Below are 144,179 nucleotides of genomic sequence, written 5' to 3' on the forward strand. Positions count from 1 at the left end.
AAATGATTCAAATGTTAAAAACCCTGTATGACCCTGCTGTTTCCAGTTTTATTTAAGTATACTCGTATACTCCATTCAAGTCATAAAAGATCATGATGAGTTTAGTGGTAAATAATATGAGCCGCGCCATGAGAAAACCAACATAGTGCATTTGCGCAGTCTGGTCAGGATCCATGCTGTTCGCTTTCAAAGCCTCTTGCAATCAGAGAAACCGTTAGCGTACAGCATGGATCTTGACCAGACCGCGCGGATGCGCAGGCTGGTCTGGATCCATGCTGGTCGTAAATGCAAGCATGTTGGTTTTCCCATGGTGCGGTTCATTATGTGAAGTAGATGTTGCGAATATATAAAAAAAAGTATATTTTAGTCTAGCGTTTTAGGTTGTAATATTGTTATATCATATTATGTTACTTTAGGTAATCACTGCTAATCAATTCAATCCTAATATGGTCAAGGCTGATATTTGATTTCTTAAAACTTTTTATATTGCTCACTAGAAACCAGTGTTCTATGTCAGTGTCTTAAAAGTGTTTATTTCGTGGTAGTTTTAAGATTAACAATGGTAATTTAACTTTTAATAAATGAGCCGCGCCATGGGAAAACCAACATTGTGGCTTTGCGACCAGCATGGATCCAGACAAGCCTGCGCATCCGCGCAGTCTGGTCAGGATCCATGCTGTTCGCTTTTAAAGCCTACTGCAATTAGAGAAACATTTAGTGAACAGCATGGATCCTGACCAGACTGCGCGGATGCGCAGGCTGGTCTTGATCCATGCTGGTCACAAAGCCACTACGTTGGTTTTCTCATGGCACGGCTCAAATGTAAATAATATGTGATATTGCAGTTGAATTATTAACCGTCTCTTGTAATTCTCATATAGAATGACAATTTACATTTTTATCTTACATTATGTATATATGCTTATATCTATTGTATATATGTAAATGGATGAGACTTAAATAAATAAATATATACTCTATTTATATTATGATATTTTTTTTTTGCTTGACTCAGTTTTGACAATGGGAACTGCTTGGCAAAGGTAGCTATTAACACAAGCACAGTTAACATAAATGAGCCGTGCCATGTGAAAACCAACATAGTGGCTTTGCGACCAGCATGGATCTAGACCAGCCTGCGCATCCGCGCAGTCTGGTCAGGATCCATGCTGTTCGCTTTCTAAACCTATAGCAATTAGAGAAACCGTTAGCGAACATCATGGATCCTGACCAGACTGCGCGGATGCGCAGGCTGGTCTGGATCCATGCTGGTTGCAAAGTCACTATGTTGGTTTTCTCATGGCACGGCTCAATTATCTTATTTCTATTTTGCCTTACTTAAACAGCTTCGAGGATTTACAACGGTTTGACTGAAGCTGGAATTATATGCGAAGATTTTTATGTCGCTCCCCGTTTTTCAATTTCTCCCCGCAATCCAGCGTAAAATTTGCGGGTCTGATCAGACAGAATTTAGCTTATTTTCTGTAAATCACAAATCAGCGACAAGGCTTAAGGGCATTTATCACTATACGGACGTTAAACATAATTGGAAAATATCTCAAAAGGTAAGCGAAGCGTTGAGTAATGCGATTTTGGTGTAATTTGTAATACTTATAATAAACTGATTGGTTTGATCAAATGATGACCAGGGGACACTCTCAGGCGTGATAAGCTCGTGCAAATTGTGGTCTTTGGGTAATTTGGAATATCCAGAAGTCTAAAAAAGGTTGAAGGCATCTGATGAATTCATACGAAAAATTAAATGCTGTTCAATCGATGCTGGAAAATTCCGGATTTTTAGTCCGTTTTGAATGTCTTTAACAGTAGAAATATGATGACCATACTCTTATGTATAATATTATAGCATTTTCGTAAGAAAGATATTATTTATCAAATGTTTGACGTCATGTAAGTGAAATAAGGCCTAATAAAGCTTTCACGTTGGTCGAATTGATTTAGTCTATAATAGGTTAGAATGTTTCAGCAGAAAAGGCGTACACGTGGTAAAAAGAAAATTACATTTTTCTTTACTTTTACATTATTGTGTCTTTACACATTGAAGTTAATAAACTCGTTGAATAAAACTTATAAAATACATGGCAAAGCCTCACCTTTTATTATTTCATTCAACTAGAATAATTAATTTAATATGAAAAGACACTCATGCAATATACTATATGTAACCAGATACGTTTAGAAATAACAGTAGTATTTGTATTTAGGAGCACGAAACGGTTTACCGTGGTTTTGTCCGAATATATTTGTAATCCGATGCCAAATAATATTTACTTTGCTGCATGCTCCTAACGCAAAATACTACGTGTTAAAAGTATTTAGTGTTTGTAACAGTTACTCTTAATGTATAAAAAGCTAATTGTTTTATTCCTAACGCATGATTCTATCCGTAAATTAAATTTAGTCTTATTGTTCCTAACGCACAAGTCGATCCATTAGTAAAATCTAGTGTTATAATTCCTAACGTATAATAACGTATAATTCTAACCGTTAGTAAAAATTAGTGTCGTAATTCCTAACGCAAAATTCTACCCGTTAGTTAATTTTAGTTTTTAGTTTAATTTTTCCTTATACCCTAGTCACACATACGGTGCGGATAGCTACATCTAGCCACGGATAGAAACGTTGTAATCCGTATCGACCCGTACCTGAGCCGTACCTTAAAGTAGTAATCCGTATCAATCCGTACCTATCCGTACGTCTCAGGTACGGATCGATACGGATTACTACGTTGCTATCCGTGGCTAGACGTAGCTATCCGCGCCGCATGTGTGACTGGGGTATAACGCACAAATTTACCCGTCTGTAAAATTTAGCTATCTGCAAACATGGTTTACCTTTTTTCCTTGTAGATTTTGCATCTTCAAAAATGCGCAGAAACTGAAAGTTAAGAATGTGTATTATATTGCATATGATTATGTGTATTACAGTTTTGTTTTAAGAATTGCACTGCGAAATACTGTGTTTTACTGACCCGCACCACGTTATATGATTTTGTATTGTTCAAAGACAACACTCACATAAGCAAATACTATGATGCAATATATTTAATGACTTTTGTCAGCCTTTGATATTTTCCTTTATTTAAGACACATTTCCTGAAACAAAGTATGAGAGAAATCTGTTCCCTGAAAAATCTTAAGCTGATTGTGTATTCCGGTCAAATTGTTACTTATCCGAAAACTAGACAAGGAGATTTCAAACGATAATCAGAATTGCATGTCCTATCGTGATTTATGCGGTATTCATCACACACAGATTGACTGACTGATGTATCCATGAGTCTGAGAGAAGACAAAAAATCTTAGAAAGCTTTAAAAGACAGGCCTTGATGGATAACTTCAAGACGCTTGGAGACTAGAAAGGCTAATCTTTACTCCCTAGAGGATGCTGTTGTCATATTATTAGCCGAATTGGAAAGCTGTGCAGCTTCCTTTAAACTTTGTTATCCGTAAAAGAGATTAGTATCTCGCCGATGGGAGGGAAACGATAATCAAATGATGGTAATCAATCGCAAAAATCACTTGACAGAGAAATGTTTCTAATTTTAGATCATTTTGTATCAAGCACGAGGAATTTGATTTGACATTAGAGGATTTTATACCCACTATAAAGGTCAGTCAAAAATTGCAAAGATATTTGTATACTGTTCAATTAAATCTGACATAGGACGATTTAATATCTCTTAAGATAGGTCAGTCATAAAGTGTGATGTTACTTAAATGTACTATTCAATTTTATTCAATCATATTTAATATCCGTAGATAGGAATGTTATGTGCATGCACTAGGTCTGTGAAATTGGCGCGTAGCTCGCAGATCGTAGGTCGACAATAAAAATGTCTGCTTTGTTGACTTGAGTCGTAGATCGTAGATCAACCATCGGAAATGTGTTCAGAAATGGTTGAACTGGGTCGTAGCTCGTAGATCAACCATTAGAAAAGAGTTCAGAATTGGTCGACCTGGGTCGTAGATCGTAGATCAACCATCAAAAATGAGTTCAGAATTGGTTGACCTGGGTCGTAGCTCGTAGATCAGCCAATAGCAAAGTGTTCAGGATTGGTTGACCTGGGTCGTAAATCGTAGATCAACCATTAGAAAAGTGTACAGAATTGGTTGACCTGGGTCGTAGCTCGTAGATCAACCATTAGAAAAGTGTTCAGAATTGGTTGACCTGGGTCGTAGATCGTAGATCAACCATCAGAAAAGTGTTTAGAATTGGTTGACCTGGCTAGTTAATTGTAGATCTACCATCTACCATTCTACCTTGGTCGAATATCGTTTTATTAAGTAAGATTAACCATTAGAAAAGTGTTCAGAATTGGTCGATCTGGGTCGTAGATCAACCATCAGAAAAGGGTCCAAAATGGAACGACCCGGGTCGTAGATCGTAGATCAACCATTAGAAAAGTGTTCAGAATTGGTCGACCTGTGTCGTAGATTGTAGATCAACCATTAGAAAAGTGTTTAGAATTGGTTGACCTGGCTAGTTAATTGTAGATCTACCATCTACCATTCTACCTTGGTCGAATATCGTAGATTAACCATTAGAAAAGTGTTCAGAATTGGTCGATCTGGGTCGTAGATCGTAGATCAACCATCAGAAATGAGTTCAGAATTGGTCGACCTGGGTCGTAGCTCGTAGAGCAACCATTAGAAAAGTGTTCAGAGTTGGTCCACCTGGGTCGTAGATCGTAGATCAACCATCAGAAATGAGTTCAGAATTGGTTGACCTGGGTCGTAGCTCGTAGATCAGCCAATAGCAAAGTGTTCAGGACTGGTTGACCTGGGTCGTAAATCGTAGATCAACCATTCGAAAAGTGTACAGAATTGGTTGACCTGGGTCGAATATCGTAGATCAACCATTAGAAAAGTGTTCAGAATTGGTTGACCTGGGTCGTAGATCGTAGATCAACCATTAGAAAAGTGTTTAGAATTGGTTGACCTGGCTCGTAGATCGATCGTAGATCAACCATCGGAAATGAGTTCAGAATTGGTTGACCTGGGTTGTTGATCAACCATCAGAAAAGGGTTCAAAATTGATCGACCCGGGTCGTAGATCGTAGATCAACCATCAGAAATGAGTTAAGAATTGGTTGACCTGGGTCGTAGATCGTAGATCAACCATTAGAAAAGTGTTCAGAATTGGTCGACCTGGGTCGTAGATTGTAGATCAACCATTAAAAAAGTGTTTAGAATTGGTTGACCTGGCTGGTTAATTGTAGATCTACCATCGGAATTGAGTACGGAATTGGTTGACCTTGATCGAAGATCGTAGATTAACCAATAGAAAAGTGTTCAGAATTGGTCGATCTGGGTCGTAGATGATAGATCAACCATCAAAAATGAGTTCAGAATTGGTCGACCTGGGTCGTAGCTCGTAGATCAACCATTAGAAAAGTGTTCAGAGTTGGTCGACCTGGGTCGTAGATCGTAGCTCAACCATCAGAAATGAGTTCACTGGGTCGTAGCTCGTAAATCAACCATCAGAAAAGGGTTCGGGATTGGTCGACCTGGGTCGTAGATCGTAGATCAACCATTAGAAAAGTGTTTAGAATTGGTTGACCTGGCTCGTAGATCGTAGATCGGCCTTTTTACTCATGCCAGTACTCTTAAGTCGAACATTTGTCATCCTATCTTCACGAAACTTAAACAAAGTGTGTTTTAACATAAGACTTTGGCCAAATTCGATAACAAGCTAAATCGATCCAAGTATTTTGGAGTTAGGCCTTGAAAATTCGACCCATTCAGTGAGTAAACAGTAAATAGAGACTTGACTTTCTATTTAGATGATAAGGCAGTTCTGGGAGACATGCGCTTTTCTCAAAAGCAGCTCTAATTGATCTATGATATACGACCAAGATTGGTTGATCTACGTGTTCCAAACCAGGTAAACCAATTCTGAGCACCATTTTGACGGTCGATCTACAATCTATCATCAAGTTTAACCAATTTTTTCATGTAATTACATGATTAACGACCCAAGTCAACCACTTCTAAACGTATTTCCAATGATTGATTTACGATCTACGACCCAGGTCAACCAATTCTAAAACCTTTTCTAATGGTTGATCTACGAGCTACGACCCAGGTCAACCAATCCTGAACCCTATTCTGATGGTTGATCTACGATCTACGACCGAGGTCGACCAATTCTGAACTCTTTTCTGATGGTTGAACTACGATCTACGACCAAGGTCAGCCAATCCCAAACCCTTTTCTGATGGTTGATCTACGATCTACAACCCAGGTCGACCAATTCTACGACTCAGGTCAGCCAATCCCGAACCCTTTTCTGATGGTTGATCTACGATCTACAACCCAGGTCGACCAATTCTGAACTCATTTCAGATGGTAAATCTACGACCTACGACCCAGGTCGACCAATTCTGAACACTTTTCTAATGGTTGATCTACGATCTACGACTCAGGTCGACCAATCCCGAACCCTTTTCTGATGGTTGATCTACGATCTACGACCAAGGTCGACCAATTCTGAATTCATTTCTGATGGTTAATCTACGATCTACGACCCAGGTCAATCAATTCTGAACACTTTTCTAATGGTTGATCTACGAGCTATGACCCAGGTCAACCAATTCTGAACTCATTTCCGATAGTTGATCTACGATCTACGACCCAGGTCAACCAATCCCGAACCCTTTTCTGATGGTTAATCTACGAGCTACGACCACGGTCGATCAATTCTAAACACTTTTCTGGTTGTTGATCTACGATCTACGACCCATGTCAACCAATTCTAAGACCTTTTCTGATAGGTTGATCTTCGAGCTACGACCCAGGCCGACCAATTCTGAACTTATTTCTGATGATTGATCTACGATCTACGACCCAGGTCGACCAATTCTTAACACTTTTCTAATGGTTGATCTACGAGCTACGACCCAGGTCGACCAATCCCGAACCCTTTTCTGATGGTTGATCTACGATCTACGACCCAGGTCGACCAATTCTGAATTCATTTCTGATGGTTGATCTAGGATCTACGACCCAGGTCAACCAATTCTGAACACTTTTCTAATGGTTGATCTACGATCTACGACCCATGTCAACCAATTCTGAACACTTTTCTAATGGTTGATCTACGACCCTGGTCAACCAATTCTGAACACTTTTCTAATGGTTGATCTACGACCCTGGTCAACCAATTCTGAACACTTTTCTAATGGTTGATCTACAAGCTACGACCCAGGTCGACCAATTCTGAACTTATTTCTGATAGTTGATCTACGATCTACGATCCAGGTCAGCCAATTCTAAAACCTTTTCTAATGGTTGATCTACGAGCTACGACCAAGGTCAACAAATTCTGAACACTTTTCTAATGGTTGATCTACGATCTACGACCCAGGTCAACTAATCCTGAATCCTTTTTTGATGGTTGATCTACGAGGTACGACCCAGGTCGATCAATTCTTAACACTTTTCTAATGGTTGATCTACGAACTACGACCCATGTCAACCAATTCTGAACACTTTTCTAATGGTTGATCTACGATCTACGACCCATGTAAACCAATTCGGAACACTTTTCTAATGGCTGATCTACGAGCTACGACCAAGGTCAACCATTTCTGAACTCATTTCCGATGGTTGATTTACGATCTACGACCCAGGTCAACAAAGTAGATATTTTTATTGTCGACCTACGATCTACGAGCTACGCGCCAACTTCGCAGACATGCATGCACTATTCAGTTCGGAGAGGTCCGAGAAATTTTTGTATCTCCCTGTATGGAACGCATGCACTGTCTTTTGTAGTCATAAAAAAATCTATCATTATGTTTGTTTTTTATCATATTATGTATAGAAATCTTTACATGTTGTGCAAATATATTTATGTTATGTTTTATATCGTTATATTTTGTGTTTTGTAGGAATATTATGATATTTTTGGTTATATTATGTAGAAATATCTTTACATCATGTAGAAAACTCATTGCATTATGTGTATTCTTTACTATATCATGTCCATACTTTATTACATTGTGTCCGTTCTATATTATATCATGTCATATATTATTTTCATCATGTGCTTTGAACCTTTTATTATATTATGTCGAAGAATAATACTGTCTTATATTTTGTAATGAAGTTATTATATCTTGTGCAAACTTTGTTATGTACTGGTAACTTTATTACGATGTAGTTGATATTTTGAGCGGGATATTATTATTATTATACCAGATTTATGTAGAGCCCTTTTCATGATAAACACATTCAAATGCGCTTTACATATAGCAAACGCAGCCACACAGGGCGCGAAATTCATCCTCTACTAGTAAAGACACAGAGCGATCTGACCAGAGGGACAGAATGAGATAAAGCCCCAAGAACAGACAAAGAGAACAGAGGTAGATAGGCCTACAGGCTAACTTAGCCTAGCTCTTTGCTTTGTGAATAGACAGTCTGGTTCTTTAACGTGCCCGATGTATAGCACCGATACACACGAAGCCGTATTTCCTGGGAAGAACCAGTACAGGCATCTCAGTCAAGTGGGAGACACTCAAGAGCATCTCACAAATTTCCATTTCCTGGACCGGGATTCGAACCCCGGCCGGACCTCTGGATTGGCAGTCAAGCGTTTTACCACTAGACCACCGGCCAATGATATTTAGTGTGTAAAATCAAAACATCAATTTACATCAGACAGAGCAGAGATGCAATCAGAATACTGTGTTTGTTAAAAATGTAGAAGACATACAAACTACGAACTTATTACCGCAGTAAATCGGTAATCAAGAGGTGAGATCTCCCCCCCCCCCCCCCCCCCCCCCCCCCCCCCCCCCCCCCCCCCACACACACACGAAGCTAGGTGTCACGAGCTGCGCTCCCTAAGTTGTTCGACACTGGCCTAGCTTAATCACATACTTTTGTAAGTTTATAGCAGAGCTACCGGCGCCGCGAAGCGGCGCCGACAGCGTCGCATTACGGTTAGACGTGTGAAAAGAAAATGAATAAAACGTGTTAACAGGCATACTATCGAGTTGAAAATTCGTGGTAAGTTTTTGGAATCGGTGTTGTTCGGATTTTCCAGTAGCAATGCTCATAGTAATTAATCAGTAAGACGTCATAGACGCTTGCTGTTTACAGTTGACAAAAGCGTTTCGCTTACTGCTTTGAACGTTGAATAAAAATGTAAATGAGCGCCTGATAATAAAGAATTTAGTGCTAAATACATTTTCTACGAAGAAAAGAAAGTAAAATACAATATTTCATGTGAAACGATTTTCGTCACGCTGCGCAACTGAAGTATTTATATAAACTTATATTTTGGTGATGACGTCATACTCCACATGGTGCAGTGGTTAACGAGGTCGCGTTGAAATCCAAAGGTCGGAGTATCGATCCTCACACAAGCGTTTTATTTTTTTTTTAATTTCTTTTTTATTCATTTTTTTTTTTATTTATTATGGTTTTGAAAGTATTGTATAAACATAAAGTCATTCATGTGATATTTAACAAGTGTTTTGTTTGATGTCAGGTTCCAATGTAGTACTGTCTGTAGCTACAGTGTGTATAAAACTTTTTAAAAAAAAAGTTTTTGGATCAAAATATACAGGCATTAACTGTGAAAGCAAAAATGCTCTTTCCCTGTTAACATATATTTCATCCACAAGCTTAAAAATCCTAAACCAGAGTTTATTATAGAAAAAAACTATGAAATGATTATCAATAACATAAAAGCTTCCTACTAAATAATACATTCTACCTGTATCAGTTGTGCTAAAAGATTAACTAAAATGTAATTTCGCATTCATAATAAAAAATTTTCGGAACTGCAAAAGTGATTTTTCTGGGTAAAATTCTCATCATTACATGTAAACACAAGCTTTGTACTATGTAAATGATTGTTTTTCCCATACCAGAGCGTCTATATAGCGTATTTTGCTAAAGTTGGACACATTTCTTCTTCAGAAAGAACCAAATTTGCAATAATGACATTAAATAGATTAAATTCATTTCAGTATTACGTAAATTCTAAATTTATAATAGACTTTAATTGAAGACATAACTTCTAAACGGATCCATGATTCCAGTCATTCCACAGCACTCCTTTAATTTTCAAGGGGCACTGTGATTTTTCAAGGGAGCTCTGCCTTCTAGGTAGCACCTAAGTTCTATTATATAGCTAACTATGCACCGAACTGCTTCAGGTTGTGTGAAAAGAGTAATGTTAGTATTTAAATCATTTCAAATGGGGGAGAAACGCGAGAAATGGGGCTGTATGAATACGTATTTTTCAGCGTTTTTATTTCAATTATTTTCTTTATTGCATCTAAGATAGCTGAAAGACCTTGACCTTGTAGAGGTGTGTCTGGATGAAATGTGACTGTCCATTGTCAACGTAAGAAAAAAATGAATGTGTATATGGAATTTTAGGGCCGAATTATAACATTCTTTACCTCGACAATTGAGAGCAATAGCATATACTGTATTGACCCATGTGCAAACATCTTGTTTCTACCGTCACAATTAGTAGGTATTCAAACAACTTATATTTAAAGTGATGTTAGTATGCGGCTTTGATATTGAATCTGGTGTCACTCGGTAAAGATATTCGAGCTTAACAAAACAAGCGATTCCACTAATCACCGAATGCAATGAAATATACTAGTAATATACGTTACTTTTCCTATTTAAATTACGACATTTTCATTTGAAACGATTTTATTTATTAATTTTTCATAATTATGAGTGAAAATGTATTTACGTAATGACTAAATGAACGAAAGTGTCGTGATCGTTGATCATGTTAGACAAATGATTCGTTTTTTTGTGTTGTGGTTTGTATACATTTCAAATATGTGTAATTTTCTACCAGATATGAAGAAGCATTTGTTCTTTTAAAATTCAATGAAAGTTAAATGAGGTTATGCATCTATAAAGAAAATCCATTAATAAATATAAAACAAAACGTTTTACTGAGTATGAAAATATAACCATCAAAGTAACTGCGACTTCTAACCTTTATAATACCTTGAATTAAGATAGATCTTTTTATTGCATGCTATGATATATATTAAGATCATCAAAGAATAACATAATCTCACTGTCCGTTATAAGACTTTAATACATTTCGGCTTCAGAATTGAAGGTTGCAAGTTTAAATCCCGCCAGATACTGGGTTCTCAATAAATCAACAAAAATACGAACATATTTTCGGATGTGCCAGACCTTAAATCTAGGTCTCGCGGAGTGTTTTACACAAATCGTATTTAATAACTAGGGGAAGTTTCTAAGCTTGGAGCATCCTTTCTCTAAAACTAAAAATAGTTAATATTCTTTTTGAAGTGTCGCGAGTATAAAAACCTTTGCTACACAGTGTAGTCTCAGTTCAAGGAAACAGTGTCCTTTAACAACCAATATTTCAAGTCCATATGAGTGATCAGTTTGACAGTGTTTGCCGAGCCAATGGTACTGAGTTCGTCGAACCCGGATCCAAGTATGCATCTAGATGTAATTTGTTTATTAGCATTGATTCATTTGGGGAAGTTATCAATTGTCTTGTGGAATCCATGTAAGAACTGTTACATATTGTCGTGTATACCTGAGAAACTAATAAACGATGATAAAGATTCAAACCAAACACAAACAATTGAACTGAAATGCGGTTTTTACATAAAAAAAGACATTTACGTACATGCAAAATGTACTTTCTAAATAAACACGGATGTAGGCTATGGTGTCCCGTTAGGGTCGTCCTGTCATCACAGTATTATCAAGTACACGCAATGCCGCGACAACAAGACATTGATACACAACAGGACGATAGCATAGTGACACGATGGCAAAACCGCGATACTCGGACGATACTATAGTGATAAAGTGATACTTCTGCTGTAATATATGAGCCACGCCATGAGAAAACCAACATAGTGGGTATGCGGCCAGCATGTATCCAGACCAGCCTGCGCATCCGCGCAGTCTGGTCAGGATCCATGCTGTTCGCTAACAGTTTCTCTAATTGCAATAGACTTTGAAAGCGAACAGCATGGATCCTGACCAGACTGCGCGGATGCGCAGGCTGGTCTGGATCCATGCTGGTCGCAAACCCATTATGTTGGTTTTCTCATGGCACGGCTCATATAATTTATTCACATCATTTGACGTCAATATTGGTTTTCGCTTGATTTTTCTTTGCATTGCAAGCCCGAAGTTTCTTTATTATCAAAGGTGATTTCAGATTTTTACCCGCGTGCTACATTGAATTTCATTGGACAAAGTAACAACTACGAAATTGATTTGCGCAAGGATTGTCCTGAAAATTTTAAGATCGTTAAATTGAATATACAAAATATATCATAAAAACCACATTTCAGGACGAAACAATTAAACCATAGATCATTCACTGATGAAAATTATGCAGGTTGAAAAAAACAATGTGCGTTAGAAATCAGACGATATTTATATAAAATTTTTCAAAAGCATACATTTTCAATGTTTCCAACCCGTATTACAATAGGTATTTCTTTGAAAATGACCTAAATCATTTTGTGGACTGGGTCGACACATCGAATCGATGGTATACTGATATTCAAAAGTATGTTGCAAGTGTATGGGATTATGACAATGTATAAGCAGAACTGTTACATAAAAACTGCATTTTTTTGTGTTGTTTCCATTATGATAATTATACTAAATTTTCATGAGAAAAAAGACGAAATACAGAAATGAAGTAACAAATTGACAGCGGCACAAATCAGGTAAAGACAATGTGTTTAATGTCTCAACATCTTATTGAACTGCACAGTACTTGATGCGACTGTAATGAAAGTAATACATCTATAGCTTTTAAAAACTTTTACTGAAAAGACATTGATTGAATACAGGAAAGGCCTAGATTGTCCACTGTCATTTTGCAGTATTGTTGTATCATACCTGTATTATCAGAAGATGTGCGGGGGATGTGGGAGGGGGGTGTCACTAAACGGGAAAGTAATGATAAAGAGTCTGGGAGATAGTTTAAAAGTCAAAATACCATGCACACTACTTCTTGAAAAAAAAACAAAAAAAAACACAACAATTCACTAATTATTTCTTGCCGTTCTTCGCATTTTCCTTCTGCAGCAACTGTGATTTTAATATACACATCTGCGAATTTTATCATATGCTCTGTTTACAATGCTTACAAATCTTTAATACCACCTGCCTTTGACGAAGAACACATTATAAATTTTAAATGTTGGTATGTGTATCTTCAGACGGTATTTTGGTATAAATTCTTGCCTAATGCGAGGTACGTCTGAAGTTCGGTCGCAGCGCTGAAGCACAAGACAATTTTTTGTTTATATTTTGATAGATGATAATAAAACTTGGTGGGATCCTTCGGCATGTGATATATAGGTTTCATCCTTTTAACTGATCTCATTTGTCTCGTCAGACATGCAGCATGCAAGATATAGGTTATGAAGTTAACTGCCTATGTGATTGCAAAGGTGGGTTAATTCTGGTCCATTGGGATCATTGAGACCATTCAATACCTATGCTATAGGGGCGTGAGAAGTTATTTTCTTCCCATTACATCGACATGAACAGACTCAGCCAAACCGAGAACTTAAGCGACAGTATTCTTTGTTGAAAGTGTTATCCGCAAAAATACAAATATATAAATTGCTTTATTACATATATTTTAAATTGATAATTACAAATCCCAAGCAAAAACGTTGTCAACTACAACCTTATGTGCTAGTAAACTAATTGCTGCAACTCAAAAATTTGAGTCTGTACATATGCAAATTCCCAATATCTTATAGCATAGTATTAAAATTGCTAAATTGCATATTTCTAATTGCCATGGTTACTACAAATTCTGTCAACACACATGATAACGTTTAATTTCAGTGTTACTAAACTGAATGTTGAAACTCGCATCTGGAAGGGCTTTTTTAGCGTGGAGGCGGTAAGTGATTCTGCCTTTGCGACCAGTTCAGACCAAGATCAATCTGTACATACTTGCAGGCTGATCATGGTCTGCACTGTTCGCTATTCAGAAAAAAAAATTCAGTAAACAACTCTTCGTAATTCTTAATGGTACTGCCCAAATTACACTCAACAAAATTCCTAATCGGTCAGTTTATATTTGTATTACTATTTTGTCAATAATGCAGGTATTTACAAGAAATTTCACATGCCGGCATTTGAATAGGTACTGCAGCTAATTATTAATTTATTTTGGGTGACTCACGGCCAAAGTAACCGCATTAGGCGTTTTGCCTAATATTTGATATTTTGCACTTGCAGTGCATGTGCACCAACATACTCGTGTTCTTTTACAATTTTGGCATTACTAACGAAAGTCCAACTAGAAAAACACATAGGAATTATAGTGAAATTGACACAAGAGCAATGGGATCGAGCTGTCGGAATGTTGCTAGCTGGGACACATTTTCGGCACTTGTGCTATTGGTTTTACAATTTCAATAGAATTTTGATATTATTTGTTTGTAACTGTTACTTTGATGGTTATTTCCATTTGTAACCTTATTTCCGTTTAAAGAACCTTCACTTGTTGGTTATCTACCATCTGCGCTCTTTTTTTCGAAATTTTACCAAAGTACAATTCATTGAAATGACCGATTTTGAATTTTGTTGTATAATTCAGACAGTCCGGGCGCGTTGCTCTTGTGTCAATTTAACGATGATATATGTTTTTCTAGTAGAACTTTCGTTAGTAATGTCAAAAGTGCTTATTAACACGTGCATATTGGTGTACATGCCATGCACGTGCAAAATATGCTAAATTGGCAAAAACGTCTAAAGCGGTTACTTTGGCGGTGAGTCGGTCAAAAATAAATCAAAAATTAGCTGCAGTACCTATTTAAATTTCGGTATGTGAATTTCGTGTTAGTACATGCATTATTAACAAAATAGTAATACAATAAAAACTGACTGATTAGGAATTTTGTTGAGTGTACAGGATGGACCAGTCCATTTAAAAAATAGCAGGATAAAGGTACGTTTAAATTACTGAATGCCATTGTCATTTACATTTCTAGTTCTTAATGACATCTGTAATGCTTGGAGATATTATATAAACTTCATTCTTTATATGACATTACATTCTTAAGGTGGCATGCCATTCTTAACATTTCTAAATATTACTATAATAGTGTACAAAAATGCAGTGAAGAAAAAGCGGTCATTCGAACAATCCCTCGTATTACTACGAACAATTGACTATACGGCATATACAATAAAACAGATGTAACAACCGTTCAATGAATACACTTTTAGAACGTTCTCAAAGTTTGTGGTCAAAACTTGAAATGTCAACAGTAAGTCTGTTTTATGTTTTCTCTTGTTACGATAATTCAACCAAATATTGCACATAGAAGAAACTTTATTTTTCTTATTATGCTTATGTATTGTTTCATTTGTATCACTTGAATTAGCAACACTCAGCCAACAATTGTCCTAACAGCACCGGCCAGTAAACCCGCGAGTCCATGCGTCTCACCTCTAATACCATCGCGCGCAAGCATCTCACGTCGACGTTGTCTGCGCATGAGCCGCCTCAATCTTCGCTCTTCTGGTGAAAGACGTCCTCTACCATAACGTCGCTCAAAAGGCCTTCTGGGTCTTGTAAGCATAATGCGCCGACCACTCGGATGTAAACCTCCGCCGGCTTCCGCAAAAGCATGCGTGTCGCCAACATGTCCTCTACTAGTAGGTCCACCATCACCTGGTCTATGGATAACTGGGTAGGGCTTACGATTTCCGTGTTGACCTTGCAAGTCTACATGCGTGTCGCTAGCATGTCCTCCACCAGTTTGTCCTCCCACACCTGGCCTATGGACAACGGGGTAGGGCTTACGATTTCCGTGTTGACCTTGCAAGTCTACATGCGTGTCGTCAACATGTCCTCCACCAGTTTGTCCTGCCCCACCTGGCCTATGGATAACTGGGTAGGGCTTACGATTTCCGTGTTGACCTTGCAAGTCTACATGCGTGTCGACAACATGTCCTCCACCAGTTTGCCCTCCCCCACCTGGCCTATGGACAACGGGGTAGGGCTTACGATTTCCGTGTTGACCTTGCAAGTCTACATGCGTGTCGTCAACATGTCCTCCACCAGTTTGTCCTGCCACACCTGGCCTATGGATAACTGGGTAGGGCTTACGATTTCCGTGTTGACCTTGCAAGTCTACATGCGTGTCGACAACATGTCCTCCACCAGTTTGCCCTCCCCCACCTGGCCTATGGACAACGGGGTAGGGCTTACGATTTCCGTGTTGACCTTGCAAGTCTACATGCGTGTCGCGAACATGTCCTCCACCAGTTTGTCCTCCCACACCTGGCCTATGGACAACGGGGTAGGGCTTACGATTTCCGTGTTGACCTTGCAAGTCTACATGTGTGTCGGCAACATGTCCTCCACCAGTTTGTCCTCCCCCACCTGGCCTATGGACAACGGGGTAGGGCTTACGATTTCCGTGTTGACCTTGCAAGTCTACATGCGTGTCGCGAACATGTCCTCCACTAGTTGGTCCACAATCACCTGGTCTATGGATAACTGGGTAGGGATTACGATTACCGTGTTGATGTTGCAAGTCTACATGCGTGTCGCAACCATGTCCTCCACCAGTTTGTCCTCCCGCACCTGGTCTTTGGACAACGGAGTGATGTCTTTCAGCAACAGACGGAAGTCGTAAAATTGGCTGACGTCTGACTGGCAAGCGGACATTTGTAGTTGGGTCAAGATTTAACAGTGGAATGTTCCTAGCAACTTCTCCAATGAGGCTACCCAGAATTTGTCTTTCAATACCTGTAATAGATAAAATCCAAATTTTTAGTTTTTCACTTAGTTAACTTTGAGAGCTCAGGATGTGTTTAAAATGTAAATAGCTGCTTTCCGTTTTATATGAAAGTGTAGAGTTAACATCTACAGAGGTTATCTAGCTATTGTATCCTTTTTCTGCAGCAGTAAAGAGCACACGGCCACATGGCCGAACTGGTCAGATCTCTGGTAGCAAATCACGTGTCTTTCGCCATGGATGTAAGTCGTTCAGGTAAAGGTGTCATTTTGATAGTTTTTTTCAGAAATTCGAGATTTTTCTGGGTGCACACCCATGAATGAAAAAAAAAAACAATGCACTAAAGGTTGCAAAATCACTGTGTTTTATAAATACATGTCAGTATGGCTTAAAACAAATCAAAACAAAACAGAACTAGAAACGTGGAAATTTTACGAAAGTCAGATATTCAAACTTTGTATCACGCAAACATATTCTGTGTTCTGGGGTCATGATCTATTACATTTATCTGACTGCATCCAGTCGTTCAACTCAGAAGAACAGATACAACAAACATAGATGTGTGTTATTGCCATATGTCATTCCCGACTCAAGACAATAGTTTGACCTTGACCCTGAGGCATCTAAATTACTCTTTTTAGTACAAAAAGAAATTCATACAAGGATTGAACCATAACCCATTCATTCCACATTATAAAGGTACACTAGACCTATGTTTTAGCCCACTGCACCACGTAGAAACTTTCAAAGTTTACAGATTCAGTTATTGAGTGAAAACCATTTTTCTATTTTTAGTAACTGTGCTCTTGATCTGAGTGACCCCCAAATATATTCCCGACCTCTGTCTTATATAAAAGCTACCTAAACACCAAGTTTACCGAAAAAAGGTATACCAAAACTATAGATACTGAGTTTAAACCATTTTTATTTTCTATTTTCAGTAACATGACACCAAATTCAATCCAAAGTCATTTTTTCATATGAACTTGCTATATATATACATCAAGTTTGGTGACTAAGTCAATCGGCACTTAAGTTATAAACTAAAAAACACCTTTTAGAGGACCACAGTGAAAAAGTATAATTTTAGTAATTGTGACCTTGACCTTGACCAAATGGTTTAAAAACGATTTTTATTGCAAAAAACGGAAAAAAGGCCCACGCAAGGATTTGAACCGCGACCCCTCTGTTCAACATAATAAGAAATACAATAGTCCAACGCTCTAGCCGATCGTGCCACAGAGGATCTTTCAAAGTTTGCAAAGTTATCTCAATCAAGATAAAGTTACTGAAAAAAAATTCTATTTATAGTAACAGTAACCTTGATCTTGACCCGAGTGACCCAAGTTTCTTGTTTGAAAAAAATTGTATTCACAGCAAGTTTGCTGACACCAGGTGTATCCAAACTAAAGATATTGAGTGAAAGCCATTTTTCTATTTTTAGTAACGGTAACCCCAAATAAAATAAAAACCTAGTTCCTCATAAAAGCTTGCTGTATATCAAGTTTGCTGACGGTAAGTAAATCCTAGTTAAAGTGTTAAACAGGAAACCACCTTTTTATGATCAAAATAGAAAAAAAAATATTTTTAGTAACTTTGACATTGACCTTGACCTTGACCTAATGGCACTAAAATGACTTTTATCCCCTGATCGGGATTTGCACAGCGATCCTTCCGTTCCACAGCACAAAGGGTAACTTTTGCCCAACGCTCTAGACCTCTCCGACATGGTGTAATTTTCTACAGTGAGTAAGATATCTTACTGCCTTTTTGAAATCAGAATATACACAGTCAGCACTATTCCCCTCATCCAGCCACTCTGACCCCTTCTTCTATCACCTCAAGTAGTTGAAGGGCACATAATCGTAAAGACTGTATATCTGAGAACAAGTTTTATCCTGTCACTTGCAGTATTTTCGACCCGATATCAGGGAGCCGTATATCTTTCTTGATATACCGTCAGTTGACCATGTGACCAGTGATATACGGTCAGTTGATCATGTGACCTTATGATCAATATTGTTGTCATAAGAAATTTTGCAACGAAACCATCATCATTGTGTTGGAAATGTCCGAACTAAGAAAATGAGTGGTCAAATAATGAGTTTTAATTCAAAAACGAAGAAGTTATTGCGATTTTGCCGGTAATCACATCATTATATAAGTGACGTCATTGCGAATATGACGTCATTAAAGCGGTTGTCGCACACTTATTTTTGTAAAATAAATTGCCAAATATCGGAAAATGAAGTAATGACAAGATAAATAGAATAATAGGTTAGTGCCTAAGATGGAGAAAGTTTATCTGGCTCGGCTCCGGACGTTATCAGGTTCGCCTTCGGCTCACCCGATAACCTCCTCCACCTCGCCAGATAAACTTTCTCATCTACGGCACTAACCTATTATTCTCTATATTCATGTGAGCAATTATTTTGTCTTGAAATAACTTCTCCATTAACTTACATGGAATACATGTTAAATTTATTGGTCTGTAGTTGCCAGGATTGTCACCTGCACATTTCTTTTTAGAATGCTCTAACATCTTTCCACTCACAAGGTATATATTACCGTAGTTAGATGATTTTCTAAATATTTTCTGTCAATGGGAAAAATATACCGTCTTTAACCTCTTTAAGAGTTCTTGGATATAGCTTGTCAGGACCGCACTATTTATATAAATACTTAATAAAATGCATAGTTTTCGCAACAATACTGTCTTTAACAACCAACTGTCTAGTCAAAAATCAAACAGAAGTATATTAAAACCATCCACAGAGAATTTTGCAATAAGACAAAACAGGTTGAAGCTACATAAATGTTATCCGTAAAATCGAAGAATTAATAGAATGATTTTAGATACATGAATAATGCTATCATTTTAAATTCAACTAGGGACATTTTCCGATAGTTGATTTTTAGAATTTAAAAATAAATAAAAATGATGAGAAATTACCTGCTAGAGCTACTGATTTTGTCGGAATATAAATGCTGGCGTACGTTCTCGAAGTTTAAAACCAAGTAGACAGTAAATAAAATTGACTTATACACAGAAAGAAATTTCATGAGGCGTTCAGAAAAATCGAACGAGTAACAATTGATAATACAACGATTCAAAACATAATTGATACCTAACAAGAAAATCTATTAGAAAGTGACTTTGGAAAAAGTTCGATAGTTACGTCACTCCGCTCTCCCTTCGATAATCCTGAACTTTATTTATTATTGAACCGTGTTTAACTTATAAATCGGCGATAGATAATTAATCTTGCCACATCATCAATACAGAATGTACCCGAGTAGATACAAAATTGTCTTAAACCGACCCGACAGACACCAAAACAGACTTGTAAGCAAAATAAACTGAAGAGAGTGCTGTAAGATTTATTTATATAAAAATGCAAACTGAAAGTGAGTTGAGAAAGGTCTTGGTAGTTGTGTTTCTTCACTTTTTCCCCTCAATAACTTTTTAACGGAGCCAATCATTGTCCCCTGCTCCGAAGTCGGTGATAGATTATAAATCTTGCCGCAACATGGCCATATTCGTTATAGAAATGGTTAATGAAGAATTTTAATATGTGTTGGAAATATGTAAACAATTTTTTGCCGTTTCACACCGAAAAAAAATGTTTTCTCGCATAAACCACCGATAGATACTCTTCAGGTACAATCCCTGTCTAAGTATGCAAAAAAAAAGTTATATTGACCTTGAACTTGACCTAACTGACCCCATATACAATCCCAAGCTTGGTTTTTTCTATAAGCTACCTACATACAAAGTTTAATTTCAATACCTCAGTGCAAACTAAAGTTATTGAGCGGACACCATTTACCTTAACTATCGTGACCGCTTATGCAATTCTAAACTCTTTTTATATTCGTAGTATTTGTTGGTGAATTTGATACACCAGCAAGAGTACTTAGGTAGGTTAATAGGGTAGGGTAGGGTAGGTAAGGTAGGGTAGGTAGGTAGGTAGATTTCTGCATAAAATGAAATATGGCATCACAATACATTACCCATGAAAACAGAAACAAACATGTGATATAATAATCCATATCAGCTACCTTCTATACAAAGGACGACACAAAAAAGAGACATGGAATCTCTTATTTCCATTGCGGCCCTTTAAATACAAAACAGCTTGACATAGGAAGACAACTTAAAAAAACAACACAGGAATTGGGGAAAAAGTATGGTGCACTTTTAAATGCTAGACATGGACTTTTTCATGCATCAAATAATTCAGATAATCACTACAATATTAAAATGATAAATCTATCTATAATAGATAAAAAACATGGATTGGAAATGAAACAAAAAGGAGAAGGAAAGGCTTAGTCCAACAAGTACTTATTTAAACTGGACTTAAAACTATCTAAGGACCTGCTGGTCTCTTATATATTGTGGAAGCTCATTCTATAATGAACATCCACGGTACATGAATGACCTTTTACCAAAGCCCTTAACTCTGGGTACAGAGAAACGACTACTGTCAATGAAAGCACGAGATAGATCATCAAAATACTTAATGAAAATTTGAAGAAAAAAAATATATATATACTCTATTCGACAGTTTACTAGTATTTCCTCATTATAAAAGATGTCTAAAATCTATTCAACACGCTACCGGTATTTTTTCTAAGTCACTAATGTTGAACAGATTGCTTTTCCATTGAAAATGTCTTTAATAATCTGCGACCAAAGTCTATTAAAGATATATTTTTCCATTTAAAATTTCCGTATTAACATGTGATCTAAAATCTATTCAACATAATTATATACATTTTTTTTTGGACAATTTCTTTATCAAACCTCTATCAATTTTTTTCCCCACTGAATATCGATTTCAAACCTGTATTCAACAAATTATTTTTTCGATTAGCACATAATCTAAAATCTATTCGACAGATTTTTTTTCCATTTATAATAAATTTCCAAATCAAACCCGTGATCCAATTTTTTTCGATTAGATTGATTTTTCCGTTGAATATTTCCTTATCAAACCTGTGAAATTAAAGATTCTGGGGTGTTTCATAGGAAATGCAATTCTGAAACATCTGCTAGGTGTATTCTTTAAGTAATGCTACTCGGAAGCTCCAACGATGGATGTTACATAAGTAACGTAACTTCAGGGATGGTTCATAAGTAATGGAATTGTCGCATTTCAATTCGTGACGAAAACTTTCTTGTTTTGAACAGTATAACAATTTTGATTAAAAATCTCAAAAGTAAATGATTATACTGTTAGAAAAATTACCTTTAGACTCATCGTCACAGTTTCTAAAGTGATACACTCTATTAAATGTATTTTCATGTAGGCGGAAAGAAGTTAACAATATACAGTTTTAACCATTTACATTTGCCCCATTCCTTTCCATTGAAAATTATGACGTTCATAAAAGGAAAGGCGCGAAAGTTGGGACAACGCTACTTAGTGATAATGGACCGCTGTTTTGACGACGTCCGCATATAATCAGTGAGAACGTTCCTTAGATGACGTCGCAGTTGTTCCACAGAATGGACAGAATGACCGGGAAGCTGATTTTAATGTTAAATGCAACAAAATGAGTGCAATTTATAACTTAATCTACTTTACAAATGGAAAGGAAATATAATGTAAATATAAGAAATGAAAATTGTTTTCGATGTTCATGCGAAATGAACGACATAATACGATTGGCAAATCCATCCTATTCTGTCGTTCATTTCGTATGACCACCGAAAAAATATTTCATTTTCTTAAAAACGACTTTTACTTTAACCGGATTTTAGTTTTTGTTAAAAAGTTGCATGTAATGCTAACAATTTTAAAAAGTATTATTATCAACTTAATCAATTTTCTAATTTCAACAGAAACACGAGTATATATATTTATATTATTTAAAAGTTATCTTTTGTCAAAATCAAAGTTGGAAGTTTTCCGCCTTGTTAAAATGAATTGAGTATCGTTGATTTTGCTGAGTGGAATTTTAATAACATATATAATGAATTAATCTCTCCGAGTGTTTTAAATATCATTTTTATTGAAATAAAGTTGATAAAAATCTCTACGTACCAGCGATAATGGGTTGCGACGAAACACCGACTATAACATTCAAAATTATACATATTCCAACAAAGCTTCTAAAACGGGAACAAATAGACATAGCTGAAGTAAAGTAAAATGAAGATGAAATGTTTTTTTCCGAATGAAACCTTAAAGTCTTAAAATTGTGATTAAATAGTTGATAATATTTTGTGAATATGATTATTTTCACCCTGTCTAACTGGGACCAGACTCTACTAGAGTTGAACATTTGTTTATTTTAAGACACTCAATTGACAGTGCAGATACCCAAAGAATGATTTCGTTTTTTTTTATTTTATTTAGTTGAGTGGTTCGTAGAAAACATTTTTAAAACAATTAGTGGTTTCTGAAATTGAAACTAAAATGTTAGATCATTTATTCAGAGGATGGGTGATACTCGTCAGAAATAAGATATCAAGCTTACCTCTAGTCATATTGAACTAAGTGAAAGATTATTGACTTTAAATGATTTATCAAGGGACGAAAGCAGATCATTTACTGACACAACTTTTTATTTATAGAGAGAAGACAAATCAAGACTTTTTCGCACTAGGTGAATAAGCACTATTATAAATTAACAATCCTAACAGGATCTGATTTATTTCTTTTTCAAACAAAGAAGATTGAAACTGTGTATTATTATCAATACGTGGACTGTATCTACGTCACAGTTATTACGTCATGTAGCGCCAAACGTCAAAAAAAGAAAAGAAAACAGGCAAATATTTGGTGAATGCCTTCAAAGATGTGATAATAGTCCTTCGTTTATGAATCGAAATGATATATCTCAAAAGTGATTTGCTCTTGATTAACCATTGTTTGTCATGTCGTTCAGATGCATATTATTAGATTTAGATCTATATCAATAATTCATTCGCATCTGAACTCCAAACAATGATTTTATTCAACGACAAATCACTATTTGGTATATACTTTTTCTTAATTTTTCATATGCCACTGTGTACAAAATCGCCGTGCTTTATCTCCATTCTTTTTATTCAAAACAAGAGAGATTTTTATAATCATTCTGGTTTTGTTGACGATCGCAGCAAACAAACAAAAATTTGTGACGTCATTCGTGAAGATTCCACGTAATGATTTGCTCTATGACCCCCTGTTTGAATATGTCGGTAACAATACAATTGTTTTAGGTTTTATACTTTATTAAAGTCTCTTCCAATACAGTGTCATAAAATACACAACACATATTAAACATACAATACACATGATTGGCAATTTTATGTCTAGAATGACAAGAGACTATAGATTAACTTGGTGCACCAAAATGCAAATTTTATCATATCTGTATCAAGTTACACGATAAAAGATAGATGACCAATGCTAATCAAAATATAAGAACTGCCATAAAAGTTAAATAGTTAAGACACTGAAGAATGTAAATCGGGGCCCTAATGCGCTTGATAAGAAACATTACGTTCATTATTCATAAAACATTATTGTGACATTATTTACAAGTAAATAAAAGACGACGTTGCAAAATATTAAAACAGGTTTTGGCACTATAACGTATCATTTCTTCTTTGGTGAATAAACATTTCAATTGATCAGCTTTAGACATCGTACTGAAAGAAGTATCAACAGTATTTGCCTTTACAAATAATAATTGACACAAGTCATCATACAAAAAGCAATCAAGAAGAACATTTTATCTTTTTATGTCCAGGACTTGGAGCACTTTAGGTGATATAAATACTGACCAATCATACATCTAAACGAACTTCATGTAATTGGTATGCCTTTGTAAATAAATGCTGCGTATAGTTTGAATGGTGAATTGCTTCAGTTCTACTGAAAGAGATGCAGCTATGCCATTACACCTATCTTGTAATAGAGCAGTACACATTTTTACAAACTTGCTCTATCTCCAAAGTAGGAAAAAGTGATTTTGTAAAAAAATGAAATAAAAGGTTTCAAAAATCGTACTTGGTCAGAATCTACAAAGTGTCGGGTACATATAGATTTCTTTTAATCGTTTGTACCCAGAATTGAAAAAATAAGCTGATATTAAACTTTGAGGTCGATTTTCTCGAAGTGTTGAAAATGGTAGGTAGAGCAACGTTCAACTTAGGCGACGAAATTAATTTTCATATCTGTTTACAGCTGATCATATTAATTCCAGTCGGCTTAGTATATTGCTAGGAAATATTGGCGGGATGTACGTGTCAATTAAATTCATGTAATAGCAGGCTAAGAGTCTTAGAATAAACTTTAAGCACAAATGTACTGTAATTTTTACATGTAAAGAATGTAGGAGTACTTTCAACGGCTTTTTTTTCATGACTGTTTACGTTGTCGTAGTTAGAGTAATCAGCGTCCATTGAAAAATCAGATAATTTAGGAAATTTCAAAATACAATACCTCGGAATTATTCACTAGTTGTAGGACCCCATTCCATTTATACGTACAAAAAGTCAAGTATTGCTTAGCTCAATATAAGGAGATCTACAGATCGCGGGGTCGTCAGTTCCATCCCCGGGCGGGGCGCATGCTCTCTTGACGATTTGATAAAGGACATTGTGTCTGAAATAATTCGTCCCCAACCTCTGATTCAAGTGGGGAAGTCAGCGGCAGTTACTTGTGGAGAACAGGTTTGTACTGGTACAGAATTCAGGAACACTAGTTAGGTTAACTGCCCGCCGTTACACAGCTGAAATACTGTTGAGCAATGGCGTTAAACCCAAAACAAACCAACAAAACCTTCTACAAACAATAGAAGAAATAAATAAAAAATAATCGACGTTCCTCTGAGCACTGTTTTCTGATCCATGGTGTATGAATTTATTTATAAATTCACAGGACGAGGTCTGTCTTTATCCGGAGTGTTTTTGCACCGATGATTAACACCTGAACACGTTTTCCAACACCATCTGGTGCCAAGTATACACCGTGATCTTACGTCAAACCAAAATCTCAAAAAATCGGTTTATTCAAATTTTATATGGTAATTAAGTGTAATAAATGAGTTTTCATCATAATTCATTACAGATACAAAGAAAATATTAAAACAGTCATACTTACGTATACGATGAAAAATGAGAAAAAAAAAAAACAACATATACGTATTAGCTCATTAATTGGGCACGTCAATCTTTTCCGAAATTTTGAAAGTACTGTAATCAGAATGATTGCTATTGTGTGAAAATTTAAAGTAAAAACATAACTTGACTCTGTAGGTTGTATGTAGCTTTTTCTATATAAAAACCACTCGTGTAACTATTAAAGTGCTTAAGTCACGTTTTACAGATTGTTATAAAGTAGCAGGAATTTATTTTTAAAAAACGTATACTTTATATAGAACACATAAAACATCAATTCTGGTTTCTGATTTTTGTTTTTCTATAAACGTTACTATCTATTTTTTATATAATTTAAATGTAGACTCATGCCGATTTCTATACATATGTCAATATGCATGTACACGCTTGACACGAACCCCCTTTTACATATATATTTCAATGCACACATGCCCCTTATTTCTTTGATAAGTCTTTTTGATGAATTCTAAATCCTTAGGATTGGCAAAAGGACAAAAACACTCCATGACGTTGTTGTTGTGGTTCCTTTTTTTATTATTAGACATCGCAATAATTCAAGATGTCACCTAACTTTAAAACGGTCACTCACCCTATTTTTTATGAATATTTTGCTCTTTTATTGTCCTGATTATTAATGGATTTGTATGTAGTATTTGAATTTAACTGTCAAAAAAAACCCCGACACAACATATTTAAAGACAGTGAAGGAACTGGTCCATTTCTATACTCAAATTTGTGTTTAACCTTTACCTTGCTAAATTTCCAAAATGGACAGGACTATCATAGAATTTGGGCAGTACCATTTAGTCACGTTGGAACTATGAAAATATCTGCAGTGTATCATTATTTGTATATTGAAATTAGTTACATTACAACATTATTGTCAGGTTTCTTTTGCGGACTTTTGCGATTAATCATGATAACTCTCATGAATTATCTACTGATATGACATGACAACTATCACGTTTGAGCTATGTTAATAAGTGTATATAGTTTATCATCATTTATGTATTACAATTGTCACGTTTTTTTAAACTTTACAAATAAGTGCAGTTTATCATCATTTTTATATTGAAATCTCGTACGTTACAATGGTCACGTTTGAACTATGTAAATAAGTACAGTTTATCCTCAGCACTTACGTCACAATTGTCATCACGTTTTAACTATTGGAATTAGTGCCATGATAATAATCACGATTCATCTATTGAAAGTAAAGACAAGAAATCCGACATAATACGTTTGTAATAGTGTCTAAGAATGCAGTGAAATGCCACTTTATTGATTTGCTGTATTTTTGTGTCTTTATTTAGAAACTGAAAATAAATAGATAATGTTTCAACAAATGTAAATTGAAATAGGCTTCATAGGCATTTCTTTTATATAGATGCCTTATTCTAAATTTTAGACCGTGACAGACACTTTGCTCATTGCTTTCTCCATGTTCATTTACACTTATTTCTCGTGTTGTTCATTTCAAATGTCCAATGAATTTCTGACATTTTTCTTATAAAATTTATTTGAATCAAGATATACATTTTCATTAGAAAGGTACTGTTGCTAATTTAGAGTTCTTTATAGGTTTTTATTTTACATTTTCAAAATATTTTAAGAATAAATTTGTAAGTACGTCTGTGCGTATGAAAAAAATTAAACAAATAACAAGCGGAAATAACTAGTTCGATTAGGCATACATAGGGACAACAGAGTGACGTCCCTTTACTTCCTCTGCTATTGCGCGGTAAGGAAAATAGTTTGAATATTGATGGCGTTTTGAGCGAAGGCATGCGATAATTGGCACAATAGTGAATATAAGAGAGGAGATATGAAATATTTAAATGTGAGAATAAACATAACTTGCCGTATTGAAATGAGAGCTTTGCCGGTGTATGGAAATTTAGAGACCGTTACTCATTAAATTTTGTATGTGAATCGGTGTAAGTTGGTAAAAAAGTGCCGATAAAATCTCTCATTTAAAAGCTGGATTTTTTTTTCTGCTGAGTAGGACAATTCAGTGCAATATTTTTTTTTATTTGGAATGCAAATAAAATTGGAACAGTGTACAGTGTTTTTACAGAACATATAGTAAAAATAAATGTGGCATTATTACCAATAGTTTGTAGTGTCTTTTTAGAAAATACAATAAAACTAAGTATGATTAAGCAATAATGCAGTGTCTGTATAGTAAAAATAAATTTGATCTCAGACCATAATTAGCAGTCAAACATGTGTTTTTATCGTCTTGTTCTTTTCAGTCAGTCACGATTTAAATTCTTAACTTACTATATACTGACATCCGTGGCCGAGTGGTTAAGGCCGCTTACGTCAAATCACTTGCCCCTCACCGATGTGGGTTCGAGCCTCATTCAGGGCATTGAATTGTTCATGTGAGGAAGCCATCCAGCTGGCTTACGGAAGGTCGGTGGTTCTACCCAGGTTCCCGCTCGTGATGAAATTAAGCACGGAGGGGCACATTGGGTCTTCCTCCACCATCAAAGCTAGAAGTCGCCATATGACCTATAATTGTGTCGGTGCGACGTTAAATCCAACAAAATAAATTAGTAAATAACTTACTATATTTAGTATAAGTTTAGTCATTTTTAAGTAAATGACTGCTTTGTCATGTTTAGTGAGTGACTGCGCTGAAATAACATTCTAAAATACTTTTTTCAAGTAACAGAGATGTTAACTCTATACTTATGTCAATGTCGTCCTGTAGCTGAGACTAGTTAATTTAATTTACTTTTTTGGATCCAAAAGGTTTGAGAACAGTTCCTAAGAGAAAATGTTCCCTTTTAGTCGTCAAGCGTCAAGCCGCAAATTCAAGATGGCCGTCATACTGGAATACATTCCGATTCCTTTAAAATATCCAAGAAAGTGTGGTTAACCCTTAGCCTGCTGGCGGCAAGTGATTTTGCCTTTGCGACCAGTGCAGACCAAGATCAGCCTGCACCTCCGTGCAGTCTGATCATGGTCTGCACTGTTCGCCATTCAGTCAGTATCTTTTTGGTAAGCACCCCTTTTAACAGTTAATTGTACTGTCCAAATTGGAAGATGGACAAGTTCATTATAGAAATTTAGCAGGGTAAGGGTTAATAAGTTTGATGTGCAAAGTCCAACAATCTGTAAAACTCAACTTAAAATCATTTAGCCGTGGAATTTCGGAATTTCGATATACATGTAGTTTGCGTATTAAGATTAACATATAACTTAGTTTACCGAGTTCAACCATATAATAATCTGATCGAAGATTTATGTTGAGGTGTCCGAAACAAAGTGTAATACCTTTGCTAGATTAAGCCTATTGGAACATCCCGGATTTTCTAGGCAAGACAGAGTACCAAGTTTGAAAAAAATCCCAGATAAAACTTTCAAGTTACTCAGACATAAAATGCGTCACGGATGGATGGTGAAAGAGGGAGACAGACAGATTGAGTTTGAAACTGTTTTACTGCATGTATACCAACAGAGAGTATACATAAATACAGTAATGCTAATATAAAAAAAGTTGGGCCAGAAGTTATAACAACATTATCGAGGGCACTCCCCTGACGGACTGGTGTACACGTCTGGTAGAAATAGGTATCGTTCCAAACAGGGAATCAAAATTTATTTTTATAATTTTTATAATTCAAACGATTTATTTCAGATAAAACGGTATCACAAATGAAGTGAATAAAGCAAAGCGTTAATACATATTTTCCATGCATATATACATGTGCATCTGTCTTTATATGGATTTCTTTGAGTTAAAACATGACTTTTGTTTTTGACATGCATTCTACAGTAAACTCACTTATAATAAAAACGGTTATAACAACTTTCTGGTTATAAGGAACAATCTCAAATGTCCCGAATTCCCCTTCTTTATTCTGTGTTAAAGCGAACACGCTTACAGCGAATTATCTGTTTTAATGCCTCAACTCTGAATAATACATTGAACTAGCGAACACCAAAAAAAAATTAAAAAATCTTAATTACAAATTTGTATTTTATGTAATCATCGTATTCAGTAATGTTATTAAAAGTGTATGGTGGCAAACAATTATAAATTATGTCAATGCCATCTAAAAATAGCACAATTATGCGAGACGAATCACGCCTATTAGAAAGCTGTCCATTTTCAAAAGTCTAGCCTCATTGAAGTTGACATTGACGTCTGTCAACATAAAAATGCAAAAAAGGCATATTATTACTTGAAAAAAATATGTATTATTACAAAAATATTGCAAATAACATATATGTTACATTATGAGATACATGTCGTACCTTCTCACAATGAATAATGTAGATCTAGGAGAGAAAAGGCGGTCTTGATCATATTGCCAGAATGAGAGTCTGTTTACTATGATCAGATCTTTATTAAGAAGATTTGGCACAGTTTAAACAATCAAATCGTAGACCAGTCAAGTAAACTACATTCTTTAGTACATTTTAGAAGACAACATTTAAGATAAGATCAACCAGTTTGATAAAATACCTACTTTCGTTATACAAATACTGTTCATTTTTGTAAGAAACGCCGGATATAACACACAGGTTTTGTTTACGGAAGGTCGGTTGTTCTACCTAGGTACCAGTCTGTGAGGAACAAATGCACGGAGGGGCATCTGGGGTCTTCCTCTACCATCAAAGTTGGAAGTCGACCTATACTTATGTCTGGTCGACGTTTAACCAAACAAAAACAAAAGCAATGTTTGCACTCCCGTCGCCTTGGCAGCAAAAACATTACGCTGATTTAACAGATGATAATTATTCAAAATTCTAAGAGTCTTATACAAATTCTATTTCTTTTGCAGTACAGTAGGTCTTGCTGTTTCCAGGAGTGTTTCATTTGAAGTCACTGTTAGCGTACATACACAATTTGACGCTGACCACATATGCATTAATATGTTCATTTCTTAGCGTTTTCCTCTAAACAAACCAGACCTAAATAATGATCCAAAAAGGCCGCCACCGCCCGAGTTACGCACATTTAATGCAGACCTAAAAGCGTTCCCTAAAGCGGCTAGCGGCTTAGGTCGCAATGTTCTAATAATAGTGATGCCACCACTTCCTTTCCCAGATTTTTTTGGTGCAGGAGTTGTGGTTGTAGTTGTAGTAGTCGTTGTTGTTGTTGTTGTTGTTGTAGTGGTCGACCGCCTTTTGCGACCTCCACGCCCGCGTCCACGCCCGCGCCGTCTACCTCCGCGGCGTCCACCACGTCTTCGGCCTCCTTTTGTCAACAAAACATTACGTCCACCTACACCTCCAAAATTTGTACGCTCCAAATCGTTACCAGAGCCGATCACTACTGGACCAGGAATTATCCCAGCTGCGCGAGCGTCCTCCACGGTTGCGCCTGGTGGTAAGTGCGTTGGAATGCCATTTTTAGGATTGCTATGTTCTCCTGGCATATCAACGTGGACGGTACCTATAAGTATACCGGCCTTTGGTCCAAGGCGAGTCACTTTTCGAGGAATAAGTGATTTTCCTGGCAAATCAACGTGGTTCGATGCCGAGGATGCACCGGTTGGCTGCCCAAACATACGAGTATCAGACAACATAGCGGCCGTTTTAACTTCATGTGTTCCTTTTTTATGAACGTCTGTGTGACCAATGGCAGGTTCCCCTAGACAGAGAATAAAATGATACAGAATTAAAATGAGCCGCGCCATGATAAAACCAACATAGTGCGTTTGCGACCAGCATGGATCAAGACCAGCCTGAGCATCCGCGCAGTCTGGTCAGGATCCATACTGTTCACTAATGGTTTCTATAATTGTAATAGGCTTTAAAGGTGGATAATCAGATTTTGGCCATGTAACGGATTTGTTCAAACTTTAGCATCTGATCATTTACACTCATTTATGTTCACTTAACACTTAATACAAATTAGATATTCACTGGAGGTATTTTTAAAATTTCATTTTCCCATCCTGGTTGCCCAACCAAGATAGAGTTATTTTATCATAAGTATAAATTTGATAAACATACTTTGCCTAAGGAAATGTATAAATATTAGACATATTGTAATACATTTGTAAAATATTTGCATTAAAAATTATGTATTTAGATGGAATTCATTAGAAACGCAAGTTTGAAAAAATATTATTACCTCCCTTTGTTGCGCAACCAAGATAGATTGGAAATAAATGAATTCAGAAGCTACACACAGCTTTAAAACTTGCATTTTGGTTCAGATTGTGCAATAGTTGGTATGTCTATCAAATGCAAATGTAAAACTAGACATTGTATCGAAATAAAAAGAAATACCCAGCTTTTTATATACTTTCATATTAAAGGGGAGTAATTACAAAATTTTATAAAATATAATAAAATATACATTTCAGATAGGAATTCGGTCTTTTTGTTCCTTAAATAATTCTCTACCAGAATATACAAAAAGTAAAAATGTCATTAAATGTTGATTAAATGTGATTGACCACCTTTAAAAGCGAACCGCATAATGCATATATTTTCTAACCAGAGTAATAATAATATCTGTCATGTGTTTACGAATCGGATAGAAATATCCGTCCCGAGGGCACCTGCGCATTGGGCGGTAATGAGGCTTGCCGAATTACCGCCCATGCGCAGGTGGCCGAGGGACGGATATTTCCATCCGATTCGTAAACACATGACTGATATTTTTTCTTGCATATCGTATACATGTTAATATTTTATTCTGGCAGACGTTTCTCTTGCATACCGTATTTTACAAAAGGAAGAAATAGTTTCTTTCGAATGTTTCTCATTGCAGAGTTGGTGCAGCCGTTCTGCGCATGCGCGGAATTATTATCAAATGGAACGCACGGCAAAAATACTCATTTTTTTGCATGTCCGCACGCATTTAGTGTATAATGTGCATAATATACTGACTAAAGGTTAGGGTTAGAATCACCATGGTTACAAAATATATATATTTAAGGTGTTTTTGTTTAAATTTAGTTAATCCGGTATATACCGGAGTCTGTAATATATCACGGGCGCACCAACTCTGTATTTAGTCACAGCCGTTTCTTTTTAGCACTCTTTCTTATAGTGGAGAATGAACACAAAGCGTGGGAAATTAACGTCCTTAAGCAGAAGTGACGTCATGATGTTTTGCGTTACGCACAATAACAAAGTTCCACTTTAGTTTTGTCGTTTGTTGCGTAACGTTATGTTTTTATGGTAAACTAACGTATTTTGAATCGAGAAATATACAATAAGGAACGGAGAGAAACTATCAAGGTACCTGCTTTTTTCGTATTTTACATAGACAATATATTATTAGTGTATGAACCAGTAGTTGTCATTAACAGCACGTGAGTCATCTGGAATGGGGGGTGCCAAATAGGTTTTGCCGGCATGGGTAAAATAACCGGAAACGCCAGTCTGATATGCAAGAATGAACCTTCTGTGATGATATGGTACAATTATTTTACGTTTGAATAAGATGTATTTATGTAGTAATAACATAAAAAAAGTAAAAAAGCAACAAAACTTAAACTGAACTCCTAGATGCTACCAATACGATACCACTAAGTCGCTACTGATATTATACTTGACTCCTTGCCGCTACCAATACGATACCAAACTCTTAGCCGGTACTAATATTATACTGGAAACCTTACCGCTACAAATACCAAACTCTAAGCCGCTACTACTGGACATCTTTCCGCTACCAATACGATACCAAACACTAAGCCGCTAGTGATATTATACTGGACTCCTAGCCGCTACCAGTACGATACCAAACTCTTAGCCGCTACTGAAATTATACTGAACTCCATGCAGCTACCAATACGATACAAAACTCTAAGCTGCTACTGAAATTATACTGAACTCCATGCAGCTACCAATACGATACAAAACTCTAAGCTGCTGCTGATATTATACTGGACTCCTTGCAGCTAACAATACGATACAAAACTCTTAGCTGCTACTGATATTATACTGGACTCCTTGCAGCTAACAATATGATACAAAACTCTGAGCCGCTACTGATATTATACTGGACTCCTTGCAGCTAACAATATGATACCAAACTCTTAGCCGCTACTGATATTATACTGGACCCCATGCAGCTAACAATACGATACCAAACTCGTAGGCGCTACTGATATTATACTGGACTCCTTGCAGCTAACAATATGATACAAAACTCTTAGCTGCTACTAATATTATACTGGACTCCTTGCAGCTAACAATACGATACCAAACTCTTAGCTGCTACTGATATTAAACTGGACCCCATGCAGCTAACAATACGATACCAAACTCTTAGGCGCTACTGATATTATACTGGACTCGTTGCAGCTAACAATACGATACCAATCTCTTAGGCGCTACTGATATTATACTGGACCCCATGCAGCTAACAATACGATACCAAACTCTTAGGCGCTACTGATATTATACTGGACTCCTTGCAGCCAACAATACGATACCAAACTCAAAGCCGCTTCTGATATTATACTGGACTCCTAGCCGCTACTAATACGATACCAAACTCTAAGCCGCTACTGATATTATACTGGACTCCTTACCGCTACCAATATGATACCAAACTCTAAGCCGCTAGTGATATTATACTAGACTCCTTGCAACTACCAATACGATACCAAACTCTGAGCCGCTACTGCTATTATACTGGACTCCCTGCCGCTACCAATACGATACCAAACCCTAAGCCACTTCTGATACTATACTGGACTCCAAGCCGCTACTAATACGATACCAAACTCTAAGTCGCTACTGATATTATACTGGAACCCTTGCAGCTACCAATACGATACCAAACTCTTAGCTGCTACTGATATTATACTGGACTCCTTGCCGCTACAAATATGATACCAAACTCTAAATCGCTACTGATATTATACTGGACTCCTTACCGCTACCAATACATTACAAAACTCTAAGTCGTTACTGTTATTATACTGGACTCCTTATCGCTACAAATATGATACCAAACTCTTAGCCGCTACTGATATTATACTGGACTCCTTGCCGCTACCAATATGACACCAAGCTCTAAGCCGCTACTACTGGACACCTTGTCGCTACCAATACGATACCAAACTCTAATCCGCTACTTATACTAGTATTATACTGGACTTCTAGCCGCTACCAATATGACACCAAGCTCTAAGCCGCTACTACTGGACACCTTGTCGCTACCAATACGATACCAAACTCTAATCCGCTACTTATACTAGTATTATACTGGACTTCTAGCCGCTACCAATATGACACCAAGCTCTAAGCCGCTACTACTGGACACCTTGCAGCTACCAATACGATACCAAACTCTTAGCCGCTACTGATATTATACTGGACTCCTTGCCGCTACCAATATGATACCAAGCTCTAAGCCGCTACTACTGGACTCCCTGCCGCTACCAATATGATACCAAACTCTAAGCCGCTACTACTGGACAACTTGCCGCTATCAATACGATACCAAACTCTAAGCCGCTACTGATATTATACTGGACTCCTAGCCGCTACCTATACGATACCAAACTCTAAGGCGCTACTGATATTATACTGGACTCCTTGTCGCTACCAATACGATACCAAGCTCAAGGCTTAGCCGCTACTGATATTATACTGGACTCCTTGCCGCTACCAATATGATACCAAGCTCTAAGCCGCTACTGATATTATACTGGACTCCTTGCCGTTACAAATATGATACCAAACTCTAAGCCGCTACTGATATTATACTGGACTCCTTGCCGCTACCAATATGATACCAATCTCTAAGCCGCTACTGACATTATACTAGAATCCTTGCCGCTACCAATACAATACCAAACTTTGAGCTGCTACTGATATTATACTGGACCCCTGGCCACTACCAATATGATACCAAACTCTTAGCTGCTGCTGACATTATCATGATTATACAGGGCTCCTAGCCGCAACCAAATATAATTCTGGACTCCTAGCAGCTACCAATATTGAGCCACAATTGAATTAACTTACCGAAAGAAACCTCCGCCGAAACATATAGAAAACTAATGCAGAGTAATTCCAAAATAACTGTATACTTCATGATTGTTTACTGACTCCGTATCTCTTCAGATTTATATATGTCGTCGTAACGTACGTTAATAGGACGTCTACATGTACATAAAATACATGTTATAAACATGATAAGAGGATAATTTGTCAAAAACAAGTAATTAAAGTGACAGGTGCGATGGACATTTAGTATTTTGCGCAAACGTAAATTGATTGGTCAGTCTGTGTACGTGTATAGTCGTTTCGAGACAACCAGTGAACGAAGTCTTACGCAGCTTACGTGAATGTGATTGATACAAAATCTTGTATGATTATGTATCATGAATGCCTCTGTCGATGTTCATTCCAAAGATAACCTACTAGTATGTTCCGATTCTGTATGTCGTATTGAACTTTTTTTAATATAAAGCCGCCATAGTCGCTTTGGTCTATGCTTCTGAAAATCTGAAATCAACCATCTTTGACAAAAGAGATGAACGTAACCACTCAATTACTTACGAATAAATGCAGCTAAATAATAGGTTTAAAAATCAAAGCAGAAATATCTGACTTCAGACCAAAAATGATAATATCTTGAGCAGATATATATCACTGCCGCGACGCCATGGACGTCCTGTTAAGTTTTGCTTTTAAAACGGTAAAACTATAGTCACGGAAAACAGTAATTAAATTATGTAGCATCTATATGCGAAAATCGGTATTGAACCTATTAGTAATCACTATGAGTAATAATCCTGCGCAGCCAGTTATGAAAAAAAAACTCTGGTGTATAAAATCTAAACAGATTAATATACATGTATAAGAATAAGAAGAAAGCGCACATTTTTTTCGCTTTATAGTTATCTTTATAGATATTGTTTGGTATCATAAATTATCAAAGAATTAGAACATATAGCTTTTGATGAGTCGTCTGTTTTGTCGTATGGGACATAAATAGATACTGTACATGGCATGCTTGGTGTTCTCTTCACGTGCTATCTAAGGTCTAAGACCCCAGCTACTGTCATAATTTTATGTATGAATAACAGGAAACAAATTTAAAGCTAATCGTTCGCAGTTGATGTCCCTTTGAAGCACATAAAACAATAGTTTGGGAGGACTTGAGTACTTCAAAACGATAAACAAAATCAACATTCTACGTAAATTCATAATCATTAAATAAGTGTTGTGGGATAGAGTGATAAACCACTAATCCGAAGGTCGCGGGTTCGAATCTCGATGGGAGCGGAATTTGAACGTGGTCTCCATTATTCCTAACTGAGACCGAAGTACTGATTAGAAGAGCAACCTTTCAGTGTTTAGAGAACGTTTAAAGATGTTTTGAAACATTCAGTCCATGAAAAAATAGATTTAGCAGTGTAGATACTGTAGAAATAAATGTTTAAAATGACATTGAATTTAGCTGCCCAAAACAGTTAGCAGTGTGCATACAAATAATGGATGAAAGGAACTAATTATTCAACATTTTTAATTTTGTAAAAAAAAAGCAGGTACGGCAGCATCAAAGACGATAACCTTGCTGCATCCGAAGGTCATTGTATCGTCTGCAGACACATTTTTCTAACTCCCAAATTAAAACTTCTTTTGTAAAATCATTCAAATATTAGCGTAATGACTGGCGCAGATGTTATGCGCATTGGAGAGGGGAGAGAACTTTCACAATCAATAGTAATTAAGGAAGTTATAATTTTGTCCCTTCATTAAACATGCGCAACCAGGAAGTTATACCATTTTGCCACGAGTTAAGACATTATGACTTCACACAGATTGTGCAAAGGTAATAAGCTGTATATTGAAGATGAATGGTGATAAATTGTGCAAAAACACACATTAAAATGCTTGTTATATGAGATTCTAAACATTCATGTTATTTAAAAGAACACGTTAAAGTCAGTAATTTCGTTGTTCCAAATATAGTACTGTAATTGTTGATACTGTAAAATCACACTGAATTGGTCCGCCGTAGACATGACAGGGTAAGCTCGTAACAAACACATCAAAGAGGTTTGGTCGGGCTAAGATTTACCAGTCTGGTATTACAAAGATTTATTATATACATACCAGGCCCGAAGTGACCTATCCTCACCAAAGATGCACACTACTATTTTGGCAAAGGAATATTTTTTTCTCAAACTGTAGACCCAGAAACGCATCAGAGGTCACAATTTCATACCTGTATATCAAAAGTTTCCAGAGGGAGAGCACCCTGACCCACTGTCCTCATCATGAGGGGAATAACCCCTCCATTACCTCAAAATTTAGACCTAAAATGCCCAAGAGGCCACCATTTCATAACTGTATTTCAAAAATTTCCAGGGGGAGGGCCCCCTGACCGTCCCTAATATGAGGGGAGTACACCCACCAATAAATACACCTGAGGACAACATTTTAGACCTGTATTTTAAAAAAAAATCCAGGGGATGTCCCCCTGATCCCCCTAGACCGGTGCCCCCCAATCAAAAATTTCTGGAGCCGGCCCTGCATACGAATTTTATGTCTGAAATACAGCCGATATTTCACTAAGGCGTAAACAATTGTTTGTTTCCGGTAACATGCTAAAATTAGAGTAGGTAGGTCGGTATTTTTTTTTAATTGTTAATTATTAAGTTGGAATTTTCGGACATTATTTTCGTGTCAAAAATGAATACAAATAAGGGGGGTTATGCCTTTGGAGCATCAGTAAGTTGATTTCTAACATCATGTTTATGACCATGATTAAGGCATAAAAAGTGCGGTTTTGCAACTTTTTGTTAAAAGTTGAAAAAAAAATCTCCAAGGCCATAAAAACATTTAGGGTCAGGCCAAATATTTAGGGTAGGTCAGGATACCGGAAACAAAAAATTTTAACGCCTGATGAATACAAAACCCTATATTCAATTCCCGTCTGATTAAAAAAAAAATAATGGTTGGACTACTTTTAGTTGCATCGTTCCTCGTTTCACCGTTTTAAACGAGTTTCGACCTTATATTTCAAATACTACAGTCCATTTTGGCTGATATACCAGTAGACATAAGGTAGCAGGGTACACTTAGATTCGAAAATTTGGGGCACGGACAGTCTTACATGTCGCGAATCGCAATATTGCACTTCCCTTATGAGCAGAATCAGTGTGGCCATTTTATAAAGTGCGTGCATGTTTTCTGCTTTTAATTAATGGCAAGATCAGGATTCTCATACAAGAATAAAGAAAGTTATCAAAACGAAAGTTTTACACCATCCATGAAAAATAGCATGCCAAAATCACCAATTTTGCACTTTTTGAACAGCCTGCAATGATCCCACTGCAAGAACAATGGCAAATTTTATTGCATTTCTCAATTTAGTAGTCCTTACTGAACTTCAAGATAAAAACGGAATGGGGGCCCATCCAGCTCGTTTTTTTTTCACAAAATAGCGAAAATGTTCCTGAGTATCAATTAACAAGCACGGAACCCTTCCGTGATTTGCATTTCCCGCGAAAAGGTGCCTCACTGATTCACACAAAGCTACCAGCGGTTAGTTTTACAACTGGCATCAGAATTTTACATGTGCCGGCTGTATAAATTGTCTAAAGAATTAACAATCATTATCTCTCACCTTAATTTACAGACATCCAAAATCACGAAGTTCTAATTATAGAAAATATTGACGGGGGCCAAAATTCGAAGTGTACCCTGCTACCTAAGTATACAAATGTATGTATGTAATGAAAGGGTCTGTAGCAGTGGGATCCAGCCATGCCTGGCAAAAGCCATTCGAGCTGAATAAAATCTTTCAGATTAAGGTTCTGTTATAATTACTCAGTCGTATTTATGACTGGTCCTCTGTAGACCATTTCAGTCTGAACATGATTACATGCGTTAATATAGCACAAACGCGCAATTAGCGTACATTTAGATTATAAAAAGGTGGCTTTATATTTAAGACTCTGCAGTGTTACCTCGTTTTTATAAATTCGTAGTTGTTATACTTTATGGCCATTTATTATATGTGTAATAGAGTTCCGCTTAAGCCGGTGCTAGAGGGCGTGAGAGGTGTGTCCAAAAGATGTTTTTCATTATCTCATCATCCGTAGACAATTAAAAAATGGCACCTCCTTATAGAAAGCGTCTCAGACTTTTGGACTGATCAAGATTTCAACGTCCGGTGTTCCAAAGATGTTTTTGTAAATATCAAATGAATGGGGTCCACATACCGGACTCTTGAATTTAGACCCGTCCCAACCTCTCAAGCGAGATCATTATAAGGTGGCACTGTCTTTTATGTCGTGTAAATAAATGAACAAAAATCACTGGAATCTGAAATATCGGGACTGTTAGTGGTATTCCATCAGTGAAGTTTGCTGTACTGTATTATCACATAAATGCTATTGCAAAAACATTTTGGAACAATAAATTGCCGGATCTTGACACAACCAACATCTTATTAGTGATTTTTATGAGGTCGCACTCTATTTCATCTCAAGTAAATGCAGTTGGCAAAATCACTCTTTCAATCTTAAATGTAGAGCGCAAACTCTTCCGAATTCTTAACTTATGCTTCGGAAATCAGTTATCAATTGCAATTGACACAACTCTTTGCAGACTTCCTTGTCTTTGGAGCACAAGCAGCAAAACAATTATTGAAGTCTTTTTGGCAGACTGGACTCTCCAAAATCAGGACCAAGCCCAACGTCTCCAACGCGTCCGGTACCAGGCAACATTGTCGAAACTAATGGCATAAGACAGCCACCATGTAATGATGATAATGATTATGAAAATATATTAATGGCATTTGATTTGTGGTCATATCCGATATTTATTCATGTTTTAAAGGGCTGGGACCTCACCAACCTGGTGTTCGCCTTGATCCAGCCAAACTTCCTTTTACCATTGTATTGCATGTATTGCATGCTTGTATCTGTATGAAGAATCAAAGTTAATAAGCAGGTTTGTTTGTTGTTGTTTTTAAATCATGAGCCGCGCCATGAGAAAACCAGTCTGGTCAGGATCCATGCTGTTCGCTAGCAGTTTCTCTTATTCCAATATAGGCTTTGAAAGCGAAAAGCATGGATCTCGACCAGACTGCGTGGATGCACAGGCTGATCTAGATCAAAGCTGGTTGCAAACGCACTGTGTTGATTTTCTCATGGCGCGGCACATTTGATCTTAAAACTTGTGCACACTGTATAATTCTTAAGTATGGGGTTTTGGTTAAATATAGAATACATTTCATATGAACTACAGGACCTAATTGCTATCATGAGACTCTATTGATATGTCCCAGTCGTGAAACATCGCATATTTCCGTATTCTCCGTAAAGGCCGAGGCAGCAGGATTGGTAGGCTAGCCACTAGACCGATAACAAAGACTTTTTCACAGAATTTCAACTTTTGTAATTTTTCCTTTATTCTAATTATGTAACAATTACAAAAGCCAGTCTATTGTAGAGGTATTTTCTCGCAAAATTGATTATAACGGACATAGAGTATAGAATGGCCATATTCACATTTAAAAAAAAAAAAATACTTTATCACAGTCTAATGGCTAGTCTACAGCCTTGGTATAATTTAAAAAAAATCATAAATGCCCTTTTAAGATTTCTTTTATCTTATTGTTTTGGGCGAATGTCAGTTTTATATTTGGTCAGTAATTACCCCTATTGATAGAGAATAACAGGTTACTGTCTTTTGAGAAAGGGTTTCTCAGACGAGGCTAGATATGGTCCTGGAAGGAGCGAGGCTTGCCGTTATTCTATTTATCATGCCATAATTTATTAATTTTTATCCTACCATTATGCGAAATAAAGTGCAAAAATAGGAGTGGACCAGATTTTGCTGTTTTGCCGGACTTCTTTTTTATTTTATTTTTTTGTTCAAAATGACGCCATCTTGTTTTTTAGAATAACTGCTAGAAGACATTTGCGCCAATATTTTTATAAATGCGCTCTTAATAGGTATGTGAGACCATGTCAATAATGTATAGCGTATGCCTACCATATTTGCAATTACCACAAAAATGTTTATATAACGGAAACGCTCGTAGAAACGGAAAATGACTCATGCAAAGGGTTTGTTCAGGATTTTAGCTCTCCGTATTTATATCATGGAATATTGCATCTGGAATGAACTTCCATGGAATAAAATCAACGGTAGATGAAACGGTACTGCCTATTTTTTCTGCCAAGCGGCGTTATGGCGTGTGTATTTAATTCACTTCAAACGTTTGCTTGGTCAGAATGGGTGTCCGTCTAGCAACTGAATTTCGGATAAAATTTAACTTGGGAACAAACTGAAATTATTCTTTCGTGTTCAGCAAAACAGAGATGTGGTTACAATTTGTTGTTTCTTCTGCTTTTTTTTATATATATATTTTTGGATTTTAAAGACCTACTTCAGTGTCGTATGAGGGCGTAATAATTTTTAAATGCAAAATGGACACAATTTGATGCCCTTGGATTTAATCATAGGTTTAAACAGTGCAAAGTGTTCTCAAGTCACTGACCTGAGAAAGCCTGCTTTTCTCAGACAGGCTTTATCAGGCAGTTGCTATAGTAATGGCATGATAAATTTGGGGGTCAGAAGGTTAAATTTCAAGGCCACAGTAACGTCGAGATTATATGTGCATGTGTTTCAGTCCGATGCAGGGTGAATTGACTGAATATCAGCACTTGCTTATACACTTATATATGTCTAAAACAATAGCGGTCATCTACAGTCGAAAGGTATGCATCATTTGAAGTTGGACCAGTGTAGAACACAGCGGTATTTAGTTATTGTGCGTAGTGTTTAGGCCTTGACCTTTGACCTACTGACCCCAAAACAATAGCCGTCAACTACTGACCACATGTTATCAACTTACTAAGTCTCTAGATACTATTCGGAAACCAAACTAATCGACTGACGGATGAACAGACAAACAGACAGACGATGAGCAAGTCAATATACGCCCTCTTTTAAAGGAAGACATAAAAGTTTTTCTTTCGACCAGCTCAGTCAGAAAGTGTTTCAGACTACAAAACTATAATGCCGTGAGTTCGATCCCTTGATAGGTCATTTGTTCTCAATATCGACTTGACCACAGACATTTTATGAAAATCGCACGAAATGGTCCATTGGATAGGGATGTTCACAGATACTAATGGGAGTACTTTTTTTGCTCTTAGTCCTGCAAGGAAACCCTGTATGGTAGAAGTAGCTTTCTAAAGGGAAACAAAACAAAGCAATATGAAAACAAACTAGAACAATTTCTGTTCACTGTAACTTTATTCAAATGCTAAAAAAAATGTTATCTCATAATTGTCTTTATTACAACTATTTTAATGATCGGCAGTTTAAACCAAAGAACTAGTATAAGATAATTTACAAACTTGTCTTTGAAGACTTAAAAAACAGTATTTTTTTTACGTCACAATTGTGTTGTATATATATAATCATACTTATTGATCACTGATGACTAAATTATGTGGATATATATTGTCTTCATATCTAAGTACAGTTCTGAACAGAATATATGTTTTGTATCTTGATCACATAGTATCATATAATTTATGTACACATTTTTCAGATTAAACGTGTAATTACGCGTTTTTCTTCGTAAAATAAATGAGCTGTTACTTTTCTTTCTAAGTAAACAATTTCATTTAGAGCTAAAGAAATTTGCATGTCAATGTATTATTATGAAATAATCTCAATCTTCTTGTGGTTTATCGTTCAATATACCACGGTTCTGTGTTCAGATGTGCTGGAATTGGTTACTATGCAATCATCTGCACTATAATACTCATTTAAATTTTATATTACAATTAAGTTAAGCAGGATTTCATTTTTTACGAGGTTATGATTGACTAAACGACTAATTAGATTATGTTAGAATGAATCATCTTAAGTATGACGTCACATTTATTATAAACACGTTTGATTTGAAAAATAAAATGATATTACCATTTCACAAAATACATATAAAATATACTAAATAATATCCTCTGAACCATGTTCTGGTCAACATTTTGATATGAACATGAACTGAAAGGGTAAAACATATGTTTAAAGAATTCAAATTCATCAGATTCATTGCGAAAGACTCATCCGGTATTCAAATCACGGCAAATATATGTCGCATCCTTCGTTCGAATCAAAGGAAACATAGCCTTATCCGGCATTCAAATCATGGCGAATATACGCCTCATCCAGCATTCAAATCACGGCTAACATACGCCTCATTCAGCATTCAAATCATGTCGAATATACGCCTCAGTCAGCATTCAAATCAAGGCGAACATTCGACTCATCCGGTATTCAAATCTACCACCTCCTGCCAGCTAGTCTTGTCATAATTGTGAATGAGACGTATGTTCCTCGTAATTCGAATCCCGTGTGAAGGTATATGTTGGCCAAGATATATGACTATTGATCCTTAAATGTCTTACATATATCAACGCGAGAAAAAAGGGACAAAGCTACTGAAAATAGATAAACAGCCATGATAAATATTTTGTGTGTAACAAAACATAAAAATTGAAAAGTTTTGAGAAAATCCAAATTTCTATAGATTTATTACTTTATGAAATACATTGTCTCATAGTAAATGTTTCAAAGTCGCGTTAAAGACTACCTGAGAATATAAACCACCTGGTTAAAAAAAATCAAATAAATCTGAAAGCAACATTTGTGGTATATTTTTACCTGTTAAAAAGCCACCCGCAAGTAAAAACCACTATTCATCGTGTCTAAGTATGACCTTTTTATAAAGTTTGACCGTAGATCTTCTGTACAACTTAGACATGATTTCCTTGTTACATCCATATGTAGAGTTAAAGAATGTTTTTTAAATAACACTGGTATATTTCAGTAATAAACTGGGGGAAAACACGTGATTACATAGTATATCAAAACATAAAAATAATTTCCATGATCCCATGGTAATCATTTCCTTCTACTTCTACATTTAAAACAAATATTTCACTAGAAACTGGTAATATATGTATATCTGCTACATCGACACACACTTCAGTACAATGTAAGAAAGTCATCAGTATCATAACAGTAATGATTTACCGTTGAATAATACTTTTTGTTGAAAAACAAGTTATGTCCTTATCTTCCACATTGAACAACGCCTCATGCATTCTAACATACTGCCATGCAGCTGCTATTTCTACTCCTCCTCTTCCTCCTTCAATCATGAAGGCTACATCAGGGTTACATTCCTCTCCATCTCGTGTTATACAAATGTACAATGTTCTCACCTCTACTGGTAGCGGTATTAGAGGAAGACTATTAACAAACTGTCGCCATGTTGTCAAGCTCATTTTGACAAAGGCAAGTAGAATGGTCTTCATACTCTTCATCTCAGAGGGAAATTTTATTATATTGTCAGTAAGTGTAAACGAGCATAAAGAAAGTGTACGGAGCTGGTGCAGTGATTGTAACAATGAGACCAATTTGTCTGTTACAGTATGGTATGAAGAATTTTTGTTTGGACTATCATCATATTGAAAACAAAGGTTTGTCAATTTGTTAGCTGTACTAAGATTATCAAATACTTTCACATAATTTGTACTGTTCAATGAATTGCATGCAAATGTTTCTAAGTTTGAAGTGTGAAAGCGTGTCACAGTGACAGAGTTACCGAACTTCAGGTACTGTAGTTGGTGATGCTTGGATAAATCTACTTCCTGCGGCTCACTGGCAAGACTCGGCTCACTGCTTGTATTACTCTCACGGCCTAAATTGCGCTCACAGGTGTAGGGTGTAATCGCTATCTGTTCAAGCTGACTACTGCTATATGATAGGAAAGTGCATAGTGAGGTAATTTCTTCATGTTGCATACGAACTTGTTTTATCTTTAATGCGACAAGATGACTCATATCAAGCAGACGATTGACTATTGCTCCCATTTTAAGTTCCGCGCCTTTTACATACAGTGATTTCAATGTTGAAGTATTATTTTCAATTGCATCACAGATAGACTTATTATCAGCCTTACTTATATTACATTGAATCCAAATTGCTTCAAGTCGCTGATATTTCAGCAAAGACTTTATTCCTTGTGAACTTCTAAACGAAATGACACTGTCAGGAAAAATGTTAGGAGAAATAATTTCTCTTTCAAAATGATTGTCACCGATACAAATGTCACCTAGGTAAAACATAGACGGTTTACCAGTTTCCTTTATACAGTTAAAAATACATTTTTGGATATCTAATATAAGAGTTGCATGCGTTCTTACTATTGTTCTTCTGTACTCTAGAACACGTTTGTCCTTTGTAACAATATCGTATATAAACTTGGAAATGGATGTAGTGATTTTAGGCTCTAGACCGCATAGCATAATGAATACATTTGCTTGTTCTAATATTTCATCTAAAGTCGCGCACTTGGAGAAAAACGTTTGAAAAAATTCTGAACACGTATCAGACAAATCTGTGTTTTCCGAGTCAGCCGACGATACGATATGAGCGTTGAAATTGATAGCAATATATACTGCTGCCAAATATTCTTGAAATGACTTGTGAACAAATGCAATTACAGACTCTCGACTTCTACTTGCATACAGACTTGGACATTTATCTTCAGACAAGATTCCCAATTTCAAACAATATGATTTTACTTCATCTGATATTTTCAGTCGTTCAAAAATAGAACAGTCAAATGACAAAGACGTTTCTTTCTTGTTATTGAACAATGTTTCATATGCAAGCAGTGACACCTTATAAATGATATAATTATATGATTTGCAGACTTTAGTCTTTTTCAAATAGTCAGGAAGTTCTAGAATTTTTAGATCTTCTGGTTTCTTCACGGTGCTTTTCTGTTCATTCCAATAAAAGAACATGTCAAGCATTTCAGTGTAAAGGGCACATCTAGAGTTTTTTTCAGGAAGTCTTTCGTCAAACCACAGGCATATTAACTGTTGCAGCATGATCGCTGTTTGTTTTAGACTTTCCAACGATTCATTTTCAAGCGCATCCTGACAATCACTTGGGTCTTTGTCTCTCTTAAATGTTTTATTTAATATTGGAACCGTCTTTTCAATGAAATTCTTTACAGATGTTTCACCATCATCATCATCAAACTCTTTAAGGATAATCTTTTGTCGTATCTCATTATCGGTTATTCCTAGCGTTGCAATTTTCCATGGTCGTGACGTAGTTAGGACTGTATAATCTTTTAATGGGTCACTCTTTGCAGGACATTTTATCGAACCTTCTGAACTTGAGTAAGCCCATTCATCTAGACCATCGAGAACAATGAGACAGGTGCTAGACTCGCATTCTAGGAGCATCTCTAAAGCAGGATGTGAATAATCTTTCTTCACCATTTCTTTGATTTTGGCCTTATCTGTATAATAGCGAAGAGGAAGGAAAAACAAATATTCAAATTTCTTCATTTCCTTGATCCCGTTGAAGTTGTCCTCAATACTTTTTCCTTTATCAGAATGTGCCAAACACCAGTAATTTACCAAACTTTTACAAAAAACTGCTTTTACCGGATCCCGCTTCTCCGAGGACGTAGACGGATTTTATAGATTCGTCATCGTTTGTAAAAATATCAGACATTGATAGAACATCAACCTCCTTTTTATCCTCCTTTTTATCTTTTTTTGCAATCGTCATTCGAGGTCTGACATATACATCTTCAAAGTCATTAAGATCACTCTCTTGCTCAAGCGGCATTGCAGACATGCGCAGTACATCTTTTTTGTAAAGCTTTATCAACCTTTTCTGTAAATCTATAACGATAAATCACAACTAGATAGTTAGCATTCAGTAAGGAACCATACGCGTACATTCCAGTGATAATAGTTGTTTACGATATTGCTATGTGCTCAACTATATGCTACAATAGTGTTCAAAACAAAGAATGAGGTAAACATATCTATTATGTTCTGATCATATAGATACATTTGAAAATAAAATAACAGCTGTAAGAAGAGATATCGTACTCGACTATTACGATGATGTTTAGTAAAGTATGGTATTCCTGGGAAAACTAGAGCTATCACTTGAATATGATAACTATATAATACTGCATTGACAGGGGAAACGAGACGTTATTCATGTGGCACGTTTTTGAAGATAAATTCAAGTAGTTAAGAAAATAAACTGAGCTGGTGATGGAGGCGGTGGTTGTGGTTGTGGACAATACCGTACTCAGACCCGTCCACCCCACCCCATCATCATCTTCGTTCTTTCTTGAAGAAAAGGCCAAATCCATCTACACTTTATGTCATGCATGATGCAGGTGATGATGCGGGACAATTTTTTTTAAGTTAAAATGAAATCGTTTGCGAGTAATGGACAATATGTCATGTGCTACAGATAATATTATTTCAAGTTTGAAAGAAATCCATTGTAAAAGTCCAAGTAAAACGCTGGCATACTTCAAAAATGTTTAGTGCCAGCTGTATGGTTTTTGTGTCATATGATGTAAGTGATGATATAGAATAATGATGTTTAGTTTCGATAAAATCCAGTTAGTTATCAATATTACGAGACAAAAAGTGTATCGCAACTTTCTGACAATCTAAATTCAGGTACAATACGGCCTTGTGTCACGTGATACGGGCGATGATAAGGAATAACTCTATTCAGTTGGAAACACATTTAACCAGTAATAATAGCGATAAAGTTTAAGTACAACAAAATTTTAACAAAGCTGTGGACTCGGAAGCAGCCACCAACAATAAATTTTGTCTACTCGAAGTGAAAAGACTAAGAAAGTCAATTCTTTGCCCTTTGTACCATATTGTTTACCTTAAAACTACATGTTAATGTAATCAATACACTTAGTGTTATGTTCCAGCAATATATGACGGACAAATTTGTCCTTTGAGCTCCATTTGTGACACTGACATTTGATCCATCTACCTCTTTTATGAGCTCTGCACATAATCTCATCGCCACCTACCTATGTGTCAAGTTTAAAGTCAATACATTGAATACATTATGCTTTGGACACGAGTAAAGGCGGACAGGCGACAGACAAACAGACAGACACACGCAACATTAAATAATACATCCGTTTTCCGAAACGGGAGTATACGTTTTCCAAAACAGGCGTATAAAAAGGGTGCGAATGTTATAATATATCGTAAAAATTGAATAAAAATATTCTTTGTCATGGATTTTTCATTGATCTAAATTTTTGCTTTAGGTAATACATGTATAATAGTTTTCCTCGAGAAAAACGAAACTTGTGGGAAGATACACGTATTCCCATTTTGTCTGATTGTTCTTGTCCATATTACGGTACTTTCGTTTAACTTTTATGCCTAGAAGTTTACTTTAAAACATGATAAAATAAAGTAATAAACTAAGCAATACTGTATTTGACAGGGAATGGCAAAGAAAAACTCGAGCAATTTAACAAACTTAAAAAACATACATGTTACTAAAACACGCACACACATGTTTTATTAACTGGCCTGGATCCAAGGTTTTCAAAAGAAATCAAGAAAAAAGAATCTATTTAATTATGAATCAATTTTCTGATTTGGTGTATGTGTATCATAGAGATCCGAACTTATTTTTTTAAACAATTAGCTCTGATTCACCCTGTCTACTTATTTATAGTGTATAAGTTACTTGTATAATCAATGATATACATGAATCAAATATGCCATTCTGATTAAGATATGTGTTTGTACATACTTATACTATCATACTATACAATTCAATCATGAAATCAAATAGTGTAAACTAAAGTCTTTAGCTGTAAAAGTGGCTATTTTGCATGCTTTCCACGAACAAAGCCGTGACGAAAATGTAGGTCGTACTAAAGAGATAATCCTACCGTGCAAACTCACGGAAAGCATGCCAATTTTGTTTTTACAAGCTTGGATTTCATTTCTAAAATAGACATGATATTGCGCGTCTGTTAATTTCAACTTTCTTTGCATATCGTGGAAACCATGCTGTGTCTTTTGTTTAGATAAATGTACATATTCTCTCCCCCCCTCTCACCAGCTTTCAATGAGCGCCTAATTCGCAAATTACACTATTTCATAAGAAAATTATTCTTTGAAGTAATTTTTCTCCTTTCGTTGAATGTTTCAATATTCCAAAGATTTCAGTCGGAAATTATGTAATTTATGTTGATTCGTATAGTTTAGGCATAGGAAATAGAGATCAATATAATTGCACCTTTACTAATCCTACCAGGAGTTCTGTATTACAAAAGTGGTTCTATTGTGACATTTTGATGCAAGCAAAACTGTATTATCTGCACTATTATTTACATACTGGTACTTCATTTTATTATTGGCTTGTTAAAAGTTATTTTTTTACCATATGTAAATTGACAAAATCATAGGAACCATGTCTTGAGGGGTAAATCAAACTAAAATGAATAAATCCTAAATAATTTTGTTGTGCAAAAAAGTATGATATTGTGTCAAATACAGTTTTCATTTTCCACTCGATTGTATAATTGCAAGGGAAGTAAACTAATAGATCTCTACTTATAAGTACTAGCCCAAGGCAAGAGTTGTCATTCTTTGTGGATCACAACTTTAAATTAAAAATTAAAACTTCTGTTATTGATATTAACAAAACTATCATAAACTTCACATTTGTGAAATCATTTTTGGTTATTTCAAGGACTTGGAAATCAATTTCTAGACTTTATTTAATGTATTACTATCATTGAAAATTTTAGGGTCTATGTCTATATAGTTCTCATAAACAGTTTGGTAAAAAATCAAAGCTCTGTTCTATTCTGTTCTTTTCATTTTTTTTTCTATTTTTTGGCTAATTAGACAATTATGAACGTTATTATTTCAAAGGACTATATTGAATCATACGCCAGTTGTTGGTATATGCAGTTCCGTAAATTAACACGGTTTAAGTTACATCAGAGTTTTAAGAAATCCACAAGTTTTTTTATTTCTTGATACACTTTGAAGTAATATGGAAGCAAGAAGCCTTTACCCTATTACACTTATAATTATATTATTGTATTGTTTATAAAGTCAATATACCTACATATGTGATAATAAATTGTCATGCTTTGGAAAATATAATTTATTTGCCTCTAAAGTAAATGAAATCGAAAAGTTTCGTGTTTTTCACTATATGTTCAATATAGGCGATGGTGATACTTTAAAACAAAATTGGAAGCAAGAAGATGTTCAGTTAGAATAAATATTTACACATTAAATTGAATAGAAGAAATTGAAGTTTACTGTCATATCTGGTAAAATATTCACAAACCAAAAGACATATTTGAAATTAATCATTGAAAATAAATATCCTATATAATCTATTGCTAAAACTAATATCAGTAGGGAAACCAATATTGATTATCGGATAGTTTTCAAGGGGTACAACCTACTATGACAAGCCAGTCAAATATAATAAAAGCTAGGGATGTGACAAACTTGACTTTGACCTTTGACCTTTGACCTAACGGCCTGATACACGTACTTTAATCTTAAGCAAAAGAATGTTAAAGGGCTAAGGATTATGTGAGGGGTCTCATGTAGGGAATATGAGGAGGATTGAGTTGTACTCCTCTAATGTTGATTTTTTTTTTGCGAGGGAGGGGGTAGTGTGTGGGTTCTTTATCCAAAGTTTGAAGTCAATTCTCCATAAGCAACTGAACATAAAAACCTATAAAATACATCTACTCACTTTATTCAGAAAATGTGTCTGGACCACATGCTACTCACCAAATTATGTTTAATATTTTACAAGCTCCTAACACCACCGTCAGAGTTCTTTTGAATGATGTAAATACAAATACTTTTCTATTTTTAGAGAAACCCTCATAACGAAACAGGTGCATCAACCAGCAGATATATTTTATTCAATAAATGATTTCCATTTACCCGTGTAGGACCACATTCGTAACAGATCGCATATGTAACAGGTGTTACAAATGAGATCGCATATGTAACAGAAATCAAGCACATATGTAACAATTTTTGAGACAAATGTGATCGATGCAGATTTTTGATATGACATCTGATCACATTTGTCACATGTCATTTTCGATCGGAAAAATGAACAAAAAAGTGCATTTTTACATCTGAAACACATGTGTAACATGTTTAAGCTAACTTGTATGAAGTGACAAAGTAAGCTATTGTGATCACATTTTTGAACATCGTCCATCGTCCGACCGTCCGTCCGCTCACATTTTTCTTGTGAATACGATAAAGGCAACATTTATAAACTGATTTTGACATTGCTTGCACAGAACATATATATATATCTATGATATCTCGGTTCCTTTCGAAAACCAGCCATATCATCTTATTCGTCCTGGAGTAATGGCACCTGATATGGCAATAATTACTGATTTTAGCCTTGTGAACGCGATAGCGACCACATTTTTGTTTATTTTCACTAAACTTGCATACATGTCTACAAGATATCGGTTCCTTTCAAAAACAACAGTATTGCACCATTTGACTTAGAGTTACGGCCCCTGAATTGGCAAAAAAAATAATGCTTGTCAACACAATACGGACTATATTTATTATTTGATTTTTATTAAACTTATATAGGATCTCACTGCCTTATAAAACAGCCAAATCGTGCCATTTGTCTTGGAGTTATGGCTGAAATGGCAAAATTTGCTTATTTTAGTCTAGTGAACACAATAGAGACCAAAATTGCATTGAACTTATATATCATTAAGATCTTGTTTTTTTCCTCTATTTGTCTTAGAGTTATGGCCCCTAAAATGGCAAAAATCGCAGATCTGATAATATGTATTGTGTAATATTACTCATGTTAGCGATATTGGACTATGACGGCCTTCTGGTTGATTAGAGGAAAAGGTTAATATCTTGGTACTGGTTTGTTATCTGGCAATAAAACTTGGCAAGAATACCGTCATCATGACTGGTCTATTCATAGTAGCATGGTTCTACATGTATATGTCATTCATATCGGTTTTGGTTTGTAAGATTTCATTTTCACTCAATGCATGAATATATGAATATGTACTATTAAAGGGGAACATGTACACCGCATGCAATCCCTGTTCAACTTTTATAATCGGCAGTTCTCTGGTTGTGTCGCTTCAACAACAAATAAAATGCACTAAAATCAAGATCAAGGCAGTCTCAACTAACAAGGAAAGTCTTGTAAAAGCTTGTTTCCGTAGAACACCGGGTATATATATATTTATGTATACTTCAAAATAGTGCCTAGCTTGGCTATTCGAAGACTGCTCATACTACTGATACTGATGTCGTCACTGCAAGACAGGTTTTTCGTTTCCGTTTTGTTATCTTTGTCCGTTCGCATTGCTTTAAACATCAAAAACAAACTGACGTCAATAGATACATCAAATGAAATATGTCCCATTGAAAACCGTGACGTGAACTTTATTGGGCAATTTATACGAAGGACAACAACCTATATATAACTGCACGAACGCACAAACTTCGCTATTTTACGGCGGGATTATAATAAAAGAAGGCCTATTACCTCGCAGCGGGCTCAGTGGGTTGCGGGTAATTAAAATATAAGGTGTATTTTCTTAAAATATCATAGACATTAGTTCGCAGTTCAAGGCCGGGCCCTCCTAGTCACGAATCCGTCCGTGACATGTTGTATATAATTTGTCTCAAGCCATGGCAACTTCCTGTTTGTCACCCAACTTGAAACTGCTCTGCAGGACGAAAGATATCTGCAAATGAATGTCGCCACCGGGTTTAAACCAGTGACCTGAGCATGTGGGTCCACATTTTAGCTAGTCGGGGTAACAATAGAAGTAGCTGAATTTGTAATCATATTATAGTGGTAGTTGCAGTGGATGCAAAAATGATAGTAAAAATTGAGCCACGTCAAGGGAAAATTGGCATTCGGACATTTTTGTGAATTTTAGGAAAATGTATATTTCGGCTTTTTGTGCATTTGAATTAGGGTCAGGAAATTTCATATTCATGTAGAATTAGCCTTCTTTGAAACAATAGAGAACGGTGGGGGCCCTGATCAGACTGCGCAGATGCGTAGACTGATCTGGACCCACACTGGTCGCAAAGCCATGAAGATTCCCGAAGGTCCATTTTCTCGTGATGCGGCTCAAATAATTTTAAGACGTTACTGACGTCGACGACGACACTAACTTGCGATGGTGCTTATGGCAGTCATTTAATGATGTTGCGATGACAACCAACTGATTGAACATTTGCAGTAAAAAACTCAACATAATACATATGTGTTTCTCATGTCAATCCCCATGTTGGACACACACATTCGTAACACATTTTACCTGTTACGAATGCGATCGCATATGTACGAAATCTGTTACAAATGCGATCTATTACGAATGTGGTACTACAACCCGTGTACCTACATTTATCTACATCATGTATTACGTATCAGTGCTTGTATCAATGCTGGTACATTGTACATGTTACAACAGAACAATGATGTCATATATTAGATAAAATGTCACTATCTTACCTTTTTTCAAATTTTCGTAATTAGATTGTTCCTTATCAGCAGAATTGTCTGTCCCGAGTCTTTTCACTTCCTTTAAAGGAAATGGATAATTGTTAAATCAGTTTTATATGTAATATATGTAAAGTGTGAAATTTAATATCATCACATGTTAATATTATATCATGGTACATGAATAGTTTCTTTATTGTATTGTTTAACTTCATTTTGTATTTGACTACTTTATCAGTATTTAGCAGGAATTAAGTTCCGCGATCACTGACAGTAAAAAAAATACTCTTTATCTCTCCTTCATTTTCTTGTATTTGACTACTTTATCAGCATTTAACAAGAAAATGTACATTGTTTTGTAAAATGGCGACGCTTTTTATGTATAGGCCCATGGCCAACAAAATCCTCGATAATTCTGTAAAGACAAAGGTACATATGCATGGGCCCAAAACGTAGGATAATCAACAAAGTTTCTATACATATGTAATTGCAAAACTTGTTTATGTATAGGCCCAGAACGAATAAAAATCTATAGAGCTACTATAAAAGCTAACCTTTTGAAGTATATGCTCACACAAAAGCAAAATTAACATAACTACGATAGTGTAGTTTTTTAGGTATAAGCCACTGGCACCAGACCAGAAAGAAAATGCCTCTGTACATGTTATACCCTACCCCTAGGTATTCTATAAGAACCATGGTCATGAACGGGAAAATATACTAACCCATTTCAATCGCGCATTTCATACCTAAAACACGCAGTTCGGTAAATGTGTACTATGGATATTAAACAAGTGGTAATTATCTACCATTGTGTACCGGTCACATTTCTTCAATACTTTTTATCTTAGAAAAATAACGCGTAGTTTATAGATTTTTCATCGTTACACAAAAAACTTGCTTGAACTTCCCTGGTGAAGTTCCGGTCTAGATTACAAATTCATTCTAATTGGCTGGTGTGAAAATGTATGTCAGTCGTCATTTTACAACACGTGTATGGTAAAATGTGTATATGCAGCAGAAATGTTCAAAATAAATTAAATACACAGAACGTATGATTTCAAATTCAAAATCATATCCAAGATGAATTTCATTCATCATTTTCGAGTTTTATCGTAAAACTGTGAATACTTTGCATTCTGTTTTTGTTTGTTTACATTTCGCCTAACATGTGCACACTGCCGTGACCTCTAGACCGGATGTTCATTAGGGGAGTTCACGCAAGTTTTTTCTGTAGCGTTGAAGAAAGCATAAATATGTGGAGCTCCTCTGCAATATGGAATATTGAGATAATGTGACTGGTGCACGATGGAAGATAAATTATCGCTTGTTCAATATACTAGGTACCCATTCACCGAACTGCGCGTTTTATATGAGAAATATACGATTGAATTGGATTAGTGCACTTTCCCGTTCATGACCATTGTTCTTATAGAATACCTAGGGGTAGGGTATAACATGTACAGAGGCATTTTCTTTCTGGTCTGGTGCCAGTGGTATAAGCCAAAAACAAAACAAAGTCTATAATTCTTCTCTTAATATATATATATATATATATATGCCCACACGAGTCGACGAAATACTTACAATTTTTCTATAACGATAAAGTGTTTTCTGTATATTCCCACAACAATTTACTAGGATTATAGTTAACCCCATAACACAGCAAAATTTGCAAAACAACTATGACTACGCTTTCTATATGACAGGCTTTAAAAAAAACAAAATCTACAATACCTGTATAATGACCAAGCTTTCTACACTACAAGCTCTCAACAAAGCAAAATCTACAATACCTCTATAATTACTACGCTTTCTATATTACAGGTTTTTAACAAAGCAAACTCAGGGTTTCCACTGGGCAGATTTTTTTTCCACCACTAATTTTTTTAAAAAAAATATTGCGCGCGGCAGAGAGTCAATAATGTCGAAAGATTTAGGTTTTACAACCCTGAAAAAAACACAAGTACAAAATGTCCATTGTCTGTAATGTAGTTCAATTATTGAAACAATTTCATGTACTTCAAAAGTACAAAAAGAATATAAAATCAATCAATCAGTTCAGTATTTTTTATTTTATTTTCTACATTCAACAAAGCTACAAATAACTCAACAATCAGATGCATACACATATACATTGATTTATCATGTTAAGATAAGTAGTCAATCAGAGAGGCTGCACTGTAAACAATCTAAATCATTAATAGGAGACAATTTTAACCAAACAAGTTTATGTTTTAGTTGTCTCTCTTCCACAAAAATGTACAAACAAAGCTCAGTTAGCTCCCTTACAAAATGACCATTACACCAAAGCTTATCATATAGCAAAGAAGGGAAACAAATTCAACAATGAAATATGTATAGACATCAACAAATTTCAAAAAAAATAATCACTACTTCTGGGTAGCTCAGTCCCAAAAACATGGATTCTATCATTTCCATGAAAACATGATTTAGACATTGCATCAAAAAATATATAGACAAATGCAAAGTATGTGAAATATGGCAATTTCATGAATACTTGTACTATCATGTTGATCATGTGATTTTCCAACAGCATTTGGTAAATGGCAGAACATGAAAAAGTTCTAGTAACCACAGATTCTCCTGCTTTTCATGTTCTTCCATTTACCATATGCAGCTGCAAAATCAAATGAATGCTTTGGACCACCATCAATTAGAAGTTTCATCAATAAATACAAAGATCTTGTATCAAGTCTGTTCCTCAGTTTGGTTTTTATCAAGTTCCGTACACTAAACCCTCTCTCACACTCTACACTCGACACAGGGATGCACAACAGTCTGTAAGCTGCATCAGCCACACATTCATACATATCTCTCTTTCTAAGGGCCAACTGACACACACTGTTCACATCATTTGCCACCCCTGCAAAACATTCTATAACCTCACCCCTGAAGCGCATGTACTCCTCTCGAAAATCTTCCTCACCCAAATGCTGACTCACAGTCCTAATACACTCCTCTAAAACCTCACCCTCTCTCACAAAAACAGATGGATCAAATATCCCACAAAAACCTCTCAAAATCTTACTGTCACCCACCTCTGCAAATCTCTCCTCCAAGTTCACCAACACTCTCTCCCCAAACTGCTCACATGCCCTCTCTGCCTCCACTCTCTGCTTCTCACTATCCTTAATTACATGGCCCTTATACTCACTCTCACTAGAGCCATCAACACTCTCTGGAACAGCTGCTTTGAAACACTTGAGCATCATGCCTTGTTTTGACTCAGTCAGCCTCTTGACTTCACCAACAGTGACTTCCAAACATGAAGAGACACTGGTGAAATCAATAGAACTTGACTTGGAAAGTCTTGCACAAGATGCCCAATTGCTTCAAAACATCTGCCAGAAAGTGCGATGTGTAAACAAACTTATATGTGGATATGCTCTTCAGAAGACCCTGAGCCTTAGCTCCCTTATCCTCAGCCAACACACTAATGAGGGAACTATAATTCTCACAAATGGCTCTAATACTGCCCTCAAAACTGAGCCACCTGGTGTGAAACACTTACTTAAAGCGGACACAGTCACTGGATTCTTCCAATATTGCACTTATCTTTTCCAGACGGGACATGTTCTTGGGAGAATTGTCAAAATATTTATAAATACTATTAACAAGTTCCTGGAATTTTAGCAAGTATGACACAGTGTCTGCTGCCTGACCACTGGCAAGGGCCAGACGATGGGCGATACAGTGAGTGCTCAGGAGTGTGGGAACTTCCTGTTTCAGTTGCTGCACTAACCAGCTCTTCTTTCCAGTCATCACAGCTGCACCATCAGTACTTATTCCTATCAAGTTACTCAGATTGAGTTGCTTGTCCTTAAGGTACCCTAAAACAGACAACTTCAATTGGTGTGCAGTAGCACCATCTTTAAGTTTGCACACATCTAGTAGAACACTTTTAGGGGAGAATGATCCAAGAGACTGTTCTAAATATCCCACATATATCAATGTAGTATAGGTAGTTTGTATAACACAACTATTTTGAGGTTTCTTCAATTTATTGGACAGTACCAGTATAGTACGTGTAGAGAAAAACCTACAACATAAAACAGTAAAATCATGAACATAGAAAATACGAATTACAATACAACAATAGCAGAATGTGAAAAATACAGATTTCACAAAATAGATCTCTCGCGGTAAATAAGTTATCATTGCATTTAAAAAGAACAAATACTAAAGAAAATATCTTACCAGAATCGACTAGCAAAGGTACACTTATGACATAGTAAATTGTCCAAAGGTAAGGACATTAAATTACTACAGTATAACAATAGTTCTAGAGTAACTTGCGTTCACTCGGACAATGATTCTCAAGAATGAAGAATAGAGGGCCGTGCAATTGTTAGTTCGCGCCAAAAGTTGTTATTTGTGCATGAAGATAACTGACCAATGAAAACGTCTTCTATCTACAAAACAAGTTCAAATGCACGACTGAACATGATAATACAAACACGGAGTACGATACAATATGATACAACGAAACACAGAGTACAAACATGATACAACGGAATACGGAGTACTGATCATCGATATACGACCTGACTATAAATAAATGACTGTGAATCCATTTATCAGTTTAAATAAAGTGAAACTTGACTTTACTACATCAACATATTCTGATCAACAGATACATCAGTAGACTCATCCACCATGATACTGAACTTTGAGTCCCCTATGTTACTTAAGAATTTATCACAAATTACAGAAACCATGCACTCCTGCATCTCGTGGACACCCGTACTGTGCTCGTAAGTGGTATGTTTGTCGACCTTGGGGGACTTCAGGCTGGAACAACCCTGTCAAAAATAAAACTTACCTATAAACTCTGCTTTTAGAGTTAAAGCGGCCAAACACATTAGCTGATATTTGCAAATATTCTACTGAAAATGTCTCAATGTTTCAATTTATTTGGTTACTGCATATAAGCAAATGCAAAATGGTAAAAGTAATTTCCCTAGCAAGACACAGTTCAAAACATAAAAAAGAATAGCTGACTTTTTTCTGTCGTACCCTCATGGCCATTGATTATACCATCAAAAATGAGGTTTCAAGAGTGATAGATCTAACACTTTAATTTGTAACAATTTTTTATCGGTTCAGTGTCACCCTGAAATAATAAGTAAAAATGATATAGGCTACCTGGTCAATACAGTGGTCATTGAAGTCAGAAATCAACATGTTTGGAAGGCTGTGGTCAGACATGAAGAACAGGTTCTTCATTGCAGCAGTAATGGCAGATTCAGACTTAGAGAGATGGATCTCGGCTGATTTCTTGTAGTCCTTACCAGCTTGAATGATCTGGAGGTCAACATAATGACTATTCTTCCCTGTAAAAAAATAAAGAAAATTTGAATTTACAGTTTTGGAAGTAGTTTCATACAAGTACACACAATTATTCTAGACCAAAATTTATAATGTCGTAGGTCTGGGCAGATTTACCAATGAAGTTCATAGAATATTCTGATATAATCATATTTAGATCTAATACATTATTTAATATATCAGAACATTCTGTGAACTTTGTTAGATCCATGTAAATAACAAATGTTTAACAGCAGGAAAACAGTTTAATAAAATAATTCAACCGATGCGGTAGTCAACATAATTCGACGTTCAGATTGTTTAATATTTGTGACATGAAATTATAAGAACCAAATAATGGATGATAAATCATAGAACACAGTTATGTAAAGATACTGAGTTTGTTTTATTGCAGGGTACACGTTAATCGTGCACAGTACATACATACGCTAACATCACCAGAAAATTCGTAATTTTGGATATTATTTGATAACTTTACACAAATCAATGAGGAATCGAGTCCCCTTTTGAAACATACAAGTTTTATTGTTCCTTCTCTTGAGAAGGAATACTTAGGGCCGGAAAGTCACACTTGACTAAGCAAGTGATCTCGAAATCTGTTGTCATTACGAGCTGGCCAATCACACTCCGTGACCTTAGAAATATTCTCTGACGTTAAACATATTATTTCCTAATTGAGGCGACTCTGACTGAACGCGTTTCACGGATAACCTAGGATGATGGATTGATTCTTTTATTTCCTCCATTCTTGAAGAGCATAACATGTGTACAAACAGATAGACATATATCAGCAAAATTACATGTAAACAACAAAATAAATATTATCGTTTCCTTCGAATGCATGGTCCGATATGTGAAAGCAAATCCCATTGCGACCCTCTAATTATATGTAACAAATTCACGCAACATGTGGAATTGGATTGACCGGGTCAAATGTGTATAGCCAGTGTATTCTTATTGCCGTATTAACTCCACTGAAAGTGGTAACGTATTTACTTTGGTGTTGGATTTAACAATTTATGTTAGCATAAATATTAGTCGGACTAATCCGACGTATACAGTTTGTTTTATATTGTGACGGTCAAACTGCGGTGGCTGGAAAAGTCAGAAATTAAAAAGCAGCCACTCAGCGACAGTAAGCTTGTTTACATAAATACCTACTTGACATTTTTAGGCAGTATAAAACAACATAGTTCTTCTTTTTTTTTAATTTTAGTGGTTTTTTTTTTTTTTTTTTTTTTTTTTTTTTTGGTACAGAAATAAACACTCTTGGAGCAAAATGTAACGCCCCCAGGTGCGCTTAAAAAGTAAGTAAAGTTTCTTCTTGACGAAAGTCCTCACCTGATGGAACAACTTATTTCCAGCCGAGCTCACGGCAGGCGTCATTTACCTCCCCAGCATCCAGTCTAGACCGATACTGTTGGAAACAGTACCAAATTAAAGTAAATCGACCAGTACGGAACACTAGTCGGGATATCAGCCGCAACCGGGAATCGAGCCGGGTCCGGTAATCGAACGCGGATCGCTGGCGTAGTCCAAACTGCTAACCACTGCGCCACTGACTCCCTGATTAAACGGGAGGATACGGAATGTCAATATGGTAGAATAGTCTTGTCCTTGTGTCTGATTCTGGGGTTCCGCACACTGATGACCAATATTTAAACAGACATTGCAACCCAAATTTTACAAGATGATCATTATATATTTATATAGATGTGCCCTAGAAGGAACTTTTGCTATGCTTTAACTTGTTTGAATTTATGGCCAATTCGTTACAAAATCGACATTTAAACTTGAGACATGTAAAGCGTCGGCAGCTGAATTGTTTCAAATATGCTCTGGCCAGGGCAAAAGTGCATTACGTCACTCACTCCGCGTGTAGGAAAATTAACATTCTTATGGGGGGAAGAAGGGCGCTATATTGATTTATTCTAATGCCACCTTTTTTCTTTTTATAAAAAAAATGAACTCACCTTTTGCTCGCTCGTGATATGTCACGTTTTCCTTTTCAATACATTACACCCATTTACAAATGAATTTGTCACATTTGCTGCCTTGCACACTGAACAGTACATTGATCTAGTGTCAGACTCATACGTTAGCCATGACCTATTATATTTCCACTCCTTGCGAAATTTTCTACTGGAAAGTACCGGAGGTCTCGGACACACATTGTCTGAACTTGACTCACGGTCTTTGACTGACTCGCGAAATTCAACATTTGACACAATCTCTTCAGTAATATCCGTACATTTATCGTTAACAGTATTCTGTTGAAAACAGTTCAAGAAATCCGAAATTTTCCGCATTTTTATTCCTGACGTTGGTGTATTTTCAGCTTTTTGTTTCCGACCCATTCTGGACAACAATTAATTGAACTTTTCTGTACGAAAGTGAATGACAGAATGACCAAGTAAATCGCAAAATTATCTAGTTGGCCAGAATCTTGTAAATTAAATTGATAATAAGTCATAATTAAGATTATGTTTCTTTGAAGGAAGCACCACAAAGCTACATTTTATTCAGTCTGCTTTGATGTGATGCTACAAATAAGAAACAATTTTTTATCCATAACCAAACTTACTTAATTACATTTGTATTTAATTATCAGAGTTAAACAAACAAGTAATTAACTCTTGCTTTAATCATACTTCAATGATGCGTGTTTTTTTACATACGAAAATCAAAGTAATTAAATACCCTCGTACTCCCCTTAGGCATTAGCCGAGGTGACACGCTGTGTATAATTATTGATCGGTGATAGTCGACACGCTTCTGCTGTAACGATTTCTGGGTTTACTTTGGATGGATTTTTACGCAAATTTAAAAATTGTTTACTTTGGAATTTTTTTTTTTCGCCAATTTGATTTTTTTTCGCCAAAAAAGGAATTAGCGAATAGCAGCGGAAACCTTGCAAACTCAACAACAACTGTATAATGACCAAGCTTACTACATTAAAGCTCTTAACAAAGCAAAATCTACAATACCTGTATAATGACCAAGCTTTCTATATCACAAGCTTTTAACAAAGCAAAATCTACAATACCTGTATAATGACCAAGATTTTTACATTTTAGGCTCTGAACAAAGCAAAATCTACAACATCTGTATAATGACCAAGCTCGCTATATTACAGGCTTTTAACAAAGCTACATCTACAATACCTGTATAATGACAAACATTTCTATATTACAGGCTTTTAACAAAGCTAAATCTACAATACCTGCATAATGACCAAGCTTTCTATATTACAAGCTTTTAACAAAGCAAAATCTACAATACCTGTATAATGACCAAGCTTTCTGCATTACAGGCTTAGAACAAAGCAAAATCTATAATACCTGTATAATGACCAAGATTTCTACATCATATCAAAGATATCTATGCGTAGGACCATAGGCAAACAATTTTTTTTTCCAATTTTTCTTTAATGGCACATGATTTTAACAAAGCAATTCTTTTATAATAGCAAACTTTCTTTATATGAACCACCAACTCAGCTATCTCTCCAATATAGTTTAGTTTATTTCTTTAATCCTAAAGCTTTCGTTGTAGAAACCCATAACAGATCAAAAAATCACTGCTCTCTTTTTTGAGTTATAAAGTGCCAACGCTGACTAGATTCATTTTTCAAATGGTGGTCCAGTATTAAAGATAGCTGTTAAATAAATGAGTTAAAAATGACTAGCACCCAAATTTAGAAGTGTATGAATACATGCACTTTCTAGTATTCATATTAATCTACAGAACAACATCTAAAACTGATAGTGTATACCTCCGTTAGTTTAGACACGATAGATTCTAGTGTAGAAATCTGTCTTTCGAGTTTCTCACAGGCGTCCTTAGTTGCTAAGCCTTCTATAGAATTGTTTATATCTTCAAGACCTTTATCTATGTTTTTCTTTAATGTTTTCATATCTGCAAGAACTATTTGGCATTCCCTTCTTTGGCTGGTAATGATGAAATCCTCATTCTTCAGCTGCCAATATATACATGGTTATATGCAATTTTAAATATGTTATGACAAAAAAATTCTGCCAAAACCGTGTAATGTTTCTGATAGCGTTATAATTTGCAAACATTTACTTCGAATACTAAAAAGCAATTAATTAGCATCATCATTAATTAGTTATATTGAAATTGCGTAATTACTTACTAGTATTAACCAAAGTATGTTCAAAGTGGATGTCCTTAAAATTACCGTTTTTATTTACACAAGAGGCGTGGAAATCTCACGAAAACCACAACCATTTTAAATCGTGTCTGAATGGCTGTTTTCTTCCTACAAAAAATTCTACTGGAAATTAAGCCGCTTAACTTCAGAATGTGTTCATAGAGACTATCATCTTGGTTCTCTCAAAAGTATACGACACCATTCAGTACTTATGACATAGGCATTAAACTTATCCTTGACCACACTGGCCATATATAAAATTGAAACTTTGTTTTTTCTATAAGCTACCAATTTTACTTCAGTATATCAACTCGTTACAAAATGTATTGTACTAACCTCTTCAAGTTTCTTTACAGTGTCCTGTACATATTGTTTTCCTTTCAGTTCCTTACCATCATGTAGCACAGCAATCATACCATCTATGTAAGTATCTAGACGTACCTTTTCTAGTTTCATGGTGCTTGTGTGGACTATCTCGTTTCTGTATGTTCTCACCTGTTTCATTTATTAAACAAATATACATATATCTATCAGTTTTGGATGTGGCGAACTTCTTGACAAGACAGATGAAAGATGAGAACACAGCTGTATTACTACTTCTGAGTGATGCGACTTGTCTCTCAAATAGTGTGTAGAGATGTAATTTAGACATGAATGATATTTAAACAGAATAATTATTTCGTAATGACAGCGGCAATAACTTTTATAAAAAATCAACAAAAGCAGTAATAAAAATGAACCTTCAAGGGCATAAATTTGTTACAGTACATGTCTGTTTATACATAATTAGTTATTGTACATACTTGTTCTAAAATAAGTCTGAATACTTTTCCCCTTAAACCTTGGTTACCTCTGTAAAAGCCATGTGTAATTGAAAATGCACATATCACGATAAGTGCATTGATGTGCTATGTTTTAGTGTTGGCATAAAACCAGCTAAGAATGCATAATTACTTTTAACCATTTTTGTATGAAAAGCTAACTCAATCTGAACGTAATTAAGAATATATTTACTCAAACTGATTAATCATTGACAATCTTTACCTTTGTAAAAACATCAGATCCAGTGATTTTGCACCCAATGCGATCATGAAAATATGTGTTGTTTATAATCACATGCAGCAATCCCGCGCAGTCAGTGTCGGCTGCTGATGACTTCTGCTCATATCCACCAGTGTAGATGAAACATTTAGCTATACTCCACGAATCGTTAGTCCACTTCTTAACGTCGGTGTTTTTCCAGTTAGGAGCTTTCGTAACATGGCTAGTTATAATTTTGTCATAAATGGCGCCACATACTTTGTTTCGGCAAGCAATTTTACAACCCGTTTTGCAGCAGTTACAGTACTTTTGACCAAATGGACATTTGTTATCAGTTTTCTCATGGTCCGGTTTGAGGGTTCCAAGATCGCATTCACTACATGTTACAGTCAATAGCTTCTTTGTCTGTTTAATGTGATTCAATATTTCCCTTTGTTGTTGTTTTGCAACGTCATCACAAAAAGGCGCTAGTCCGTCTTTTAAATATATCAAACCAAATCTGGCCTTCAACCATCTGCACGTATCCGTATCTAAATGAAGTTTGTTATCCATACCAATGTAGGATCGGAACCTTGACAAAACGTTTTATGTCATAATTATCTTAAAATCAAAATGACATCCCTATACACTACATTAAACATGTGCAAAACTCATAGATTCAGAAATGTGCACAGTTTATATATTTATTAGAAATGTGCACAGTTTAATGTTCATTAGACATGAGCAAAATTTATATATCGGACATTTGGAAAACTTATATATTCATTAGACACGTGCATAGTTTATATATTTATCAGAAATGTGCAAAGTATATATATTAATTGGACATGTGAAAATTATAAATCAGACAAGTGCAAAGAACAAGATCATTTAATACAGTAATCAATATCCTTTATAGAATAATCAGATATTTGCAAAGTACAATATCATTAAGTAATGTAACTACGTGTAATTCACTTTATATTTTCATTAGACATGTGTTGGTAAAGTAGAAGATCATTAAATAATGTAATTAATACATTTTATTTAAGAATCAGACAATTGCAAAGTGCAAGATCATTAAATACTGTAATTAATTGACTTGACATTTTGATCAGCATGTGCCTTAAATACTTTAATTACTACAGTTGATATAATCACGAAACAAGCAGATATCCATGTTGTTACAAGAAGGCGGTGCTAGAGGGAGTGAGAGGTATTGCACATATATGTAATTAATTATCTATTTTTTTTTAATCAATGTGCTGTTTGCATACGATTTATTAATAAACTTATGTTCTGTTCTGTTCTGCACATTTCATTTCCTCTCATGAACAGACTCAATAAAACCGAGTCTGCTATTATTTTTATTGATTGCGTTCTCTTTATATATGTAATTAACTGCTAGTATAGCTTATTACGGTGTATTATCCTGTACGTTCTACTATGGTGTGTAATGTGTTGCAATATTATATCTTCTATAATTATTGTCTATCTTTATATATTCATTCAATGTTTTAAAATATTTATTGTAAAACAGAAATATTTTTTTCAATGTTTCATATATTTTTTCTATCTTTTGAAATATTTATTGTAAAACTAAAAAAAAAATATGATGTGACAAAAAAAAAATTTCTTTTATTTTTTTCAAATTATTTGTTCAATCCTACAAATATTTTATTCGATGCAATGATAATAATTGTGTGTACAACGTAAATGGCCATTCTATCTGCTTAAAATATTTGTTCGAAAGAATACTGGGTAAATTGCTATTTTACGGACATCCCTATTCTGCGGTCATGCAGCCAAATTTAATTACCTCAGTGATAAAACAATTACATGTATTTTATGCTTATTACTGATTTTAGAGGGTATAGATCATATCAGCGATAACAGAAATGTACCAAACAAGAGCTTCGCCTAGCGGGGCAATATACGCCCGAAAGATTTTTTAGAGCAGGAGGGAAACAAAATTTAAAGAAGACACATATCTAAAGATTTTTTGGCGGGGCATGTGAGGGATTGGGAGGGGAGGGGGAGAAGGATGTGTGTGTGTGCGGTACTGGTGACAGGAGACAGTTTACTAAAAAGCAAGAAACGAAATAAAAAAAATGCAGGGTGCGGGAGTGGTTGGGGTTTGGATGTGACAGAACACTAAAGGGCAAGAGGCTAAATGAAAAAATGGGAAAAAACAAGAGAAAAAATAGTTGGTGGGGCATGGGGTTGGTGGGGCAAGGGGGCGGGGGTACAATGTAGATTGGAGTGGGGGTGTAAATGAAAATAAAGATGTTGATTTTTTGTGGGCCGGGGGATGTATATGCTCTGGACATGACATATGATGGGGAGATTTGACCTTGCTGTGACCTTGACCTTTGACCGTCCACCCTGTTTAAGCACTGCACATTGTCTTATCACCACATACCTACACCCCAAGTTTGAAGTCGATACCTTGAATAGTTAATAAGTTTTTTTTTTCCGGACATGAAATTAAACTTACAAATTTCATCTTTGAGCTCAATTTGTGACCTTGACCTTTGATCTTCAGAGCCGGTTTAAGTACTCTGTACATTGCCTTATCGCCACCTAAGAACTTGCCAAGTTTGAAGTCAATACTTTGCATGGTTTAGCGATAGGAAATAGGCGCTTCCGCATAATCGGTATGTGTCGCGCACTAAACTGTTTACGTATGCACCGGTTAACAACATCGATGTGTTCCGGCACTCGCAGTCAGAAAGGTAAGTTTTATTTCTCCAAATATTCTGTTAAGTACTATTTGTCAACTTATAAACACATGTTCAGTCCAAACTTACGATATTAAAGATTGAATTTAACCCGGATTTTTTAGCGAAGCCATTTGAAATCATTGATTTTTAAGGTGTGTAGTTCTGATCTGTCATTCTCTATTCATAACTTGTGTTTACACGAATCTTCAAAATGTGCATATTTATGTGGGTTTCATTGGTGAACCAGTGGCGCATGGAAGCTAAATATACTGTTAATGGCAGTTGGTAAGTGGGAATGGTCAATTATTTATGGTTTGTTTTTGGTTTGCAAAATAATCAAAATGTTAGTTTGACAGACGACAACAACAGCAACTCGTTATAGTTTGTTTCAAGACATCTAGAAAATAGATTAATAGAATCATTTTGATTTTGTTCGATGATACAAACTGGAGCATATTATGATCTGTTTGTTGGATGATTTTCACATAATGTTTTAACTGAAAATTGTTTTATGGTACTAGAAAAGGGTATTGCAGTTTTTTCTTGAGTACCTATACTTTCGGATAAAATTTATTTCGGATGTAATATTTGGCTACTGTAGTATTTTGTTTTTTCTTATGTTTAAAAAAATGAGACATGCTGGGCATTTTTCCTGATTTTATTTTGTTATAAGTTATACATTAAAATAATGTATGTGTCATTAGGATAAAAATAGAGCTGCATTTGGCAACATAGTAAAGATTGGACGATTGTTTTTTTTGGAGATACCAAGGAGACGCCCCGGTACATCCCGGAACTAAGGGCTGGATACACAACCGGTAGGGGGGCACATGAGTCTAACGACTAGAGTCTCCGAAAGGAGGTACATCAGATAGAAACACAATGGAGTGTTTCATATGATAAATTACGTTTTAATTTTATTAGTTACTTTGTATATTTCAGAAGCTGTGTGTTCACTGTTGGCACATTGAATGATTGACAGCATTGGATAAATAATGCTCTATTGGATAAATACGTAAGAAAAAAACATTTCAATATTTAAGGCAAATGATTTATACATTTGAAAGGATATGTAAATTCAAACTATTTTAGAGAATTTATAAATGACTGCCTCCTTTGTAAAACAAGATTTTATTTTTATTTTTAAACTGATTGTTGCTGTTATACTCAACAGTTAACATAAGAGAATAAAAAATACATGTGATATCAATGTCTATTTGCGTTTGACCTCCTTTTAAGCTGCCATTTTATTAACTTAAATATGGACGTTAAAAAAATTAAAACGGTGGATAGGTAGTTTTAGGTAATAAGGGTCTTAAGTTTTAGATATGAAGATAAAACTATATTTCAGGTAAAGTACATTGGACAGCTGAGATTGTGGTGTGGACAGCTGAGATTGTGTTTTGGACAGCTGAGATTGTGACTTGGACAGCTGAGATTGTGGTATGGACAGCTGAGATTGGTGTGGACAGCTGTGATTGTGGTGTTGACATCTGAAATTGGGATTTGGACAGCTGAGATTGTGACTTGGACAGCTGAGATTGTGCTGTGGACAGCTAAAATTGTGGTGTGGACTACTGATATTGTGGTGTTGACAACATATTGTGGTGTGCACCTGTGATATTTTGGTGTGATGGTTTAAAGTAGCAAAGGTATAAAGCATGTATTATATTATTACATTTCATTATAGTTTGACTATACAAAGGAGAGCTTGTATACTTACCCTGAATTTAACAAGACTTAAATCTTCTGCAAAGTACTCTGAGTTCTGTGAAAGTCACCGATGTCAATTGACTCAGTTGTAATGATTATTTGAAAATTGAATATTTAAAAACGTAGCACAGGAATTAGCTTTAACTTACTCCAGAAACAACAGTGTTAAACATTCCTGTCTGATGTCTCTCATATGACAAAACTATCTTTTAAAGGTAAATTTCAATATTTAATACTCTACATTTCAAGAGTAGAATTATTAACTGAAAATGAAATATATGGCTAACCAAATAAAATGCCAAAGATCTAAAACAAATGAATATTCCATACTAATTATGTTAAGAAAGGATAACTAATAATTTAATTAAATACATGTATGTACACAATGTCAGTTTCAGTACAGTTGGTTTTTAAGTCCACATGTGCTAACTTATACAGGGACATTTCTTTTTTCAATCTGAATAAATTATAGGATAGATTGTTTTAGATAAGAAGGGTGTTAGGTTTTAGGTATGTAGATAAAACTTTATTTCAGGTAAAGAACGTTTGACAGCTTAGATTGTGGAGTGGACAGCTGATATTGTGGTGTGGACAGCTGAGATTGTCATGTCGGCTAATTATATTGTGGCTTGCAGAGCTGATATTGTGGTGTGATGGTTTAAAGTACTAAAGGTATGAAGCATGTATTATATTATTACATTTCATTATAGTTTGACTATACAAAGAAGAGCTTTTATACTCACCCTGACTTCAACAACACTTAAATCTTATAAAAAGTACTCAGAGTTATGTACAAATCACTGATGTAATTTGAGTCAGTCATAGTACTTATTTGATAATTAATCATTTAAAGACATGACACAGGAATAAGCAGTAACCTGAACCTGAAACAACAGTGTTAAACTTTTCTGTCTGATATTATAAACTGATAAGACAGATTATCATGTAAAGGTAAATTTAAAATAGAGCAATAGAATTAAGTTCAATTTAAATATAAGGCTGACTCAAGAGAATGATAAAGATCTGAAACAAATCAATTTTGTATACTAATTTTGTTAAGAAAAGACAGCAATTAAAACAGTTTACAGTGTTGTTTCAGTATAGTTGATTTTTAAGTCTACAACTGTTGTATATTGACAAAATTAACAAAATCATATGTATTACATATATAGAATTTTGAATGCAGCCATATCTTTTAACATTATTATGTAAAAAGATTGTATTCATGTTAATAAGTTGAAACATATATGGGAAATTCAATTTTAAAACCTGTATTAGTGATATGATAAAATTATTGGAAATTAAATACTTTGAATAACTACAAATTTCTGCTTGTAGAACTAAAAAAATGTTACATTGTAATTAAGTTGCCCAGGACAAAGGTTACAAATAAATTTTATTTGTGTTGTCTTCTTGACAACTCCAATCAAACATACAAATGCACCATGATGACAACAAAAATATTTTATTTATTAAAAATGTTTCCAAATACTGAAATGTATGATGTCATTTTAGTGATATACATAATTTATAGCACAAATGACATCTAGACTAGTATACAGGCCATGCATGGCAACCTGATATTCCTTTTATGATTTTAAAAAGAAATATCTGATTTATATAAAAACATTGCAAGTCTTGTTCTGGTGAAGGTAACTTCTTCCAATTTTCATATTTGAATGTTTATTTTTGACTTTTTTTCTTCAAAATTTGGTATTTTTAATTTAGAATGTTTTGCCACTAAGGCAGGTTATGAAATTACTCATATCTAATTCTTCAATTGTGAAAAGTAATATTAATTATCACAAAGTAAAATGGTGAAAAGTTTGAGAAATGAAAAACTGATCCTTATGCTAGTGAGATAATTTATAAAACAGTAAAGAAAATAAAATAGATATGCATATTAGAATTAAGAAAGATATTTTGTTTGACTTTAATACAGCTTTTGAGGTACATTAAAAAACTTTTGAATTGCCAAAATGTCTGTGTCATACCAAGAGGTGCTAAATATCTTTATAAAATCAAACAAGGATTGTGCTAAAGTTCATGAAATTATTTGCTCAAAATTTGGAATTCAACCAGAAAAAGTACATGCAAAGAGCCTCTATGGCAAATTGAAAAGGGCTTTAATAAAAGCTAATAGATTGAAAAATTCAACACAGGAGGTGGAATATACCAGATTTCTTACATCATTCTTCAAACTACCTGAGAGTTGTGCACTTAAAAAAGATATTGAAGAAACCAAGAGGAAAGAAAGTTCTGAAAAAATGAAAACAATATTTGAACAAAATATAAAGATCAGAAAACTTACAAGTGATGTAATGCAGCTTAGACAAAGACTAAAATCAATAAATTTGTCAAGGCTTAATCAAAGAATTAAGAGGCAGTCATTAAGGATCAGAACACAAAACATCCTTATAAGTAAATTAAGAAAGGAGCTGAAGAAGATTTTGAAAAGAAATCAGTCGACTAAGTCTACACAGTGTAACACTTTTAAATTTGAAATACAAGAAATAAAGGAAAGAATCGATGAATTAAACGAAGAAAATTAAAAAAAAAATACCAGAAAAACATCTGAACCAGGAGTATTTGATTGTAGGACTGAAAGCACAGGCAAGCCCTATAAGGACATTGTAAGGGAAGTATATTATGATTTAATAAGTTTGAATGTAGGAGTAAATAACATTGAGAAAGTTATTTCAAAAGTGTGAAAATTAGTAAATGTTAAAACAAGCAATCTTCCATCTGAAAGGACAGTCAGAAATTTTCAAACTGAGTTGGGCATTTTAACCAAACATCAATTGAGTGAAATTATAAACAGTAGTGAAAACTTAACAATGCATCGGGATGCAACTACTAAAAAGGGAAGACATTTCTATGGGGTAGAGATATCTGAGAAGGAACAGACTTATACAGCAGCGTTAAGAGAAGTGCCTGATGCAAAAGCCGAGACATATGTTAATGTAATCAGTGATTTACATTCGGAAATTAATCAAGTCAATAATGAATCAGATTGCCCAGTTTTTTTTCAAAAAGTAAAGAATTCTATGACAGATAGATGTGCAACAGAAGAAAAAGTAAACAAGATACTACAAACGGAAAACAATATGAAAATAAATTCTTACAAGTGTTCTGTTCATCCTGTGTTACAATTTCAAGACATTTGTGAAAAAGAAATCATTGTAATAGAAAAAGAAAATTGTGAAAATCTTAAGAAAGATATATCTACTGGAAATGTAATAAAGAGTACATCAAAGCTTTTTTTCAAAGATGGTACAGGGGATCCAAATTTGGCAACAGCTTACATTAAAAGTAAGGGATTTGAGAGAGTACCTATTGAAAATTTTAGAGGTAATCGCTTCAACACCTTTTTTTACAATGCTTTAGGTATCTTTTTACTTAGAGTACACATCATTGATTATCTCCAACAAACAAAGACTTCACAGAATTTCATTCAGAAGATAATTGTTGAAGGATTAAACAATAAGTTAATCATTAACATGCTCTGTGCATTAGCTATAAGTTACAAAGTGATAACAGAACCTTACATGAAAATGACAATGAGGAATGACTATAGTACTTTACAAATGGCTTCATTTTATCAAAGGTTGATTGATGTTTTATGTATCGGAGTAAATGATCCAAGGAGTATCATTATGAACAAAGTGAAAATAGAAGTTGGACCGCAAACGGAAAGTGATATACACATTTCAGATGAAATCCTTTCAGTAGCATCAGACAATGCTTTCCTAGAAAATGTTGTCAAGAGATTTTCAAAAGTTTTAATTAACAAGTGTAAAAAGACCTTTGCAGATTACATTGAAGGTGGCAAATTTCAAAACCCTTCAGAAAATGTTATTAAAGAGTCTGAATTGTGTCCACAAAATAATATTACAGTTGAAAGGCTTATGGCAAAATTGGATTCAGGGCTCAATAAGGCACCTAATATTAATATAGAAAATTTTGAATCAAGAATAATTTATCAAAATAATAATACAGGACTATGGATTGAGAGAAAAGATCAAAATTCAAAATTCAAAATAATATCAAAAGCAAGAATGAAAAGAACTCAAGTTCAGAAAATAAATAATGATAAAAGAAAAGAAATATATGAGGCCTCTATTATAACAATTAATGAAAGAAAAAGGAAAAAATTGAAAGTGAAGAAAGAAAAAGTGCAAAGGCATTAAAACTACAAGAAGACATAAGTGTGCATGGGATTGCAAATTGTGAAAAAGAAATAGAACAGAAATTAAATAATATGTCAAACAAAAAGGAGAAACTTAATTATCTAAAAACACAAATCAACAATTTAAAGAACTCTATATTTCTAAGTGACTAAGGAGATGCAAACGGAGGCCCGTGTACGGGCATACAAAAGGTAGTTGCATAATGGCGGATACAAATAGTCCTCATTTATTTTTTGCTCTGTAGAGCTATTTTCCTTATTTTCTTTGCAATCGTTTTGCTAAATTCACATGGCAGATTTATGCTTGACATGTAAGTAGCATTTTCATAATGAAATAACAACATGACAGTTTTTTTTCATGGAAGCTTAGATCATACACCACCAGTATAATTTGGGGACTCATTTTTTTAGCTGATTTTGCAGTTTGTGTGTTTGACTGAAATTATTTTTCCTGCATCAAACATGACCCCCACTTTTCTTTTGATTTTTATTTAGCACTGGCAATATTCTTCAAAAAAAATGTAGGTTACAGACATTTAAAATGGGTCCTGATGTGTGCTGTGGCCATTAGAAATAGGTCAATTTTATATAGAATAAAGAACAACAACTATTTAGTGTGTTATAACCTATATGCTTTATAATCAAGAACAAACACTGTGGGGAAATACATGACCAAAATAATCTTTAAACCATATGGGATAATACTGAAGCAACTTTTGTTGTAAATCTCCAATATAGCCTACCATATGGCAACATAGATGTATCCTAAAACTACATAGATTTTAATAACAATCACCTGATTATCTGGAACACTTCAAGGAACTGACACTCCTTATTTTCCTTAGAGTTAGTAATTACAGGATGCCCATCATTATTGTCACTCACATGATAATTTAACACTTTTCATTAATCACATATAGGGCTATGTTTAAATTTCATATCTTATCATTGTAGGAATTTTATTCATGTTCTTCAAAATATAACTTTTGTTTAGAGATTATTTTAATCATGTGATTCCCCAGTGACAAAGGTGACTAAGGACATACAAACGCAGAACTTATTTTTCCATTATAATTAAAAACAAAGGTGACCAAGAAGAGACAAACGAAGTTCCGTGCATTTTCACTATAAGAAAAAGCAAAGGTGACGAACTAGATAAAGACGAAGATCTGATTATTTGCACTATGACCAAATGCATAAGTAACTATTAAGAAGATACAGAGACAAACCTTTAAAATTGAACTCAAAAAGTGACTACGACAATACAGTCCCAAACATGGTATTCTGATCTATGATTGATACGTAGCTATTTAGGATATTTGTAATTGCACTATGATCGAAACCAAAAACATTTTTTAGAAGATACGTATGCAGACCTGTATATTTGGAGTATATAATGAAAACAAATGTGATTAGGAGAAACAGATGCAGATATGTAATGAGATACAAAACGTTGACCTTTCAATTTGCACTAAAATTAAAAGCAAAGTTGACTAAAAAGATAGAGATCTGTTTATTTGCACTATCAACAGAAGCACAAGTAACTATTAAGGATATTTGTTTTGTTTCTTTCTTTCTTTTGGGTTTAACCCCGTTTTTCAACAGTATTCCAGTCATGTAACGGGGGACAGTTAACCTAACCAGTGTTCCTGGATTCTGTACCAGCACAAACTTGTTCCCATCAAGTAACTGCCAACTTCCCCACATGAATTATCAGAGGTTGAGGACGAATGCTTTCAGACACAATGTCTTTTATCAGATTGTCACGGACAATATACGCCCCGCCCAGGGATCGAACTCGCGACCCCACGATCCGTAGACCAACGCCCTCCCTACTGAGCTAAGCGGACGGGTTTATTTAGGAGATAGACTTGTGTAAATGCACTGTGATCAAAAGCAATTTGACGAAGGTGCTGCAGGCGCAGACTTGCGTATTTGAACTATGATTTAAGCAGAGGAACCTTTGGAGATATAGACGCAAACATGTGTATTTTGCAGTATGATCAAAATTATACGTAACGATTAAGGAGAAACAAAGAAAGACTTTGTTATTGCACTATGACCCAAAACAAAGTTAACTAAGGAGATACCGATGCAGAATTTATTGTTTGATTAAAAGCAAAAGTACCTTAGTAGATACAGATGTAAGCCTGTATTTGAACTATGATTAAACACAAAGGTGACTGCGGAGATATTACGGCGACCTGTGTTTTTGCATTGTGATTAACAGCTAAGGTTACTAAAAAGATAAGACGCAAGCATGTTTATGTACACTAATAACCAAAAGCACAAGTTGGGGAGAGAGAGAGAGAGAGAGAGAGTGAGGGAGAGAGAGAGAAAGAGAGAGAGAGATGAGTGGAGGTCTGAGGCAGACCTACGTAATTGCACTATGCTTAAAAGCAACGTACATAAGGATAAACAGATAATTGCATTATTATAAAAAAAAATGACTAAAGAGATACAGGCCTGTTCATTTGCACTTTGACCAAAAGCGTATTTTCATGCGTTTAACTTTGCACCGACACAATTATAGGTCATATGTCGACTTTCCAGCTTTGATGGTGGAGGGAGACTCCGCGTACCCCTCTGTGCGTTATTGAATTACGGGAAGTCACCTGGGTAGAACCACTGACCTTCCGTAAGCTAGCTGGATGACTTTCGAATGAAGCATGAAACGCCACGAGTGTTCTCGAGCCCACGTGAGAGGCAGTGACTAGAAGTCTCCACTCAGACATGGAGGCCCCGTTAACCATAAACGTTGGTAAGGAGGACACAGACAAGAGTATTGCATTATGATCAAAAGCAATCGTGACTAAGAAAGAACAGATATAGCCGGCGTGTATATTTGCACTATGAACAAACGCAAAAGTGACCAAGGAGATATAGACACAGATCTGTGTACATGTAATTGCATTATGATCAAAAACTAAAATGGCTTACGAGATACAGACGCAGTCATGTGTATTTGCACTATGACCTAAAGCAAAAGTAACCTAGGGGACACAGATGCAGACTAGGGCTTTTGCACTATGAACGAAAGCAAAAGCGACCTTGAAAATACGATAGCAGACTTGTGATTCTGCATAAAAAAGCGAAAGACCTGATCAACTTTCTACAATCAATGAGACACAAAGAGTCATCGCACAATCAAATAGGGAACCGTGTTAATTTATTGTATATATGTCAATAATCAAACATGCGCTGTATTTTACGAGCTTTGTCTCATATCCCTTCTAACGACTTTCACAAATATCTCTTATCTTTCATTAAACGTTAAGACGACCTATGAAAAATTATAGTAAATGCAGATAGCATTAACCTTGTTGTAACAACTGTTTCGTAATATAAATAGTTCTTACATTTAAATCATCTTATTTGAAGCGAGCTCTTAGGAAAAGAAACATCTGTAATACATAGACCCCATGGGATAATGCTAAAAGGATAAATCAGACCAAGAACGGCCAGCTGATAATGTCGAAGTTAATACACAATTTTGTTTCTATATTACTTTATGTGTCATTTAAGCGAAGGGCATTAATTTGGTGATATTAATTCTGTCTTTTAGATCTTCTGTTATCATTTAATGCAGTGAAAGAACTTTCAAAATTGGATTCGAAAATGGGAGAGTTAAAAACATCACAATGCCAGATATTTCGTTTCCATTGCAATTTAAAAGAAAATGGCGGAATTAATTTGTTTACAGATATTTATTTGAACTGTATTTCCATAATAATGTTCAATAATTTCTATCGTTTATTTTTTCAAACTAGAACGAATTTTTTTTTATAATTTCATGCTTTCTATCGTTAACACAAGAAGCCATAGAAATTAGTTTATTTTAACAATATTTGCTAGATACATAATTAAGCATTGTGTAAATGACATCAAAAACATATTACAATGGCAGCCTCTCTGTTTGAACATTTTCTAAAAATTCAAAATGCATATATCAAACATCTTTTTCAGTAGTGGTCCGCTTTTCAAAATTTACTTAGTTTTAAAAATGGTTTGATGATAGCATTCACATACTTTAATTTCTGACTCCGTGAGTAATCTTAATTATAACAGTGAAAGTATATCTGCAATTTAATCTCCGTGGGGATACCAATAACTTGCCTGCATGTTTAGTTCCCTATATATGATATATATTGAGTCAAACAAAAACGCTTCACACTCCATTGGTCAACCGGATGTATTTGTTTAACTGACCATTTGGGAAAAACGCCTTTTGTTCTCATAAGTAATTTTTTCTTTCAAATATTCTCTCAAATAAGCTGAAAGCTTTTCTTTTATAACATAAGTTAAAACTTTACATGAATAAAAGACATAATTATGCCTTAAATTGTTTATTTCCTCTTCTTAGTTTGATTTCGCACGATTTGTTTTTTTTTTCTTCTTTTTTTATTATTATTTCACTGCTTGGTCTTATTGCGTGACGATATTTCTTTCTCTATTTTTGAAAATAGGTAAAGGGCGGCAAACATCACCGTTGGTTTGGTATAACTGTGAATTATATTGAAAAATTTAATTATTTTGTGTAATCATAATACTGTAAATAAAGTAAGACCAATATCTAAAATAAATATTCATTTAGCATGATATAAAATGGTTTTTATGAAAAGGGATTTTTTGTGAAAAATAAGCGAAAAAATATAGTAACTAGTCTATAGATATTGCAACATTATAACTGATTAGTTGCCAACCTAAAAATAATGTGACGAGGAAAATAAAGAAAAGATAACCAACTCATACAACATTTTAATGTTTTAAGTATTTGTTTCTTTGCCATAACATTCATAGGATGAAAAACAAAACGATAAAACAAACGAAAACTTATTCTTCAAACCTTTTGTAACTTTACGTGATTTGACCTTACTCCGTGAAATACAAAAGGATCATTTTATATATTAAAAATAATGCATAAATCAAATAAAGTGCACATCAAGGCAATTTTCTAAAAACAATAACCAGTAAAATTAGTTGTTATGCATATCAAATCAATTCCATTAGTCTTACAAGAGGTATTTAACCAGTTTCTAATAAACCCATTTTGAAATAAGTCGCTTGAAACTATTGCATACAAAAATAGCTGGAAAACTTCCAGAAATTTAAAATAGCTACAGATTCGAAGCTATAGGTGCCGCATTATGTTACTAGGACGGCAAGCCCAAATGATTTTTCGGGTATCGTACATACGGGTAAATCGGTCTTTTCAGGTAACATGTTTACGTATAATTGTTTTATTAATTGACAGAGTTTGATGAAATAAAAAGTGACAAACACTGGAAAATGGGAGCTTTTCTTGTCACCAAGCGTCTGCCAGACATCCCTGACACTTTTATTCAAACACTTACAGAACTGAACATGTGTTCGTTCAATCAACGGACAATTAGAGGAACTTGCATCAATAGAAACCAATTCTACAAAGAGAAAAAATGAAAGAACGTGAAGTATGTTACTTGAAATACCATATGAATATAAGCAATACTGATTAAAATACACTGAATTAAAAATTTTGGAACTTTAATCATGGCGCTTACCACTACATCATCGAGCCATCGGTTAATTATATTGTTTACTGAAGTAGTAATGATATGTTCGGGATACAAATATTGCATTAACTAACGAAGACACACGAAACTGTTGGCGTTGATTAATGAGTACCAGGTCAATACGGATTACAAATAAAATTGCCACCTTCGCAAGTAAAACGTTTCTACCTGCTTGACACCAATACACCACGAACGTTTGATATAAAGCTGATAATGAATGCAGTATCCCGATACAAACAAAGGAAAAATAGTATAAACAACAAACAACCTATTTTCACGTGTTTCCATATACTTAAAACACGGTTGTGATGTAATCCGTTGTTAGTTTTGTGCATCATATAGGTTATTGTACCGATACCGCTCTATACACACGGTTATTTAGCTATACCTGTCCATTATTAACCTGTAACTGTCCATTCGTAAAATAATGGATACTTTAAGAATGGACAGGTACAGATTAATAATGGACAGGTATAGTATCAACCTTGTACGTTGAGAGGTGTGAGTACATCAGCCTATGAAATTCGAGAGTTTCGAAATTCAAACTGCAACGTTTTTCTTTCTTTTTTTTTCTTCAGAATTTGTAGCTAATAAATAAAAACCTGAATGGGAACGTATGATTTTAACCCAAATCGCTCCACAAATTATCAGTCAAATGAAAATCAAACAATGTGCCAAAAGTAGTTACCAAATGTTAGTTTAAATCTTCAACTGTTAGAAAGTAATAAAGTCTTCTATCTGTACTCCGAAATTGCAACAGAAAATTAATGCAGATATAAACCTGGTATGGCATTTTTAGTAGAAAACAGACGAAAATAGGCAAATTAATGTGAAAACAAGAGCTGTCGGAGGACAGCGACGCTCGCCCATTCAATAGCCTTGTCAATTGAATGAATATTAGAGTCGAAAAGGGGGCATAATTTTGTATAATTGCAAAAAGGGTTATGAAACCTTTGCAATGCATATCAGCTCATGACAATGGACAATTGTGCAAGTTTCAATCCATTCTCATTAGTGGTTACTGACATACCAGCTTACATACAAAAATATAACCAACAACAACTTAATCGAAAAAAAATGGCATAATTTTGTAAAACCGCAAAGTAGAGTTATGACACCTAAGCACTGCATATCAAATCATCACAGTGAACAAGTGTGTGACGTTTCAGTCCATTTCCATCAGTAGGTACTGAAGTACCAGCTTATAAATAGAACTTTAGTAAAAAATTCCTAAAGTCGTAAAAGGAGCATAATTTTATACAAAAGCAAAATAGAGTTATGGAACCTGTGCAGTGTAAGTCAAATTATCACAATGAATAAGTGTGTGAAGTTTCAATCTCTTCCCATAAGTGCTTACATACAAAACAAATCGGGACGCGGACGCAGACTAATACATGAAACAAAAAAGTGGAAAACCACAGGTCGCCCAACACGACATAAACGAAAATGTTTGACTGGACCTGTTCGTAGACGGGAGTGGAAATGCAAGTTGTCCACGTCCGCTAGTCTCGGGTTTTAACATTTACACATGTTATAAATACCAGAATGTAATTTAGAGACATCCGTAGATGTATTCATACGACGGTGCACATGGAACCTTCAATGATGCACAGAGTGCAATTTCATGAGAAGCGGCGTATGGTCACCAGATAAAATAATGGCTGGGCCCTAAACGAGAAAACAATGGGTAGAATTAAACAGACTGGAATCCAATAGCTCCACATATTCTTTGAATAGTCGAGATAAAACATAATTTTCTTTTCTTTTTTCAAATGCTCAGACCTATCTTTTTCATGCAGTGTTCTTGTAAACTTGGTTAAATGTTTGCCATAACTGACATTTGTTGCAGTCCTACACAGACATGTGCAATTTTACCTTTCTACTACAAAGACAAAAAAAACAACAGCAACAAGCGTTAAGTTCCCTAAGTTTTACTGTACGTTTCGGCGTTTCGGTATTAAAAGAAAATTTGGTCGTAATGATCCTAATTTAACAATACAATTTTCTTGCAATAACGATGTTATTTATTGTAATCACGAAATATTTTCTCGTAAAAACTAGATACGAGTCATTACTAATAAAGATCCCATGTAATACGGGTAATTTTCTTATAATAAAATTGATAGAATATCTAGTAATTACGAGATAAGAACGATGTTGTTATAATGATATAAAATACATACATACATTTTAGAACGTCTTCACTTCACCTGGACCCGTCATTTATATAAATGGTATTATGCTGGTAGGGAAATAGAAATTGTTAGTACTTTCAGTTATTTAGGGTTTTTTTTTTCAAGCGTTTGGTCTTTTATTCATGCCACGAGAACATTAGCAGGAAAAGGTCTACGCGCTATGATTTCTCTATTTAGTGTTACTAGAAATATGGAAGTACCTGTAAATATAATGTTTAACTTGTTTGATTCATATGTTTTATCTGTATTAAACTATGGTTGTGAAATATGGGGATTTTTAAAAGCAGACAACATAGAACGCATCCATAGAAAATTTTGCAAATGGCTGTTAAATGTAAAAAGAACAACTAATACATTGTCTTTATATGCTGAACTAGGTAGATTTCCACTATATGTTAATCGTTTGACTAGAATTATAAAATACTGGTTGAAACTATATGGTTGCAAACAAAATAATTGTATCATAAAAACTATTGTAGATAAACAAAGAATGGAAATACTTTCCGACCATAATGTTACAAATTGGTCGTCAAAGGTACGAAATATTTTGCAAACCTCAGGGTTTACAGATGTGTGGTTATTTCCAGAATCAGTTAATATGAATGTCTTTATACCTTTGTTTAATACTCGACTGAAAGATATATATCAAACAGAATGGCACGTTGGAGTGGAAGCTTGTTCTTCATTGTTTCTTTATAGACATATCAGTACTGGCATATCCCGTGCTTATCACTTAAATATTATAGAAATCCCAAAGTTTAGAAATATTATTGCAAAATAAGATTAAATTCTCATAACTTAAATATTGAAACTGGGCGCCATAGAAATATAGAAAGGAACCAACGAATATGTATTTTATGCAACTTAAATGCTTTGGAAGATGAGTATCACTTCATATTAGAATGTCCATTGTATACCCAGATTAGAATATGTATATTCCGAGGTTTTATACGACTCGACCTAGTATGTACAAATTGGTATCTTTGTTAAACTCAGAAAACAAAAGTTTGTTGACAAAACTGGCACTATATTGTATCAAAAGCTTTAAACTCAGAAATGATACTTTGAATACGTAAGAACGCTTGACTTATGTTTGTTCTTTATATGATCACTCTCGATTTGTATTATTTATTATCATTTTGAATGTGATTGTAATTATTACATTTACCTATATTTATGAATTATACATGATTTATTGTGACTGTCATATTGATGTTATGATGATGAGCTTGTATGCTTAAATCAATAAATTCTGTTCTGTTCTGTTCTGTTCTGTTCTGTTCTGTTCTATATAAAACTGCAAACTCAGCACGAACAAAGCATGGACAACTATTAATACATACATCATACGACCAAGTTAATTTTACTTTTTGTAAAGGTACTTCAAATCATTCATAAATAAGATAAAACGAAATTGTTCGAAACTTTCCTACTTATCAACACTGAATATCATTAGTGTTTAAAAAAAATAATTGCAATAAATATTTATATGCAATCTAATTTAAACTCTATTTGACTTGGTATTTTTACTTAGCACAGAGACACAAATCAATGAATTGCCTCTGTCTCAAAAAGGACAATGTTAGAGACATTATATTATATCACGACAATCTTGATGTTTTCGTGAGGACCGTGTTTTAAGTTAGAGAAAAGCCTTAAACTATCCATTATGTGAAAGAATGGACAATCTCGGCGCGTTGCGCCTCGATTTGTCCATTTTTTTCACATAATGATAATGGACATTTTTCGGCTTTTCTCCTTTACATAATTTGTCAGTAACTAAGTTTCCATGCCTTCTTTTGATTTATAGCATTGTTTTTCTAATAAGAAATATATTGTTTGTTACCCTTCGATCTAAATGTCAGTGCTTTGAAGTTAAATTCGTTGTTACCAACCTCTTTAGCCAATATAACAGAGCTTTAGAACGTTTGGCGTCCTAAGATCCAAAATTGTAAAACTACTACAAGCAATGATGACAGGGATTTTGTATACTCAGCATAACAATGTATTTAAAATATGATAAACTGGTGTATATGCCTGGTCAAATATTGTCTCATTAAGATGGTAGAGAGTCTAGAACTCTTCGATTTAGGTAAATGCTCATATGTGAGAAAAAAGATCCATCTGACAAAAATGTGTGACTATCAGTCTCTGTATAAAAGCATAGAATGTAATGCAGTTATATATGTAACGCAGTTTGATTTCTGAATATTCAATGGCACTGGCTTCCAGATCGTACGACAACAAAGAAAAGGAAAAAGAGTAGGTATCAGAAATTAATGCTATATTACTTAAGAAAGGTCTGAAACTTAATCACTGATAGAATATATGTTATGGAAATGCATGTAAGTTTTTTTTACTAATTTTTACAAAGTGGTGATATTGGTAAAGACAGTGTAAAAGATTTTACTTCCGCAGTGGCTCGGGTTCTATTCCCGACGCGAGTATCTGTTTTTTCTTTTCTTAATTTGGAATTTTCAAGATAGGCTAAAAACCTCATATTCTAATGTTCATAATATAAGTAAACTTCAATTTAAAGAAAGATAATTCTAGCCAACATCTGGAGGCCAGTACCTTTAAGTAATTTAATACTTAATTATATTTTGATATCTATAGACCTTTTTACTCAAGTTACGGTAACTATGCAAATGTCGCAATTCTTAAGTTATATATAATTTCCGTAAAATATAGCGCTCAATTAGTTCATACTTTGGTAAGAAACGATTTAAAACATACAAGGTAAATAAATTTGATACTAATATATCCTATAGTATATTTTATAAACATTTGATCAAATAGTGATAATAAATAAACTGGTACTTACCCGTGGTTTCTCCCTTCATTTGCCTGTATGTCCAGGGCTCATTGCTGCCATGTTAACTTGTAGATCTCACAATGAAGTTTGACTGCGCCTGTGCGAAATATATAGCTTAAATTCTTTCACTGCGCATGTGTCAATGTGATTGACGTTATTGTTTATTGCGCATGTGTGGAAGTGCATGGCGGTATTGCTCATAGCGCATGACAGCATTTATGATATTGGGACGGTTGGGAAAATCACCGGTTAAGAAAAAAGTGTTATCACGTGTTTAATCCATTTGAATAAATTGTTTTATCATATAATTATAATAGCAATTTGTAGCAGAGCGCATGTGTAAACGGTTGCAAAAGAGGTCACAATTTAACTAAAATCTGACATATGAAATATGCATTTATTGGATTCCATTTTGGATCTTTGTGAAAGGCAAAATACTACAAACATTTTGAAAAATACACTATTATAATCCATTTTCATTTTTAATGTACCGTACTGGTGATTATACAAAGTGATATCTAAGCTCTATTTTTCTACAAAGAGAACAGGCAACACTAATTCAGACCTTTGGTATATATGTTTTAAGCTTGTCAATGACTTCGTATTTGGATATGTTAAAATGGAAATCTAGCATTTTTATGAATAATACAAAACGTGCAAAACACAGATTCCTGAAAATACAATTGTAAAAAGAGTTAAATAGTTGAATCATAATTAAAACGGATCACAAATGGTAAGATAATCAATCCGTAACAATATCCCTCCAGTTACAAGTTAACGTTTATTGTTTAAGATATAGGTTCAGGTTGTATAAACAAAACAAAATCATCTGAAGAAAGCGTAGTTTTATACGAAAAATTGAACATCAAATAAAACATGTTAATCATAATACTACAGAATTGTCATTTTATTGGAATATGCCTAAGAATACGGTAAGGGGCTCTAGGAAGGGCTCACACTTCTGGATAGCTCAAAAATTTTGATAGAATTATATAGTCTTATTTCGTAAAACGTAAACATTTTTATGTATTTGCAAAAATGACCGAGCCCTAAAACCAAAAATTATAAGTAAATGTTTCGTTGATTTAATTATTTGTTCCATGTACTCACCACAGACTGTCATTTGCAATTAAATCTAAGGGAAACAACTATTGAAAAAATGAACACAATGGTTTTATGAAATCGGCATGAAAGAAAAAGAGATAAAAAATCGTAAAATAACTTCTTAACAACAACATGTGTTTACCTACACATTTACCAACAATTTTTTCTGCCCGATAGATGTTTAACCGTACTGTATTTGTTCCTAGAATATTCTCAAAAATTGTCAAGCTGCCGTAGAAAGAAGTGGTCGACCATTCGTGCAAAAATGAACTGTTTTGAAGTACTTTTTTTTTTCGAGACAAAAATGTATCTGGATCATGTTAAGACCTAATAATTAGAAAAGGTCAGTTAGTTACTTAACATACCATTCTGCTAGCATTTTGGGATTTAGCCATCTTAAGTGTTTGCATCTACTCTGGCAGCATAATTGAAATATTTTTAATTGTTTTTCTGACTTATACTTCAGTGCAGTACAAATTTTATTTATGCTTATCTAATGACACCGTCATTGAGACCAAGTGCAAGATAACTCATTTCGCACGTGTAATTCGTTGCACAGTACTTTTCCAACATCATTTGTGTGTTGAGCATTTATTTAAAGCAGTTATCTTACTCAAGACATATTTGAAATTAAGGGGTCTAGTGAGAAATGTCCGTGTACATTTACTTCCTCTTTTGAGCTTGTCAGAACACAACTTGAGGAAGGTGAGCTATTGTGATCACTCGCCGTTCGTCCGTCCGTCGCACTGGTCGCAATTTGATGAATGCTTGTTTTCTGGATAGTCCCCTTTCAAACGTTTCCATGTGGTTCCTCTTGATTCCACATAGGGGCCACCAATTGCTTTAATTTTTAAATCGTTTTATTCAAATGTTTCTTAGATGACCCCTGGAGACTGAGTGTTTTACTTTGACATAACATAAATTCAATTTCACGAACTAGATCCAGGTGTTTTCGCTAAATGTGTTGCCCTAGCCGGAAAAAAACGTGTACATGTAATCAAGACATATATATTTTATACATTTTGATTTGAAACGCATATTTTTCAGTTATTCATTTATTTTATATTTTCAGCGCAGGATCACTCTTGGATGTAGTCAATTGTTTTATACTAATCATAGGAGTTTGACTGAACTAACTGGACAAAACTTAAGTAGCAAGATGTCAAATTCATTTTTTCCAAATAAGGTTTAACATCTAAGGCATAAGCGACCCTATCCTTTGACTTAATATATTGGCGGAATTTGAAAATTTCGTGGAGAATTCTCGGAATCTCGAGACAAGCAAGTTGGAGACACCATTGTTGGTCCGCTTATGATTTTTATTGTGAAAATTACAGTTGAATGCATTTCTTAATCAAACACAAGTATCATTTTCTAATCGTTTTAATAGTTTTCCGAAAGTCATTATATATATACACAATCCAAGATTTTGTGAAAATACTCTGTTAATAATTCAAAACTATGAATTCAAAATAGAAGTTATCCGCATACGTCATTAATGATACATAATCTGACATCCAAACATAATATGATAGGGGAAGACATTGAAATTGCAGCTTTGCACACACTTATATTGTCTTATATCTGCGTAAATTTTGACAAAAGATTTACCGGTTGGCGAGATGAAAATTGTGAACCTTTGTATTATAGTTTTCAATAATATAGTGAACATAAGCCAAACGTATGGTAAAGTGGTCGAGTGATGCAGCTAGTTTCGTTATGAGTGAAACGTGACTATTTTTTTGTTTATTCTTTGACATTTATAACATGTTAACCGTTAACGAAAATACCTGTGAAATTAGACCTTCTCAAGTTCTGGTATTTGTATGACAAACAGTTTTATTTTTGGCAAAGCTACAACTGGATATTTAGAATATCCCGTGCATGTTTACATACGCCGACAAACCACAGCTGCATAACATTTACCTCATGATTTTAGTTTGAAGTGAGAGAAAAGGTGTTTCTCTTTCATAATGATGAACATAGGTTCGTTTTACCATTCATGCATATCCTAGAACTGTTGCCCCCCTTTTTATAGGTCTACGCGAGGCAGGTTTTAAGTAATTGTTTATAGAAATTCCTGTCGAAAATAAACGCTTGTTTAGGTAAAACTGTATGAATTTTAACATACTGTCACACTGTACAACACAAGATATAGAGATAACTTCATAAGGGGTATTGTCTACTTATTAGGAACCCTGCCATTATGGCAAAATATGCGAAAAGTCCTAAACCATGTATCATTATTCCACAAGAAGAAATAGTAGATGAGCTTAATGAAAAGCACGTTCGTGAACCTGATTCAATATGCTTAATAAAATGTTTAGCACTACCTCAAGCCCATGAGGACTGAAAAATTTCACAAGCTATCATATTGAACGAAAGTGATAGGTTCAATGCTCTGCGCAAAGGGTTGACATAATCCCATAATACAAAGAAGTGAAATACTTTGTGATTGTGCGTCCATTTTTCTGTCAAACAGATTAACAACAACACTGAAGCATGTAAAAAGCTATGTTTAAGTTGCCGTATTGTTTTGTAAAATGTACTTCCTTTTAATATTCGTATTTGCTTGACAGTCAGAATGACCTTTTTATATGTGCTCTTTATGTGATAAAAACAGTGTATTACTGAAATTGAAACTGTCTGTACATTGTATTCAGTTTGTATATATGTCAAGGAACGTAACCATATCCACGGCTAAGTTTGTTATTCTGTTTATGTAAAATCATTACAGGTATGACCGAATAAACTTCAGTTACCTAGAAACGGAAGTAATTTATAAAGTTTCCACCTTACATAAATAAAATCTAAACGGCCCTGAATATAAACTGATGGCCTATTTACGTTTTAATTCCAAGAATTATGATGCAACTAAACGTTTTTCTCAGATGTACTTGAAAATGCTTTCCGCATTTAATTAACAGAAACGCCCTCGAATACAAACCGTGAAGGTCGCTGAAATAACAGAAGTGCGTTAAAATAGTATAAAAAAACAGTTTTTGTTGTTGTTCCTTCCATCGATTTATTTGCAGAATCTCAATCCCGTGACAACTTCGCTGCAAAAGCTGTTAATTCAACCCAGTAGGTCAATGTTGAAGTGAGGCGCGAGTATATTTCTCTTTAGGCATAAACATGAATTCCTGTAATATTGTTACTGATAAATTCATCATAACTTTGCTGCAAATGCAGTTTCTTTTACACAATGTCAAAGTAAATGATGTCATGAACATTTGCTGTCAAGCAAATATATATATGTATGTCAGTGTTTAGACACGGAAAGCTTGATTTATATATATACATGTGTGTTAGTTAAATAATATACAAGGTAGTTGGAATACCGTTTGGGAATTCAAAACTAGTTACACTTTTCAATTTTACTGAACAGTCATTTCAAAAACTGGACTGTGTGTGTGTTCAAAGAAATTTTAATTATTTCCAAAAGCGGTCATATTTATATTCGTGGCTACAGAAACGATACTGGGCATTTAATATTATTATCATGATCATCATTATTTTCACCAACTTTCTTCCTCTCATTGTACTTTAAACATTGTCCTCCTTAATAACTGAATGTACATGCAGTTGATCCATTTACGGGCGTTCTTCGCAGAAGTACTAACAGTTTTCCTTCTAACATAAAAATGAATGCCCTTGAATGTTTACCCATATAAGCCATTATATCCTTGATAGCTAGAAGCATGATGTAACAAAATTTGCTTCCAAGAAGAAATTTATAGTTTTTTTCTCGTATTATATATATCAGCTTACTTTATGACTATGTAAATCAGTTTCATATTTCATTAAAATTGCGTCGCGTGACATTTTTTGGCATAGACTAGTATCATCCAAGTTATGCGCGATTTTTTTTCCAGCCTAACCGGGAGACGCAATGCGCCGATATTGTATCAACAGCAATTTAACCAGTGAAAATATATGCTGTACTTGAGGCTCGTTTTTGATGTATCTCTCCATGTGTGATAAACTTTTTTGTGAATTTTTTTTCAGTCTGAGCTAGCGAGCAGATATGTGTTTGTTGGGTTTTTCGCTGATCGTGGCGGTTACTTATTGTACAACACTAAGTACAAGACTACAACACTAAGTACAACACTAAGTGCAAGACTACAACACTAAGTACAACACTAAGTGCAAGACTACAACACTAAGTACAACACTAAGTGCAAGACTACAACACTAAGTGCAAGACTACAACACTAAGTACAACACTAAGAAGATTTTAAAGACCCACCTTAGAAAAACTGTATTGTACTTGTATTTTTGTTTCCATGATGGTAATTATACATAATTTGCATATAAAATATGTAAAATGCAAGTATCTAATAACATTCACAGTGACATAACAGTGACGTAGGTGGTCAAAATTATTGAATTAAAGCAGGAGTATTCACAGAACTTGATTTTTATAGTAAATTTAAGTTAAGATTAGTCCACACTTTGGTTTTACTTTGTACGACATTTCTTTTTTTTTTTCTTTTTTTTTTTTTTAGATAAAATGAAAAACGACTGACTGAATAATAAAGTTAAAACAAATAAGCAGATAAATTTGTAAAAATACCATAATTCTTGAATGACCTTAAGTTGTCCAACTGTCATCCGTGCAGCCTGATCATGGCCTGCACTGTTCGCTATCCTGTCAGTAAATATTTTGTGGACACCCCTCTGAATGATAAGTGGTACTGCCCAACTTGAGTGATGGACCAGACCATTTTAGAAATACAGCAGGGTAAGGGTTAATATGCTGGATAAAAATAAATCTAATATACATAACAGATTATCTTTCAGAATGGATACTTTGAGCACAACACTGTTTACTATGAACAGATTAAATACAGCTTAAGCATATTCAAATATTCTTGCAATTGTATTTCTTGTACAACTAACATGAAACGATATTTGCATTCATGAGAAAGTAAAGAGAATCTAAACTTTTTCAACGGTTTGTTAAATAGCCAAACGCTTTCTTATTCGTGACATGCGCATAGCTAAATAAGCGTACATGTAATATCTAAAAAGATATTATATTTGAAAATAGACATGTTGTATGGACTGGCTATACGATGTATATAACTTCCTTATCATTGAAATACTTTACTGTACAGAGAATGATGTTTGTAGATTTAGTTGTTTAGTCCGGTCCGTCTAGAATTTTGCATTATGGTACCAAGGGATGGACATTTCTAAAACTTTTGAAACCGTAACAAAATTAGTCTCCTGAATTTGTTCAAATGCGAAATTTCTAATGTCAACTTGTCCAAGACTGAAGTTATTTTTACTGTATGTTCTATATAGACACTGTGCAATACTGCTATTTTGCCTGCATTCCAAACCCAAATCGTAACAAACCTGTTCAAGAGAAAAGTTCGAGCGACAATAAACATGTTGTTGACCAGCTCATTTTTCCACCATCTTGAACATAATCACATGCATATAAAGATAGTATCTAAAGCCGCAAAAAGGTAAAACTGGCCCTATCCAAAAACTGATAAAATCTGTTAAAAGGAACCTTTAGAAGCATAGAATGCAACCACGCAGAACAATAGCTGACTCGATTTGATTAAATCTTTTCATGAGAGGTAATGAAATGTGCAGCACCTCTCACGCCCACTATCACCTTTTTTATCAAAACTCTAGAACACATCTATTTAATGGACTTTATGATCACAGAGGATCAGAAAATATAACAATACTGAATCCAAGTACGGGGAGACTTTTTATAGCCGCCACACGGCACTTAAAGATTGCTGTTGTGACAGTTAATACAATCTGTAAACAGATCTTACGGAAGCATAGAATCCAGCCAAGCAGAATAATAGCAGACTCGGTTTGACTGAGTCTATACATGAGATTTAATGAAATGTGCAACACCTCTCACACCCTCTAGCAGCGGTTTTAGCGACCTTTTATAACACATCTCTTGCATGGACTTTGTGATCCCAAAAGACTAGAAAATATAACAAAACTGAATCCAAATCATGCATATTCTGACATTCATATTCTGTCAAATTGTACTACCTATTATTTGATATATCTTCTATTAAATTATGCCATTAATAGATCTTTCACTCAAAACTTCATCAATATTCACCATCAAAGAGAGATTTTTCTGCGTAACCACTTCCTCAGTATGGCAAACCATGGGCGTGCGCCGACTGTACGTTCTATGTGCCAATATCACAACAAAAGTGACCTAACTCAGCAAACATTAATTTAAAATAGTAATTGGTTGACAGGTAATGTGTTATACTGAATAAAGAGAGGTAAGTTGTGCAAGGATCTTTGCATTGTTCGACTCCTTATTTCCCCTTATCGTTTGCCATCCGTCCAAATATGGTAATATTTTGAAGCAATGGCTCAGATTGTCGCGGACCGATCTTTCACTATTAGCTATGTACTACAAAGTCTTATAGATGGCACAAATTGTCTATAGATTTTGAGTAAACATACATTATTAAAGTAACCAACATTTCGGAGATATTTCTTGTAAGGCTGTTTTATAAATGACCTTTAAATATATTCACTTACTGTCGATCAAAATGGAATAGTTTTTGAAATTAGGGTAAATACTCAACCCACAGGTTTTTAATTTTCTGCAATTTGAATTATTATAAAAATACAACTGGATTCTTCATAACATTATATGATGGAAGCGTCCAAGTCCCACATGCGTAAAATACACTGGCATCCCGAGAACAATATCAGCACCAATAATATTGACTAAGCTGACGCCAACAGTCATCCCGGCGAATAGAGAACTGCTGCACAAGATAGCGATACCGGTAGATAATACGAGATCGATGTCTATGACACTTAAAGTTTGGGAATGTCGACGTGTATACCGACGACGAGAGTACATACGGCGACAATGCTTATGATATAAACGAATTCGGAATTAATTTTAGCATCTCCCAATAAGGGCTAGCGGCATCTAGGCTGAGAGATGTATCCATTTATCCGTCATCGTCACTGGTCCTGCTGTTAAAGGTATAAAGCGGCATGGTTTCCGAGGTAAACACCTGTAACAATATTCATTTCTGTCCTAGTTAGGATTTACAAAGTTCTAAATCCTACCTAGGAGATATTTTCTAATTATTAATAGGGGTTTGACAACTCCGGATTTAATAGATAAAGTGTCCTTTCTTTAAAATTGAAGTTTGGTCATATTATGAACATTATACCATGGGTGTTTGTTTGTTTCTAAACTATTTTGAAATGCTAAATCAAAAAAACATTTATGTCTGAGTCGGGAATGTGTTGCCTAGGCAAGAAAAGCTTTCCAACTTCCACGGACGAATTCGCACTTACCAATCTTTTATATAAAGCTTTATAACTAAGGCCCTTTACCTTCGTTACCCCTCGACAAACGCTTTTCAATATTCAATGGAATATTTTGTAAAAAACAAGAACAACTAATTCTCATGTGTTCTCATATGAATATATAATCTGTCACTAACTAAGTTTCAAAGCCTTCTTCAGAAAAATAACAATAATATCCTAACATCTTAAAATTTTCTTTAATGTTATCGTACGATCTGCCTTAAAGTCCTTTTTGTAAGATATTATGTCCTAGTAAGGAAATAGGAGATACGTGCTCCATTTTGTTTTCATGCGATTGTCATTCAACTTCTATTAATATGTCCAAAATAAAATGTTATCCTATTTCAATCATTAAAATTTTGACCAACTTAAATTCAGATACCTGTATCTAGATATTTTCGTCAGAGGTAGTTAAAGGAAAAGACAATTTGTTTGAGTTTTTGGCCACCGACCGTCCTTGAGAGATTTCCCAATGTGTTGTTCTGGCTTACGTTTTTGTTTGTTTGCTCTTTTCTGTGTGTTTGTGTCTGTGGGGGCGGTGGGGGGGGGGGGGGTTACGTGCGTGCGTGCGTGCGTGCGTGCGTGTGCTTGTGCGTGTACGCTGCGCGTCCATGTTAAGACTCTGCTTTTTATCCACTCCCTGCAACACCTCATACCTTTTCTCTGCACAATTATCATTTTTGCCATTTGCAAGAGATAAATTGTACTTGCTGTTAGAGTTTGGAAGCAACCCTTCTATCATATCTTTCCACTACAGTTTCTATTTATTGCGGGCCTACTTAGCGATGCATGGCAATGGCTGTGTTTGGTGTGCTATATGTTTCTTAGGTATCTACACTTACTTTTTTATTTTCTAAATGTTATTGTATCTCCTTATTTCCCTTTTAGTGCGTGCAGTCAACTTTGATCTAGCTACGACTCTGTCTGTGATATAACGTGAAATCAATTTCAATGGTGACCATGTTGTAAACCGATCTTTAAACTTACATTAAATGATTAAATCATTACTTTAACCTTTTGATCACAATACCGCATGTTCACGCGGCATAATAATATCGTCTGCATATGATGCTACAACAATAACTTCGCGCTGAAGTTAATTTTTCTTCCAAATTAGTGGAAATAAACCGTCTGAGAACGAATCAAATTTTTATTTCACAAAAATGAAATGAATATCATTCAAAAGATAAATTCAATGAGAGTAGGAAATGTTTTGCACCTAAGCTTTCATATCAATAGTTTTATACAAAAAATGCTTTGAAGAAACGCATGTATGAGATTTTTGCACATTTTATATGGAAAAAAAGAAGGGAAAAAATGACGAAATGATGGCATTAAACTTCATGTGAAGAATGAATCAAAAATTAAGATAAAATTTAATTTAAAAAAACCTTGTGATGATTCAAATGTCGAACTTTGGTAATATTTTTGCACCTAAGGTTTCTTATTTTTAGTAATTTTGTTATTAAGTAAAATGTGTACATGCCCTTCTTATTTCTATATAAAAAATCTGACCGCTATCGATTAGTGGCCGGAGGAATATTCTTCGGTATGGTGACATTCTTTCAGCGTCATGTGAAGTTTGACAATATATTTAATAGAATTAATTCATTGTCAGGCTAGCACTTTAGCGATTGATATAAATTTTCATTATTACCTAAAAATAAAGCCATTGAGTGTTCACCGTTGGCCAATTTACGTTCAGATACCTAAAATCATGATATAGTCAAGTTTAACGCTTTTCGTAGAAGTACTTTAAACTTTTGTCTTTTTCAAAGGGTCTTCTCTGGACGAGTGGTTAAGGTCGCTGACTTCAACTTACTTGCCCCCTCCACCATCCCCCACACCCTCTTCCCCCCATCGATGTGGGTTCGAGCCTCACTCGGGGCGTTGAATTCTTCATGTGAGGAAGCCATCCAGCTGGCTTACGGAAGGTCGGTGTTTCTACCCAGGTACCCGCTCGTGATGAAATAATGCATGGAGGTGCACCTGGGTCTTCCTCCACCATCAAAGCTGGAAAGTCGCATATGACCTAAACTGTGTCGGTGCGTCGTTAAACCCGACAAAATAAATACATTGCCTTTTTCATTAACAATGACCGGCCTTGGGATGCGTGTTTTAATGGGTCATTTTTTGTTCTGATACCTAGAAACGGGATGTAATGAGATTAGCTTCCTAGTTCCTAGAAGAACTTTAAGGTTTATCCTCGTTTGACAAAAAATGAACGCCCTTGAAGATATTACCTTACTTTCTTAAACGTATAAATGTACTGTTTACTTGTATGCTCTGGTATCTACCCATATAACATGATGTACGATCAGTCACTTTTCTAATCGAGACAGCATATAGATGCGTGATCAAAATAAATTCGGTGAAACTGTAATGCTCTGATTCAGAAAATGTTTTAACAGCGATATAAAATAGAACAACATCAGTACAGGGGCCAAGACGGATGACTATATTTTTCACTAACAAATCATTCATACAAAAGCATCTTTAGATTTTTATCACATGGTGATTTAGTTAACGAAACATACTGCATACAACAGATGATCCTTCTCGAGGCTTATATAATAATGTATGTATTATGGCAACAAATTGTAAAAGTAACCTCTTTTGCACTATCGTAAAAATGCTCGTTCGAGCCTCACTCGGTGCGTTGAATTCTCCATGCGAGGAAGCCATCCATCTGGCTTACGGAATGTTGGTGGGTATATCCAGAGCCCGTTCGTGATGAGACCTGGTACCTGGGATCTTCCTCCACCATCAAAGCTGGAATGTTGCCATATGACACTAGATGTTCTCAGACTTGCAATGCACTCTCAAAGGAAATGCATCAATTGCGAACGGATTATTGCGCGCTGAAGTTGTACATGTTACGTATAGGTAACTATATGCTGTGCTAGTGTAATGAATCCTTACCTGCAAGGCTGTCTACGAACAGAACTCTGCCTAGGGTCAGGGCTTGCAGAATTCCGAAACGAAAATATTCGTTAGAAGGGAAAGAAAGAAATCTTTTTTTATCAAATGAATTTATGTCTGCATCAAAGTTATGTTGACATTCGAGAGTTTCATATACGTGTAAGCCCGTTTGAACCACATTTTGGGCATATTACCCTAGTGGTTCTTATACATACTTTGTATATTTACCGAAGCGCTTATGATTCAAGCATATATGATTAGGACCAGGAAGAAGAAACTTCCAAAGAGTATCACATCTCCGATAAATACTGAAGATTTTAGAAAGGAATCACAGTCTTTCAAAATAGTTGGTAAAACAGTGTCTCTTAATAAGTCTTTGCTCATTACTGAACTAGTATCTAAGAGTTTAAAACTGTTATAATTATATGGTTTCTATTTGTACATTTATCCAGGTTTTTCCATGCCTTAAATTGCTTTGCATCAGTCTGATTCTTATTTTTGTTTGGCCGTCCACTTTTGCATGAACAAATTATTTTCTTTTATTTCAAAATACGATAATATGTAAACCAAAGGTTGCTTGCAGGCATATTATTCATACACTTACTACATTACTGTTATTATTGGCCTAAGTCATACAACACTTGCATGTCTAAATTTGTAACAAGGAAAATAATGTGGTGATAGGTTTTCAAAGTAATATAAATGTGTGGAGGGATGTGGTTGTGTGAAAGTAACTGATTGGACTTTGATCCTTGTTTAAACACTTGAGAAGTTTTCAGCAAGCTTAAGGATATTCTTGTATTCAAGTTTCCATGTCATTCCAGCTTTCAGTTGAAAGTTTAAGCGATAAAATCAGCAAAACGAAGACCTAAAATTACTTAAACAGTATCAAACATCATAAAAAAAGAGAAACAGCCTACCGCGGTTTTCAGGCGGCGAAAGAGCAAAAGTTTATAAATATAATAAAGTCTGTATTCAGTATATGTTTTAGTGTAATTACTCCTACAATCTTGTATAAAGAACTTCATTAAACCATAACATGTCAAACAAGGCAAAGGATCTAAATAAAAGATTTATTAAGAATAAGAATACAGATACCCAGCCCTAAACACCTTCTCATTGTATTCTCACTAAAATTCTGACTTCTAGCAGACATCAAAAATTACATATTTCAATGGAGACAAGTGCTATTATCTATTGTAATCCGGTATCATAATTTTATGCAAATTTGGTGCACCCTTGATCTTTATTTTGACTGAAAACGTCCGCTTTAACGTCCACTCTAATTCCAATAGTTATATTCCTGAACAACATAGGAAGCTTTTAATCTGCAAGGAAATATTTTTAAAAAGCATAATAGATGATACAGTTTTAGCTATTTTAGTAAATTCGAAATCGAAATTTAGCTCTCTTTAGGACAAACCGTGTTATTGATAGTTAGTTCCATATACTTCCATTCTAAGAAATTGCCCTTTCACATACCCTCTACCACCCACCCCCATACTCCTTTACCCCACTGTGTTGAATGGAATTTAGAGGCCAAATGTCTCTTGTCTTCTAAGTTGACCTTAAGAAAATCATTCATGCAGCCAAGCACATATTGTATACTACAACTTTCACAGAAAACGTTGTGATGCTTGATTGTGACAAACATTTTATGACTGTAACATAACAATTTTTCTCCAATCAGCTTATGACGGGATTCCATCCAATCAATAGCCACGATTTGATAGCAATTTCTGTCACAGAGGGACTATATAATTACGATACTATTATCATTTTAAAATAAACACATCAAAACAACATATGTTTTCCTATACTCTGTTCTAAAATTCAAGCCTCTTGTTCCATTTGATGTTTAGTATGTAACATTTTCTTTTAGTCAACTGTAGCAGGATGCTGCTTCTTTATCCTCTCAAAAGATTGTAAACACTTTCACATCAATGGTGATGACCAAAAGGGTCTTAAGTATTTAATAGACACTTAGGAAATATATATTGTTTGATACTTTGATAGAGATTACACACAAATACCAATATCATGTAAATCATTAAAACAGGAGACCTAGAAAGGCATTTCGTATATCTATAATTAGTATGATTTTTCAAACAAATGAAAGTCCACATAAAAAGAATCATATTCCTGCGTAGAAACTTAAATTACTATTGATATATGCTTTATTGCCAGGTGAATGTGTCAAGCATCTCGATTATTTAAACTCAATTGTACACAATTGAAACCTAAATATCTATTTTAGAACATATTTCTGCAATAAAGAATAATTTCTATGCTAATCTAGCAACACAATGATGTTGTCTAGCCCAAAATACCACATCGAAACAGTTAAAAACTGAACTATAAGTAGTCTTAACAATTAATGGGAGGTAATTCATTTATATTATTAGGTACCAATATTTAAATTCTGGTAACACATTGGTACAATTTTATAATATTTCTGTCACCCATATTAGAAACAACACTGAAAATCAGTTATGAAACATGTGTATCAAGCAGTAAAGCAGAAAAAAGCAAATCAGATATTATGAACCTCTCCAGAAATAACTTTTTAGTATTAAAACAAAGAAAAATATCAAACAGGGAATGTTAACTTTTCCCCACTATCCAAGAAAAGTGCACACAATATATTTCAGTTTCAAAACTGAAGCCTAAACACTTCATAAATTCGAGTAAAGATAAATCTCAATATTCTTCCAATCTTGAATTGATAACTTGAACAAAGAAACAGTGAAAATATTTTCTTAAACATTATCATTTAAATACATTATAGACAAAAATTAGCACCATGTATACTTTCGTTGTATTGTAGGAGGTCATTGGGGCATATTTTAAGTCATGCATGTGTTAATGTATGTACTTTTAGTGTCATACCTTTATTTTCATTTATCATCTATTAGCATGCAATTTCATCACAATCAAATCTTAAACTACTTCATGGATCCATAACCAGTCAAAAATATGCATAGACCTGAATAAATGATTGGTTTTTAACATATGTCGCCGAACACAATGATTTTCTACTAACTGAAATAAGGCCGTCTCTCTACAGACATCAATATGTACAACAATCACCTGAGTCAAATGATATTACATGAACCTGTTAGAAATATTGATAATGCAACCTTTTAGTAGTCTTGGTCTTTATATTGACTGAAAGTGCCAAATAGATTGCCCAAATTCCTGAAATGTAGTACTAAACTTATGGGCTGATTTGATTTGATTTGTTTGATTCTGTTATCAACTCAAAAATAATAAAATCATTTTTTCTCTGTCACTGTTATTTTTAGCATTTCGTTATCAAAAATGTCCCTGTCACAACCCCTAAATTGAGAGTTGAACATTGAAATGTTATTCTTTCAAAAACATAACATCAGTAATAGTAATATCATGAAAAAAAAAACAGCCAAACATATGAAACCGATGAAACTGTGCATGACGGGAATTATACTTGAGCAAATAAAGCAGAACTGCTTTGATAAGCTATACATGGCTGTCTAGCCTCTCAAGAGTGTCATGTTTATACTATCATCGCGCTGTTTAGGCCATTACAACATTTTATACATATTTCAGAACTAAAAATATCTGCCGTATTAATCTTGTGGTCATATATGATATTGTATGACCAAATGTGCCTCACTGAAACAGTGAAAATGGACCTATAAGCATTTTAAACAAATAAATGGAGGTAAATTACTTATATATAATGTTCTAATACTTCAAATATAATAACACTTTGGTTTAATTATGGCATTGTTTTGGCCTGATAGACGAACACCAGCACTGAAAATCATCATATAGGAAATCAAATATGATATGCATGAACTTCTCCTGAAATTACTTTGTTCAAATAACACTTACTTTTTCCTTTTAATCATACCTCTACTACTCTTTATCAATAACCACCTCCGCTCTATCAGTACATGAGTTACCCACAATTATGTCTTAAAATCTTCATTGATCTATAACATCAGCCAGACATGTGCAGTGACCTAAATATAGGATTTATTGTAAAGATCATTGCAGTCTTCAAACACCCCAACCACCCTCCCTGAGGCAATGCTTACTCTACGCAGACACCAAAAATTGTAGGTTTCATCAGAATAACATGAAATTAAATGTACCTGTTAGAAATATATTAGAAATATCTATAGTGCAAATTTGAGCATTCCTAGTCCTTATAATGACAGTAATTGATGTTTTCCATAGCCTTTCATTAAGAAATGACCCTGTCACATACCTCAAAATTCAGAACTGACCTTCGAAATATGATTCAGAAACATAACGTGAGACACACAAGAATAGTAATGTTACTTTGAGGAGAGCAAATCATTTTAAACAGATGCAACTGTACATAATACGAAGCAGAATCTATAGAAGGAAATTAATATTGCTTTGAACAAATACTTTCATCTCCACTTAGTGGTTTTCAGGCATTTTAAGAGTGCCCTTTCTATGTTATATTCACACAATTTTAGACTACAGAATACCTCAATAATTAAGAACTAGAAACATCTGTCAAACTAATCTAGTTTTGCGTAACAATGATGTTGTCTATCCCCAAATATCTCTCTGAAGAAGTTACAAACTGAAACAAAAGCATTCTTAACAATTAATGGGAGATAATTCATTTCTGTATTAAGTACCAATATTTCAATTCTGATAAAACTTTACTTGAATTTTGGCACTTTTCTGTCAAACAAACAAACAACAACACTGTTGAATAACATGTATATCATGCCGAAAAGCAAATAAGGTATGTATGAACTTATCCAGAAAAAAATTATCCAAATGACATTTACTTTTCCTACTCTTTCCTGTTAAAAGCACACATTAGACTACGTGTCCTTAAAATGTAACTGGAACATGAACACTTAACTTAAAATTAACATAACAGTTTTATGCTGACATCTAACCGGATGATAATTTTTTCTGAGCAGCAAGACCAAAGATATTCTTATATATAAATACCATTTATTTTCCTCCCTTCAGTTGTAAACAACTGAACCAATAAAAAACAAATGTAATAACTTAAACATTATCAATCATCACATACAATGAGAAAAAAAGGGAAGAGAAAAGTAGCAAGAGACAGACTCTCTCGGCTTCAAGGAAAACAGAAATATTTTCCATATATAATGCCTGGGGTCGTAGAATCACTTTCTAAGTTATACCTTTCTTAATGTCTGTAAGTTTAGTGTCATACCTCTATCATTCTTCATCAATAAACGCCCTGGCTCTATCACTACAGTCATGTCTAAACTTCTATATGGATCCATAACCAACCAAGCATATGCAGTCACCTAAATAAAAGATTTATTTTAAACATCAATACTGTCATCCAATATTTCAACCCGCTTCATGCCCTACTCACATGAAAATTTCAGACTAAGTCATACAACACTTGCATGTCTAAATTTGTAACAAGGAAAATAATGTGGTGACAGTTTTTCAAGGTAATATAAATGTGTGGAGGGATGTGGTTGTCGTACAATTCAATGTAAAAGTAACTGATTGGACTTTGATCCTTGTTTAAACACTTGAGAATTTATCGTCAAGCTTAAGGATATTCTTGTATTCAAGTTTCCATGTCATTCCAGCTTTCAGTTGAAAGTTTAAGCGATCAAATTAGCAAAACGAGGACCTAAAATTACATAGTATCAAACGTCTTAAAAAAGAGAAACAGCCTACCGCGGTTTCAGGCTGCGAAAGAGCAAAAGTTTATAAATATAATAACGTCTGTATTAAGTATATGTTTAAGTGTAATTACTCCTTCAATCTTGTATAAAGAACTTCATTAAACCATAGCATGTCAAACAAGACAAAGGATCTAAATAAAAGGTTTATCAAAAGTAAGAATACAGATACCCAGCCCTAAACACCTTCTCATTGCATTCTCACTGAAATTCTGACTTTTAGCAGACATCAAAAATTACATATTTCAATGGAGACAAGTGCTATTATCTATTGTAATCCAGTATCATAATTTTATGCAAATTTGGTGCACCCTTGATCTTTATATTGACTGAAAACGTTCGCCTTAACGTCCACTTTAATTCCAATAGTTATATTCCTGAACAACATAGGAATCTGCAAGGAAATATTTCTAAAAAACATAATAGATAATAAATTTTTAGCTATTAAAGTAAATTCGAAATCGAAATTAAGCTCTCTTTAGGACAAACCGTGTTATTGATAGTTCCATATACTTTCATTCTAAGAAATTGCCCTTTTACATACCCCCTACCCTCCCCCCCCCCCACATACTCTTTTACCCCACTGTGTTGATGGAATTTAGAGGCCAAATGTCTCTTGTCTTCTATGCTGACCTTAAGAAAATCATTCATTCAGCCAAGCACTTATTATATACTACAACTTTCACAGAAAACGTTGCTATGCTTTATTTTGACAAACATTTTATGACTGTAACATAACAATTTTTCTCCAATCAGCTTATGATGGGATTCCATCCAATCAAAAGCCACGATTTGATAACAATTTCTGTCACAGAGGGACTATATAGTTACGATAGTATTATCATTTTAAAATAAACACATCAAAACAACATATGTTTTATTTACTGTGTCCTAAAATTCAAGCCTCTTGTTCCATTTGATGTTTAGTACGTAACATTTTCTTTTAGTCAACTGTAGCAGGATGCTGCTTCTTTATCCTCTCAAAAAAGATTGTAAACACTTTCACATCAATGGTAATGACCAAAAGGGTCTTAAGTATTTAATAGACACTTAGTAAATATATATTGTTTGATACTTTGATAGAGATTACACACAAATACCAATATCATGTAAATCATTAAAAACAGGAGACCTAGAAAGTCTTTCTAGTAGACCTCTACTACAAGCATTTCGTATATCTATAATTAGTAAGATTTTTCATCAAAATGCAAGTCCGCATAAAATGAATCATATTCCTGCGTAGAAACTTAAATTACTATTGATATTATGCTTTATGAATGTGTCAAGCATCTCGATTATTTAAACTCAATTGTACACAAGGGAAACGTAAATATCTATTTTAGAACATTTCTGCAATAAAGAATAATTTCTATGCTAATCTAGCAACACAATGATGTTGTCTAGCCCAAAATACCACATCGAAACAGTTAAAAACTGAACTATAAGTAGTCTTAACAATTAATGGGAGGTAATTCATTGATATTATTAGGTACCAATATTTAAATTCTGGTAACACACTGGTACAATTTTATAATATTTCTGTCACCCACATTAGAAACAACACTAAAAATCAGTTATGAAACATGTGTATCAAGCAGTAAAGCAGAAAAAGCAGCAAATAAATGATTGTTTTTTAACATCAGTCGTCGAACCCTATGATTTTCTACTAACTGAGAAAAGTCATTACAGTACAGACATTAAAATGTACAACAATCATCTCGGTCAAATGATATTACATGAACCTGTTAGAAATATTGATAATGCAACCTTTTAGTAGTCTTGGTCTTTATATTGACTGAAAGTGCCAAGTAGATTGCCCAAATTCCTGAAATATAGTACTAAACTTATTGGCTGGTTTGATTTCATTTGTTTGATTCTGTTATCAACTCAAAAATAGTAATATCATTTTTTTCTCTGTCACTATTATTTTTAGCATTTCGTTATCAAAAATGTCCCTGTCACAACGCCTAAATTGAGAGCTGACTATTCCTGTACGAAATTTTACAGCTGTAAAAGACCTGTATTTTTGTTCAAAATAACAGTCATGCTTTTACAAATTTACACCTGTAGATTTTATATAACAACATTGATTTTACAGCTGTAGATTTCAATTTACAGCTGTCAAACGACTGTTAAACAGTTCGAAATATGCAAATGAGCTATACCTGTAAAAAAAGTTACAGCTGTAAAAATGAAAAAAGTTACAGCTGTAAAAATGCCCAAAAGTTACAGCTGTAGAAATGTTATGTGTTGAAAAAGAGGGCATTATTTTAAGGGACGAAAATAGAGGTGCAAAAAGTTTTAGGATGAATTGCAGTTCTCTAGATAAGGTAGCAATTACTATGAAAATGGCAAAATAAATGATCTACTACGTAAAGTATATGTGGTATGATTACAGTATAGCAACAGCAAAATTCAAGAGTAGGATACAAAGTAGAACATATGCAGATCTTGTTTATAAAACTTTCTATGTCAGTCATGAAAACATATGTCAATCTTGTAATTATCTCTTTTAAGCTTAGCGGCTTCCAGTATAGAGTAAATAGTTAATGTATGTACTTATACATGTCCTTTTACAACTATAATAGATAATTAAACATCTGTACTTACTCTAAACCGCTTTAAATTCCAAAATTTTACAAGATGTGATGTCTGTGTGAATTTCAGTTATATCCCGCCAAAATGCATTAAAGATGGCTGACAATTCTCATGTTTCCCCCAAAAAATGTTACAGCTGTAATTTTGAGACATGACCATTTTACAGCTGTAACTTTCAACAGTAAAATTTTTACAGCTGTAAATTGAGACCTTCATATTTTACATCTGAAAATTTCAACTGTATTTCTGATCATTTTTCCACTTACAGGTCTTTTACAGTTGTAATTTTAAAATACAGGTCTTTTACAGACGTTTTACAGCTGTAAAACAGGTCCTTTTTTCGTACAGGTTGGAATGTTATTCTTTCAAAAACATAACATCAGTAATAGTAATATCATAAAGAAAACTGCCAAACATATGAATCAGATGAAACTGTGCATGACGGGAAGTATACTCGTGCAAATAAAGCAGAACTGCTTTAATAAGCTATACATGGCTGTTTAGCATCTCAAGAGTGTCATGCTTAAACTATCATCGCGCTGTTTAGACCATTACAACATTTAATACATATTTCAGAACTAAAAATATCAAGCGATCATAGATGATATTGTATGACCAAATGTGCCTCACTTAAACAGTGAAAAAGGACCTATAAGCATTTTAAACAAATAGTTTGAGGTAATTTACTTCTATATAATGTTCTAATACTTCAAATATAATAACACTTTGGTTTAATTATGGCATTGTTTTGGACTGGTAGACAAACAACAGCACTGAAAATCATCATATAGGAAATCAAATATGCATGAACTTCTCCTGAAATTACTTTGTTCAAATAACACTTACTTTTTCCTTTTTATCATACCTCTACTACTCTTTATCAATAACCACCTCCGCTCTATCAGTACATGAGTTACCCACAATTATGTCTTAAAATCTTCATTGATCTATAACACCAGCGAGACATGTGCAGTGACCTAAATATAGGATTTATTGTAAAGATCATTGCAGTCTTCAAACACCCCAACCACCCTCCCTGAGGCAATGCTTACTCTACGCAGACACCAAAAATTGTAGATTTCATCAGAATAATATGAAATTAAACGTACCTGTTAGAAATATACTAGAAATATCTAAAGTGCAAATTTGAGCATTTCTAGTCCTTATAATGACTGAAGGTGCTGTAATTTTATTGTTAAACAACTGTTAGTCTTTAGACTTAAAGTATCGTTAATCAAAATACTTTGATTGATTTTTTCCATAGCCTTCCATTAAGGAATTACCCTGCCACATACCTCAAAATTCAGAACTGACTTTTGAAATATGATTCAAAAACATAACGTGAGACACACAAGAATAGTAATGTAACTTTGAGGAGAGCAAATCATTTGAAACAGATGCAACTGTACATAATACGAAGCAGAATCTATCGAAGGAAATTAACATTGCTTTAAACAAATGCTTTCATCTCCACTTAATGGTTGTCAAGCATCTTAAGAGTGCCCTTTCTATGTTATATTCACACAATTTTAGACTACAGAATACCTTAATATATAATTAATAACTAAAAACATCTGCTAAACTAATCTAGTCTTCCGTAACAATGATGTTGTCTATCCCCAAATATCTCACTGAAGCAGTTAAAAACTGAAACATAAGCATTCTTTACAATTAATGGGAGATTACCTCTATATTATGTACCAATATTTTCAATTTCTGATAAATTGGCAATTTGCTGTCAAACAAACAAACAACAACACTGTTATATAACATTTATATCATACCGTAAAGCAAATAAGGTATTATGAATTTCTTCACAAAGAAATGTTTGAATGGTATTTACTTTTCCTACTCTATCCTTTAAAAGGCACACGTTAGACTACTTGTCTTTAAATAGTTTAAAATTGTAACTGGAACCTGAATACTTAACTTAAAAGAAATATAACAAGTTTCCATATATGATAGGAAGGTCGTAGAAGCGCATTTTAAGTTAATTCTGTCTTAATATGTGTATGTTAAGTGTCATACCTCTAGTATTTTTCATCAATAAACGCCCTGGCTCTTTCAGTACATGCCTGCCTCACAATCATGTCTAAACTTCTTTATGGATCCATAACCCACCAACCATGTGTATTCACCTAAATAAAAGATTTATATTCTAACCTTCTTCAAGCTTTACTCCTTGGGAAATTTCTGACATTATGCAGACACTAAATATTGCAAGTATCCTGGGTCGCATGATATTGCATGCACCTGGTAGAAATATTAATAACGCAACCCTTGAGCGTTTTTATAACTGTAATTGTGTTGCTAAACAGCTGGGTAGCTTTGAATCGGCTACAAACTAAAGAAGAAGAAAATATTTTTTCTATATCATTTATTTTAGAAAATTCAAATTTAGAATGAAAATCTCTTGTAGACACTCTTCTTGATCTTTCCTTACCCTTCCATTATAAGGAATGGCCTTATCACTTACCCAAAACTTGAGCGTTGACAATTGAAACATGATTCTATCAATACAATAAATTCAGACACACAAAATAGTAATTGCATAAAAAAGACAGCGAAACATTTGGAACAGACGCAACTATACATAAAGGGAAGCAGAATTTATCGAAGAACAAAATTAGTTTCTTTTAAGATCTTTTTTTAAATCTCCAATCAAATGTCATGTTTTTGTTATTTTCACATAATTTAATACAATTGACACTTCACACAAGTGATCGGTACCAACTCTAAAAAATACCTGCTCTACTTATCTTGCAAAACAATGATGTCGTCTAGTCTTAAATATCTCACTGAGCAGTTAAAACATTGAAACATAAGCATTCTAAACAGTCAATGGGAGGTAATTCATTTTTATTATTGTGTACCAGTATTTCAATTCTGAAAACACTTTGGTTTGTATGTTTCTGTGAAACAAACTAACGACAATCAGTGATAAAACATGTACATCATACCGTGAAACAAATCAGATATGTTTGAACTTCCTTAGAAATAATCTTGTTCAAATGATACCTTCTTTTCCTACTCTAAGAAACAAAAAAGCAAAGTACTTTTCCCGCAAAGATATAACTGGAGACTGTCACTGAACACATGTCAGGTACATACAGGTAAAATAACTATATTTTTAATCTTGACTTTCAACTGAACAGAAGAGACAATATCTTCTTCTAAATAAATTATTGTAGAAAACTGTTTTAAAACTTCTTGAGCCTTAAATATTAACTGTATGTATCATTTAATGAATTTAATGAATGTACTTGACAGACCAAAGATCAAAGATATTCTAATATTCAAATTTCAATTATTTTCCTTCTTCCAACTGGAATTTGAACAACTAAACTAGGAAAAACAAATAAAATTACATGAACGTTATCATTAATCAAATATAATGAGAAATAAGGAAGACAAAAATAACGCCAGACAGACTCTCTTCGCTTCAAGAAAGTAGGAAAAAGATCCTATATATAACGTAGGCGGCTGCAGAAGCATATATTAAGTTGTGTGTACCTTTAGCGTCATACCTCTACTATTCTTCATCAATAATTATCCTGGCTCTATCAGTATATGATTGCCGCCCAAGTATGTCTGAAATTCTTTATCAATCCAAAACCAGCTATGCATATGCAGAAATTCATGTAAAGCAATAATGCAGTCATTCAACATTCATTGTGTCCCACCCACTGAAAGATACTGATTCTGCTCAAACCACAAAATTGAAAGAAGCAACTGGAGCTATTAAAACTGTGCATAATGCAATTTTTGGTCTTATATGAACTGAAGGTGGCCAATTACTTATTTAGATTTTTGTGATTGTGTTAGTAAAACAACTGGCTTTGAGTTTGCTAGAAAATCTAAATAAAAATCATTTTCCCAAATCAGTTGTTTCCACTTATCATTAATTAGATTAAACTTTCTTTAATTCAGACAATGCTGCTTAATTTTTCCACAGGCTTCCATTGTAAGAAATGGCACTGTCACATACTAAAATGTGTTGACCATTGAAATATGATTCTTTCAATGAAATAACGTACATGCCACACAAACGAAACAAATAATGCTATTTAGGCTCACTCAAGATATTTTTACATTTACTCTTCAAACACATATATACCCTCTGTATACCCTCTGTATAAACATAATGCAATCCGCTATCTATGTCTTAAGGATTTCAAATTTTAAGGAAAACGTTGTATTGTTTGATTTTGGCATACTGCATTTTTATCCAATCAGGCTTTGTCTCACTGTATCTTACGGGTTACCCTACACATATTTTGACCAATACAGAGCCATTTTTCAATAACCATATTTGACCTAAAGATGCTATATAATTACAATTAAATGCATTACGCTATTAAAATTTTAAAGTGAACACTTACCAAAGTAACAAAATTATTATGTTTGCTCTTGTCTTAATTTCAAGCCTTTCATTTAAGATGCATTATGTCACAGTATCTCAAGTAAACTTCAGCAGGTTGCCGATCAGTGATTTTCTTCTAGATCAACACAATCTCTCATCAAACGGGATAACTGAAAGAGACATAAGTGTTTAGATAACAGTAAACACACGTTGATATTTTGATAGATACATTAGTATTACACATTATTACCACAAGCTATAAAGTATAACAGGCATAACATGTATTTTAAATTCATCCCTACTACAAGCTACTCCTCATTTTACCATTAAATACAGCAAACATTTCAAACAGATGCAACTGTACATAAAGGGAAACATATCCTTCCGAAGAAATTAAAAATTTCTTTTGATAAATGCTTAATTAGAAAATAAATGGCTGTCAACAATCTCCATCTTAATATTGTAATAGTTTAGGTTATTTTCACACAATTATAGAGAATGGAAAACCTAAAATGCATATTTGAGAACTTATTTTTGCAATTAAGAATATCTTGCAAAACAATAATATTGCCTAATATTGTCAAAGTACCTTATTGAAGCAATTTAAATCTGAACTAAAACCAGCGTAAACGAATCATGAGAGGCAAGTCATTTCTATATTATGTACCTATATTACAATTCTGATGAATAAAACTTAGGTCCAGATTTGGCACTTTTCTTTCAAAGAGACTCTCAACATCCATGAAAATAAGTTTGAAAAACTTACATCATGCAAGAAAGCATATAATGTAGATGGCTTTAATAGCAAATTCAGCTGATGTCTATATTACATTAGGTATTTGTACTGTCATACCTGTACTATTCTTCATCAAAAACCACTCTAGCACTGATCCACTATCTTGTTAAAATTTATCAATAGAATCGTAACCGATCAGGCATGTCCTGAGACCTAGATAAAAGATTTATTGAAAAACAACAAGAAAATTATCCAACACTATAAACTTCTCACCACCCCAACTCTGAGAGAAAATTTTGAATCTAAGCAGGCAACAAAGATTGCATGTATCACTATGCTCTTATAACGACTAAGAGTGTCCACTGCCTTGTCTAAATTTCTAGATTTTATTACTTAACATTAGTACACTAGAAAACAAAAAGTCTGCTAGAAATTCTAAAGTAACAAAGTCTTTTTGTGTACAAACACACATAAAATAATACTCTCTTTAAATAACGAAATATGTGAGAAAATCTTTTGAAAAAAAAAAAACAGAATGCAACCGAGCAAAATATTGAAAGGCTCGGTGTGGTTAAGTGTGTTCATAGGTTATTGGACGTTCAACACCCCTAGAGTTTACAACACACTGTTTTGATCGTTATTGATGTTTCCATATTCTTCAATTATAAGACATGACCCAGTCACCTTCCCAAACATTGAGAGCTCACAATGAAAATGTGATCCATTAAGATAGCATGACACAAACAAATAACAATTACTATATGAGCCTAAACAATCCAATAGTTTTACGATTTTGCCTCAAACACATCCCCATTGTTGATTAGCATTTAGAGGCCCAATACCCACTGACGCATACAAATCTACAGCTACAATTTAGAAGTCATGCATTCATCTCGACACTTGATAGATATTCAATATATCAAAGACACAATGTATTAATTGGTTTTGAAACACATTTTCATTATTGTGACCTTACGTACGGGAGTTTATCTACAAATCCAATGCCATTATTCAATATCAGCATCTGACCCAAAGAGATTGTAAAATTTCAATATGCGTATATTAAGCTTTATTAATTTCGAAACAAATGATTTAAAGAGCCCAGCAGTAGCTTATTATTTTTAGAAAGGAGAATAAAAAGCTATATATAATGTAATATGTTGTAGATATGTATCTCTTAAAGTATAAATGTTTATTGGCATACCTCTACTGTTTTTCAAAATATCCCCACTAGCACTGTCAGAGCATGATTGTTCCTCAATCTTGTCTAAATTCTTCTTGGAACTGTAACCGGTCAAGCATGTCATGAGACCTAACTAAAAGGTTTATTTAAAATAGTTAACAAAACAGCAATTCATTTTTTTAAGTCTCAATGTTGTCAAGTCTCAATGTTTTCAAGTCTCAATCATTCCTGCTTTCAATTCACACATCAAAAATTACAAATATCTCTTGGACAGAATGCTATTGCATGTTTTAAAAATCAATATTGCAAAGTATGTGCACCTCTGGTGTTTAAATTGACTGAAAGTAACCAGGCTCTAACTTAGGTCTAAATTTCTTTATTGATTACTTAACAATTTTGAAGGCGTTGTTTCTGAAAAAAGGAAAAACAAAGGATTTTCAAAAACAACTAGCTTAAGTTTATATCAGTTATTTCAGATACTTCACAAGTCAAACTCTCTTTAGGTAAGACCCTACTATTGATTTTTTAATTAATTTCCACTACATGTATAAGAAATGGTCCTGTCACGTAACCCAAAATTGAGAGATATTATCATTAGAATGCAATGCTTTCGATAAGATTACACAAAATTAATAGTTCTATAAAGCCCTAAACATTTTTTATACATTTTATCTCCAACACACCTGCTAACTTCGTTGAATGCCAAATGACCACAGAAACCTGCTATTCAAACAATTAAAAACTAATGCTTCCAGCCAGATACTTTAATAATTCAAACATCTTATTGCTTGATATGTGCACACAAGATATAATTGTAAACATTACCTTTTTATCCAGTCAACTTATGTCTCCTTTAATCTATTACAGGTAGCATCTTAAAAGTGTGTACATACGTGTGTAACAATGTCTTGTTAATTTTACTTTAAGGTGAAATCTGATATATGAAATAAAACTTTACACAATTTTAGGACACCGTAAACAGTTTATATGTAAATGTAAGGGGCTAAACTGTAGGATAAAACAACTTGTACGTTTATGTGGTATTCGATCTTAGCATTGCTGTATACACTGAACAAAAGAGCTAACTCGATATTTGGCCAACTTGCCATTCATTTCTTACTTAAAAAATATAGTTTCCTAACCCATTAGTTCACTTAACGTTTTCTTTCTTACCATATATATTGTATAAATACTTAGGCGTAAAAAAAATTGTTTGTTTCCGGTATCCCGACCTACCCTAAATTTTTGGCCCGACCCTAAATGTTTTTATGGCCTTGGGGAACATTTTTTTTTCAACTTTTTGACAAAAAGTTGCAAAACTGCACTTTTATGCATATAACATGGTCAGTGATGTTATAAACTAAGTTACTGATGCTCTAGAGGCATAAACCCCCTATTTGTATTCATTTTTTGACACAAAAATAATTTCCGAAAAGTCTCCCTTAATAAAAAAAAATCCAAAAAAACAGTTTTTCCGACCTACCTACCCTAATTTTTTTGAGCATGTTACCGGAAACAAAGATTTGTTTTAGGCCTTATCTATATTTTTGTAACCAAAGAAGGAAAATTGCACTTTATTCCCATTCTAATAACCCCTAGAGCATGTTTGCATGTTCTTTCCCAACACGTTGTTGAATGTACATGTACAGTACATGATCTTTCATTTTGAACAGTCACAGTTGCTGATTATATAACCATTCAGTATAAGATTTTTTTTTTGATACTTTTTTTAGAATAATGATAATTATTGCAGTGGATTAAAACATATCATATCTTTCAAGAGAATACCATTCAAAGACTCGAAAATTCGTGAAATTCAAATAATTATCAATAAGGAAAACTTTTGTGGGTTTTTTAATTGTGTCGATTTTTTTTTACCATGACGTAACTAGAACTGTCACAGGAATGACGGATAATAGCCCTGCAATATAATAAGGCCTTGTCACAGAAGGCTGGCCATAACTACGTCAAAAATGGTGGTTTGTAGACAAACTCGAACATGACCTGCATGATATAATGTTACACATGTGTACCAAAATTCTTTTAAATCTGTCAAGCCTTTCATGAGTTATTGTCCGGAGAGCATGAGTTTGGCATATTGTAAGTTGGAAAGAGGCCATGCCTATGTCAAAATCGGTGGTTTGTAGGCAAAGTCGAACTTAGCTTGTGTTTTATGATCTTACACCTTGTACTACTAATTTAAGTTTGTCAAGTCTGTAATGATTTATTTTCGGGAAATGTAGACCGACCGACTGACCGAGTCAAACCGACAAGCTCTCTCCATTATACCCCCAAAACTTTGTATGTGGGTGTATAATTATACTTATGTCATAAGCCGCCCAACCAATTAGTCAGCGTAATACAAATACAGATACAATATCTTTATTTCACTTGTTTGAAGGTAGTGACATCATAAGGCAAATGGTTATTCACAAATCTCTGCTTAATTAGCTGTATCACCAAATTAGCTGCTGTGTCAACTATATGAAATATCTCATCGTTTACTATATGTGTAAGAAAATGAGTACTTGTCAATACCCGTTCAAATGAAACTTAGTATATGGGTAGCTTGCGTAAAAACAAAGTTTGGGATTGCATATGAGGTAATTAGGTTCAAGGTTAAGATCATTGTAACAGTTGCTAAAGATATAAAATCTGGTTTCCGCTCCATAACTTTAGTATGCATTGTTGTATTGAAATTAAAATTGGCTTGTAGGTAGCTTATAGAAAAAACAAGATTGGGATTGTATTGGGGGCCATTGGGTCAAGTTCAAGGTCAGCATAACTTTTTTAACCTTCACGCTTTGAAAATTCCACGATGACACGGTGGTCCAAAGCGTTGGACCAAACGCTTCTTTTTGGTCAGTGGAACGGAAGGGTGTCGGATCAAACTCCACCGTGATCCCTTTTTTTTCTGTTGTTCTTTTTTTGTGATAAAAAGGTCATTTTAATGCCTTTGGGCAAGGTCAATGTCACAGTTACCAAAGGTTTTTTTCTCTTAAACCAAATTTTTTTTCTCAATGTGATCATCAAAAAGGTGGTTTCCTCTTTAATTTTAGTTTTGACTAACTTACTGTCACAAAAAAAATTGTACAGCAAGCGTATCTGGAATATTAGCTTTGAATGATATTTAGGGTCACTGTTACTAAAAACAGAAAAATGGCTTCCACTCAATATCTTTAATTTGGGTAAACTTATTGTCAGTATACTTGTTATGCAGACAGCTTTTATCAAACACAAAAGCTGTGAATGTATTTGGGGTCACTTGGATCAGGGTCAAGTTCAATGTAGCTGAAAATAGAAAAATAGGGTCATATTTAAAATAAAAAATAGATGTTTGTGTTGTGGATCGGAAGAGTGTGGGTTTAAATTTCACTGAGATCCATTTTTTTGTGATAAATTATTTTCTCACTTTAATCGTCAAAAAGCTGATTTCGGGTTAAACTTTATAACTTTAAATATAATAACTGGCTTTAGGTTGTTATTTTGGTCATAGAAAAATGGTTTATGCTCAATATCTTTAGTTTTGCTGCATCTATTGTCAGCAGACTTTGTGTTTAGGCAGCTTTTATCAAAGAATCATAAATTAAATAGGGCACGGACGCATGTACCTTTTATACCTGTACTTTTGAATGGCATATGTGGAAAATGGCATTATTGGATGCAGTCAGATAGGTATAATAGAACATCTATCTATCTATCTATGTAATAATGTCAACTCCTCTTTCGAGTGTTATAGACATGGGGTGTGCGTCGACTTATTAGTTACGGAGAAAGAGTTGTAAAACAACATCAGCTTAGGTGAGAAAAGACTTAAAGAATGTTAGCATGGTAAGTGTGATTAGCAAGAACAAGCATTAAAAGATAAAGATAAAAACATTGCTCTCTGGTCTAGTACTGGGTGGTTGCCACAGCCAACTTGAAAGCATCAAGGTCAGGGATGGTGACTATATTGCTAGGCAGGTTATTCCACAATACAACTGAGTGTGAAAAGAATGAAAATTTGTGGTAATCAGAGGTGACCTGTACTTGTCTGAAACTATACGGATGCATCTGTCTACAAATCTAGATGGTACTTGAATATAACTCGCGTGACCGTTTTTTAAAGCACCCGTGATGCAAAGTTTGAAAACATGGTTTTGGTGAAATACTACGTTTCTTGATTGCTAATGAATTGTTGAAAATACTATGCTGTTATGAAATGCCCTAGTTATCTGGATATTTGGTGAAATATATTTCGATCTTACACTAAAACAAACAAATATCCTCTATAACTACATTCCTTACTGTTTTTAATTATCTCCTATTTATAATTTACTCACAAACGCTTTTGTCTGGAGCATAATTCTAAACCTAATGGAGGCATATAGTTAACACTTTACAGAATGACAGAGGCCATCGCGAGAAAGTGCAGTGTGTAAGAACAATAACTTGCTTGCTTTTTGAATTATCTCTCTTTTTTATAATAATTGCACAAACCATTTGTCTATATATTGTTAAAACTTCGGCAGTGTACAAGAACCATAACTCTTCCTTGCGTGCTTGTTTAATTATCTCCTTTCTCTCATTTTGTCCGGAGCATAACACCAAAGCTATATAACGATTTAGATAAAACTTTCTAGAATGAGAGAAACAATTAGGTACAGTTACCTGAAATATATTAACTTAATTTTTAATCAGTCAATTTAATATGCAGTTCGTGTATAAGTTCATGAAAACAATCAACAAATCTGAAATATTAACTTGATTAAGTCATTTTATGCACATTATTCTTTTGCATTTTAAATACTAATTTAGAGACTGTTTTCATAAATTTTATTGCGTTCTGATAAATTAGGTAAGGTTAGTCTAAAAGACAGACAAAAGTATTTTGCATGCATTTCATATGTAGAAATTAATGAAAAATACTCATATTTCCAACGTTATATAGTCATGCCGTAATGAAGGTTTCTGACGTGAAACACTAGGACGACCTACGTGAGCATAAGACATCTTGCTTTTTTTTCAGGATCGACATTTTTATCGAAATACGAAGTTTACAACATGAAGTAATACATGTAGTTCACTCAAACTTCTTTCGCTCTAACTCAACGGTACAGACGAAATAAGTTCAAGATATCGGTAATTCGAACAATATACATTTTACAGGATTTTAACGCATTTTACGATGTTCGAGCGAAGCGTGGTGTTCGAATTTTCCGAGTCTGAAAGAACGAACTCGACTGTTTGTCATGAGAAATTAGAAATAGCAACATGAGAGTTGTTGTATTTTTTTTTCAGAATCGGTTTTTTGATGCCTGCTGTCGTTGTTTTACCTGACAACACTTTGTGGTTTGTTGATAGTAACGATATCGATATTGGAATAAAAACTGTTCATAACGCTATCTTTACCTTTGAAAATGAAACTGTGGCAGGTAGGTATGACTAATTCTCATACTGTCTTTCTTTCGTTCTGTTCTCAAATGTAGGATATTTGAATTTTTTGCTGGGTTCAGAGTGACACTGAAGCTATTTAGTTCATTTGGTATCTTTTATAGCTTTTGATCGGGTATTTTTACATTCAAGAGGAATGGGTACCTAGATAGCGAACGACCGATCATCCGTCAGCCAAGTGGATGGCAGTGTTTTATTCTTTTTCTGGTTCTTTGGGATTATGCAGTCCAGTCAGTGTTTATGGATAATATAGTTCTGATTAAGTCATTTCGATTTTTTTTATTTTTGATGTTTATTTACCGCAATTATTCTCATTTTTGGAAGGCTGACTAATAACAGGCATTTATTGTCGAAAAAATACTGTTAATACAAAGATTTGTCATAGGAGTCCTGACGCTGTAACCTTAATATATATCTCATGAGGTCATTTCAGTGTTGTGTACAAAACTGCATCTATTATATACCTCTATAAGTTCTGACAAGCTTGCATTTTACATGGAAGTACGAAAAGGCTGAAAAAATCCCGTATTGTACCTTCAAAAATTCCGTATTGTATTATTATTATTATTATTGTACCAGATTTATATAGCGCCCTTTTCATGATCAATTTCACGTTCAAAGGCGCTTTACATAGTTCAAATGCAGCTACACAGGGCGCATAATCCATCCTCTACTAGTACAGACACAGAACGATCTGACCAGAGGGACAGAGTGAGACAAAGCCCCCGCGACAGATATCTTCCGTATTGTATGCTGCCGGACTACTAGTCATTAATTTGCATGAGATGACACAGTTATATAAATAGCGTGTACAAAAAACATCACTCACTTTATTTTAACATCAACAAACATTTAAGATTTCATTCGATTACAAATGAACAAACAAAAAGGCGAAAGGTATATAATAAAAGGGTCATTACAACAGGGATTTTGTATTCGGCTCTCGTGGATTTCGCAATATCCACGATAGTCGAATACAGCATCCCAGATCGAGCTACTGTTATGATTACCATATTCTAATGGACGAGTACACAGCAGTAATAGTCCATATTTGGAGAAGGCGAATGAAGAGTCCAATCGAATTCAGTATTGTACTAAACACTGTTAAAATAAATCTTTATTTCATACCATAATGAAACTAGAAATGGCATAAAAGCATACACTTACACATTTTTAAATGACAATTATATGATAATATGCATGTTAATGTTAGATGTGTGGGTAATCATGTTTTACTTCAGCGCATGAAAACAACTTTTCATCCAATGAATGTCAAATCATTGGATAGGGTTGTATTATACAAGGGAAGTTATTCCGATCGACTCCTTGCAGGCTATATACCAATAAAAGAAAATGTTCTTTGTTTCATACACAATTCAGCTTCTTCAGCTCAATTTTGGTACAATTTCTAGATTTTCACACCGTCGTAGACATATTTTCCACTAGATATCCATTTACATATTTGCTTCTACAAAACGAAAACAAAAGGGGTGTTGAATAGTATGCAGTGAAATGCAAGTCAACTGAAGTCAGCTAGCCTCATATTGCATTTCAGAAAACGGCGGGCATACGTGGCCTGGACAACTCTTCCTATTCCAAATTGCAAGTTTTATAGCAGTTATTCGGTAAAAAGTGTGTTTCAATGGTGTAGTCGAAAAAAGTCACTATGTCTGTATAATTTGTCCACTTTTGCACGTAAACCGGGGGCCAAATGGCATTATTGTATTTTACATAAAATGAAACCCTTTTTATGCTTTTATTAGCATGTTTTCAAGAAAAAGAAAGTAGGGCGTTTATGGATGTTTTACGTGAAAAATATGGCCTTTCTGGACTGTAGGTTTCTAACATTGTTATATATAGAATGCTCTTGAAGACAATATAAATCACAAGTACCATACTGCTTTCTAGTTATCGTCACGTGACAAAAAGAAAAGCATTCTATTGGTTTCATTTTGTAGGCATGTAATAAAAATCTTTATTCAAAGATCCGAAGATCGCGGGTTCGAATCCCGATGAGATCGGAATTTGAATGTGGTCTCCATTATTCCTAAGTCGCAAGTACTGACTAGAAGTCCAGTAAGCATCCATCCAGTGTTTAGAGAACGTTTAAGTTTTTAAAACACGCAACATAAAGACAAGAAAAATCCAAGATATTACAAATGCTGTGTCTGTTTGCATTGATGCAGAAATAAATGTTTAAAATGGCATCAGATTAAGCTGCCCAAAACAGTTAGCAGTGTGCATTTGTGCGTGCGTACGAACGTGCGTGCGTGTGTGTGTGTGTGTGTGTGTGTGTGTGAATAATGGATGACTTGAACTAATTATTTAATAATTTTAATTTTGTGCAAAATACATATCTAGAGCAGGTGCGAAAGGATAACCTTGCTGCATCAGAAGGTCATTGTATCGTCTGCAGACATCGGGATACTAGTCAAGGACAAGTATTATGTGTCGTATGTTCAGTGTTCCAAGGAGGTTACTTAACATATCATAAACTCAACATTTTTGTTTAACTTTTGTTGTTATATTATCCAAATATTAGCTTAGTTTAGTGGAATCTAGATTTTAAATAGAATAGAATAATTTTATTTACCAGTATGGGTCATTTCAGACACATTTACAATAGCATGTCAGATCATGCTATGCGCATTTCAGTTAAAACGGACGGAAGGGGAGAGGACTTCAACAGTCAAAAGTACTTAAGGAAATTACAATTTTGTCCCTTCACTAAACATGTGAAACCAGGAAGTTGTATCATTTTGCCATGAAACATATTCACACAGATTGTGCATAAATAATTTTCTGTTTACTGAAGATGAATGGTAGTAAATTGTGCAAAACACACATTGAATGTCCGTTATTTGAGAGTTTAGAGTTTCCGAAACACATTATTCTTTTAAAAGTACACATTATAAGATATTAATGAACACGTTAAAGAGGTCCCTCGGGTTTAGTGCAATTTTGGTGTCTGTAATGTTTTTCTTTACGTTGTAAATACAGTAAAACCTCAGTGAGTTGGTCTTACCTAGACCAGATATGTCTAAAATTATAATCACGAAACATAACTTATTTAGATACGTGATAACCACGTACAAAACCAGTCCGCACTCCGTTGTTCAAAAGATTTATTTTTTACCTACGATTTTTTTCTGTCTGAAAAACGTACCAGTAGGCTTCTTATTTGAAGAAGAAATATGGATAAAGGAATAAGGAATCAGCCTGCTCGTCACGTGAAATGCAACCTGTTATTTACTAAACACAAACCCTTTCATTCAACTCCCATCGGATACAGAAAAATATTCAATGGCGCGACTACGACTACTTGATACGCGAGTCTTAACACCATGGTTCATTTTTTTCTAATTAATAGGTATATACAATCGAGTCCACTTAATATGAACTCGCTTGATACGAATTTTCGGATAAAACGAACAAAATCTGGATTACCCGGCCGGGTCCCTTTTCCATTGTAAAATTATTTCGGTTAAAGCGAACTCGCTTTATACGAATAATCGGTAGATACGAACACATGTTTGAAATCCTAATTAGTTTAAATGTTATGATTTTCCATCTTTTGATACGAATTAATTTTGGTGGCCATTTCGCCCTTGTTACTCTTGACTATTTCATAGTTTTAAACTCTATAGTGGTGATATCTAATAGAAGTAAATAATTAAAATATGTTGAAAATAACAATATTGACAACCTTGTGCCGCGTGGTAATTAGACAATGGAGTAGTTCACACTTATTCAAAAACAAATATTCGGTCCTGTGTGTACTCATGTCAATATAAAACAATTTAATTAATTGACATGTCAAGATTTAAAGCGGTGTAAATAATTTTAAACACATTATTGACGTTCTATTGCCGATACAGGTAGGCCGTGCCTTACAAAGTATACAATCTTTTATCCCTCTAAGAATGATTACATAGTGCAAGCTTCATTATAGAAATGATGTTGGCGTTGGATATAATTTATATGTAATAAAATGGCCATTAAAGCAGTGCCTCTTTGGATCCAGCCATGGCAAAATCCATTCGAGCCAAATACAGCCTTGCAGATCAAGGTTCTGTTATAATGCCCATATTTGCTTGAAGATAGTAATTCGCCTGATATGCGTCCGTGGTCCACCAGAATGTAGTCCATATCAATATATAGTGCAAATTTTCCGCTTAGTAAAAGCTATTTTCATGCCAGCTAAAAGCTTTATTGAGAGAGATGTCAAAGTTGTTTGGTAAAACAAATGAAAAAGTAGGTATTTCCTGATGTCTACCTACGCAATATTAGCGTTTTCATCATGTGTCTCAGTCATATGACCAAGGTTTCATTGCATTATAGTCAACCCCATATATTTTTGGTATGTTTGATTGCCTAAAGACAGACCTTCAAGATAAGAGTAGTTTCTCAGGATGTGAGAGGCTAGAAATGCTGATAAAATATGTTATAAATTGTTATTTTTGCATAGAAAATAGTAGCGAAGGCATTTAATACCTTCTAATCTATTGTATTCAACGAACATTATTTGTGATAATACAGTATAACCATTTTGACCTAATCCTCTGTAGAACGTTAAAGTCTCTGACTTCAAATCACTTGCCCAACCAATGAGGGTTTGAGCCTCACTCGGGGCGCTGCATTCTTCATGTGAGGAAGCCATCCAGTTGGCTTACAGAAGGTTGGTGGTTCTACCCAGGTGCCTGCTCGTGGTGAAATAATGAATGGAAGGACACCTGGGATCTTCCTCCACCATCAAAGCTGGAAAGTCGCAATATGACCTATAATTGTGTTGGAGCGACGTTAAACCTAACAAAAAACAACAACAAATAATACCAAAAATATGTAATGGCTTTATTCAACTCCCACGGCATTTCCTATGTGGTAACAACGTCTAATGAAAAGCATGACAGCACAAACACAGACAAATGCAAGGGTCTAAAGTTATCACTAATCACATTTGAATTTACTCAGATCCAAACACGCACATTTAACATACTTCATGTCAGACCACTCCAGAAACATGGGACGAGTTGAATGTAAATACAGGTAATGTGACAATAGCGATAATAAAATGATATCATCAGCTCTACCGAAAAAGAAGGCACTTGGAAGAAATGCATTGCAGCATCAGCTAAAATGCAGTAAATAAATCTATAAGAAAACCATCTGGAATCATAGACTAGATGTCTCACTTCATGTCACCGTATGGTAATATGTTACCTGTTGACAGTAAGCTTTCATATTACCCCGAGTTTGCAGGGGGAGTGAACCATTGATAAAGGTGGGGGTGCGGGTTGCAGGGGGAACATGAATACTACAAAATATCATTATCCATAAACATAAGATCAAAGAAACTGAAAAAGTATATATTAAGGAGATGGGGTTAATGGGGAATGGGGAGTAAATCCCAAATAGAATCTAAGCAGCACAACTTCATGTGCTGAACAATATTCCTATAAAGTTTCATGACTAGATTAAATACTTTCTGAGTTACATGCTACAAAAATGTTTAGGCCCTTTATGCAAAGTTTTGACTTATTCAAGCTGAATAACAATCCTGTTGTTTTTAATGACTCTAGGTCAAAATATTTTTGAGATACATGTGACTCAAATTTTAGCCCTATAGGCATATTTTTGGACGAAGTAAAGGGCCATAACATTGGCCTGGCTTAATAAAATCCTAAGCAAAACAACAGAGGCACACCTTTACATACTGTTTAACAATACTGTAAAGTTTCATGACTGTAACAAATAAATTTTGAGATACACGCAACGCAAACTTACAGACCTTTTATGCATATGTTTGACTATCAAAGGCCATAACTCTGGTCTTACTGAGTGAAAGCCAAAACAGAATTTGTTAGGTACTAAGGACAGGAAGTAATGGTAACTTCTATTCATTCAGTGCTCAGTCTGCTTATTTGAGTACTTTCTATCGCTGGTTTGGTACTTTATTGCACAAGGAGCTGCGTTTTCAAAATTCAAAATCATGCTCATAGGTGTATGACTAAAGACGGTTTTAACTTTAAATGTGAAATCACATGAAGGTAAAGGTCATCTATATCATTTTGTAGGTCTTGAGTGTGAGCATGAAACAAATTGAGTCGTTTATGTTGGCTGTAGGACCAAAATGTTGTATACTACGGTTTTAAGTTGATTGTTGTATTGTATGTTAATCAGTGGAAAAGAAACAAACACATTGTGACAAAAATGAGGTTTTAATAATGAAGACGGAAGTCGTGTAAAGGTCAAGGTCATCTATTTGAGGTTTTAGATTAGCAGGTAATCTACATATAGGTCAGTTTAAATGTCTTGCCACAAGGACTTTTGTATGTCAGTAAGAGCTTTAATGAACAGAGAAGAAAGTTATGTTGCATTTTGAGGCTCTTACTGTAGGTCAAGGTCATATAAAGGTCAAGGTCGTCAGTATCTTGATCAGTTTGTAAGTCTTGCCACAAGAATTGTTGATAATGAGTATGAACTAAATGATGTTATGAATGTGGGCTGTTGGCGAAATCGTAAAATCTTGTTTACCGTTCAGACAAACGGTCAGACAGGTCATTCGCAAGGTGCATAAAAAGAAATACCCAAGAAATGCGCGTATGTATGAACGGATATACTCTTTAGGACAAGGGTAAATATAAGTGCTCCACCAAATAAATAAATAATTGAAAATAAGAAATTGTTTTTCCCGGAAAACATACGTCTCCCATCACGTACCGGGCAGAAATGGTGAAATGCCACATAATAAGGGTCATAACTATAAGGGAAATTCACTTGACTATAACATTCCAGATATATATACAACAAGGCTTGGCATGGATAAATCCTGTAAAGTTTGGTAAAATTCTACCAGTGGTATCGGATAAGTAGCACAGATTACAGAATTTGACAAATCAAGGAACATGACTCCCATGAAAATAATTTAATAAGAATATAATTGTAATACGCACAACTATACTTATGGTTATAAAAATGTACCGACTGTTCAAAACTTTAAATTCTAGCCAGGTTGATTAATGTTCTGCAAATTACACAACCTGCAAACTTTTCTTGAAATTCTTAAACACATGTTTCATATTCTGTATGAGTCTATTAGCCATATACACTTACATTTATATAATATATACCGGTAAATTAAATAATAATACTGTTTTCTGAGAAAAAAGAATATAAAATATTTTATTTCATTTTTTACCCTGTGACAATTAGCCATAAGCAAGGTAAAAATCAGCTTTTAGACATGTACATGTATAGCGCTTCCTGGTTCGCATTATTTTTATATAAAACAGTTTTCCTTAACAGTGATTGGCCGTATTTATCTTTCAGAAAAATCACTATCTGAATAAACTCACACATTCGATTTTTCCCCACATGATTTTCTCGTTAAATTAACCATTTCGTTTCCACGTACAAATTACATTATTTATGAAAAATATCATTCTTCTTGAGTACTGAGGCCAGTTCCTTGAATTGTCCATTAGATGTATGAACACTTGTCCGGTCCTGAAGATTTTAGTCGACATTTTGTAGAACAGTTTACTGACATGTACGTAGAAGAATGTTGAAAAATAGAGAATGTTCCAATAGCATGATGTATGCCAATTTTCTCCTCTGTTAAAATGTAAAAAATAAAATAAAAAAAATGATAACGTCAGACAGTGGGTTCGAACCCAGAACCTCGGGATTGGCAGATGATAGCTTTGTCCGCACAGCTACATTTTGTATATCAGCAATTGCGAACTAATGAGGTTAATTAAGAAATGTATATAATTGTTGTTTCAGTAGGTATATCGTTATTTAGGTTCGGACTCCAAATATCAATTTACAGAATCATTCGGAATATTCATGAATGCTAGGTCAATACTTATGGATAATACCAGCAATTGGTCAAATGTATTTATTGTAATTAGCATGATTTTCAAAGCGATATGTATCTTTATTGTCTTAAAGCAGGTTACTCCTGCCAAGTCAGACGGATCTCGATGTATCACAAGGCCGTTATGATATGCATTTGATATACTTGAAGTATGTTCTAAAGCGTAAGGAAATAATTAGTTTTATGTTATCTCTTCCATGTATTATCAAAATTAAAGCACATTAACAAAAAACGCATTAATATTAATGAACGAGTCTTTTATTGCAGCCCTACAATGGTGGCATATTGATTATATATTGTCACTATTTTATTTTTCTCTGCCATGTTGTCTTAGAATGGCATTAGTGTACAGTCTTCTTTTTTGTTTTCCAAAACATCTTCGCATGTTGGAAGCCTGAAAAAATATGACTCATGTATGGTTATGTCTTTGGAGCACATAAATAGCAAACTGAAAGTTCACTATCTCCATTCTGTAACTTGAATTCACCCGTTTACCTACAATTGTGTCAGTGTGACCTTAAACCCAACCAAACATTTGCAGTCTTTTGGAGGCGTAGCCAATAGAGGTTTCCGGTGGTGGCTATAAATAAGCTTACTTAAGAAACAAGCAGTGCTACTTTGTTACACTGTTGCTCTCTCTGTAATTTTCATCATTGGCAAACAATTTTGAATAGTATATTATCAACAGCTATCTTCTTGCATACCAGACGGGGATTTCCGGTATTTTACCGGTGGTGGAAAAATCAATCTTAAACCCCGGGGTGTAAGATGACTCTCGTGCTGTAAATGACGTATTACGAACTACATTATATAGAAGATTTATGTAGTAATTTATATCTTATTTCAGTAAACGGAATGAAAATCCAATACCTTGACGGTTCCTCTTTGTTCCTGATAGTATATTTCTCGAAAAAAAAAAAAAACATTATTTTATCAAAAAATCATACCGTTACTCTGCAGCTGATAAAACAAAACCGGAACTATTTTATTTTTACAAGAATTTCTTGAATATGGTATGCACGAAAAACATTCGATGACTGGCTGTAGGTGCAGATAGGAATATCTGGCTCCCTGAAAACTTTACGCGGTAACTCGGCAGAAGCCTTGTTACCGCCTGAACAGTTATCATCGAGCCAGATATTCCCATCTGCACCTACAACTAGTGAAAGAATCTTATAGTCTTGTTATTCCCCATATATAAGACATGGATACAAAAAAAAAACTACGAATTTCCTTCCATGGCTTAAAGTTCCATAAGGATTTACATGTTATGTTCAAAACAGATAAACCATGTGTCTTAATAGATGTTATGCATTATTACATGGTTAGAAAAGCACTACTTTCATTACTGAATATAAACAAATGGCGTAAAAATCATAAAGGGAGATGATAAAAACAATGGGTTCAATGAAACCTTCGGAATATACCATGTCAATCAATATTCAAACTTCCGACATTTACTGAAGAAAACAACTATCAAACACAGGTTTTAAAATATAATTAATATATTACCTGTTCTTAACAAAAATTGTTGCAGCCAAAATATTACCAAAGGCATTATAAGCCTTTGAACAATTTTGCATAGACCATCATCAAAAAAAGCAAATCCTGATTGATCGCGGCCGCGATCATATTGAATAGGACAAGTATATGTGCGCTGGGGAAAATATTTCATGATGGACCTGTGAATTCTTTACTTGTGGGTGAAACAGGTCTTATAAGCGTAAATACGACTAGCTTCTACTGATTATAAAACATACCGTACGATTTGTTGTGAATTAACTGTTGTTGTACTTTTAGTAGTTCAACCGCCACCCTTGTTTAAGAGCAACATTTAAAAACACGTTTTTTTTTCATCCTCAAGTAATAAGTAAGTAGACTCGCCCAGTTTAATCAATCTAGACGCATAATCTAATAATACATAGAGCGCTTACTTCACCCGATTTACATTCGGGACATTTTCACGCGTTTCGGGCTTTATCGTATCCCATTTTCCAGCCCATGACCATTTTACCAGATCTAGAGTGTCTGCACTTCCATCATCAAATTCTTTTGATTCTAATTATTCTTTTGTTGATACTGGTCGGTTTTCTTTGCCAGAGAGGATGGGTAGCTTTGGTAGAAAGTCTTTTGCTTACAATGGGATTGTTTTGTGGAATGGTCTCCCTCAACATCTTAGGGATATTGAATCTTCCCATTCATTTAAGCATGCCATCAAATCCTTTTTAATGCCTAATTGATTTTAATAGTCTTTTAGTTGTAGCATATTAAAACCTTTTAATTGATATAAAAAGACAATATAATTCTTATCTGTCATTTATATTTTTTTATTTTTGCTGCTGTACTGATTTCATTTAAATGTAGCTATACTTACATTTTTAAAGTATAAATATTTTTATTTTCGTCAGAAGTAGTGAGTTTTCTATTTTGGCTGACAACTTTTTGATCATCTTATCCTTCACTGATCATTCCTCATGAAATATTATGTGATAAATCCTTTACTGTGATACATATATGTGATCTCAATTAGCTTTCATAAATTATTCAGTATTTAAGATTATGTATCTTACTTTATTACTCAAAATATAACAGTTAAACATGACTTTCTGTGTCATGCCGCCAATAACAGGGACCACAATGGAAATAAGAGGAATCATTTTATCTTTTTTGTGTTATCCCTGGTATTGGTGAGCATTACATGGCGTTGCTGAGTAATATGATATAACTGTCTAATGATTTGTTGGTTTGTCACTATGTAATATTTATTATGCATTGATTTGTCATTTGTTTTATCGCTATATTGCCATGTCATGTACACTTGTGCCAAATAAAACTTACTTACTTATGTTTAACATGGGATTATGTTTGTCTCATTGTTTATTTTTTTTTAATAAAAATGTTACTGCTTTCATTGTCTACCACTTTTTTCCACCCTTGCCTGAAAAAACAGTAATGAGTTTGTACACTGTTCAGACAATTGTGCTCTGTTGAAATTTAACCAAACACAAGTTTACCTGCATAAACAGAAAGCATGATATGTCACCATGCGCGGATCCAGAGTGGGGTGGGGGGACCGGGGGAAAATCTTTAAAAAAGGAAAGAAGACAAGAAGGAAAGAAAATGTTTTTCGAAAAAGGCAACATTAGGACTGCATGTAAAGTATATACGGCTGCTGCTACATACGACCCCGACATAATTCATATTATTTATCTAAAAGAAACTAAGAATTTTACCTTCAAGAAAGCTTGATTTTATCATTTTCCCAAATTTAACAGGTTAGTCCATAAAACTGTCCCAGAATGCAAAAAATGAAGTGCTAAATTTCAAAATTTCAAGGGTGTGTGTGGGGAGGGGGGCGGCAGGGGATCGGACCCCTTCTGAGAAAATTGGCTGTGTCCGTGCATGGTCACTATACCTGTCCAGTACTGGACATTATGGTAAACGCTTCTTTCCTGCACAAATGACAATTTCGCAACTTCTGTCCGGTTTGTACAAATTTCTGACCGCGATAAACCATTTGACTTGTATACTATCATTGGATAGGGTTGGAAACTTGAAGTAAATCAGTATTTGGTATGCTCTATGCAAAAATATTTTTAAGCCATGGAACGAAATTCGTAGTTTTTCTTGTATCCATGTCTCCGAAAAGTGTTTTAATTTCAACCCTGTTTGGTTAGATATTACGAAATAGTGTTTATGTAATTGTGATGATATTATTATCAAGCGTTAATAGATAGAGGATATTTGTTTGTTTCGAGTGAAGATGGAATATATCTCACTGAGAAGTGAGAAAATTTCAAATATTTTCACGAGCGCGTAGCGCGAGTGAAAATGTGAAAATTTTATCACTTCGAGGTGAGATATATTCCATATTCACGAAAACAAACAAATTTTCTTTTTATTTTATGCTCAATTACGTTGAGATGTGCATTTTGCAACTATTTTTGATATCAGCGCGGGAAACAGACGCGCGTAAACAGACATGACGTCAGACGTGCTGTGACGTTATAAAGACGCACACAGCATAAAGTTCCATTTTATTTTATTTTTTGCTGCATAACGTTATGAAATGCTCTTTAAGTAAAAAAAATTGAATCGAGAAAAAAACTATAAAGAACAAAGTGCGACTACAATTTTCATCCTGTTTTAAGAAAATAATTTAAAATTCATACACAATGTACACAATGTAATGAGGGGGTGGAGCTATATCTCTCACAGTGTGAAAATATAGATTTCATATTTTCACAGTGTGAGTGATGAAATATGAAAATATTTAACTGATAGAATACAGTATTTCATTAGTTAGCATAAAATAATTTGTTGTTTTTACCAGAAATGTAAGATAAGTAAAAGTTACACAATGCAGCCTTTGCTTACATTATGATAAGAGCGTATTGAAACATTCAGTACAAAATGTTTTGTAATGTGACGCTGTAAATTATTTTCCTCATGCTTAAAGGAACATACCCTATATCTAGCGGATTTTATTCTCGAAAGATAGATAATGTGTTTAATGAACGCTAAATGTTAAATGAATAAAATTTCAAAGAACAACATATGGCGACAAATGCCTCATTTTAACACAATCAATGAATATAGAGGTCTTCTGTTACAAATCGATGTCCACTCATTAATTGTACAACAACAACTTCTACAAAGATTATTGAATAGTTTACAGTACTGCAACATATTTTAACACGCTAAAGTTATCGATATTGACTGGGATGCATAGCTTAAATTTTTAGGATAAGTTATGATACTTCCGAATGTTCTGTTATTTATGTTTTTGAGGCTTTTTTGTTTGACATCAGTTAAGGGTATATCCCATAACTGTTGTAAAATGAGGCATTCTTCGGCATATGTTGTACATTGAACACATCTATGTTTTGATAATATAATCGGCTAGGTAAAGGGTATGCCCCTTTTAGGTTTTATTAATTACATCTGATTTTCCTTATTCCTGTTTAAGAAAGGGTATTTTAATGCAAATCTTGATACGTGGTATATGATATAAGACTTATTTTTTCTTTTCAAGGAATTCATAAATTATTGTTAAATATATTTCCTTGAAAACGTGGCTGTTTTATATTTACATTGACTGAAATAGCTCCATTTATTGGAAAGGCAGATAGACAGGAAGACAGACACAGTCCGACCGACCAGGAAGTGTTCCTATATTTCCTTATGGAGAGTGACCTTGGCCCAGTATCCACGACGATAGAAGTGCTACACGTACTGCTATTTTTTAGACCAAATACCTAATATATATGACATTGTGTTTACGAAACATTTATTATTATTCTTATTTTTATTAACTGTTTTATGATTATTTATTAAAGGCTATTTTAAACTGACACTGCCCCTTTATGAATCGTGGGTTACCAGCTTGATGGCTTGACCCTGACTGTCACTTGGCACATAAGAAGTACATATTGAGTATGGTTGCTAGCGATTACTAGCAACCCAAATGTCTATTTGACAAATTACACCGTGTGACAATATTGATATAGTCTGATGATGTTTGCCATATGGCAGGCAACAAGGCAACTATCATGCCTCAAAAAAGTCAACCAGACCGAACTCCAAATTCTTTAGACACATTAGAATTGACATGCTGGCAGCCACTGCCAACATATTTTCATACCGATACAATGGTCAACAGTAATATGATCTTATAACAATGGCCATGCAGGCAACGTGAATTGTCCTGCAAATTATTTATAACTTCCCAGCAATTTCTTGAATGAAACTAACCCATTTTAAATGGTACATAATACAACTTTTATAATGTGGTTACTTTGTTAGCGGTTTACAGTAATATCAGGCAAAAAGGCCTGTAGTCCTGCAGTCATACTTTTAAGAAATGACCGTGCCTAATTTTCACAAGTGGACTCCATCGTCAGCAAAAAGCAGGGGATTGAATTCATGCAAATCATTGTGGACTAACTATTGGCCCTATGCTACAATGACCATTTAGTCGTTTGTGGGCCTTATCCATGCCTTCTACGTTAGACCCTTGCATGATCGTAAGAGGCGACTAATAGGGTCTTAACACTTGGTTTTGCTGTAATTCTGTGATTCCAGCAGGTATGCAAATTTTGATTCCATACCTCATGTTTTTATTTCAATGTAAATTAGATGTGAAACAAAAATTTGTAGTCCTGTTTGGCGCCATATAACCTATACTGTGTTGGTGCGCCGTAAAACCCAAATAGATAAATTCTTTGTAAGTAGAATACCTCAGTTCAGTGCGGTAACAATTTAGACCTCATTATCTTTGCATCTGGGAATGTAGCAGAAATATTTTGAAATAAATCATCTATAATATGTCTAAGGTCCAACAATGTACGCCGACCCAAATCGTTGCAGCCGACATGCAACAAAATAAAATTAGGATCCGGCCAACGTTTGCCAGGGATCGAAGTTACGTTGTGTTTCCTTCAGTGATAAACCGCTATATCCCTGCCACCAAATTTCACTAGGACCCAACCCTAGATTCAAACCTTGCTGCCAAAAAATCTCTCTTGATAATCGAGGAACCCACAGTCCAAATGGTTTTTCCTAAAACTATTTTTGGTACGTTAGCAACATCATAATGTGCATGTAACACGAAGCTGTCTGCTTAATCTGAATTGCGACAATGAGTATTTAGGCAGAGAACAGCCGCATGCCTCGAAAGACACATCTAAGTTGACCGTATGGTATTTGTATGCAGGTTAAACTAAACTTTTGGTAATTGCTTTGATTGAAAGCCGAATGTAAGACTGATATGCGTCTGAAGACCATCGCCCTGATGTATCAACGCCCACTAGCACTGGCTTAAGCGGAACTCTATTACACATATATTGAATAGACTCCATGATCCCAACGGTAAATATAACAACACTGAATCCGTATACTAGTACTCTGAAGTACTGCAGTAAATTGATCCCTGATAAGGGGTAGTCTACTGAAGTGTGTGAGAAGTGGCCCGTCTCCCGGTGGTATTGAATCAAGATCAAGCCCCAAGGAATAGATGGGACAAAGTGCCCGACCAGTGTTTCAATTTTTTATTGACACTCCCTTGCCTTCCAGGTCAGTTTTTGACTGCCTTATCTTAATAGTTACTTCTCCCCGACTACAATGTAGATGAGTATCACCAACTGATAGTACATAGGAACCAAAGGGATTCAAACTTTGTTTAGGCACTGTAATTTCACCACCCTAAAAAACAAAGAATGCGAGTGTGTAGGCTGCTGTGAACAATTTTTTCTCATACATATCTGTACAAACAGCAGAGAGCTTTTTCAATTATTGTTCCCGAAAGCTGATCAGTAATTGAAATTCTTGTATCCTTATGATGCTTGTTATCTCTGCCTATACCGTCTAGAAATTTTGTTAAAGGAAAATGTTTTGTAACATCAGGGACATTGTTGATTTCGCAATAAAAGCCAACTGAAGGTAGATACAGCCTGGCTGTACTATGTGAAAAACTCTGCAATGATAGCCAGGCAAGAAAATGCACAGCTTATTCCAAGCCATTCATCTGGAAGGCCGAACTGAATTTTAAAAACTTGAAAAATGTGTAGACCTAAATGGTACTAAGAGCTTTTCGTATTGTCTGCCACTGTCCTTCCGTAAATCAAGTGGATTTTTGTTTCCATTTTTTCCTGACTTCTGTTTTTATACAATCGTGCAGACAACAATTTATTGCATGTAGAAGCCGTGTGTCAGCCAGTGTATCCCAACTTGAAGGCAAACCTGAAACATTCTTTTAAAATTGTGGCATCTTGATTATTTGGGTATAATTCTTGCACAATTTTTTCACAATGATTGGAGGATTGCCTAATGACAAACATTTTGAAACATTATTTATAATATGGCGATCCCTAGTCCGATTGTAACTGTGACCCCTAGGGTTTGAGCTTGGTGTCTGGGGCCTGTACGAGGTCTGGGAAGGTGCTCATCGTACCTTCCCTCTTCCGCGTGTCATTCCTTTAAGAAACCTGAACTGACATGAACATTACTACACATAATTCAGAAATGCCTACACTTACAATCCTGCCGCAAATATTTCATAGCAAGACGGTTAGGAGCGAGCAGCAGCTTGTATCGAATCCACATACCTGGGAGGTCCCATGTAATGCAACCATAGTTCAAGATAGATCATCGCCCAAGGTTTTTAGGGATCTGCCCTCATTCGCAGCCGAAATTGCTAGTCAGCCAACAGAGTGCCTGACTACCCCCAATCTATTATTGTTTGCAAATATTTTAACATATCTTGGACTTTTTCTGGGTGGCTGCTTAAACAGACACTAGAATAAATCAAAAAGGAGTCTGTCCATTTAGAAATAGTATCAATCTTTTGTTATTGACTGGTTTGAATTATTTTTTATGCCCCCGAAGGGAGGCATATTAGTTTTCAAATGTCCATCTGTTCGTTCGTTAGTTAGTTCGTCACAACGTTAACTTTTTGCATGAAGGCACTTTACTCGCGAACCACTGCACCCAGAACCTTCAATCTTCACATGCTATTAGTACTTATTGAGTACACCATCCCTACAGACTTTGGGGTCACCAGGTCAAAGGTCAAGGTCACAGTGGCCAATGTTAACTTTTTGCATGAAGGCACTTTACTCGCGAACCACTGCACCCAGGACCTTCAAACTTCACATGTAGATAGTACTTATTGAGTACACCACTCCTACTGACTTTAGGATCACCAGATCAAAGGTCAAGGTCACAGACACCAACGTTAACTTTTTGCATGAAGGCACTTTACTCACGAACCACTTCACCCAGGACCTTCAAACTTCACATGCTGATAGTACTTATTGAGTACACCACCCCTACTCCCTTTGGGGTCTCCAGGTCAAAGGTCAAGGTGCTACGGGGGCATTTGTCACCATTAGTGACAGCTCTTGTTGTTTTCTTTAACAGGAGCCTCAATCAGCAAAGCCAAGTCTATGTAATGACCTGATATAATTTTTTCTTTAGTGCCTAGAAACAAATTAAATTACATGGGATTTATCCACGGCGCAAAGTGCCGGGGATGAAAATCCCCGAGATGGTAACGTCCGTTTGTATGTATTTATCTTTGTTGTCTGCATATACCGAGACAATATTTTTAGATGTTTTTAGGTTTCATTTTATGTACAGCCCACAGACTGCTGTCTGCATGAGTAACAGAGCACCGCAAATCAGTCACAGAAATTCGCAAACCGTTACAACATGTTTTTTGTTTATTTCTCTTTCAATTTGAAAATGTAAATGCAACTGAAAAATATCTTTTAAACAGTAAGGAAGTGTAAAGGTCGACAAGTTTCTGCGCGGAGTGCAAACAAACAAAGCCAAGTCGAGAACGCGACGAATGACCTCACCGTGACTCCGGCTTCCCATGAATTTTGCAAAGTATTATATTCGCTGTTACAGGTGTATGATGACACTAAATGTAAACTTACCGTTTCAAGTGAATAGGTTCTTGCGAATTTTCACTTTCCTTTGAGTAGTAAATAGTTTCTTTTTAATAGGATATATTAACGATAAATCCCCATTCTAGGCGGTGCCTTAATTCATATTAATGTCCTTATGATATCAGTTATGATGGCTCGCCTTGGTGAGCCAGTATTAAGCTAGGATTTTACTACGAAAACTACCTAAAACGCTGAACATCTGAATTTCGTACTTCCAACATTCTCCTTCAATTACAAAGAACAAGACCTTAAACAAAATGGCGGTTCGTTTATGAAAAGTTATCAATTGAAAGCTTGTAATTGTCCATAATACCGCGTCTAACTTTAATGAACAAGCTAAAAGACACGCAAAGGACCAATCTATCGCACGTAGAATATTGCACCAATTGCAAAAAATGAGATTAACAGTTAGAGAAACTTTGGATAACTGAGCCAGTGTCATTAGGATATCAACACTTGAAATATTTCAGGGACTGGACAATCATTTTTATTCATTTTTGGACAGAATTATTCAGATTGCTTCATTTGTAATAATGAGTGATGACAGAAATTGCATCGGGACTACGTGGACACTTCTTTAATATTGAGGTAGTACGGCATGTTGACTGCTTGCTCTTTGTAATTGAAGGAAAATGCTGAGAGCAAGAAATTCAGATGATCATCCTGAAATTGGCAAGTGTTATTAATGGTCCACTACATTGACAGATTAATTGTCGTCTTAAATGCAAAACTTAATGCATAAACTTTTCAATACCATAATCTAGGTACGCGGTCTATTCATCATGGTGACAGAAATATGTTGACAATGTATCATATATAGCAATCTGACACTTTAGTTTCGTTTCGTCATTGTTCAAAATATTCGCTTTAAGGATGTTGGATACGTTTCAGGCCAATTTGTTCTACAATTAAGAATTTTTTCATACTTTGCATGTTTGAACATCTTTAGTATCTATTTCATATAAAAGCAAAAAAACGGTAGGTCACCGAACTCCTTTTCATTATATCGGCCATTTTCTACACACACTGTCAAGACAAAAGTGAAATTTGAAAAACCTGGAAAAATTAGGGGTACATTTCAAAACACAATCTATCTTTATCAGTTGTAAAATAATTGTATTTCTAACAATTCAGTTTGAATATGCTATGAAGTCAGTATGAAATTTTAATGATTTTCACATAATACAGTTACTCATTTTCACAAGGCAATATAATTACCCCACCCGCTTTTTTCCAATGGGACCAGTACTTGTATCAGTCTAAAGATAGCATAACATTATTTCTACAATTAAGATTTTTGAAATACTTTTTGTATATATTGTGTCTCAAAATTGCTTCAAAATAAGGGTAAAATAATTGGGGGTCACCGAATATATAAGAGAGATATTCTGTATTTTATCATGAAAGTACCAACATTTTAGAATATTGCGGTTTGCTGGCAAATAAGCTATAACAACAAATATTTTCATGAAAACAAAATGCCTAAACAATATGAACATGTGTGCAAAACATAATTTTAAATAACAAAATAGTTCCAAACCATTTACATCGACCTTTCATCATAAATAAAACAGATGTAATATTACCCCACCCACTTTTTTAAAGTTAAGTATGAATTATATAGCATTGTTAACACTCCAGCATGAATATTACTAAAACAATCTTCATCAAAGTAAAAAAAAACAATATGCATGGCTACATAATCTGGAATGTGTTGAATTATGGGGATGATCCGACCAGTACATCAAGAGTAATGTGCCTCTGACAGAGTAAAAAAATAGCAATATTTACCAATTTTTTACAACTGTATCATTTTTATTTAAAGAAATCTCGAATAAAGTTAGAAAATTGTCTAAAATAGACAATGTGTACGGCCATAGGGTCTTGCAAGACCTAGATTTTAGGCATTTTCAGACTAGCAAGTCCAGAGTTATCTGTCCCTGTTATATAAAAAGTTGCAATATTTGACAATTTTAACGCTCTAGTTTGAACATTTTCATAACAATTTTTATCAGATTTAATGGCAATGTATATGAGCACAAGCTCTTGGAATAACTCGATTTTGGGTATGATCAGACCAGCTTGTCCAGAATTATGTGCTCCTGATATATCACAAAAGCTGTCTGTTAACTGCACACTTGAAGGGGTTGAGGAGATACAGAGCAGACACAAAATTGAAGGCTTTGAGTTGTGACCTTGACCTTGAACCGACATGAGTGACTCATGGGTTCTGAGCCATTCTGGAGGAATAAAACCAATGCTAAGCGGTAGAGTTTAATTCAATAAAAACACACAAAAAACGATCAAAGTTCAGTTTATGACTAAGTTATCATAACTAAGTATAACTGACCCAACATCAGTATTATCAGTTCCATATCAGTCACACTGTGAGTGATATAGGTTTTCTATTTCTTTTATTAGCATTCAGCAAAACAAAATAAACAGAATTTGTTTGTTTTGAGTGGATATGGAATATATCACATTGACAGTTGATGCAATTAAATATTTTCATGAGCAGGTAGCGCGAGTTATTGTATCAGTTCTCGATGTGATATTCCATATCCACTCACAGCAAACAAATTCTGTTTATTTTTTGCTGAATGCTAATAAAAGAAATAGCAAACCTATATCACTCACAGTGTGACTGATAAAAAATATGTTCCTGTATTTTGTTGATGTATAAAATGATGCGAATAATTAAATCATTCATGCTACACACTCCTGATTTAATTACGAAACATCCGAAGTTCTGATTATATTTATTCACCGATAAAATGTAATAAATCATTATTTATTAAACAGATGCACATTTCAATAATTATTCAACTGAAAAATAAGCTGTATACGCACTTCAAGATTTGCATTTTGTACTATGAAACAGATTTTACAGCACAGTCTAGACTTCTTTAATCAAAAACAATACTTTCAAACTTTAATAAACTTGAAACAGTTTATGTTTTCAAAATGCATTAGATTCACGGATTATTGAGAGGCACCGAGGTGTAGGGGTAGAATTAAATCAGGATTTTTTCCCCTTCATAATAGGGGCCGCTGATAGGCCCCTTCCCCTCAGTAAATTTCTTTTAAATCATGCAGTTTTCCACAAAAATTGACTTTGCATCAGGTTTTTATTCCCCAAATACCTAGCTATTCCCCCTCCCCCCACCCCTCAAATAACAGGCCTTGGCCCCTTCCCCTCTTGGTAAAAAAAACCCTGTAAGTACCGTCGGACTCCTAACCCGGAGGTCGCGGGTTCGAATCCCGTCCGCGTAATTTGATCATGACATTCGCAACCCCTTTTTTCGGCGCAAGTACCGTCTATTTGCCAACATATATAAAGTTGTGGGGCGATAATTGGCGGGGCGGTGGTATACGAAGAAGAATATAATTAAAACTACTGGTATCTGTTTTATCTTTTTAATCATGGAAATATCTAATAAATTCGCTCTAATTACATGTTCAATATTGGTCAGGCGCGTATCTGGGCATACGCCTATACGCCTGTGCGTACAATTGAAATTCGACACAAACTGTCAGCGAGAACATAACGAACATATAAAGGAACACAGTGGGAACCGCACAGGAACGGCCGGTGGCAACACCTTCGAACGATAAATGTGTATTTATCTCCTTTCTAAATTACACATTGCTTACAAAGCTGGGCATACTGATACTGCTTCATTTCTGTATATCATACTTATCTTCTTTGCAGTTTGCAGTTCATATGATCAGTGGCATCTGGATTATTGTGATCTATAGCGTAAAAGTGAACAAACCTTATATAGGGAGTACGGACATATCATTTGATGTCGAACATATATTGTGAATCGTTTTAAGTTCGTATATTTTAAATGAATTCGTAATGTCATATGATCTTAATTACATATGTGTATATTGTACATCCGTTTAGTTGAAGTTTTCTATACATGTAGAAGACATTTCGCATAGATATGTCTCACAAGAACTAAAAATTCTGTCTGCCTAAGTGACAAACTTAAGTAGAAACAAGCAAAAAATGAAAGTAAAGCAAGTGTTTTAATGTCATGGAAAACAATTATGTAGGTAAACTCTAAACAGTTTCAGAGGTTTAGTATAAAATCATCAACTGTAATTTTTACAAGTACGTGTTTATGTCTCAAAAGAACTGTCCAGCTTTAAACAGTGTTTAATGTTGGGAGGAAGACCCCGGATGTCTCCTTCGGACATAACTTTAGGCCATGAACTGATGCCTGGATAAAGCCGTAAATTGTTCAGAAAGCCAACCTGATGTATGAACTGATACCTGGATAAAGCCATAAATTGTTCAGAAAGCCAACCTGATGGTTTCCTCGCAATGAAAAATGAAAAAATAGACACCACGTGCGAGGTTTCGAACATACAAAGATACAAGCGGATACAAGCTAAAGACTTTCATATTTGAAAATATGAACAGTTACTACATATAGTTGAGGTAAACATAAAGTAACAGGTTTATCTGTATTAACAGTACTATATGCCCTAGGTTTAAATAACACGTAATGCATGTATAGCTAAACACAGTATAAATATTTGCTGCTATTACAAAAGTTTAGCCAATGATTTATATTTTAATTGACACTAATCTCAGCATACCGGTACATGTATATTAACTGGATGTTTGGATGTTTTAGATTTAGACCACCACTTCAGGCGAAACATTTTGCCACAAACCCCTAGTTGCGATACTCAGTCAAAAGCGAGATTCTGTTGTGCATGCAAGTTTCTACGGCAACTACCGAGCGCTCGTTTTCTCTACAAACATACCTACATACACTTTGCCCATTAAACATCGGTATACTCAATTTGGGCATGTCGGAATCTGTTTGCACAAAGGATCACCCGCCTGACTGCTATTCAAGTATCAATAAGATGCAATAAAACAGAGCAGTGGGAGAATAAAAATGATAGTCTTCCGTTATCTCGAGTAAGAAAAACGTGACTGCTTACGTGATATCGAAGACTTTACTAATGGTTGCAATAACATCTATCAATCTATATCCAGATCTGAATGCAGAAGTACTTTTAGCAATTTGCGCAGTTTAAATTTGCATTTGCCAAAATTAGATGTTTAATGACTAAAAAAATGTTAAGTTTCCCTTGAGAAAACTTGAAACGTTTGCAAGATATATTAATCAAAACTTGCCAAAATGTTGATGCAGACGCAATGCATTAAATTAAACACTGACCAAGATTTCAAATACGATTACAACAAAAGTAAAAATAACACACCTAGTATACCTTTAAAGTGCGAGGTATCAAAAACTTACCAAAATGCGGATGCAAACGCAATGCATTAATTCATGACGAAGATTTCAATTACGATAAAAAAAAAAAAAACTAGTATACCTTTAATGTGCTAGGTAACGTTCCATTCATTGCCTATGTAATCTTGACATTGTGGAGGATATAAAATGAATAATAAATAAATAAATAAATAATCATAGTGACAGCTTTGCACACGGTTCGAATATTCGATGCTTTCAAGTGTGTAGCAGTTAGATGCAGTTACCCAAACTGCCATAGTGTTAGGCCCCTTTGGCGTGAGCGGGTCTTGGCAGTTGTACAATAAAATATATCATAGAATGACACAGTGTTTCAGTAACACAAATATTTTGAAACATAACCATATATCTACTGTTACTATTGATGTCTAATGTACGAAAACAGGGAGTATATTGTGTAGAGCAATTCACAGAACTCTGATTCTTCAACGTTCTAAGCCTCAGCCGTGCTAGAGCGATACACAATTTCATGGTCAAGTTAATTAGAACTCTTCATTGTAAATAAAGTATACGAAAAATGGTTGTATTCCTCAAAATATCCTGGGCTGCTCGAGTTGCAGTTTTTGCTTTTAGACAATGTCACGATCCCTGCCATTAAGCATGAGCGGTGTGCTAATCTTTGATTTTAAATGATTACCTTCGTAATATGTAGTACAAATGTGACAAACAAAATAGATTAACGCTGGAATATAGCAAGAGAACGCATCTCTTGCCTAAAACATTCACTAAATCTCAATTTTCTGGGAGATGGAGACCCCCTCCCTCACCTACATCATACTCGCAGCATCGCTGCTTCGTCCGTAACTATGCTGCTCATATCTAGCGTACAGTTCAAAACCATCCAGGTACGCTCCCGTTAGTGACTGATTCATTACCTCCTACAGCCTAACCCCTTTACCCTTCGATTTTTATTGCATATTTGGCATTTTTATTTTTTCACTTTCTCGGATAATCTGCAGGCCCGGGCCTGCAGTGCCTTATAGAAGCTACGCCACTGTAATATGATAATAAATCACCTTAATGTCCAGAAGTTGTGTTGAGCTACCTTAAATAATTCTTCCTATAGTAAGTTACTGAATTTAACCAACGGTAACAGGCTACTTCTAATCGGCACGTTCTAATCTCTGGCCTGGCCTGGCCTGGCCCGATGAGCCCAATTCTCGAGTGGGCCGGGCCAGGCCAGGCCAGAGTTTATTGTACATAGAGAAATGAATGGCATAAAATCTAAATATACAATTACAGTAGCAGGCAGTATTAACCTGTATTGTTTACTTGCTGCAGGTCAAACAAAATGAGAAACCAGTCCTCTGGAGAATCATTAATTAGCCGTCATTCATCTTATTTGAAATACAGATTTGCACTGAAGAAAATGGTGTAACTAAATGATAACTACCCATTTTTTCTGTGATCAAATCATTTAAAGTCAACTTTAACACTTGGTTTTAAAAGTAATGGCTAATTTCATTGATACGTTTACCTGCTGCAATATAACTAAATATTTGCATGCAGTGTATGCATCTATTTGGGAATTGTAATTACAGGTTGTGTCCCATGTTACCGTGGGTTCGATTTCGATTTCAATTCAGATTGTTTTCATTAAATCAATATAATGTCATTTTATCGATACTGTTTTTATTCTTACAACATTTTACGGTAATAACTTGTATGTAGAAGAATGTCAAATACTTGTGTATTTCTTTCAATAAATGAAGAATAAATCACGATAAGTGACAATTTTCCTCCATGCTAAGTTTACAGATGAAATTTAAAAAAAAAATGATAATGAAAATGGTCAATCAGATGTCTCGAACTCACAGTCCCGAGATTGGTAGCTGAACGTTTTGTCAGCACAATTATATCTGCATGTACGACCTGGCGATTAAGAAATGTTGATATTTTATTTGGTTTTCAATATTTATATTTTTAATTTATGTTTAGGCACCGAAAATATATTTACGGAAGCATACAGAATATTCTTGAGTGATAGTTCAATAATTTCGGACAATACTAAATAATCCTCAATAGATAAAATAATAATAATTAGTTAGGTTATTCAATTGGGGGAAAACCAAGCATCCAGTCAAGAGGTGGAGATCCCTTGATAACAGTCATAACAATTAATCAGGCATCACCTTTAAATTAGACTTAATAGTTATGTTAGCTACAGGCTTATTCCCAGGTGTATAATTTTACAGAGTGGGAATTCAAAATGTATTTATATAATGTCTGAAATATCCAAACTTATTCCTCAATTAATAAGTTCCAAAAGTCAGATTTAAAAGATGCTATAGAAATTACTTTCACCTTTTACAAAATTGAAATCTATGGCCTGGCCTGGCCTGGCCCGGCCCAGTCGATAAATGGGCTCATCGGGCCAGGCCAGGCCAGGCCGGGCCAGGCCAGAGATTAGAACAAATCCTTCTAATCAGGCCATAGAAATATATGAAGTGTGTAGTGTACCAAAAACCTATCAAAGTGTCTTTCAAGTTCAGAACTGACTAGTACTGAAATAAATAAATTTCTTTTTAATTCACTGCATAAGATATTATATTTGAAAATTTCTATTAATTGACTATTTGAGAAAAGTACCTCGGACCTTTCATCAATGAAATTTACCAAAATTCTCTAATATAAAGCAAAGAAAACCTGTAATTTGTTCAGTATAATATTAAACAGTAATGTTCAAATCAAATAAAAGTACATGAATTTGTATACTGGGTATAATTACTCAGATTTTCTGAAAATCTATTAATAGAACAGTTTTACTTTATGCTAAAATTAGTTAACCACTGGACCAATGAAAGATCAATACTACCTTGTAATGAGGATGTGGAAAATTGCTGGAATCCCAAAATGTGTACTGTAACTAATAAATGGGGATCCAGAAACTGAATCAAAACAAGAGGGCCATGAAGGCCCTGTATCGCTCACCTGACCTATTGACCTAAAGATCAACAAGATTAACATTCTGACCAAGTTTCATTAAGATATGGTCATAAATGTGGCCTCTAAAGTGTTAACTAGCTATTCCTTTTGATTTGACCCCGTGACCTAGTTTTTGACCCGACATGACCCAGATTCGAACCTGACCTAAAGATCATCAAGATTAACATTCTGACCAAGTTTCATTAAGATATGGTCATAAATGTGGCCTCTACAGTGTTAACTAGCTTTTCCTTTGATTTGACCTGGTGACCTAGTTTTTGACCCGACATGACCCAGATTCAAATTTATATTAAAGATCATCAAGTTTAACATTCTGAGTAAGTTTCGTGAAGATACATCATAAATATGGCCTCTAGAGTGTTAACAAGCTTTTCCTTTGATTTGACCTGGTGACCTAGTTTTTGACCCCACCTAACCCAGATTTGAACTTGAGCTATAGATCATCAAGATTAACATTTTGACCAAGTTTCATTAAGATAAGGTCATAAATGTGGCCTCTACAGTGTAAACTAGCTTTTCCTTTGATTTGACCTGGTGACCTAGTTTTTTATCCTACATGACCCAGATTCAAATTAAACCTTAAGATCGTCAATATTAACATTCTGACCAAGTTTCATGAAGATACAGTCATAAGTGCGGCCTCTACAGTGTTAACAAGCTTTTCCTTTGATTTGACCTGGTGACCTAGTTTTTGACCCCAGATAACCCAATATCGAACACGTCCAAACTATTTGAATTTTAACTTTATGGATAAACATATTTTACTGTCATTAAAACTATTGCTTTTATACAGTATTGTCATATTTTTACTCAGTTTTCTAAAATCATCAAAATTCATCTCGAGCTGTTCGGTTTCCAATTTCTTTAAAAACGAATGATTATACATGTGAAATACAACTGAACGTTTCCTGTTGTCACATTACTGAGGCATGTTTTTTAGCTTTTAAAACAATTTTCCAGGATTTTTTTTTTTGATTGACACATTTATTGCAACCTTATGTCACGCGCATTTGATTTGAAGATGAATACATGTTCAGATTTTGAATCGGTTCGAATGGAATAAAAGGCCTATTTCAACTACTTGAATAAAGACCGCTACACACAGATTATCAGGGTTCTCTTTGCTCGTTGTAAGTCTTGTTAGACGATTGATATTTGTTGCATTCTCCAAAGTTTCATTCCAAAAATCAAGTAGGTTTTTAATTGTAGAGTAATCACATCTATAAACATGTATCTATAAACTGATCTTTTGACTATACATATGCATTTAAGAAATGAATTTTTGTTTCGGTGTTTATTTGAAATGAACGACAGAATAGCTAGCGCGGTTCATGGAATTCCCGATCCTTTTCTGTCGTTCATTTTGCATGAAAAAACTAATAATGCTTCTATTTACATTTTATTTCCTTTCCATTTGTAAACGAGATTATACTATAAATTGCCCTTATTTTGTTGCATTTAACAATAAAATCAACTTCCCGGCCATTCTGTTCATCAGACGGAACAAATGTGTCGTCATCTAAGAAACGTTCCCCCTGACTATACGCGGACGTCGCCTGTTATCACTAAGCAGCGTTGTCATATCTTTGGCGCCTTTCCTTTTGCTGTTCATACAAAATGACAGCCATAATTTTCAATAGAAAAGAATAGGGTGAATGTAAATATATGCTATTTGATATGCATACCACAGAGGTTTACAAAGAAATAATTTTGTTTTGAAGGTATCAGTTTCACATTGTATTATATTTGTAAGTTTCTCGACGTATCTAATCTGTTGTTAAGACGTTGCGTTGTAAAAATTTTTTTTAAAGTTCAATGTTTGGACCAATTATTTGCGAAACACTTGATCGACAATCATAAACATTCTAATTAATGTCGTGAATTTAAGGAAGTATATTCTCATCGGAAAACGTTCAGTTTTCCACGAAAAATGTAATTTGATAAAAAAGAAAAGTACATAATTATGTAGCTATGTCTATAGGTAGGTAGCAATGTCTAAAGTTAGTTAGCTATGTGTATAAGTACGTAGCTATGTCTATAGAACTGCTTGATTTATTACACACTACCACGTATATGCTCTAGACAGGAAATTTTAACTAATAAAATCTTTCTTAAGTAATATCATGAAGTAATGTCTGGATTCAAATTCATGGAGCAGGGTGGTCATTTTATAATTTGCCTGCATGTTTTGTGCTTTCAATCAATGACAAAATCAGTACTCTCATACAAGAATAAAGAAACTTATCAAAACAAATGTTGTACCCCACCCATTGAAAATAACTAGCAAAAATCACAAAATTAGCACTTTTCAGACAGCCTGCCACGATCACGCTGCAAGAATTAAGTCCAATTCTTTTGCATTTATCAATTCAATAGGCCCTACTGAACTACAGGATATGAATGGAATGGGGGCCCATCCAGCTCGTTTTTTCACAAAACTCCAAAAATGTACCTGAGTGTCAATCAAAAAGCATGACACATTAATCCATACAAAGCTAGCAGCTGTTAGTTTAACAACTGAATTCAGAATTTTACATGTATCGGCTGTTTAAAGTTTCTAAAGAATTAACAATCATTATTTCTCACTGTAATTTACAGACATCCAAAATCACCATATTCTAATTAGTAAAAATATTGACGGGGGCAAAAATTCGAAGTGTACCCTGCTACCATATGAGCAGCGTGAGGCCGATATTCGCGTTCGTGTGAGCTACACTTCCGGGTGTGCCAAAATTCTATATCAGGCACACTTTCGGCTGTTCAAAACATTAAGATTTTATACTTCCACTGGCAGAATGTCAAGTACAAAATGTATATACAAACTAACATTTATTTTACAATAGAATACATGGTATGAATACATAATTTCGCTAGCTTCTTCTCCTATCGTAGTTGAATAAGGCTGACACAAGAAACTATGGCACTAAAATGCATGAATTTAAAACAAATGTTTGAAAGGAAATGACCTCATCGTCATCAGAAAACGTTGACGTAAAACAGGGCTGGTGTGCCGTAAGGCGTTATTGGCATACTGAACCGGTATTTGCCCTCGGGCTAAAGCCCTCGGGTCAATACCTCACCTAGTATGCCAATATCGCTTTAAGGCACACCAGCCCGGTATATTAACCTCTAAGGACATACTATCTCCTATGTAGGACATATTATCTCCTACGTAGGACATACTATCTCCTACGTAGGACTTA

At 34.6% G+C, this 144,179-nt stretch overlaps 2 protein-coding genes and 3 long non-coding RNA genes across 11 annotated transcripts; 1 reads left to right on the top strand and 4 right to left on the bottom strand.

Annotated features, from left to right (window-relative positions):
• Window positions 1–13,066: 13,066 nt before the first annotated feature.
• LOC123522875 (uncharacterized) lies at window positions 13,067–23,000 on the bottom strand. The gene is made up of 2 exons (XM_045300362.2): window positions 22,846–23,000; window positions 13,067–16,803 (listed from the first exon to the last, which is right to left on the bottom strand). Exons 1-2 carry the CDS (start codon window positions 22,934–22,936, stop codon window positions 15,437–15,439), a joined length of 1,458 nt encoding a protein of 485 aa, XP_045156297.2. The 5' UTR covers window positions 22,937–23,000; the 3' UTR covers window positions 13,067–15,436.
• Window positions 23,001–47,339: 24,339 nt separating this feature from the next.
• LOC128558976 (uncharacterized) lies at window positions 47,340–84,139 on the bottom strand. 6 transcript variants are annotated; one of them, XM_053549541.1, is made up of 7 exons: window positions 84,024–84,110; window positions 78,734–78,872; window positions 64,852–65,419; window positions 64,144–64,302; window positions 63,409–63,612; window positions 54,294–54,363; window positions 47,340–47,602 (listed from the first exon to the last, which is right to left on the bottom strand). In XM_053549541.1, the coding sequence occupies exons 1-7, from the start codon at window positions 84,040–84,042 to the stop codon at window positions 47,340–47,342; spliced, it is 1,422 nt and encodes a 473-aa protein (XP_053405516.1). In that variant the 5' UTR covers window positions 84,043–84,110. The 6 variants fall into 6 exon arrangements, 5 of the variants coding, with proteins under 5 accessions (XP_053405516.1, XP_053405519.1, XP_053405518.1 ...); XM_053549544.1 differs by lacking the exon at window positions 78,734–78,872 and adding an exon at window positions 70,007–70,029 and having other exon boundaries at window positions 84,024–84,104; XM_053549543.1 differs by having other exon boundaries at window positions 78,807–78,872; window positions 84,024–84,086.
• Window positions 66,220–69,994, top strand: LOC128558977 (uncharacterized). The gene is made up of 4 exons (XR_008371996.1): window positions 66,220–67,562; window positions 68,493–68,565; window positions 68,902–69,202; window positions 69,799–69,994. It is a non-coding gene; the product is annotated as an uncharacterized LOC128558977 (long non-coding RNA).
• A 16,417-nt stretch (window positions 84,140–100,556) lies between the features above and the next one.
• Window positions 100,557–107,329, bottom strand: LOC128558978 (uncharacterized). The gene is made up of 3 exons (XR_008371997.1): window positions 107,212–107,329; window positions 105,713–105,822; window positions 100,557–100,693 (listed from the first exon to the last, which is right to left on the bottom strand). It is a non-coding gene; the product is annotated as an uncharacterized LOC128558978 (long non-coding RNA).
• A 753-nt stretch (window positions 107,330–108,082) lies between these two features.
• LOC123522871 (uncharacterized) lies at window positions 108,083–111,027 on the bottom strand. 2 transcript variants are annotated; one of them, XR_008372223.1, is made up of 4 exons: window positions 110,792–111,027; window positions 109,988–110,099; window positions 108,901–108,996; window positions 108,083–108,217 (listed from the first exon to the last, which is right to left on the bottom strand). It is a non-coding gene; the product is annotated as an uncharacterized LOC123522871 (long non-coding RNA). The 2 variants fall into 2 exon arrangements; XR_008372222.1 differs by lacking the exon at window positions 110,792–111,027 and having other exon boundaries at window positions 109,988–110,703.
• Between the last annotated feature and the right edge of the window lie 33,152 nt (window positions 111,028–144,179).

This window comes from Mercenaria mercenaria, chromosome 8 (assembly GCF_021730395.1).
Source record: "Mercenaria mercenaria strain notata chromosome 8, MADL_Memer_1, whole genome shotgun sequence".
NCBI lineage: Eukaryota > Metazoa > Mollusca > Bivalvia > Venerida > Veneridae > Mercenaria > Mercenaria mercenaria.

Coding starts and splice junctions, on each gene's coding strand:
- LOC123522875 (XM_045300362.2), bottom strand. CDS start 22,936: ATGTCTATTTGTTCCCGTTTTAGAAGCTTTGTTGGAATATGTATAATT. Junction 16,804..22,845: donor GTCGCAACCCATTATCGCTG/GTACGTAGAGAT, acceptor TATCTATTACAG/GTATTGAAAGACAAATTCTG.
- LOC128558976 (XM_053549541.1), bottom strand. Junction 64,303..64,851: donor GATCTGATGTTTTTACAAAG/GTAAAGATTGTC, acceptor TAAATGAAACAG/GTGAGAACATACAGAAACGA. Junction 54,364..63,408: donor TCGTGTCTAAACTAACGGAG/GTATACACTATC, acceptor TTTCCTTTAAAG/GAAGTGAAAAGACTCGGGAC.